Source organism: Tursiops truncatus, chromosome 14 (assembly GCF_011762595.2).
Source record: "Tursiops truncatus isolate mTurTru1 chromosome 14, mTurTru1.mat.Y, whole genome shotgun sequence".
NCBI lineage: Eukaryota > Metazoa > Chordata > Mammalia > Artiodactyla > Delphinidae > Tursiops > Tursiops truncatus.
In genome coordinates, this window is record NC_047047.1 from 50,088,316 (window position 1) to 50,232,494 (window position 144,179).

At 40.8% G+C, this 144,179-nt stretch overlaps 2 protein-coding genes, 1 non-coding gene and 1 pseudogene across 3 annotated transcripts; 1 reads left to right on the forward strand and 3 right to left on the reverse strand.

The window, feature by feature from the left end:
* Positions 1-24,925: 24,925 nt before the first annotated feature.
* MSH2 (mutS homolog 2) lies at positions 24,926-98,288 on the reverse strand. Its single transcript, XM_019943195.3, has 16 exons — positions 98,078-98,288; positions 92,987-93,141; positions 89,825-90,103; positions 88,416-88,562; positions 85,981-86,130; positions 85,179-85,312; positions 72,508-72,707; positions 53,908-54,017; positions 39,529-39,652; positions 37,939-38,089; positions 35,438-35,535; positions 32,178-32,423; positions 30,888-31,092; positions 29,403-29,650; positions 27,397-27,572; positions 24,926-25,377 (listed from the first exon to the last, which is right to left on the reverse strand). Exons 1-16 carry the CDS (start codon positions 98,286-98,288, stop codon positions 25,207-25,209), a joined length of 2,805 nt encoding a protein of 934 aa, XP_019798754.1. The 3' UTR covers positions 24,926-25,206.
* LOC117307982 (U6 spliceosomal RNA) lies at positions 56,820-56,926 on the reverse strand. Its single transcript, XR_004521923.1, has one exon. It is a non-coding gene; the product is annotated as a U6 spliceosomal RNA (small nuclear RNA).
* Positions 98,289-107,433: 9,145 nt separating the features above from the next.
* Positions 107,434-119,099, reverse strand: EPCAM (epithelial cell adhesion molecule). The gene is made up of 9 exons (XM_004313143.3): positions 118,812-119,099; positions 115,590-115,697; positions 115,071-115,311; positions 114,074-114,139; positions 112,975-113,038; positions 112,039-112,140; positions 110,439-110,639; positions 108,678-108,722; positions 107,434-107,899 (listed from the first exon to the last, which is right to left on the reverse strand). The coding sequence occupies exons 1-9, from the start codon at positions 118,885-118,887 to the stop codon at positions 107,858-107,860; spliced, it is 945 nt and encodes a 314-aa protein (XP_004313191.1). The 5' UTR covers positions 118,888-119,099; the 3' UTR covers positions 107,434-107,857.
* A 9,315-nt stretch (positions 119,100-128,414) lies between these two features.
* Positions 128,415-132,497, forward strand: LOC101320885 (small ribosomal subunit protein uS10-like; annotated as a pseudogene).
* The last annotated feature ends 11,682 nt before the right edge of the window (positions 132,498-144,179 follow it).

Sequence of the window (144,179 nt, forward strand, 5' to 3'; positions counted from 1 at the left end):
CTGCTGTTCACCGTGGGGCGCCCACCCCTCCCCCACCCCTTGGTTACCCCTTGAGGCCTCCTTTAGGACTTTATACCACTGTGGGTGACATCCACATTGGTAAAATGGGAGCCTCTCCCATCACAGCCCCCATAGATGTTGGGGGGCTATGGGTAGATTCCTTCGGGATGCGTGTCCTCACACATGAGAGCCCTTGGTCCAAATACATATGTGTATGCACGGGCACACAAACATTTCTATTAAAGGCCTAGTTCCAGGAATTGCTGCAAGTAAGACATGAAGCAAAACTTCATAGAGCTGTTCCCTTTGATCTGAACATTCATTGAGGAATGTTCTGGCAGAGAGGGAACAAAAAAGGAGCACTTGCTTGATTCTGCAGATGGAGGAAAACGAGGCCCAGCAAGGAGAAGCTCACACAGCAATTCACTAGCCAATCTCCAGCAGCAGCCAGACGGCCTTTCTGCTTGGCCCACAGCTCTGTCCAGCCCATTTGCCTGGTCTTGTGTTCATTCATTCAACAAACACATGAGCACCTATTGCGTGTATGCTTTGTGCTAAGCCCTAGAGCAGTTATGGTCAATAAGACATGAATCCCGCCCACTGTGGTCGAGCAGCTATGACATGGTGGTGGGTGACCACAGAAGGAGGTACAGCCAGGGCTTGGGGTTGAGCCCCACGCCCAGCACTGGGTGGCTCTGTACTTCACCCCAGCTCTAGTCCTGTGGCTCCCCATTCCTCATCCTTTCCACCTGGCAAAGAATAAGATACATTCTTCATTTATCAAAATGTCAGCAGCCAGTTAACACCAGAGTTTAGAGACCTCTTCTACCCACACCCCAACCTTTTTGCTCCTCCACCTAAAATTGCTCCAGGTTCTTAAATACCTTCTCACACCCAGGTCGCAGTACTACTGAGTTGCACTCAGTAGGCACAAACCATGATTGTGGGGCTTGTTCGTAGCTGGAATCATAGCTGTCTGCAGGTGAGACTTCAGGTGTGTTGAGAAGGCCTGTCAAAGTAGATCCTACAGCCTTTGTCTTTGTCTGCCCAGGATGCTCTCCTGTTTCCTTCTTATGGGAACAGTATCCCTGTTGCTCTATCCTTTGCGAAAAACTCCAGCCCATCTCCCTGTGGTCTAGCAGGCCTGTGGATCACAGGGTGCCCTCCTGTGTTACTTACCAATGCATTCAGCTGCAATTAACAGACAGCCCAACAGAGAGTAGATTAAAGAAGGAGAAACAGGGCTTTTTTTTTTTTTGGCTGTGTTGGGTCTTCATTGCTGCGTGCGGGCTTTCTCTAGTTGCGGTGAGCGGGGGCTACTCTTTATTGCGGTGCGCGGGCTTCTCATTGCAGTGGCTTCTCTTGTTGCGGAGCACGGGCTCTAGGCACATGGGCTGCAGTAGTTGTGGCACGAGGGCTCTAGAGCGCAGGGTCAGTGGTCGTGGCCCACGGGCTTAGTTGCTCCACGGCATGTGGGATCTTCCCGGACCAGGGCTCGAACCCATGTCCCCTGCATTGGCAGGCAGATTCTTAACCACTGTGCCACCAGGGAAGCCCAACAGCGGTTTATTTGATGACGACAACCAGAAGTCTGGAGGCAGGTGGTGTGGGGTGGTGCGTGTCTCGGTGATGCCCGCCGTACAGCTAGCTCCTCCTCTCTTCTGCCCTGGGGTCCTTAGCATGCTGGCTTTGGTCCTCGTGCTTGTGACTTCAGTAGCTACACCTCCAAGTCCCACATCCATGTTACCAGCAGCAAGAAGTAGGAAGGGAGAATTCCTAGCGAGCCTTTTCCCAGGCTTCCCTAGGGACTTTCTGCTGGCATCTTATTAATCAGAAGAATGTCCCATGGTCACCACTACCTACAGGGGAGGCCAGGAGATGGTGCATTTTGCTTTCAATCCTCTATACAGGAGGACAGCAAGGGCAAGGGGACTGGGATGGTGTGGAGTAAGACCACCTACGGTCCCTGCCACCCTCCCCTCTAGGCTGGATCAATCATGGTCCCACAGCCTTAAAGACACAATCATTGGTCTAAGGAAGGGCACATGCCCCCGGCCAGGCAAGCAGCTCCCTGGCCTTACAAGGACTGGAGGTGATAGAGTGGCCCTTTCTTCTCTTGGAATACAAGTTAGGCCTAGTACACCAGTCAGGGTAAAGTTAATACAACAGAATTCAGTTCAGCTGGTTTAAGCAGAAAAAATTTATTGTAGGTGATAAACTGACCTGGCCACCCAGCCCACTGACACTGACAACCTGACAGAGTTACATACTACGACTCAGGCATGTGACAGGGCCCTGATGCCATAGTCCCCGGGCAGGGTCTTATGTGCTTAGGAGAGACATCTGGACACCATAATCCTGAGACAGGCACCACTCGTACACAACAGGCCACCACCATTCCCCAAATGCTTACAGAGCCAACAACTCTAGCCAATATCACTCAGAGATTTTGCTTTCCTACTATGGGACAGTGAGGGAATTTGCAGCCTTTTTTTTTTAAAACTGAGGTATAATTGACATATAACATTATATTAATTTCAGATGTATAACATAATAATTTGATATTTGTATACACTGCAAAATGATCACCACGGTAATTCTCATTACCAGCTGTCACCATACAAAGTTACAAGATTTTTTTTCTTGTGATGAGAACTTTTAAGATCTACTCTCTCAGCAACTTTCCACTAGGAAATATAGTAGTATTAACTGTAGTCACTGCATTACAGCAGTCTTCTGGTTTTAAAAGACCTACACCAATTCTCCTCCTCAAGAACCTCATCCAGGGAATTCCCCGGTGGTCCAGTGGTTAAGACTCGGTGCTTTCACTGCTGTGGGACCAGGTTCGATCCCTGGTTGGGGAACTAGATCCCACAAGCCACAGGGTGCGGCCAGGACAAAAAAAAAAAAAAGATCCTCATCGAAACGGCCTTCACGGCCTTCCTAGACCCTGTCCTGGGTCAGCTTTCCTGCTTGGCAGACAACTTTTTCACTCAGCACTCTACTTTTGGTCTCTGATGGGCTTCATTTTTTAATTTAACCTGGGCTGTTAAATGGCCCATCACTGGAAAAGCTGAAAAGACTCTAGGTTGGGCTCTCAGGACCAACTCTCAGGAGAGACACACCCACAGGGTGGTGCTATCTCTCTTATGACCAGGAAGCAGCCCTTTTCATGAAGCCCACCATGAACAAGAAGCCACTCCCCAAAAACCAGATACACCCGCTTGCCAACAGAAAACAGCAGAAGCATAGGCTCTACCTCCAATCTTGTGCAAGTGCATCTAACATTTGGAATCTCATCCAGAATGGTAGCTGCAAGAGAGTCTGGGAAGTGTAGTGTTCAGCCTTCTAGCCTCTGCAGTACAGGGCAGCCTGCTTCGAGGAGGGTGGAATAGATGCTGAATGCCTGTCTGCCACATCCTGCCTGCAGGAGCTGTCAGCCAGCGCTCAACCCCCTCCTCTGCCACATGGAGGGTCTGCCTACAGGAGGAGAGGGAAGCCACCGTGCAGAGGAAGCAGAGGCTGGCCTAGCCGCCTACCTGAGCCCAGCTGTGCCCCCTGAGGCCTAGTGCCTGCAGTTCTTCCTTCAAATCTGGGAGCCTCCTCAGCCTTTCTTTACCAGTGTAAACCTGTAACTTCCCCTTTGCCTGTGGGCTGAGTTAGGTTACCCTGCAACCAAAAAAATTTGGGCTAACACTGTCTCTTTACCCCAGATTAACTCCTTCCCTGTGTTCTGAGGGCTGAAATGCCTTTTACAGAGATAGCCACTTTCATAGGAAAGTTCAGTCTTGGAATGCAGACTCGCTCTGGGAGAGTGAGTACAATAACACTTCACACTAAAGTGTAAATGACTGACGGTGGAGCCTCTCCTGAGACCAGGTTCTGATGGAGCAGAGGGAGGGAAAAGCCCTGGCTCCTGGCATATGGAGATGGGAGCTCTACTGATCCAATAAAGGCCACAGAAAAGGCCATTTGAAGGCATCATGGATCAACCTTGCTGACTCAGGCTTCAGAGAACTGAAACTGAATAGAAGCCCTAACACTCCTTCCCTTAAAAAACAAATTTCCAGGGCTTCCCTGGTGGCGCGGTGGTTACGAGTCTGCCTGCCAATGCAGGGGACACGGGTTCGTGCCCCGGTCCAGGAAGATCCCACATGCCGCGGAGCGGCTGGGCCCGTGAGCCATGGCCGCTGAGCCTGCGCATCTGGAGCCTGTGCTCCGCAACGGGAGAGGCCACAACATTGAGAGACCCGCGTACCACACACACACACACAAAATTTCCAGCCATCCTGTTACATTTCTAACAAATGCTCAGTCTCCTGTGTTGACTTAATGTTTATGTGACAGGGTCTCTGCCAGCCCGGCTTCTAATTCTATTAACCAAACACCCCAACATTTGCAGGAATCTCTCAATCTGTCTCTCTCTTCCATGTTCCAACTTCCCCAGATTCTCTTCTGAGCATCCAGAGCTTGGGGCAAGAGGGCGGCAGGAGGGAGATTCCTTCTGGCTAGAAAGCCAGGAGCATCTCTGTTCCAGAAACTTGGAAGGTCTGCCTCTCCCCAGCCCTCCAATTCTCACCCCACTCTCCCTAACAAGGAATTTTCTTTTTCATTGGTTAAAAATTGAAATAACAGAAAGGGGAAAAATTATTACTATTGCAATTTTATTCATCCTAAACTAGTTAATGAAAATGATGCAAAATGCTGGAGGCAGAGTCAAGCTTTCTGGCCCGGAGATGTCCTAGGGTGCAGCCTTCTCCTGAATGTTACAGTCCCCCTCAACCCCTTTTCCTGAAGGCAGCAAGACCCCCTCCCTCCTCCCACAGCCTCACGCAGTGAGTGCCCCATCCTCTCTGCACCGTGACTGGGGGGACCGCACGTGGACTCCAGCCTGGTCTCACACCCGCTGCTCCATCATTGATGCAATGGAGGAGCTTCACTCCTGCTGCAGAAACTGCAGAGAGATTTGCCACCAATTTCAGTGCCCCCTTAGAGGCAGTGGTGAAATCAGCCATCTGACCACAGAACGAGCAAGAAAAGCATCACTGCCATCTTACTGCCGCTCCAGCTCACCCACTGCACACTGGGGAAACTGCTCAGAGCCACACAGGTTGTGGACGAGGCCAGATTCCAGCCTGGGCTGGCCACCTCTCTTCTGGAAGGGAGATCCAAGAAATCCTCCCAAACTACGGATGCCTGCATAGCCCACCATGCTTTAGTCTGACCCTCCTGTGTTACAGATGAGGAGCCTAGGTGGAGAGAAGTGACTTGGCCAGAGTCTCTTGGTTGTATGTGGGAAAAGCCTGGACCAGAAGCACATCTGTTGGCACCTCTGGCACAGAGCCTCTGCTTTTTCCATGATGTCAAGCCATAGCCAGGGAGAACATGGGAGAACATGGCCTTGACCCATACCCCCAAGGAGATGCTCTCCTCTGCTGCTTACAGGTTCCCTCTCTTCTAACATTTCTCATTTCAAGGCCTTCAAGGTCTAACCCCAGGTGACCCCAGCCCACCTGGACAGTCCCCCAGACAGCTGCCCGGAGAGTCATCCAGATCCACAGAAGACTTTGTATGAACAAGAAATACACCTCTGAAATGTCAAGCCACTGAAATGTGGGGATTGTTTGTTACTGCAGCTTCGCATTGCTTATCCTGACCGGTACACACTTGTTCATCTATAGTTGTTCTCATCATGGTTGAGTATATGTCCCCACCTGCTCCAGGAGCTCATGATCTCCTCCAAGAACAAGGCCAAATTGTCCCCCCTTTTACTGTTTACTTGGACAAGTCACAGCCTTGTTGGGGATTGCTTTTCTCAACCATAAAGTAGAGTTTAAAATGTTAGCCCACATCTCTTAGGGATTTTGTGAAAATAAAAACAGACATAGCTTGGAAACAGCACAACTGTTAAGTATAAAATCTCTTTACTCCCCATTTCTCCATCATCAACCCCCGACCCCATCTGCCCCAGTGCCCATGTCAGGGCCCAGTCCCCACCAGTGCTTACTTGCTGCTCACTGAAAATGAAGTGACCAGCACACCACCTGAGACATTCAAGAAAAGGTGCAACCCCAGGCAAGTCAGCAGCTGCCTCTGGGTTGAGATTTCAGGCATCTCTTCCCCAGTTTCACCAACGGTACCATTTGAAGAAAAAACAGTGCTCCCCCACCAGCATCTTGGTGCTGAAAATTGGCAAGACCACCTGCTGTAGGACTTTGGAAACAAGCATGAGGCTCAGACCCCGGCTCCTTTGGTCAGGGGTCCCCAAGACCACCCTCGGGTCCAACAATTCACTAGAAGGACTCACAGAACTCAGACAAGCCACTCTACTCACAGCTGTGGGTTATTACAGTGAAAGGATACAGATTAAAATCAGCAAGAATCCAGGAGAAACCAGGTGCAAGTACTCAGGCATCCTCTCCCAGCAGAACCACATGAACAGCACTTAATTCTCCCAGTAACGATGTGTGACAACATGTACGAAGTATTTGCCAACAAGGGCTGCTCACCTGAGACTTGGGGTCCAGGGTTTTCATGAGGGTTAGTCACGCAGGCAGGGAGCACCCACGGACTGACCTTAGCTACTCAGCCTTCAGCCCCTCCAGAAAGCAAACCAACACAGCACTGTCCAGGGCCCAGGTGATCACCACGAATCACACTGTTAGCGTAAGCTATGTAGCGTGGCTCAAGTTTCCAGGTGTGCAAAGACACTGCTATCAGGCAGGATCTTCCAAGGGCTCAGAGGTTACCTCCCCAGAGCAGCTAAGGGCCAGGCCTTGAGAACCTGCAGATGTGAGCACCCCCAACCTGCAGAGTAGACCCTTTCCTGCACACACCTGCACCTGGGCCCAGTTCTTCATTGGAAGGTGGACTCTGCCTCCCTGGATCATGCCAGCAGAGGCCAGTGGCCAAAATGGGCAAGAAGAGCACTGGAAGCACAGCTGGGCTCGGCTCCACGGCCCCTTCCAGCAGAATCAGCACCAGATCCCAGCCCCAAAGACCCTCTCTTCCCCGAACAGGGACTTGAGGGGCTGATGTGTTCTCTTCGGTGGCCATTAAAATTGTCCTGCTGTGGCCATCAGAGGTGACCCTTATCCCTTCTACCTCCTGACTCTCCACGTGAGTGGGAAGGACCCTGACATGCTCCTCTCGCACGCCCACTGGTGACATCACTCCGCTGTATCACTTTCACACACGTCCCGTTTTCAGCTCTTCTGGAAGGTAGAAGTTCTCTACCAGCGTTACAGCCCCTAGTAATGTCCCCAAGAGCAGGCCCGGCTGTCTCTTTTTCCTATAGCTCTCTCGCTCAAGGAACCATGGACAATCCATATCAAAGGGTAGTCACGTGGCACTCCACAGTGTCATACCCAAAAGTACCTCTCCCCACAGAATTCCGAGGTCCAGTGCAAGTGCCTTAAGTCTTTGCAACCTCACGAGGAGTTTCTTCTCTACCTTGTCAACATCCTGGTGGATGGAGGGGGCGATCTCTTTCCTCCATCTTGGGGCTGTTTTCCCCCCTGCCAACTCCAAAGGCCACAGGGACCCCCGATCCCTGTACAAAGATATGCCAATACTGCCTGGGCCTGCCAGAGCTGCCACATAAGCAAATGAGCCTTCCACAGGGATGCAAGTAAAACAGGGTTATAATACCCCATGCCCAAAAGATGACATATGAGAAAAATTATGTCTACCGTTGGAGGCCTTATGAATAGAAATGAGGAGGATTACTATTCTTTTGCTGACAGAAACTTTTTCGCCACGATATGACTTGAAGTGTAAATAACCAGGGAGAAAGGAGATACTGTGATTTCCACTTATACTACCACACAAATAGATGACTGACAATAGAACCCTTGCATGGGGCTGTTTATGGCAGAGCTAAAGGCAGAAACAGCAGGCCTCACTGGTACCACGAGGGGTTGGGGGTAGGGAGGGGGTGGGAGGGCACAAAGGTCCAGCAGCTTTGTGGTTGGTTTGTCAGCAGCTCAGAAGCCCAGCCTCAGAGACAGGGCAGTCACGGCAGACGGTTCCATCAAGGGTGGGCCTGCTGACGGAGCCTCACCCCACACGTCACCTAAACTGGGCTTCTGGGAGGGACGGGCCCACAGCCAGGGTGGCGGTAGGCTTTGGGGTCAAACCACAATCATGCTGGGCTGTCACACCAAGGATTCAGTCTCCAGAACCGAATCCACAGGCTGGGCTCCCAAACCGCTCTGCCCACTGGCTCCCAGCCGGCCCCATCTCCTCTGGGAGTGACACCAGGCCTGGCAAACATTGTTCCTGGGCAGTCCCCAGCTCCCGCAATAAGGCCTCATCTCAGTCCTCCTCTGAGGCCTGTCCATTCAGGTGACACCTGCTCTCGGCTTTTACACTCTGGAATAAGCACTGAGAAGGGGGTGATCTGCTGCCTGCCTGGGGGAAGGCAGGGCTGGGGGACATGGGAGGGGAGAAGGACCAAGATAGGCAGGGTCAGCTGGCCTTGGCCTGGGCCCCACCTGTTCCAGCACACAGCATTCCAGGACAGGTCTGTTGAGGCCACACCTGTCCTCAGACTCCTCTCAGACCAAGGAGGAGAATAGTCTTCTGAGGCTGACACTTGAGTCACCTCAAGGCAGCTCTTGAGGTGGGGAGGAGGGAGGGAGAAGGCAGCTCTTCCCTCAGCCCCTACGGCAGACCCTCAGTCAAGCCCGAGCCTACTCCACTTTAATCCAGCACCCACATGCTTTCTGAGTCAATGCTCTGAGTAAACAACATCATAAAAATCAACTTTTGGTGTCTACTTGGTGCTGGGTTGACTTCTAGAGTGTGGTGTGATTTTCTATTCAGACTGACCTGGATGAGGGTCCCATTAAGCAAATTCCTTAACCTCTCTTAGCATCAGTTTCAACATCTTGAAATGGAAAAACGAACCTACCTTACTGCATTGGTGTGAAATGATATTATAAAGTACCAGACACAGTGTTCAGCACAGACACAGTTCCCTTCTTATCTTCCTTTATCAATCCACAAATTCTACTCTTCCTGTGCCAACCTGACTATAAAGGGCTACCCAACCAACCATTCATCCAGCCATTCACTGTTCCACCCATCTACCCATCCATCTACCTATCGATCTATTCAGCCATCTACTCATCCATCTATTCACCCATCTACCCATCCATCCATGTATCTATATTACATCACTTTTTGAGCACCTTCTACGTACAAGCCACTGCAAGTTGTCCACAGAAGTAGATATAGTAATACACAATCTAGAAGCAAAAATTAAATATTAAGACCAAGATACAAATGACTTGGCAGAAAATGAAAAGTGTCTTAAGGGAGGTACAGAGAAACTGTTGGGAGATTAAACATTCCCAGACCTCTCTTCAAGCTCCAATAGAAGGCAACTGCCAGGACTACATCTGATTTCATAAACCAATTCCTTCTCTAATGGACACCACTAGGACATTTTTCTCCTCCTGCACAAGGAAGAAACCTCAGAGTCTCATTTTCCTAACCTGGGCCCTGGCTTTGTCTCGGCTTTCAGTTTACTGTGTTCAGCTCTCAGCTGCTCCACTGAGGACAGTGTACAGAGTCCAGATTCCTTCCAAGATTTTAATTGGACCGTCCATGAGGGAATTTGAAACTACCACGAGCTAAATGAGGAGATGATGGGTACATTAAAGACAGCTGCCTCAGGCTAGGCATTCCCTACACAACAGCCTGTGGGAGAGTCCATTAAGTGAGGGCTTTGCAGCACCTGCAGCCAGCCTCCACCTCCTTAAAAACTTCTCCCCGCTAGACATTTCTCCAAAGAAGATATACAGACTGCCAACAAACACATGAAAGGATGCTCAACATCACTAATCATTAGAGAACTGCAAATCAAAACTACAATGAGGTATCACCTCACACCAGTCGGAATGGCCATCATCAAAACATCTACAAACAATAAATGCTGGAGAGGGTGTGGAGAAAAGGGAACCCTCTTGCACTGTTGGTGGGAATGTAAATTGATACAGCCACTATGGAGAACAGTATGGAGGTTCCTTAAACAACTACAAATAGAACTACCATATGACCCAGCAATCCCACTACTGGGCATATACCCTGAGAAAACCATAATTCAAAAAGAGTCATGTACCAAAATGTTCACTGCAGCTCTATTTACAATAGCCAGGACATGGAAGCAACCTAAGTGTCCATCAACAGATGAATGGATAAAGAAGATGTGGCACATATATACAATGGAATATTACTCAGCCATAAAAAGAAACGAAATTGAGTTATTTGTAGTGAGGTGGATGGACCTAGAGTCTGTCATACAGAGTGAAGTAAGTCAGAAACAGAAAAACAAATACCGTATGCTAACACATACATATGGAATCTAAGAAAAAAAAAAAAGTTCATGAAGAACCTAGGGGTAAGATGGGAATAAGGAGGCAGACCTGCTAGAGAATGGACTTGAGGATATGGGGAGGGGGAAGGGTAAGCTGTGACAAAGTGAGAGAGTGGCATGGACATATATACACTACCAAGCGTAAAATAGATAGCTAGTGGGAAGCAGCCGCATAGCACAGGGAGATCAGCTCGGTGGTTTGTGACCACCTAGAGGGGTGGGATGGGGGGGCGGGAGGGAGGGAGACGCAAGAGGGAAGAGATATGGGAACATATGTGTATGTATAACTGATTCACTTTGTTGTAAAGCAGAAACTAACACACCACTGTAAAGCAATTATACTCCAATAAAGATGTTAAAAACAAACAAACAAACTTCTCCTCGCCACCTGAGTTCTGCCCAAACTTAAGTCAACCCCTGGAAGAATTAGGGGAAAAGTACCTCCCTACAGAAGTACCTGATAAACAGTGTGGGGCAGCATTTCTCAGCTGATAAAAGAGGAAAATCTTACAAATTTTGTTGCCACAGTGAGAAACAAGGACCCATCAACATGATGAACGAAACACCCCATCATCTCCGCAGGCCACTACCCACCAGGAATTTGATCGCAAGATTCCTGCAGAGACATTGCTGAGCAAATGCTGCCAAATGCGGCTAGTGGGGTTGTTCAGGGTTTTGCAGATTTAGAGACAGAAGACCCAGTTCTGCCACTTACCAGCCGTGTGAGTTTGGGCAAGGCCCTTCACCTCTCTGAATCTCCATTTACTAGCGGGTAAGTAGGAAAAGCACTCACCTCGCCTACATCAGCCGGCCGGCTTGCTTGCGACGGAGCTCTCTCCGGGCGCCAGCTCACCGGGGCGGGAGGCATGGTGGGGACGGCCCTCCCATCTCTCGTGAGCTCAGTGACCTTGGGCAAGTAGCATCCCTTTCCTGAGCCTCCGTTCCGTGTTTGTGTAGATTACAGGTTTGCGTGTGGATTTTAAATGAGACGCGTGGCGCACGCCAGGTGCTCATTGGTTTTTGTTCCCTTCCCCCGCCCCCCTTCCCCCCCAGCCCCGTCTTTGCTGTCTACACTTAGCGGAGTCCCCTCAGCCTAGAACAGGAGGCACGGGGTTCCCCTGGATCCCGAATGCTGAGGCCAACCAAACACTCTCTGGTGCCCCCCCTCCTTGACTAACACCTCCGAGGCCTTAGGATGACTTCCACTTGGAAAGCAAGCCAGGCTCGGTAGCTTACGGCTCCTAGAAAATGATTTTCTGAAACCCTTTCTCCTTTCACTGCACCACCAGCCACCAATTCATGCCCCAGTTCAGCATCCTTTACCAGACTTGAGAATCACTTTCATTCTTTGTGCCTCAGCACAAAGAGATCCCCTTCTCCTCAGAGGCCTTTGTGGTAATGAAAACCAGACGCCCCTCTGAGCAGATAAAGGCCAGACCAGGGCGACTGGTGGAGTGAGGCTGCAGTGTCGCCCCCTCAGCCACGAGCTGGCCACCCCCATGCAAGGCGCAGAGCTGCCACATCACTGTTCCTGTTGCTTCCGCTTTCTCCCCTTCCCCCTCCCCTCCCTCCCTCCAGCGGCCATGTTAGCGGCAGCTGACACTTATTGACGGCTCGCCAGGAGCCAGACACGCTGTGCTCCGCTTTTCCCGAGTCATGTCTCTTTTGATCCTCGCAAGCCTCCAAAAAGAAGTGTGTGGACATGTGCCCTTTTCTTCAGCCCAGCACCCCTTCTTCACTTCCTTGCATCATGGTACTGCCCCCCATTTCCTCTAAGAAGCCCCTCCCCCATGCTGCATGGTTCTGGGGGGCTGCCCTGGTAGCCTTTGCCTCATGTCAAGGTGATTGAAATCCTTCCTGGGACTTCACATTGTGGACCCTAAAGAGAGAGGCCCTCTTTTCTCTGGATTGAGAGCTGTAAGGGTATGACCCTGTTGCTGTTTGCTGGTGGCCATGTCCTCCCCGTCACATGAAGGAACCTGAGGACGAGGCCAACACCCAGACAGGCAGGGATGAGGGAGGGAGGGAGGCCAGCCCGCACTGCTCCAGTTTCCAGCAGCTCCAACCCCAGATGTCTCTTTTTGTATAAATTGGCATAGATTGGCTTTCTCTCACCTGAAAGCAAAAGAGTTCTGATTATTCGTAGATAGGTATATTAGATAAATTCTATTATTATCCTCAATTTACAGGTGTGGAAGATGAGGTTAAGGTTCTGAGGTCCAGAGGCAGAGCAAAGATTTTTGCATGAATATGTTTCATTCTAAATGAGTGCCCAATGTGGCCATACACTGGATGCTGTGCAAATACAACAGGGGAGAAAGGGTTGTTCTTCTCTTAGAAGTAACAGCCTAGGGAAGAGGTGCAGTCACACGTTACTGATATAACCCCACTTTATTCAAATCCACGTATGCAAAGCCATATTTACGGTCTGCATGATGCTGCAAAACAACTCACAGCAGAGTTGCCCTAAACAGTGGATGCCTGAATAATTCACAGAAGCATGAGTCTCTTATGTCTCTTTTGAGGCCCATTAGGAGTTGGCTGTCATGGGTTTTCACTCTGGCTCAGAACGAAATCTGTGCATGAATCATCCAGGGACCCTTTGGTCACCAGCAACAGAAACTGCACTCAAAGTAACTTAGCCAAAAGGGAATTGGTTGGCTTGGTGACTCGGAGCCGAGGGGTGGAGCTCCCCTCAGAAACCCCAGGGACCACAACAACATGGTCAGCCTGCTTTTGCACCCTTCCCCCACCAACATCTAAGAGATCTCCTCTCTCTGGATGTTGACTCCATTTTTCCTGCTGCTGCTGGGCTCCATGTGATGGTGGCTGGGTGGGTGAGGGAAGATGAAGGGAGGGGAGGGGCATGCCCATAGACAGTTCTGGGTAAGCAACATCCCAAACCATCTTGGAGGAAGGAGAGCTTCTCATTCCCCAAATCTGTGTATAAACTCTAGTAGGAAGCTTGGCTCATTGGCCCACCTCTGTGGCCAGGAGAATGGGTCCTGTGACTGGCAGCCCCTTTTGAACTACATAGAGGGGCTTCACCAAGAAAGGTGGGGAGGGAGGGGATGGTGAACAGACAAAACATGAGACATCGCCTCACTGTCAAAGTGGATTAGAGTTTGTGGAAGGCTCAGTGGAGGACGTCCAGTCCAGCCTCCCCGCAACAACACCCTGAGATGGGGGCACACAGCTGCTTACCATCTCCATTCCTAGCAATTCCACTTCATACCACCTGTGTGGCCTCGGTTCCTTGGTTTCCTCATATCTAAATCCAGCGTTTGAACTTGGCAGAGTTGTCTGAAGACCCTCCCAGCGCTGATCCTCCAAGGACTGTCACAGCGACAAGACATGAAGCCCCCCTGGGAAAGGGATCCCTGCCACAGCCTGAGCCCCAAACTGTGCAGGAGCTGGTGCTCAAGTAGCTAAAGCGGGGGGCTGGCCAAAGGCAGGGGAAAGGGCCAAAGCCAGGACCGGAGGCCAGCCCTCGCAGAGCAAAGATCAGGAAGCAGCTGGGCTTGGCATCACTGGAAGATCAAATAGCTTGTGGGTGAGGAAGAACTGGCGTCAGACTGTTGGAAGTGGTGAAGGTGCTCCAGGAACTCGGTCCTCAGTCTGCCTGGACTATTGGGGAGAATGTGGGGCCGGGATGGCAGGGATCTGGAAGCTCCAGGAAGGAACCAGCGAGGGTAAAAGCTACATGTATAGAGGAAGCAACTCAGCTTCAGACCAAGGAGGTTGGGCCTCTTCTTACTTGGCTGTTGTGCTGCCAGGGCCCAGGTGGGAAGTACAGAGAACATCTTCAAGCTAATGAGAGGCCGAGTCCCCAGGGCTCCCAGGGGACAGTGACCTCTCTGAGTTGTCACCTGGGACCTCTGGTGACCACAGAATCTGGGCAGGAGTCACCATCGGACTAGCTCCAGGGGAGATTATGATGCCTCCATGTCCCTCGCTAGGTAGACAGAATTGCCCACCAACCCCTGAGCCTCGGAGAAAGGGCTGCCTTTAAAACCCGTGAAGCCAGTTGAGAACAGGAGTCGACTTCACATAAGGAGGAACCAAGAGATAGATGTGGGTTGATTCCAAGTGGTCTGAGAGACAATATCATTAAGAGAGCCACAAAAATCTACTGAGAAAAGTCAGAAGAAAGCAGAAATGGCCTCAAAACACCCTTGGAGGTGACCCTGCGGCCTCCGTCAGCAAGACTGTGGGAAGGAAGGAGTCTGGCCAGTGACTGTAGGTCCTGAACTGGCCACTCTGCCCTGGAGCCTGCCCGCCAGTGAGTGTCCTTGAAGCATGATGGCTTCCCCAAAGGGAAGATGGCATTTCCAGCGCTGCCCTTTAGAAAAAGGACACAACTCCTAGAAAAAGGAAACTATTCTTTCTTCCAGCTCATTTATTTTCTGGCTTGTCAGTTCTCACACCAAGGGGAAAACTGGGAGAGTAGGGGAGAGAAAAGGATCATCTTAGCAAGTATTACGGTCTCTGGAAAGTCTGCAAACAAGGTACAAGTAATTTCCACTTAGACCTGGTGCTCAAAAATCAGTTCAGGTTCATTATTTCCAACTAGGTTAATCAATCCCAAGAGGAGGGGAGGAGAGAAACAATTTCTGAATACATAAAAATTTATCATCCATTTCTCTTTTACTTAATGACCCTGTGTGAAGTGGCTCCACCTGGAACTCAGTGTCTGATTGAGAAGCTCTGTGGTCAGAGGTGCTGGAGGGCCAGGAGGCTCACCCTCCAGGACGGCTCTGCCACCAACCAGCCATGAGGTCATCGGCGCATCACCCGCCCTCTGCATCCTGTGGAGGGTGATCTTGTTCATCTGTGCCAATGTTCAAGTGCTCCGCTACCCTTCCCGACAGCACAGAGGGAGAAGTGTCTGCATGGGGCCACATTAGAGTCCCCGCTCCATGGTGTCAGTGACCCAAGTCCCCAGGGAGCTCATGCTCTGTGCACAAGTCTTTCCTAAGAAACTACTCCATGCCTGCTGTGCTGAGGTCCTGAGTTTTTAGTTTAGTTGGGTTCAGTGGAAACAGGATTACAGAACAGAGTGGAGTCCAAAGAAGCTATTATTTGGGAAAGAGAAGGAAAGAACAGAAGCCAAGACATGCTTTGAGAAAAAACAAATTAAATAATAGTAATAAATTAACATTTAGACAGGGTGGGGCTTTGAAGATGGTAGGCTGAAGAGGAAAGAAACATCAGCATCCCAAAGCACCAAATCCTTGCCATTCCCAAAACACACTTTTCAAAATGAGTTTGGTCCAACTTTCCCCTATGAGGTAGGGAGGACAGCCAAGACTCCATTTCCTGGCTTTCTCTGTGTGGACACATGACTTGATTCTGGCCAAGAAGATGTAAGTGGAAGCAATGTGTACAATGTCCACGATTTCTTAAGGCTAGGAACAGCATCCTTACACATTCCTCCTTCCTGCTGCCTGAAATGTGGGTGCACTGGATGGAGCCCCAGCAGTCACCTTGGGCCATGAGGGGACCTCGGGAAGAGAAGCCAAGCACAGTAGAGACACAAGCTTGAAGAATCAGGGTCCCTGATGCTCATACAGCCACCTTACCTAGCCTTCCTCCCTCCAGATTTCTTTCACATGAAAGAAAAATAACTTCCACCCTAATCTACTCATGTCTGATGATCTTCTCTACACCCCAGCTTCCTCATTTCTAAAATGAATAGTATTTACCTAACAGGTTGAGAATAAACTTGGTGCCAGACACATAGCTATTATTACATCTTATTGAAGCTACCATTTTTAACAGCTTTATTGATATATAAACTTACATACCAGTTTGCCTGTGTAAAGTATTCAACTCAGCATACTTATAGAGTTCTTCAATTATCACCATGATCTCATTTTAGAACATTTTTATCATCCCCTAAAGAAAGCTTGTACCATTATCAGTCACTCCCCATTTCTGCCTCTGCCTCCCCAGCCCTAGGTATGTTTTGTTTTTAATAGTAAATTCTCTTTAGTCACAATTTTAAGGGTGCTTGAAGATATTCTGTAATATTAGATAGCCCTTGATTTAAGATAAGACAGTCATTTTCAATTTAATATTGATTTTATCAAAGCAATATAGTTTTAAAAGATCAAATTGGAGCATCATGAGGTTTATAATAAAAAATACCAGTCCCCCCTCTCAAAGCTGCCCTGCTCACTTTCAGCTCTCTTAGAATCCTCTAGCATTTATCTCCATATTTTTAACACGCTTATACTGCTATTTCTTTATTTTCCAATTTTAGACATTATCTTACAGAAAGAGTGGCAGATTTATTCTCTTACACCCTTCATCCCAAATATAGTTTGTTTGTTTGTTTTACTATTTTTCTTAAATCAGTTGTCGGTGTTTATCACTAAATGAGGAAAATTCGTAGTTAGGATAGGCAGTGTACTATCATGATACGGTTTTGATATTCCTGGAGTTAATAATCCCGCCCCCTTTCTTCTCAATCGCTCTTCCTTTGCAGTTATTATTAACTCACCCCCACGCTCCCCTCACTGCACTCAAACACGGCAGGTCCACTCGTCACATTTCTTCCTCGAGTCCATCCTTCTGGGGATTCCCGTCCTCGACCTGGTTGCTTTATGGACTTACTTCAAGCTACTATTTTTCAATCTTGAAAGTTACTTCAGTCATAGCCAATTCTGAAGGCAACAGCCCGCTTTATCTCATCCCCATTGCCCCCAAAACCTAGACTGAAGCTCACGGAGCTGAAAGAGGCTTGGAAGTGCTACTTTGGTCTGACCACCTTGCCTTTCTTTCCCTTCTCAGGTAACCAGACTCCCCCATTCTATTTGCTTGGAATTCATTGGACCTTTTTTCTCCATGTCTGATTCTAGTGAAAGGGCCACCAAAAGGGTTTCAGGGAAAAGCATTATCAATGAATATTTCTAGGCCTCAACGTACTTGTATGCTAAGATCACAGCTAAAAATAATAAAAAATAAAGCAGCAAAGTGCTCTGTTGCTGATTAGAGAATTATGAGCTGGATGACTGACATGGCACTTTGAGGAGAGCGGGTATCACCTCAGGGTGGCTCTTTGGATGCTGGCTTAGACTAACTGCAACCAAGGCTTAAGCCCTTTTATAGTACCTATGAAAAAAATCATTTGTTTTTAGGTTGGGGCATTCACCTTAACCCTACTATTCTCTGTACTCTGCACCTGCCTGGCCCTGAAGGTGTGGCATTTGAGAACTCTAAAAAGCCAACCCCCTTAAATTACAAAAGAGGGGAAATCCAAGGAGGGGCAGTTTCTAGTCACACAGCTAAGTGGCCAAGCAAGGGCTAATCCAACTCAAGCAGCCTTCCTGATGCGCCACATTGCCGCTCACTTTAACTCCCCCATATCTTGACCTGTGCAGGCTTACTCAGCACTTTACTCACTAGGCACGAATTCAGAGCACAGCGGTGGAGAAAACCTCCGGGGTTATTCCCCACAGGCTGGATAAAACTTTCCTGGCTCAAGAGAGAACATACATAACCTCCAAGTTAAGTGATCCGAATATCTGAGTGTGCCAGATTCGGTGTCCTGCTCCAAACACTGTTGACATTTAATTCCATCTCCTCATTCTGCAAGCTTCTGGCTGACTGTCTCTATTCTCATTTAAACATAATCCTTTGTCCAAACGGTTCAGTGTAATCCCTTGGCCAGACAGATGTTGGCATTTGGTGACTGGTGAACTTCTGAAAGAATGCAGCTGCTGAGCTCCTGTTTCCTTTGGGGTATCAAGCCCCAGAGAGCAGCCATGTAGTTGCCACGAACCAGACGGGTGGCAGGGCCCCCGGTGGATGCTTCTTGCTGTGTCCACAGCCCCGAGAGAGAAGCCTTCCACGGGAGAACCAGCTTCCACAAGAGAACAGACATAGTACTTCTTAATGTCTGCACCACAGCTCCCATCTTCCTTAACTCCTGTTGCACTGCCGACATCACTCATTCTGACACTAAATAATATTTAGAAAGATTAAATTTGTCACATGCGCATCTCAGATTCCTAACAATATTTTAAGCCTTTAAATGCAAAGAAAAAAGGTACGGATTTTGGAGACACACTGCTTGGGGTTCAGACCCCAGCTCTGCCACTTACTGGCTGGGTGCCCGGGGCAAGTTACTCAACCTCTGAGCCTCGACGTTCTCATCTGTGAAGCGCAGGTAATAGAAGTACCCACCTTTCAGTATTGCTGAAGAGGACGAGTCTTTTGAGGAGCCCAGCACAGCACCTTGCCATTTTCAGATATTCACAAAGTATTTAATGTTGCCAAATCGCGCATCTACTTTGTAATATTAAGGATTCAATGCGGAAAGTCATTTTCATGATGGATTTGGCTGAGCCAAACAATGTTTAGCAACAAAACATCACATTAGAATTGATAATAAACATGAAGTCCTGATCATTATGTGAAGAAAAAACTGATAAAACACATCTTGCTAGATGGGCAATGCACCATAAAATTTCAGATTAGTGGCTGAACTGAAAGTAGTTGCACTGCCTTAATTAGATTTAACTATACTTAATCTGGTTTTTAAAACGTATTAAGATTATTCATAAAATTAAACTGCTAATTATAACAGATAAGTGTCAACAAAATTCTAGGAAATAAATGCAATAGTAATATTGTGATAATACAGTTTAATCCCTATGGTCTCATTTACTGGTTGATTCTGAACACTGAGGAATTCACTGCCATTGTTCTTTTGCTAGAATAAGAAATTGTCCACTGACAGAATTATCCTTTCTTCTAAATTTAACAAGTTTAGGGAGTTTATAATTTTCTCTCTTTGAGGTGAAGCAAAGGCAGCAGCAGTCTGGTCTTCTATTTACCAAGTCTAGAAATAGGATGGGAATGGTCCAGTGAAGGCCACCCAGCATCCAGTATCATTCATGCCACTGCTGAGTTCCCCACATAGCTGGATGAAAGATGTGTGTGGGCACTTGTTTGGACAAACCACACGCCAAAGCAAAAATATGCTAACATACATTGAATTTGGATCATGTTCTGAATGTGGTCTGACACAGGAAACACTGTTGCTTCCAGGACCGTGGGAAAGCTGCTGTGTCAAAGGCAAGGCGAGGGCTCCCCATTTTCCTCCTCAAAGAACAGGAGGCATTGCTACCTGCAATGAGACAGTGTCTGCAAGGGACTACTTCCTCTGGATACCCTGGCTCTGTACCACAATGTTCACAGACACCTGAAAGCTGGCCAAATAGGTAAATTCTGGAGCAGAATAATAAGAGAAAGCAGTGGCTCTGTCTGTCAAGGGAAGCGGAGTGGGGAGAACATCAGGCAGGAAACTATTATTTTAAGTTGGGCTCCACTTCCAGTTTTAGTCAGAAAATATGTGCAGCATTCTGGGCACTTTCGTCATCTCTCCCGGCCACACCCTATCTCCTTATCCCAAACACACTCACCGACCCTAGGAAGGCAATAATAGAGATTTCCTTTGTATATGAAAATTCTCTTTACTCATTTGTTCTTCCCCATAAGCTGATTAACACGGTTTAATTTATTTCAGACCAGACACTGGTTTTCCTTCTGACTATTCTGCACACCATCTTAATCAACAGAATATAACTAACAAGCTTAAAGAACCGCTCAGCACTGAATCAGCAGCTCATACCATATGCTGTGGGTAAAAACATACTTCCCAAAAAAGCTAAATGCAGAAAGACTAAGGATAGAAGATGCATTTAATACTCATGAAGTCTAACAGGATGTGCTTAGTATGTGGAACACTGAGATTTTACAGGGAAAAAGTTATTCTTTAAATATATCCTAAAACATCTTCCTTCTGTTCTAATTTTTACCCTCAAAAGAGTATTTTAAGGAAAAAAATCTAACTACAAAAACAATTGCATCTTGGATGGATTCTTAGTGCTAACTTTTTTAAAATGCAAAAACGCCATGTATTTTCTCAGAAACGTGGTTATGTGGCCAACAGATTTCATGGTAACAGTATGGCTGAGTTCTAAATCTTGGATAATATTTATAGATTCGGCTTTATTCTGGTATTATCCAAGTTCGTGTTTGAGTGGAGAAGGAAAACCAAGCCACACTGCAATTAGAATTTTAAAATGCAACTGTCTTTTGACAGGTCAGAAATTAGTTTATCTTTTGCTTTACATCTACCATTCCAAAAGGAAGGAGGCCGGTTGCTTCATTAGCATATTCATGTAATAAGCACAGTTTAAGTCTGAAACATCTTAAACAACGGGTCTATTATGTTTTTTTCACTTTCAAAAACATCTTAGAACTAAACATTAAGTCTCTTTTAGAGAAATGAAAGCAGCCTGATTTATCAGAGCTTGAGAGACTACATGTTTTCTTAGAATCAACAGCTCCCCCCCCTCCATTTCTCATAGCCCTAACAACTAAAACCATGGGCTGATCTCCATTTTATACATGCTTTTGTACAGCAATCTAAAAACACGCGCTCATAGCTAACCAGGGGATAAAATATTTCACTAGAATTTTAAAATTGCCTTTTAAATTATATAAAAAAGTCTTCCGCTTATAAGCAGCTACATGATTTTGTTAAACCAATAAAAATGTCCACATTTAAATTTTTTCTCTGTTAAGTGTGCCTTCTACCCAAGCATTCGATAGCCAGAAAAGAAAAGCTGATGTATCTTACTCTAAATTATCAGTGATGAAAAACAGTGTGGTAAATCAAGATGAGCATTTTAAAGGGTTTACTGGCATTAAATTTTCATTTGTTCTCAAACCAAATTAAGCGCTTAACACATAATTGCAGAGTTTAGCAATAATCATAAAGCAAGCACCTGCATAACCACCACTCAGGTCAATAACCAGAATGCTGTAGCACCCCAGAAGCCCTCTAGAAGCCCCTCCCCATCAGCACCGCCACCACTCTCCCGACTTACATAGTCAAGTTCTTGCTTTTCTTTATCGTCTCACCCCCATGAATGCACCATTAAACAGTATTTTACCTATTCTTCAACTTCATATGATTGGGACAAAAATGGTATTATTTGTTATCTGTCATTTCTTTTGCTTACTGTTTTTAAGATTCCATCTATGTTATTTTGTGTAGCTATAGTTTGGGTTGTTTCCAGTTTGGGTCTATCACAAATATTCTCGTATACCATCATCGTACAGTGTGTATACGTATCTCCACAGTATGCACCTAGGAGCAAAACTGCTGGGTCATATGTCTGTTTTCAACTTTACGAGCTAATTATTCTCACCAGCAGTGTTGTGCCACATCAGCAAATACCACCAATAGTTGGTATTGTCACATTTTAAAGGACTGTCAATCTGATGGGGAGGGCAGAGTCAGGAGGGTGTAACCCAGAATAGTTTTCATTTTCATTTTTCTGACTGGTGATTGAAGACCTTTTCATGTGTATGGATCATTTATATTTCTTCTCGGGTAAAGTGCCTGAACTTCTTTTAAAACAAGTTTTGTTGGAGAAAAGGGAACTCTTCCCTACACTGTTGGTGGGAATGTAAATTGGTACAACCATTAAGGAAAACAGTACGGAGATTCCTTAAAAAGCTAAAAATAGAGTTGCCATATGATCCAGCAATCCCACTCCTGGGCATATATCCAGAGAAAAATATTTCAAAAAGATACATGCACTCCAATGTTCATAGCAGCACTACTTACAAGTGCCAAGACATGGAAACAACCTAAATGTCCAAAGACAGATGAATGGATAAAGGTGTTGTATATACAATGGAATACTACCTAACCATAAAAAAGAATGAAATAATGTCATTTGCAGCAATATGGATGGACCTAGAGATTATCATACTAAGTGAAGTCAGAGAAAGACAAATATCATATATCACTTACATGTAAAATCTAAAATATGATACAAATGAAATTATTTACAAAACAGAAACAGACTCACAGACACAGAAAACAAACTTATGGTTACCAGAGGGGAAAGGGCATGGGGGAGGGGTAAATTAGGAGTTTGGGATTAGCAGTTACAGACTACTGTATATAAAATACACAAACAACAAGGCCCCTACTGTATAGCACAGGGAACTAAATTCAATATCCTGTAATAAACCATAATGGAAAAGAATATAAAACAGAATATATAAATATTCTGTTTGAGTGGAGATATATATATATAAAAAACTCAATCACTTTGCTGTATACTAGAAACTAACACAACATTACAAATCAACTATACTTCAATAAAAATTTTAAAATTAAAAAATGTTTGAAATATAATTTACATTGTACAGTGCACCCATTTAAAGTGTATACTTCAATGGTTTTTAGGTATATTCACAGATATGTGCAACCATCACCAATTTTAGAACATTTTCATCTGAAAATGAAACCCCATATCCTTTAGCTATCACCTCCCTAGCCATCCATGCCCTGCCTGCCAGCCCTATGCTAATCTACCTTGTTTCTATATCTTTTCCTATTCTGGACTTTCACAAGAACGGAATTATATATTACGTCGGCTCTTGTGCCTGGCTTCTTCACTAATGTTTCCAAGGCTCATCCTAGCTTTAGCATGTATCAGTCCTTCGTTCCTTTTATGGCCAATTAATAGTTCATTGTATGTGGCTTCCCTGGTGGCACAGGGGTTAAGAATCCACCTGCCAATGCAAGGGACACGGGTTCAAGCCCTGGTCTGGGAAGATCCCACATGTTGTGGAGCAACTGAGCCCGGGTGCCGCAACTAAGGGGTCCTCCTGCCTAAGAGCCCGCGCTCTGCAACAAAAGAAGCCACTGCAATGAGAAGCCCGCCCACCACAACAGAGTAGCCCCCGCTCGCCGCAATTAGAGAAAGCCCGCGCACAGCAACGAAGACCCAACACAGCCAAAGTAAAAATTAATTTAAAAAATAATAATTCTGCTATAAACATTTGTGCATACGTTTCTGTGTAAACATGTTTCTCTTGGATATATATCTAGGAATGGAAATACTGGGTCATCTGGTAACTCATATGTTTAACTGAGGAAATGCCAGACTTTTCCAAAAGTGACTGCACCATTTTACGTTTTCATAGCAGTGTAGGAGAGTTCCAATTCCTCCATATCCTCAATACTGGTTTATCTGATTTGGTTTTAGTATCCTAATGGGTGTGAAGTAGTAGCTCACTGTGGTTTTTATGTGCATTTCCCTGATAACATCTTGCATCTTTTCATTTGCCTATTTGCATATGCAAATTTTCCTTGGAAAATTATCTATTCAGATCCTTTGCCTTTTAACTGGGTTGTCTTTTTGTTAATGAGTTGTATTAAGAATCGTGTCTGTTTAGTGATTTTTATAGTTCTTTCTATATCATGGATATAAATTCTTTGATATTTTATGTGGTACCAATATGTTCTCCCATTATGGATCTACAGTTGACCCTTGACCAACACCGGTCTGAACTCTGTGGGTCCATTTATACTTGGATTTTTTTCAATACATACTGCAATACTACATGATCCACATTTGTTTTGAATCTATAGATGCAGAACTGTGTATATGAAGAGACTGTAAAGTTATATGTGGATTTTCGACTGTGCAGGGGGTCAGTGCCCCAGACCACTCGCTGTTCAAGGGTCAACCGTACTCTTAGAACTTTGTGATGCCTTTTTATGAAAATAAGTTCCTAATTTCAATATTGCTAAGTGTGTCAAACTTTATGAATGGTGTTTGTGACTTAAGAACTATCCTTCCCAAAACCAACTTCATATTTCCTATATTTTTATAGTCGTAAAAATATTTCTCTATTTTATTTTCTACAGAACTACAAACACTAAAACCTTGGTAGTGTTGCTTTGTACATTTAGGTAAAAAATTCACTGGAGTTGATTTTTCGTATAGAAAAATATGGATATGGAATAGGGATCCAATCTCATTTTGTTCCTATATGAATACCCTATCATCCCATCACCATTTATTAAAAAGGCTATCCTTTTCCTCCCATGTTCAGCAGGACCAGCCACTATACTCTTAACCTCTCCATCTCCCTGTAAAATAAAAGTAGACTAAATCAGGGCTTCCCTGGTGGCGTAGTGGTTGAGAGTCCGCCTGCCGATGCAGGGGACACGGGTTCGTGCCCCGGTCCGGGAAGATCCCACATGCCGCGGAGCGGCTGGGCCCGTGAGCCATGGCTGCTGAGCCTGCACGTCAGAGCCTGTGCTCCGCAACGGGAGAGGCCACAACAGTGAGAGGCCCGCGTACCGCAAAAAAAAAAAAAAAAAAAAAGGTAGACTAAATCAGCATTCTCAATCTGAAAGATTTTGTTAAAACCCAGATTTCTAAATCTCATCACAAACTTGGGGTGGGAGAATGGCAGATGGGCTGGAGGATCACACTAGGACCCTGGATTTATAGTAAGTTCCTTGGCTAACGCATATGCAGCCAACCTGGCTTGTGCCAACAGATGGACACTGTGGGGAATCACTGGAAATGGGTTCCATGCTTCCTTCTAGCTTTAAGACCCCTTACTTTTTTACAAAGTCTCTGGGCTACTTGTTTCTTCCACACCATTCGGGAATATGTGTAAAAGTCTTATCACAAAGAAATACAACACATATCAAATTCTAAAAACGACATGATTTTATTTGTAAAATTCAACATATTGCCTACTATTGCCCATGTCCATTTAAGTATTCCTCAGTTACAGCTCTCATTTTTCAAAATAAAGATCTTTGAAAATATACTCAGATAGAGCAAGGTATACTAAGTATTTTATTAACTTGATATCCCATGGACATCAATTGCTAACACTATGGAAAAGGGTTAATATAAAACAGTACAAAAGCATTACAGACAACAGCTTATCAATACTATCTTCATTCCACTAGTGGAATTTACTCATGTAGTTACCTTTATTCTTGAAATTATTTCATTTACAAAACAATTATTCTTTGCTATCACTTCAGCTTTCAGCTGTTTTAACTTCATTATGATGTTTTCTTCTGACATTTCAGTAAAGGGCACTTGCTTCACCTTGGATAAAAACTCTTGAATAATTTTTTCACCTTGCTGAAAAACATGTGAACGTTTCATTAGTCTTTAAAATGACTTTTCTAAAAGTCACATTAAATAGTAATGAATTGTCCCATTATAATTTCAATCTAAACACTCCACCCAATATTTAAACAACATTCTTTAAGTTTTAAGTGTGCACCATCTAGAATTTATAGCAAAGACCTTAGTTGACTGTATTTCTTCATAGCAAGTCATTAAAAGGATATTTATAAGTATATTTTCAGCTGCTAATGCCAAAGAAACTGAATATTTTAGTAGTTCCCAAATCCCTCAGCTTTTATAACTGATATATAAACTTAACCTTCTGGGGGAAAAAGAACTCAAGGTTTACAAACACTATAAGGTATAAACAGTCACTGAAAATTTAATACTCGTATACACATGAGATGTTTCTTCTTTGTTTATTTTACTGCCTAGTTATTGCCATTCTAAAGAACGTGGTTATTGCTTGCTATGTGACCCGTGGGCTAATTCCTTAACACACATTCCTCATCCGTAAAATGGGGACAATAATATTACCAACCACACAGGGCTGTTGTGAGAATTAAAGAGTTAAAGCATGCAAAGTGCTAAGAACAGTGCCTGACAAAGGATATAATGTTTATTACTGCATGTGAAGCTGAACTGAAAAGTCTGCTTTTTACCAGGGAGCCAGTTAGTAATATGTACCTTAGAGGTGAAAGGTAGATAATCCAAATGATAAGATAGAGAAGAAACACATCTCTATTAAATAACAAGTGCCTCTTTTTCCCAAAAAATAAAATCTAGATTGAGTAACATCGATAATTCTGTTATATGTCTCCCTTAGCTTAAAATTTTTAAAAAATTCATTGTAATTAATATTATCAATGGTATATGACTTCTATTCTAATTGGGAATCATTTACATAAAGGAGCCTACCTAATCCTGGATCATGGATAGCTGTGGGGCTGATACCAAGACCGTTTCATATCCAGGATGGCAACCTTCCCTACTTAAAACTAATAACAAGTTATAATACATATCTCCTGCTTGTATAGGTACAACAGATAAAACCTTATCTTTTAAGCCCCAAAATCATACACATCATCTATTATTGTAACATCATCTATCCTTCAAGTAAGAACAACAAAAAATTCACCAGGTAAAAGCTAACAATGTGGGCTTCCCTGGTGGCACAGTGGTTGGGAGTCCGCCTGCCGATGCGGGGGACACGGGTTGCTGCCCTGGTCCGGGAAGATCCCACATGCCGCGGAGCGGCTAGGCCCGTGAGCCATGGCCACTGAGCCTGCGCTCCGCAATGGGAGAGGCCACAACAGTGAGAGGCCTGCGTACAGCAAAAAAAAAAAAGCTAACAATGTGACAAGAGGTTGTCACAATGCATAATCACAGTAAGTGCTGCCAGGACCTAGATGTAAATTAAGATTCTTTTATTTTCATTATTACAAGAAACTAATAATCCTTTAATTTTTAAAAAATCCACTGGGCATATGCTTATACCTTCTGTGTGAACATCTAAATTTCACCCACCACTCAGAAGCCCTAACTTAAGATCCACTGCTCCCACAAGAACTGAAACATCCTGCCCACAGAGAGCTTTCCTGAGTAAACATTTGTCATAATTCTCTATGACATGCTCACTATTACTACCTCCCCAACTAGTTTCTAAACAACTGGAGGGAAGGAACTGTGTTCATTTCTTCATCATCTTAGCTAAGCACTGAGTAAATATGTGATTTAACTGAACTCGATCTATTTGTTTACAAGTAATCAAAGATACGTGCATGGACCTCTATAACTCCTTTGAATTATGTATTTTAACCTATACTAATATTCCTATCCTCCTACTTTTGAAATCTGGTACTTGAAATGCTATCTTTCAATTGTACAGATGTGTGCAGTGGTGAAACCAAAATGATACAGATGGATTCTTTACAGTGCAAAGAAATGTAAGTGGAAACCAATAATGAATGTTCAGTAAGTAAACAATAGAATCATACAGAAAAAAACAACTACAAAAATAATTTGACAAACCTCTCTTTCCAGATAGCACCTCTTTGCGGCTGGTTCCATTTCATCAGGTTCCTGTGGTTTCCCAATATTCTGAAATTCCTCTAGTTCCAGGGCTTTTTGTTTAGCACACTCTATTACATGCCTGGGGAAATTAGCAAGCTCGGCAACATGAATCCCAAAACTCTGATCACAGACACCTGTAAGAAATTTGAGGCATGTGAGGGGCAGGGTAGGAAGAGACAGCAATTTATGCAAATGGAACTTACTTTCTCACTTTGTCATTAGGAAACTTAACTTTGTATTATTTCAAATACATTAGCCAAATGTTTCAGAGTAACTTAAGGAAATTTTAATTAAGCCTCCAGTGAAAAGTGGTTATGACTTGGCACACAGTGCTATATTTTATCCTCGACAAATGTAGTAGGAAAAATAAAAATAGCAGAGAAAAGCCTTGACAGATAGTCCTCAAAAGCCTAGACAAATATCTGAATCGGAAGAAAAATTAATCAACACAGTATCTCTGAGGTTTTCTCATTTCATAAGGGAGGAACTAAAGTACTGTGGGAAAAAAAAAGATAAATGTAAAGTGTCACTAATTAGAAGGAGTATTTAGTTCAAAATGTATTTCAAATGACAATGAAATTTTTGACCCAAATCTAGTCTAGTAAATTTTTAGACTAGGTATGTTAACTTCACCCACATTTGCAGAAAATAAACTGACTTAAGACATTCCTTCCAAATGTTAAATACCAGTGATGCTCACAGTGTTATCATGGAGCTCCCATTTTTGCCTCAACCGTAAATTTTCCTTTAGCCTAGTTATATATCCCATGCATTCTGGAGCTGGATATTCCGCACAGCTTAGAGAAACAAAAATAAAATAGAAGCAAGTGCTTGATAAACATCCACAGTGAAGGAGAAACCTGTTCCTATCGACTCCTAATTTCACCTGGTCTTTTTTAATACTTTGAACCCATTTCTTTTTTCTTTCTTTTTTTTTTTTTGTGGTAATGCGGGCCTCTCACTGTCGTGGCCTCTCCCGTTGTGGAGCACAGGCTCCGGACGCGCAGGCTCAGCGGCCATGACTCACGGGCCCAGCCGCTCCGCGGCATGTGGGATCCTCCCGGACCAGGGCACGAACCCGTGTCCCCCGCATCGGCAGGCGGACTCCCAACCACTGTGCCACCAGGGAAGCCCTGAACCCATTTCTTTCTCACACAAAACACCTTTTAAAAGCAAAACCTCAACTTCATGCTAAATGCCATGTCCAACCAAGAGTATCTATATTCTCTATCAACAACAATGCAAACAGTAACTCAGAAGGATTCCTAAGAAGCATAAGCAACAAAGAATCAAAAATAATCTCATTTATCTGCAACCAACTGATGCAGAAAAATGCGTTCATGGAAAATCAGAGAGCCATCTGAAAAAGCTATTCTGATGACTGGTGAAATGTTAAAGCAATAAAAACTTTACAGTATGTTAATCTCATCAACGCAGTCATCTGATTAGCTGCCAGGTCCACTAATGACAAACTTTTCTCAAAGGATGAAATGCCAACAAATAAGTCATTCCTTACCTGATAACTACTAACAATTTCAAGGTTTCTGGAGACCCCAGCTTTAAATGAACCTGTTACATAACACATTCTTAAAAATATAATCAGATGATTATGACAGTTTATTAAACAGTAACAGCTAGAGCCTCAGAACTTCAAAGCTTATTGTTACTATCAAGTAGCTAATTTGACAAGAAAACATGCTGCCATGGGAGGTAGAACAAAACTCCTGTGACGATGTTCAAAAGTGCAGATCATTCTTTCTGTGACCTTTTTAAAATGAGTGGTTCTACCATGACACATAGAAATATAGATAACACACCACGTCCCTGTCCCCAGTCTGTAAATTAAGAGGTAAATGTGTTCTGTAAAAACATCAATAATTCATCCTAATGCAGAATAAGGCAATTACTAATGATTCCAAGGATAGGAACACCAAATTTACAGTACACCAGTGGTATGCACTCACCTTTCTTCACCTGATAAAGCATAGTTAAGGTCTCTTCAGTAGTTAGTGCTGTGACATGTAGATTATTAACAGTTGGTATCTGATTGGCCAAGGCAGTAAGTTCATGAAAATGGGTTGCAAACATGCAAAAAGCACGGATCCTTGTTGCAATGTACTCTGATATAGCCCACGCTAACCCAAATCCGTCATAGGTAGAGGTTCCTCTTCCCAATTCATCTATGATTATTAAAGAATCTTTGGTTGCAGACCTGAAACACGTAATTATATGAAAATTTCCCATGATATAGCATGTGGTAATGCAAACAACAAAATTAAGGCAATACAATGGGAAAGATGTGCCACAAATGTAACAGATTAATTATCTTAATATATACAAAAATTCAATGAGGTCAATGAAAAGCACTAAAACTTCAGTAAGAAAATGGGCATGGACATGAACAAACAACTAACATAAGAGGAAACAAATGGTGAATAAATATTTTTTAAATTACCAATCTCATTAGCTGTAATCTAAGAATTTCCAAATAAAGCAGCTATCATTCATTTCTTAACAATCAAATCAGTCAAGATTAAAAAAAATAATTCCACAAGAAGATGGGACAAGGGTGTGGTGACACGAACACTCGCATACACGGCTGGTGGTCACGTGAATCTGTGTGCCTGCCACAGCCCTACCAGCACCAGATATTAGCATTTTATTTTCTCTTTAACCAAATGAAAGGAGGGGAACTTTTTTTTAATTAGAGAATTTGACAGTTCTTCATGTGCTTATTGGTCATTTCTTTCTTTCTCCATGAAATGCCACTGACACCTTTTGCTTATTTCTTTAATTTTTTAAGTTATGCATATTAACTTATTGACTAATTACTGAACATTTGTATTGCTTCTATAATTCCCCACAAACAATAATCAAAGCATAATTTATTAAGGATCTACTATATGCAAAGTACTTTAGAAGACTCCAAGAAATAGAAGGCATAGCCTCCCTGTCTTCAAAGAAGCTCCTAAAAATGAAATAAAGACAAGAGATTTCATAAACTCTAAAATTAAAAGCTAATAAATTACAGGCATGTCAAAGAGTTTGAAGAAACACCCATGACCTTAGGCACATGTGACAAGGAAAGTCATCAGAGAAATAGAATTTCTGTCATTACGGGCCTGTAAAGAATAGAAAGGACTTGGGTAAACAGCAGGGAAGGACCATTCCGGGTAGTGTGAACAGCGTAAGCAAAAGCATGGCAGTGGGGAGATTCATAAGGTGAACAACTACCAGAAACCTTAAGAAGACGACATTAAAAATCAAAGAAGCTTTCCACAACTATCGCCAGTCACCCTTTTAAAATAATATAAAGTGCATAAAGCTCACAGGAAAACTATTAAACTAGATAAAAGATCACAGATGTTTTATAGATGAACCTGCAAATTTACTTTTCAAAGGACAGAGACATCCATTTCCATTTTCAGGAGACTGGGAAATGAACTCACCTGAGAATAGAAGCAGTTTCTAACATTTCAGCCATGAATGTGGAGACTCCTTTCAACTGACTGTCACCAGCCCCTACCCGGGCCAAGATACAGTCCACGATGGACACTTCTGCTGACTCACATGGCACAAAACACCCAATCTGGGCCATGAGAACTACCACCCCAGTCTGGCGAATATATGTTGATTTACCTCCCATGTTGGGACCTACAAAACATGATATCAACAAGCAAGATTATTAACTTATTTTTGCAACTAATAAATTGAATTATTACTCCTAAATTGCACATCGGTGACTAATTACCTAGGTCATGTGATATGACATACAAGAAGCAGACCACAGGCTGCCCAAAGGCATGAACAGGGTTCCTGCCTTATACTAGTCCCTGAAACAATGCTATTTTCTCTTCAGACAAGCCTATGCTGTGCCCTTCTTCAAGAGGACCCATGAAAAATATATCTTACCTATAATTTGACTATGGTCTAGAAAGAACATACAGACCACTTCCCCACAGCTCACAAAGCTGCCTGCAGGATAATTTTATGACATTCAGAAAACAGTACAGGCCTAACTGATTAATTAACTAAACACTATAATTCATTAATAAATGCATCTATCAGAGAATGAATCAGTATGATCAAGTCCTTCAAATCAAGTAAATTCCACACTAAAACCCAAAGACATGACCCTACTTTTGGAAAATGTGCAATTTACCAACTAATGGTGTTAGATTATATGAACAACTTGAAAATCCATTTGGGGAAATAAAATACAATCACTGACTGTTTCCCAAACACATTTGCCCAAAGACTCCTATCACCCCTGCACCCTAACACTTTTATTTTCTAGAATCTCGTTAAGATCTCTCAAAACCCTTTAGTTTGAGACAAGCTACCTTAGTCTATATACAAGTCTACTTTTTTCGAGTTTCACATGAATATAGTATCATGTCTTTTAAAGAATTGCTACCCTAAGCTGAGGTCATTCCAGCACCTAATTCTGTTTGACTTTCAATGACCTCACTATTGAAAGGTTTGGCCCAAAGGTAAGCTTGGAGGATGAAGAGATGTTCATTTTTAAATGCACTGAACCCCTGGAACAGAGGTTTCATTCTGTTCACATATATTCATTCATTCATATATTATTAATATACTACTAACTAGAATGAACAACGTTCTTTTTCTATCATCAAGGACTAGGATTTTCTTCATCAACTTAAAATATATTTCCACTCCAACATAATAAATGGGAAACATTACCCACAAAAAGCCCATAAACTAGGTTTTTTTACCAGTAATGATGTGGAACACCTGTTTATCTTTTTCAAAGTGAACATCATTAGGAATAAATGCAACTTCATCTTGAACTTCAACACAAGCATGTCTGGATGCTTTCAGTATAATTCTCCCTTGTCCTTTCTCCAAAATGACTGGCCGTACATATGGAACAGGTGCTCCATTGGACACGTGAGCAAAGCTGACAACAGCATCTAGCTGAGCTAACACATCATTTAGTGTCTGCATCGGTTCTACATAGCCTATATAAAAACAGAAAAGGTACACAGGAATATTGGATAAGAAAAAATACATATAAGCAGCTGTAAGAATAAATTCAACCCTCCTCCATTTGGGAATTCAAAAACCATTTCCTAATTTATATCATTTTTAAAAACTAACCGAGGTTTGCCATAACTAAACATGAAAGGAACACCTAAAACTTAACATGAGGTTAAAATGTGTTGTCACATTTTCCCTTCCTATGAACAGATTTCAAAAATAGAGTATGATGCCCTCCCTTACCAAGATCCATTAAAATATAAAAGTGCATAGATGCGTGGACTTCCCTGGTGGTGCAGTGGTTAAGAAACGGCCTGCCAATGCCGGGACACCGTTCAATCCCTGGTCCAGGAAGATCCCACATGCCGCAGAGCAACTAAGCCCATGTTCCACAACTACCAAAGGCGGCGTGCCTAGAGCCCGTGCTCCGCAACAAGAGAAGCCACCACAACGAGAAGGCTGCACACTGCAATGAAGAGTAGCCCCCAGCTCACAGCAACTAGAGAAACCCACACGCAGCAAAAGTTAACATCACCAATGATACGGCAAAAGACATCATGTGCCCCTTAATATGAATCCACAGACAACAGTAACATCTGCGTATTCCAGACAAAACTGTATCACCTGAAAACAATCATGAGGAAACATCAGACAAACTCAAACTGAGAAATGTTCTACAAAATAAATGGCCTGTTCTCAAAAAAAAAAAAAAAAATGTGCATAGCTGCTTATATAAGGAAATGAGGTAGAGGTTAAAAAAAAAAAAACTAACAAGAAAAAGCTTCTATGGAAAAGCTTTCATGATATATTGATAAGGTAAGAAAAGCAGGGTGCAGTGATATGTGAGGCACAATTCTAAATTTTAACAGTCTGAAACCAGGATGGCATTTCACAATTATCCTAAGAAACGTGCAAACACTAGGTAATAAGATATAATGTGACTGTCAAGATTGTTACTTGAGGTTTTTCTCCCATGCAGTTAAATTTTAGCATAAATTTAGTTCCGTAACTGTTTCTTAAAACACTTTCAACAAGATTCCACTCTGCTAGAGCAGTAAAACTAAAAGCTATTAAACAGTCCCTGACACATGCTAGGCAAAGCATGATTAGGCAATAAATATGGTCAAAATTTTCAGAATAGATTCTAAAATTTTAATAGGTCGGAGGGGCTGGTATAACAGACACATGGCTCACACAGAACTATCACATGGACATCAATGTGTCAAAAGCTTCAAAAGACAATCAAGAGAACACTGTTTAGTTTTAGAAAAATACAACATTATGAGTTTAATCAAATGGCAGAAAATCTGACTAATCTCTGATTCCCTTGTTCCCCATAAAAGTGATAAAATATTTTTTGAAAATAAAAATTAACTTATGAATTTAAACCACTTTTAAATTTATTCCTGTTTTACCTAACATATTAAAAAGGGGGAGGAGGGGGAGAGTTTATCATACTACCCTACCATATAGCAATAGGAACCTGTGAGAATTACTTAAATATTAGTGGAGTACTTACATAATTACTTTAACTCATAAAATTTCTAACATACCAACAAGAATAGGTTTATAATAAAAGAAAACCAAAAGCCTCTTAATCAAGAGTCTATATTTGGTATCTCACAACACCTGGCTCTTCACAGCATCACCTTTTCTGGTTTAAGAGCAAGATAAATTACAAAAATGATCTATTACATTTTTAATAAAGATAGTTTATAATGTGTATATTAGACCAAGAAGAGGTTTCATTTAAATTCAAGGTGAATCCAAATACAAAACCTTCAATTTAAATGTTAAAATCTAGCAGCTTTAACCTACTAGGTATTTAATGAATATTAGTTAATATTATTTTGGGTTTGAATATATGTAGTGTTTTTTAGGGTCCTTACAAATGCAATCTAGGCTAGGAACATAATTCAACTAGAAGATTACCATGCTACAGCAATCTGATACCACCAAGCAAAAATGTAATCTTTACAAATCTCATTCATCTCAACACAAATATATAAAGTATACTAAAACCCTTTAAAAGTTTTATGTTTCTTTCTGATTTACTGTAAAAATTCATAATAGTAAAACAATTTACAGAATTATACATGCTTATACTTTTTAAATGACTTGCTACCCCTAAATAATCCAGCACACATAACCTGAGAACAAGGACATCTTCCTACTTAATCACTATGCACACCCAAGAAATGTGACACCAATATCATATTATCTCATATTAAACTTTGCCAATTTGTCCCAATACTGTCCTTTATAGCTAGTCCCCAATTCCAACCCCTAGTACTAGATCCAATCAAGGATCATCCTCTGCCTTTGACTGTTCTGTCACTTTAAGTATCCTTTAATCTGGAACAGAACCTGCCCATTCCTTCTTTGCTTCCATGACACTGACATTTTTAAAGAGTGCAGGCCTTAAAAAGTATGTGCCACAATCTAAATTTATCCAATTTTTTTTCTTCTTGTTACTATTCAGGTTAAACATTTTTTTTTCTTTTTTCTGCGGTACGCGGGCCTCTCACTGTTGTGGCCTCTCCCGTTGCGGAGCACAGGCTCCAGACGCGCAGGCTCAGCGGCCATGGCTCACGGGCCCAGCCGCTCCGCGGCATGTGGAATCTTCCCGGACCGGGCACGAACCCATGTCCCCTGCATCGGCAGGCGGACTCTCAACCACTGCACCACCGGGGAAGCCCCAGGTTAAACATTTTTTTTCAAGACTACTACAGGTATACCTTGGAGATATTGCAGGTTCAGTTCCAGACCACCGCAATAAAGGGAATATCACAATAAAGCAACACACAAATGTTCTGGTTTCACAGTGCACATAAAAGTTACATTTACACTACACTGTAGTCTATAAGCAATAACAAAAAAAGTATATACCTTAAATTAAAAAATACTTTATTGCTAAAAAATGCTAACCATCATTTGACAAGGTAGGGTTGCCACAAACCTTCAACATTTAATGTATTGGTTCTATTAAATTTACCTGAAGAAATATTGACAATTTCTTTAACAATGGCATCCTGGGCTTCCTCATATTCGGTTTTATTTTTGGTATACTCTTCATTGAGAGAAGTCAATTTACTGCAAATCAAGATAACGGTATTATTAAAAATATTAAAACATCTACTGGAGATAATGTGCACTATATAAAATATATCCAGAGTATTATCCTATAAAGCATCAAAACAATTAAAATCGAAATATCAGTAGAAGATGGGCAACTCATTAGGGGTGGATGTGGCTAGAATTCAGTGTATTAACATTTATGCTGTTTGGAATGGCCCAATGGCACCAATAGTATTCTTGCTATAACAATTATTCCCTTGAGTAAAATTCTGGTCTGTGACCTTTTCTAAAATATTTAAATGGAACCTAAAAAATAAAACAAATGAATGTATACAGCAAAACAGACACAGATATAGAAAACAAACTAGTGGTTACCAGTGGGGAGAGGGGGAAATTAGGGATATAGGATTAAGAGATAGAAACTACTATGTATAAAATAGATAAGGCAACAAGGATATATTGTACAGCACAGGGAATTATAGCCATTATCTCATAATAACTTTTAATGGAGTATAAACTATAAAAATACTGAATCACTATGCTGTATTCCTGAAACTAATATAATATTGTAAATCAGCTATACTTCAATTAAAAAATAAATAACACACACCTCCACACACAGTTTCTCTCATTACTGTAGGAAACGGTCTTTGATACTGAAAGTTGTCGAAGTAAGGTAAATGTTTTGAAAACAATCTTACTGAGCAATTTGAAGAGTAAATGAAAATTAAAGGTTGAAATAAAAATTGCTGAAGATGAGAATAGAGAAAAAATATTCACTGGTATCAAAGGAAGGGAATGAAATTAAAAACAAAAAGACAAGATGAGGGGGTCACAGAGGATACAAGAAAGAGGGGGAAGTACTTATCAGAAGGAGGGCGGTATTAGTCAATCAAGGCAATAACTGTGAACATGATGGAACCAGCGAATGCCATAACATGCATATACAGCTTGAGAACAGTACATTGGCACAAAAAGACTATGAAACAGGCAACTGGAAAGAATTAAAGGAAGAAAAGAAAGAAGCAAAGACATTATAAAAGTGAGACTGCTGTGTGACGGGGAGAGCTGACAGAGAGAAAAGAAGAGGTGGGCAGGAATCAGATTGTACGGGTTATAGTAAAGATTTAAAATTTTTCTGGATGACAGACACTGGAGGTTTTTAAGAAGGACAATTATATGATCTCAGAGTCAGATCCACAGCAAGCAATCTGTTGACAACAAGCAATGAATGAATGAACGAATGAATTTTTCACAACTTTTGGAACCACTGTGGTCAGTTCAACATCTATATATATTTTGGCTTAGGTAAGACTGAACTTTTGAGGTGTTATAATCATCTTCCAGTCACCCATTGGTTAATTATAACATATATAAATTTCTTGAATCAGGGATATAGTGTGATTGAGAAAAGCAACTAATAAATTTGGCAACAGAAGATCCAGGTTAGAGTATCTATTGTTACTAGCTGTCCAATCCTGGGGAACTGGAGTTTCAGTTTCTCCATCTAAAAAGTGAGAGAACTTTAACGTGTCCTGTTTATCTCAGAGAGCTGTTATGAGAAACAAACTAAACAGACCGACTGTTTTCATTACTAGGTTGTCTGAACACCTAGAATAATGTCTACATGTAACAGACACTCAAAACACTTACTAAATAAATGGAAAGAGGATCATATATACAAAAGTTAGCTGTAAATACTAAGAATATTCAGGAGGGTGGGAGTAAGGCTGGCCATAAGTTCTAGAACATTACAGAAGAGAAAGGATAAATGCCCTCACTCTACCAGTCACAGAAGATTTATTTTTAAATAATTCTTTTTTCACCCATGAATAATCTGCCTCAGGAACTTCCTAACATCAGCAAGAGAAAATGCAGAAAAAAACTGGTAAGATTTTTTACAACATGGAACACATTTTTTTTTTAAAAAAAAAGCTGTAGTCTAATGAATGGCCTTATTAAGGCTGGTAGACGTCTCCCTAAACTAAATGATACAACCAACTGATATACCAGAAGAATTTAATGATCAAGGATAACAAAGTTTTCTTAGAAAAAATAAATGTGAAAATAACAGAGATATGAAGGGGAACTAACTGTAATAGATATGGAAACATAAAATAAATGTAATACAATGTATTTCATACTGATAAAAGGATGGTAAGAGACATACATGAAAGAATAATCTTAAAAATAGACCCAAAGTGCCATTTCAGTCAATGAGGAAAAAATGAATTACTTAACAAGTGGTGTTGGGATATCTGACCAACCTCTTGTAAGGGAAAAAAAGCTTCAATCTTATCTTATGCCTTATATTAACAATAAATACGGTAAAACTTCCTTACCATAGAACATTCACATTTCATCAGAGAATAGTTTCATGGGGCTAGTAAAGACTTAATTTAACATAGGCTTACAAACCTGTTCGTAAATTTAACACCATTCTTCTGGATATCTACTGTACTGAAATTTTTATTATTACGAAGGACTTTTTCTTCCTTGCATGTTACGCGAAAATAATATCCAAATTGTGTGTTGGAATCCAGTTTAATCTGTTTGCCAGGATCCAAGCCTTCATGATCAGGAAAAAAAAGAAAAAGTATGTCATAGATATCTACAGCCATTTTCAATGTAAGTGTTTAAAACACTTAAATCTAAATAGTGAAAAATACCCTTTTATTACATGACAGCATACTGGAAATTATTAATATTATCCAACTGGGAAAGATGCACATCCTACTTCACTTACTTCACTCAAAAAACTACATGAAAATACTTAAACCCCCTTATTAATGTTAGCTTCTGATGCGGAGGCCTTTCTAGGTAAACCCAACCAAGGCTGCAGAGCACCAGCAGTGGGTGGCACACACTGTTCTAAGATGCTGTGGGCATGAGGGTAGATAAGAAATGGTCACTGTCCTTGAGGAGTTCTGCTGAGGGTTCTTTAGTTAACCAAAGCATTTCTCTGGAACTAATATAGAGTATAATTAAAGAAAACAAATATACTTTCCAAACAAAAACTTGAGACTCTGACAATGAAGCCCTAGAAAAACTAGGACATATACTTCATGTTAAGTGTAGGAAGCTTCACAAAACAAGCAATGACCAATCAGCTAGACTTCATGCACCTAAGATTTTTGAGTTTTTATGTTTGTCCTGTCCTCATAATCTCATTCATCATTGTGATCTTTAGACCCCAAACCAGAAGAGAGAGATACTGTCTACAAATTTATTTGCTAAAGCATGACTATGGAATGTTAGAAGCAGCAAACAACTAAAGACAGACCTCACTTGACCAGAGAGGAAAGAGACATAGAGAGAACATGGAGAGAGCTATGAAATGAGGAGGGTAAATTTCAATATCCTTCAAGGCAAAGATTCTTAAATCTAGGATCTAGTTCATATAAGGACTCTCCAAGGAAACTATTTGTAAAAATTTTTATATATATTGGTATGGGCATATACAAGAGTACTGCTGCTCTGAGGGGTCTTCTACTATGCTAAGATTTATCTGTTCAACATACATGTGAGAGAGGCTCAGAACAAAGAGGTTTATAAATTCAGAGCAAAAGAGGACAAAACAGTGTGAGACTAATTAGGGAACCGATAATCCAGGGAATTTAAATCTAATAATTTTTTTTAAGTTGATATTAATGAAGTGCTTGGGAACCCCAAAGCCAAATCAATGAACTATTCCTAGTAGAATTAGGCTTACAGAGGAGGTAACATTTACAACAGGTCTTATTTAAAAGACACGATGCAAGGGCATGTAGGGTGATTTGTCTGGCAGGAAGGTGGGATTAGGGAAATTAGTAAGAGAAGAATCTGAAGGGGAGGCCAAGCTCCAGATGTAAAGAACCCTGTATGTAGACTTTATGGGACTGTAATTTTATTCAGTAGAAACAAGGAAGTGGCATGATCAATTGTGTCTTCTAGGAAAGCAATTCCGGCTCCAGTATGGATACTGTGTAGACAAAAGAATTATTCAAACTTCCAAGAACCCATTCTTACCTAGTTCTCTAGCTGCACTTACTAATGTTGACTGCATCTTCTTTTCTAAGTCATCCATTATTTCTCTTAATTCACTCAAGTTAGGATCAAATGAAGGTTTTACAAGGAATTCATGGTTTTCCACCTAGAGACAGAACGAAGAGTAGCTAAATTTTATCAATGATGGGTAAAGATGGAAGTCATGAAAGTATTTTGCTTAATTTAAAATTCACTAATGTTTTGAGTTAAATGATTCACTATCCATAAGTTACTCAGTCACACTATAAGGAGTTTCTATATATGAACAGATATAAAGAGTTCTGTTTATTAGGAGCTTAGGTCTCTGGATATAGAAAAATTATTCATAATAAACATAGTGCTGATGATAATTTTGTCCCTAACAGTATTCTTTATTTTTATTTATATTTTTCCCTAAGCAACATTTAAAGACTGTAACAGAATGTGTAGTTTTTGCCCAAATCAAGGATCCATCTTAGGAATCTCGAAAAGTTAGCTCTTGAAATCCCTTTTTGAAACAAAATGACTAAAACTTGAACAGACAAATTATGAAAGAATATTTTTTAAAAAGAATGAATCCTATCCTTATAGACATTAAGAACTATTGAAAAGACCTAATTTTATGTAAAAATATGAGTCAGTTTTCTAAAACAAGATTTTTAAAACTTCAGTAAGTGAGATTGATATAAATTCCTCCCAATCACTATTCACTTAATCAGAGCACACCTTCTTCACATACTAAAATTGAACACAACACCACAATAGGGAAATAAAATCACAATACAGAAAGCTAGCAAAAAAAAGAGAATAAAAAGAGTTAATCAAATAACTTTCTCAATTTAAACCAACAAAAGATTTAATTATATAATACACTAAAATTTAAAATTTCAAATAAACCTAATTTTTTAAAAGGCAAAAGATTTATAAAAATACCTTTGCAAAATATAAAAATGTAAAGGTTGACATTTTCTTTTATAAAACGGCACTTGTTTGCATGTATGAGAAAAACATCAAGTCATTAAATGGGCAGGCATAAAAACACACAACTCACAGATGAGAAAATAAGTAGTAAACTAAAGCCACAGAAAACTGCTAAAGCTCCATAATAATAAAACACATGAATATTTAAGCAACCTTAAGATATTATTCTATAGCTTTTTTTTTTTTTTTTGCGGTACGCGGGCCTCTCACTGTTGTGGCCTCTCCCGCTGCAGAGCACAGGCTCCGGACGCGCAGGCTCAGAGGCCACGGCTCATGGGCCCAGCCGCTCCGCGGCATGTGGGATCTTCCCAGACCGGGGCACAAACTCGTGTCCCCAGCATCGGCAGGCGGACTCTCAACCACTGTGCCACCAGGGAAGCCTATAGCTTTTTTTTTTAAGGAAAAAGAAAAACCCTATCACCAAATACTAATGAGGCTATAGTGAAATTAGTATACTCATTCATTTCTGGTGAGAATCTAAGTTGTTATAACCTTTAAAAAAGAAAAAGCAATATGAGACAAGACTCAGAGATATTTGTTATACTCTGACATAGCAATTCTACTCCTGGGAATTCAATCTAAGGAAATAATGCAACAGAAGCAAACAACACAGGGATGAATAAAATCTCTACAGATTTATCTGTTACAACAAGACCTGGAAATAACAGAACATCACAATATTTGCACAATCATACATCACTAGAATATTATACAGTTATTTAAACAAACAATGAAGATGATCTAGAAACAAGGACCAAGACTTATGATAATCCAAGGAAAAAAATAATGCTACAATGGTGGATTGACAGTGTTACAGAACTGCCTTCTTCCAATGAAACTTAAAGAGAAGTGAGGCTGAGCCAGGCTTAGTTCCCATCCTCACTCCCACCTTCCAGAAATCCTCTGGTGAGTCAACAAAACCCTGAGAAATCTCACTAAGAATCCCAACCTGGAGAGTAGAAAGTTGAGGGGTGCCCTTACAGTTTCCTTCCGCAGATGGGGGAATACTATTCTGAAAATGCTGCTGGGAGACCCCAGTGAAGCAAGGGAAAGTGATGACTGAGCTCTAACCTAGTAAACACTCTTAGGTCACACACCAAATGGAGTATCCTTCATTAATGCCTTACTCCTCCCAAACAATGGATAAGAAAATATACCACCCAACTGAGTGTTCTAACCTAGAACTGAGGTATTCTAACAAACACAACATAATGACCTCTACGAGTTGTCTTTCAGATTATCACCCACCTAGCTCCAGAAACACACACACCCATTACACCAGACTACACAAAGGAAATGGAACAAAATAAACCCAGGCTTAGAACTCCAAAACGGGATAATGAAATCAAGAAGCAAGATAAAAAGAATAAGGAAGGGAAGTTAGATCCTAGCAATATCATTAAAATACAAATAAATACAACATAACAAAGAAGAGGAGAGATACTGTTGAATCAAATTACCTGTACTGACATAGTAGAAAAGACTTGATATAATCAGAGAGAATTCACATGAAAGAGATTAAAGTAATTAGAGAGGAGAAAGTAAGTATGGAAGATACTAGAAATCTTCAAAAACTCCACTATCTTAGAAATACTAGATAAAATATTATAAGCACTTTTTCAAATAAGTGTATAGTTGAGTTAGGGAAAACTATGTCTGAGCTCCTGCAAAGTGGAGAGTCCCCAGCATAGAGCAAGGCTGGGGGACCATGTTAAAAACCTACCTCATGAGATATGGTAACAATTAGGGAAACGTGCCTCTATCAGCCTGGGCCCCTGGAAAAAGGAAGGCAGGGGCAGAATCTCCTCTCTGACAATGTGTGACTAAAAGCCAGCCTTTACTATATATAAAATAGATAACTAATAAGAACCTATTGTCTAGCACAGGAAACTCTACTCAGTACTCTGTAATGACCTATATGGGAAAAGAATCTAACAAAGAGTGGATATATGTATATGTATAACTGATTCACTTTGCTGTACAGCAGAAACTAACACAACACTGGATATCAACTATACTCCAATAAAAATTAATTTTAAATAAATAAATAAAAGCCTGCCTTCACTGGAGTTGGGATTTCAAATGTCTGCTGTATGTCTCAGCAGTGAAAAAGGCTGCTGGGTATGGCCATTTCTATTATCCCCTCCTTCTACAGTGACAGAACTGACAATTTTTCATGAGACACGTAGCTACTAAGAACAAAGACTACATTTTCCAGCTTTGCTTGCAGCTGGTGTGGGCATGTAACTAAATTCTGACCAACAGAATGTGAGCAGGAATGATGTGTACCATTTCCAGAATGTGTCCTCATCTTCCCCTTTAGTCCTCTCCCATTGGCTGGAATAAAGATAAGGTAGTAAGCCATCCTGGACCTTGAAGATGAAGGCAACACCCTAAGGATGCTAGAGAAGTAAAGGGGAGACAGGGTGCAGAGACAGTGGGGCTGCCCTGCCAGCCCTGTGCTGCTATGCCTACACTGTCGTGATAGAAAATGAAACCCCTATTCCTGTTTAAGCCACTGTTATCGATTTATTTGAGGTTTCTTTTTCAACAGCTAAATCTTTGCCCTAACAAATGTAGAAAGCTACAGGCTGAGAAATAAATGTGTTATTGGGTTAATTACATTTGTAGGGTATAAGGCAAAAGCAAATTTTATCTGAGAGGATATATGATTTGCACAGAAGGAACCCAGATAAATGAGAATTCATAATCTAAACATACATAACAGACAAGGAAACAAGCCACCACGAGTAAGAGAGTCAAAAAAAAAAAAAAAAAAAACGGTAAGACTCAGCAGAAAGAAGGAACAGATTTAAATGCAAGAAATTTTCGAGATGGAATATTAAGAATGGGAATGGAACACCTGAGCAAAGAACAAGCTACTACTTAAAAAAAAAAAAAAAGACTAGGCAGACTTAGAAATGAACCAAACAACCTCTATAAATGAAAAATATAATCATTAAAAAAAAACAAAACCCGGGCTTCTCTGGTGGGGCAGTGGTTAAGAATCCGCCTGCCAATGTAGGGGATATGGGTTCGAGCCCTGGCCCAGGAACATGCCACGGAGCAACTAAGCCCATGGGCCACAACTACTGAGCCTGTGCTCTAGAGCCTGCACCACAACTACTGAGCCCATGTGCTGCAACTACTGAAGCCCACCCGCCTAGAGCCTGTGCTCTGCAACAAGAGAAGCCACCACAATGAGAAGCCTGTGCACCGCAACGAAGAGTAGCCCCTGCTCGCCACAACTAGAGAAAGTCCACGCGCAGCAACGAAGACCCGACATAGCCAAAAATAAATATAAATAAAATAAATTTATTTTAAAAAACCCAATGGGATTGTTAAACAACATATTAGAGCTGAAGAATGAGACCATGTGAAATAATCACAAAGAGAGCAGCACAGACACGTGGCAGAAAAAGAATGCAAAAGTCTGACACATGTCTAATCATAGCTTTAGAAAAAAAGAGTAAACACAATAGTCAAAGAGATAATGACTAATAATTTTCCAGAACTAATAAAAGACATGAATTCTCTGATTAAGAAAACACAGCAAATCCAAATAGGAAAAATAAAAAAGAAATCCACTTTTGGGCCCAGTGTAGTAAAAGGAACCAATATCTGGGATCAAAACTTGTCAACAATAATAGTGCAAGCCAGCAGACAATGCAACACAATCTTACAGGTACTAAGGAAAAGTAGCTGTCAATGTGGAATTGTACACTCAGATAAAATATCCTTCAAGAACAAGGGTGACACCAAGCAGGGGTTCGGGGGTGGGATGAATTGGGAGATTGGGATTGACATATATACACTAATATGTATAAAATAGATAACTAATGAGAACCTGCTATATAGCACAGGGAATTCTACTTCACTCCACTGTACAGTAGAAACTAACACAACATTGTAAAAACAACTATACCCCAATAAAAAAAAGAACAAGGGTGAAATACAGACATTTTCCAACAAACAAAATCTGACTAACAGACTCCCCCCCACCAATAAAGGAACTCCTAAAGAATATCCAGGAAGAAGAAATGAACAGCAAAGAAAATGGTAAGCAGATGGGCAAATCTTAACACTGACTATAGAGAAATCTAAGGGGTAAAAAAGATAGAACTAAAATATCAACCAGTAATGAAGAAATATAATCTGATCTAAGGTATTCTAAGGTCCTAGTATTCTGGGGGAGAAGTAAGAAGATGCTGATAACGTTTTTGACTTTGATGAGTTATGTATACACATTTTTTTAAAAAATTTGTGAAGAACTTCAAACCAGTGCATGTGTGATAGGATAGAGGAGGAGCATAAGAGGGAAAATGGGAATTTTTAAAACCCAATCAACATAAAATTAAGAAAGAACAGGTAAGGGGAACCAGGAACGATAAGAATCACAAAATAATTCGGTAGAAATAAATCCAAATTGCCACTTTAAAAAAAGAGATTATCAAATTAAACTTTCTTTTTTTTTTTGGCTGCTATGGGTCTTCGTTGCTGCGTGCAGGCTTTCTCTAGTTGCGGCGAGCTGAGCCACTCTTCGATGCAGTGCACAGGCTTCTCACTGCGCTGGCTTCTCTTGTTGCAGAGCACAGGATCCAGGCACATGGGCTTCAGCAGTTGTAGCTCATGGGCCTAGTTGCTCCACGGCATGTGGGATCTTCCCACACCAGGGATTAAACCCACCGCCAGGCAGATTCTTAACCAATGCACCACCAGAGAAGTCCCTATCAAATTAAATTTTTTTAAATTTTTTAAAAATTTATTTATTTTATTTATTTATTTTTGGCTGTGTTGGGTCTTTGTTGCTGCCACGGGCCCCCTCCAGTTGCAGCGAGCGGGGGCTACTCCTTGCTGAGGTGCACAGGCATCTCACCACGGTGGCCCCTCTTGTTGCGGCATGCGGGCTTCAGTAGTTGTGGCACACGGGCTCAGTAGTTGTGGCTCGTGGGCTCTAGAGTGCAGGCTCAGCAGTCATGGCACACGGGCTTAGTTGCTCCACGGCACGTGGGATCCTCCCAGACCAGGGCTCGAACCCATGTCCCCCGCACTGGCAGGCAGATTCTCAACCACTGTGCCACCAGGGAAGCCCTCAAATAAAATTTTAAAATAAATAAAATCCAGCTATAAGTTTTTACCTAAACCAAAAAAAACTCACGAAGGATGGGAAAAGATATACCATGTAAAAAACAAAAAAGAAGGACTCTGGCACTGCTTTCTTATGATCAGACAAAATAAATCTGAGGCAAAAAGCATTACATAATAATAGCATTACTATTATTTAAATATCCCTAAGAATGATAAAGGTTCAATTGCCCACACACACACACACAAAATGACAGCTCTGTGCCTTGAAAACATATGAAGCAAAAATGTACTGAATTTATGAAGACATCCACATTTCTCTCAGTAACTCAGCAGATTAAAATTAGCAAGTATCCAGACAATGTGAACAAAACAACTAAAGCTTTATCTAATGGACATATAGAGAACTCTGCAACCAAAATTAGGGAGCACTCATAATCCACACACACATGGAGAAGTTTTATGAAACTGACACACACCAAGCTTGGAAATTTAAAAACTTACTTCTAAACAAAAACTTACTTCTAAACAAATGACAAACCAAAGAACAAATAAATGATAATGGAATAAAGGACTTAAAACTAAGTAAGAAATTGTAGCTCTCAAAACGTATAGGATTCAGTCAGCTAAAACAACACAATGAAAGGAAAGTATAATCTTAAGTGCTTACTAAAAAAGAAAAGCCTGGAAAAGTAGTGAACGCTCAACTAAAGAGGCTGAAAAGAGACCAAATTTAGATGAAATATATATGTAAGAATAGAAATTAATGGGAAAAAAAAAAAAACCCAAAGATACAAAAAAGGATTTTAAAGGTCGATTTAGACAAGTTGATTCTCTAAAAAACAGACAAACTATGGAAAGGAAGAAGTGTCAAGGAAGGCACAAACAAATTATATTAAAAATAAACAGGAAATCTATCTGCAAATACAGCAGTCCTTTTAAAAATAATAAGCAATCACTATGAACAACTTTTAGCAATTGGAAAACTCAGAAATATATATCTACTAGAAATATATTCAGAATATAAATAGAACACTTACAACTCAACAACAGAAAGACAACACAATTTAAAAATGAGCAGGGCTGCGCTGGTGGCGCAGTGGTTGAGAGTTTGCCTGCCGATGCAGGGCATGCGGGTTCGTGCCCGGGTCCGGGAGGATCCCACGTGCCTCGGAGCGGCTGGGCCCGTGAGCCATGGCCGCTGAGCCTGCACGTCCGGAGCCTGTGCTCCGCAACGGGAGGGGCCACAGCAGTGAGAGGCCCGCGTACCGCAAAAAAATAAATAAATAAAAATTTTAAAAAAATGAGCAAAGGATCTGAATAGACATTTCTCCAAAGATATAAAATGATCAACAGGTACTTCCCTGGTGGCGCAGTAGTTAAGAATCCGCCTGCCAATGCAGGGGACACAGGGTCGAGCCCTGGTCTGGGAAGATCCCACATGCCGCAGAGCAACTTAGCCCGTGCGCCACAACTACTGAGCCTGCGCTGTAGAGCCTGCGAACCACAACTACTGAGCCCGCATGCTGCAACTACTGAAGCCCACACGCCTAGAGCCCATGCTCCACAACAAGAGAAGCCACAGCAATAAGAAGCCCATGCACCACAACGAAGAGTAGCCCCCCCTTACCGCAACTAGAGAAAACCCGTGCACAGCAACGGAAATCCAACGCAGCCAAAAATCAATCAATAAAATTTAAAAATAAAATAAAATGATCAACAAATACATGAAAAGATACTTATCATTAGACACCAGGGAAATGCAATTCAAAACCACAATCAAATACAACTTCATACCAACTAGGATGGCTATTAAAACAACAAAACAAAACAAACAAAAACCACAGAAAATAACAAGTATTAGCAAGAATGTGGAGAAACTGGAATCCTCATATATTGCTGGTGGGAATGATAAATGGTGCAGGGACTATGGAAAACAGTGTAGTGATTCCTCAAAAAGTTAAACATAAAATTACCATATGACTCAGCAATTTCACTCCTAGGTATATACCTAAAAGAACTGAACAAATTACTTGTACATGACTGTTCAAAGCAGTACTATTCATAATAGCCAAAGAGTAGAAACAACCTTTAAGTCCATCAACAAGTGACTAGATAAACAAAATGTAGTATATACATATAATGGAATATTACTGAGTCATAAAAGAAGCCAGTCACAAAAGGTCACATATTGTATGATTCCATTTACAAAAAATGTCAAGAATTGTCAAGTCCATAGAGATGAAAAGTAATTAGTGGTTGCCAGCATCTAGGGAAATTGGGAAAAGTAAGTAACTGCTAATGGGTATGGGTTTTCTTTTGGTGGTAATGAAAATATTTTAGAACTAACTGGTAGTGGTTGCACAACAGTGTAAATGTACTAAATACCAATGAATAACACGCTTTAAATTGGTTAATTTTATGTAAATTCCCCTCCAAAAAATGTAATCATTGGAAAGAAAAAAAAAGAAAAAATATATTTATGGATAGAAAGACTCAATGCTGAGAGGGAGGAGATATGGGGATATATGTATACGTACAGCTGATCCACTTTGTTATAAAGCAGAAACTAACACACCATTGTAAAGCAATTATACTCCAATGAAGATGTTAAATTAATTAATTAATTAATTTTAAAAAAGACTCAATGTTGTAATGATGTTGATTCTCCCCTAAGTTAATCATTAAATTAAATGCAATTTTAATCAAAATACTTAAGACAATATTATTTATAAAGTTTAGAAATAACCAATAGCACATATTAATGATATGAAAATATTAACATTAATGAAATGCATGAAAATTATAATAAACACCAATTTCAGGATAGCATGCAATTCTGTGGAGGGATGTATGCAAACAGGACTTTATAGTGTGCATACAAATGTTGATTATATTAGTATGACAAGTATTTTATAATCAAAATTTTAAACTTTTAAATACCTCAAAAAGGGGGAAAGTGGATGGAGAAATTAACAGGAGAAAGAATGTGGATAGAAAGAAGGGGAAAGGAAGGAAAAGGGGTGGGAAGAAAGAAGGAAAGAAAAAGAGGTCAAGGCCCAGAGGGGGCCAGACAGAGGAAAAGGGGAAGGTGAAAGTGGGGAAAGATAAAGGGGTGAAGGAAAGGGAACAGGAACGAAGAATTCTTCAGGCATCCAGGCAGAGCAGATTACCTGGAATGCGGGGATGGGGAGGCCGGTGGGAGGACAGGGCGGTAGTAAATCAAAGTGATAACAGACATTTCATTGACACTGAATGTCAGAAGATAGTGGTGCATCACCATTAAAGTTTAGGAAAGCTGTAACTATAATAATAAAGATTTGCTCGAGAATAAAGCTAAAAGACAGATATGCTTATCAAGCATGAAATAATTCAAGGACTATACTATCCATCAACCTTTCTTTTTAAAAAACCCATAACACCTGAAAAACAGATCTAGCCAAATAAAAGTGGAATCAAGCATTTTAAGGCCAGGAATGAAGAAGCCATGGTAAAAGGACATGGTAAGCACTGAATCCATTTACATATAAACATGAACATTAAACAGCCTGGAAATTGGAATTAAGGCTACAGACATGTTGTGCATATTTTAGCCCTGGCCAGTGTAAAAATATAACTATTAATAAATACCAAGAGGTATGAAGGGAGTTCTACAGAAGCACATACAAGAGTGGTTAACTGCTCAACTTTCAGAGCAGGTAATTAATACTCCAAAATTGAAATATGTCCTTCAAAGAAATCTCCAATCTCCTCATATTTTTCCTAATGTAAGTTTCTTTAACCTATGTTTTAGATTATTTTCCCTCTCTTATGGTAAAAAATTATTCATCTGAAGTTCAACAATTCCCTCCCATAATTTTTTTTTTCTGTTACACTGAAAACCATTAGGTTGGACCCTCTTAAAATTAGAAGTTACGTCTATAATATAAGCTCATTTCTCTATCTATGCATCTGTCTGTACATAACCATAAAAAGACCATTAGCTGTACCATTAGCTGTGTCTCAATGGAGGCACTACTAGGATTTTGAGTGGGACAATACTTTATTGTAAGGGACTAAAACACAAAATTTCAACATCTGTCCTCTAAACCTTCAATACTGCCCATACTTGAGAAAAGACTAAATGTTAGTTAACAGTTATTTCTGGGTGGTAGATGTGGAGGATATTTTTAACTACCATCTCTCTACCTTTCTGCATTGTGTGAATGCTATTTTATATAGATATCAGTTTTACAAAAACAGTGTTTTGTTTTTTATAGGACAACAATAAGAAAAAATGCCAACATTTTGACAGTTAATTCTAGATGGAAGAATATGAATACTTCCGTGTTTTGTATTTCTTTTTCGTTTCCGAGTACAAAAACTTTAAAGTATTTATATTTAATTTAAAGTTATAGTTAATTTAAAGTTATAAAGTATCTTTATAACTTACATATACTTATACAATAATGATATAGTTGTATGAGGATTATTTAATTGTGGTTTTTTAAAAACTATTTCAATTTCTTCTGTCCCAGTATTTTCAATAAAAATTTATCTAAAGTCATTACTTTTCCAATAGTAGATGAATTATCAGTAATAAGTGTATGTAAAAACTAAGATTCAAAGATAAAATGGTCCAAATACATACAGAAAGGTTTAAAAATTTAATACATCTCACTGAATCACCCAATAAACAAATATTGTTTACATTTTTGTGAAAAATCATTGTTTTTTTTGAACCCTGTCTTGGGGTAGTTTTGCTCTACATTTACTTCAAAAATGGAAAACCCGGGGCTTCCCTGGTGGCGAAATGGTTGAGAGTCCACCTACCGATGCAGGGGACACGGGTCCGTGCCCCGGTCCGGGAAGATCCCACATGCCGCGGAGCGGCTGGGCCCATGAGCCATGGCCGCTGAGCCTGAGCGTCCGGAGCCTGTGCTCCACAATGGGAGAGGCCACAGCAGTGAGAGGCCCGCGTACCACAAAAAAAAAAACAAAAAAAAACCTTTCTATAAGATTTATGGAAAGCAGCCACAAAAAACACCCAACACATTTATATAAAAAGCTAAGCCTAGGAAAAAACAAAAATTAACCCAACCACTCATATAAATGACTGCTCCTCTCATCACATGAATTCTTAAGTGCACAGGTAGAAAATATGAAATCATACATGAAATGATTGATATCCTCTTGAGGTTTTCTCAAAGTGGTTCTGAGTCACGTAACTGAAATACCTAAATTCACTACAAATATCTACAATGACAGTGAAGGTTTGAATTCACCTCATAACCTGAGCTAAGTTTAAAAGTTTGTAACTGAGAGTAAAGACAGAATCTTAGGAGACACTCCTGGTGGTCTTACAACAGTTATTTCCCTCCTTCTCCCTTCCCAGTAGTGCTCTTACTTTGTGTATCTCCAACTAGAGAAATAACCTACCCCTTGTATCTTAGGCCAAACATCCCATTCTATTTCTCTGGCCACAATCATTGCTTAAATAGTCCCATCAAGGCAAACTTCAGGACTCTTTCTTGGAATATGGCATGAACTGCTACTGGTAGGTAGCCATCCTAGAGCCAAAAGAGGAACCAGCCTTAGGTCAAAATTTAAATCATAAAAAAATAGAAGAGATCAAGAAATTAGGTCCTTTGGATGGCCTCACAGAGCTGCTGAATAAAGCGACTCTAAATAAAGCCTACCGTATCTCTAGACTTAGAATTTCATGAGCCAAGGTATATTGAGAGTTTAGATTACCTGCAAAAATAAAGAGTCCTAACTGATATTAAGTTTAACCACAAATAATCTACTCAGAAAATTTTAAAAAAGCAAACCCATAACTCACATCTTACTGGCACAGTACTTAATGTTGTAGGGGTCCACAACATGTCACTGTGGCATAAAAATTATATTGAGATGAAAGCATGAGAGTAGACTTTGTTTCTGAACTCTCTTATCTCCCTAAAAGCAGAGCCTCCCCAAAGAACTCAATTGTCGTTAAGTCCTTTCCCAGGGAGATTCACAACCAGGGAAGTCAAAACTATCATATCTTCCATCTGTTCTCCAAAGAGCTCATTTATCTTTCCTAAAAGCCATTTGTTTTACAATAAGTGCCTTTTCTCCCACTCCCCTTCCCCTAATATTCCCAAATTCTAACAGCTTCCTTGAGTCACATTTTTCTGTGAACTCCAAGTCTGTTCTCTTGCTAAATTTTTTTTTTTTTGGTCAGTTTAATTACCAGTCCCCCAAACAATGAACCTAAGAAAGGACAGGAAAAGTTTTCTTCCCCTACAAAGTTAACTACTTAATATTCTACTTTCAGATTTAAAAACTGGGGCTTGTCGTATCTAAAGTGACAGCAATGAAATGAGGACAAATGACCTCTTCTTTTGCAGTCTATATCCAACCAATTATTGCACTGCTTACCTTCGCAATCCACTCTTCCCAGACATTTATAAAATCTTATAACGCTCTAATCCCATAGCGTCATTCAAGAGTGAACACTGACTACTATTTTACAGTCACAGCAAATTCTAGTTTAACAGATATGTGTCAAGTATTTCAGAGCAAAGTAAAAATCCTTAACCCACAATAAGGATAATACAATGGAGTGAAGAAAGCACACCAGGCTGTTAACATTGTTCATCTGAAAAGAGGGAAGGAGAAAAATCAAGGACGGTCATTTTTGACTCTGTATTTCTTTCCATCATTTTGTTTCACTTGTTCTAATACTATATGTTCCATTTATAAGTAGAAATGCACTAAAAAAAGAAAAACAGTTTAAAAATTTATATCCTGGTATTTTAAATCTCTTTCTGGAAAACTACCCACAAGCACACTAACCTACAAGTAAATGAAAAAGACTGCCCTATCGCTGACAAAATATTACCAGAAAAGAAGCACTTATACCTACACACACACAGACGACACACACACACAAACACACGCACTCACACACATTCATGTGCTTCTAAAATCCAAAGATTTTAAACATCTGGATACCGCTGCCCCCTTCTTCCCAACAGGTGAGGATGTGGCCTCACCTGTGACTGGGCAGAGTTGGATATTTGTAAACATTCCTCTAAATGAAAGCAAGTAAATGTGTAGCTCTTGATGGTCAACAAAAACTCTGACTAAAATCCAGGTGGGAAAGCAAGAACTGAACTTTTCCATGTCATTACACCTATTTACACACTTGAAGGAACCCCGAGGCCAGGCAAAGCTCTGATGAAATGCTGCAGTTGATTTTGCCCTTTGTGGCCAGCTTTATTAGAAACTTCTAAGTTGCTATCTCCATGCCTTAATATTGTGGGTCTCAAACTTAATCATGTATCAGAATCACCTGGTGGGCTTGTTAAAACAGATTGCTGGGCTCCCAATGATCTAAAAGTTGGGCACCTAAAATCATTCCACTAACAGCAACATTACAGAGGAAACAAGAGCTAAAACACAAGTTTTCCTAAACAAAGGATGAATGATGCAAGTTTTCTGACTGTTTAACCTACAAGTAAATGGAAAAGATTGCCCTATCACTGACAAATTACCAGAAAAGAGCATTTATACACACACACACACACACACACACACACACACACACACACACGTGTGCTTCTAATATCCAAAGAGCACAGAGTAAACGAGGTTTAATTTCTTTAAATCTCAGTTAATGATCCAGTAAAAACAAAATAAATCAATATCATATATGGCAAATGTTAACTCCACTTAATCCAGTTATCAAGAAGAATGCAAAGAATCTAACTATTCTTTAATAAGAATAATGTAAGCACATATTTCCTGCATGATTATATTTAACAGGAAAGTTAGTGTAAAAAATTTCAAAGTATTAGTATTTAGAGTCATGGTTAACTTTTTAGTATACAACCACTCAGGAGATACACCCATACTCTAACCTCCTCCCCCAAAGACCTTCTCTACGTGGAAAAAAAAACAAGAGAAGCTGACTTCTCTTACGTTCTATGTTTACCTCTATACCTTTCCCTTTTCCAGTGACTATAACTTTCCTTCTTTCTTGGAATTAAAACAAAACTCAGCTTGCACATGTGAAACCTTTTATTTATGAAATTTCCTTTAACCAGGCCACTTATGCCCAACATTCACTTCCTCTGTTAATCTTTCTTAATTTTCGTCCACTGAAATGATTGTTATTAAAAAAAAGTTTAAAAACCTTTTCCCATCACTTAATCTTACATCCACTGTCTCAAAGGTGCCTTACAAAAGTGTCAAAATTAAATATTAAAAAGAGAAATCTGGAAAGTTTTCTGATGTGCCTTTGCTTTTCGAAACTATTCTGCCGCTTGTTTTAAAGAGTATATTGCATACCTGATCCATATCTAAAGTTGTTTCTATCATTTCCTGAAACTTGGAGAAATCAGAACGAAGATCAATAAGAGGAGTCACAAAAACTGCCAACAACAATGCCTGATGTTTTCCTAAAAGAAAGCAAAAAGTAAATAAATAAATAAATAGGTCCTATATTAAAAATACAAAACTACAAATCATGAAAATTTGCAATAATGAGCAGCCTTTGATCCCCAAAGCACAAACTGTGTAGCAGATCTCTGAAGTTACTACTCACTCAGGTATCTTAATTCAAATGTGTTTAGTACTTATATAGTAAGGGAGATGATCTGGCACTCAAAGTTTCCTACTAATAAAACACTGCCTGCCCTGCATGTCTGTTAATCGCCTTCAGAAGAGGTACTATAGATGCAGAAACGTGACATTAATTACAACCAAATGAATAGCGTTTCTTTTTAGATTTAATAACCCAAAGTTGAAGTCATTAAAATAAAATATCTAACTTACCTTATAAATCCCTAATTTCCATTAATAATACAGTGCTCCAATTAACAGAGGTTAAATCAAGCCACAAGTAAATGGAACTTCGCTTGATGCTGTTCAAGAGCACATGCTGGGGAATTATGTGAGGAGAAGTAAGTGAAGCAACAGGGTCTATAGTGTGAAAGGCATGAGTAGAGAGACCTGGAAGCCAATCCCTGCTCTGGTATCTATGGCTCTGTGATCTGGAGCCTCCTTTTCCTTGTCTATTACAATGGGAGTAATAACAACAGCTACCTAGAAGATGAATAAATAAGACAACTATGCTTAGTATATATACAGTAGTTGACACAACAGAAGCTCAGTAATAGTTACCACGCATTATTATTGGTTATAACACAAGGATTTTCTTCTGATCTCCAATAAATTCCCTTAGGAGAATGCTGCAAGTAATCTCTACCATACTGCATTTCACTCCAAAGCAACAATTCCCAACATTTTCCAGACGTATTGGCAGCTCTTGATTGAGAAAATGATGAAAACGTTATGATGGCAATCAGTAAAACTATTGAGAATTCATATTTTATTATTAATCACAACAGCATCTAGACATACTTAGAAAATAGTACATATGTGTGAAACATTAGACAGTCTATAAACAACTTTGCCCACATAATGTCTGTTGTGCTACAATGCCTGGTTCTTTATTCTGAATTAGCTCATATGCTATTGGTAAAGAGGGGAATGATGGCAGCAAAACATGGTGGTGGCACTGGTTCACGAATGATTTTTCCCCCAGCCCATTAATGTCTTGAAGAGATCAAGGGAAAGCTTTCACACAATTAAGAGTAAGCTTAGCAACATACAAAGACCTCAGAGTAGCTGGCTTAATGACCATTATACTTTCCACTATGTTAAGGTATGTGGAAAGGCTGAGTATAGATGAAGAGTACAAAAACATTTGCCACTGTTTAAAAAGAAATTTTTTATTCAACTGAATTCTATATACCCGGTTCAGATTTTTTTTTTTTTTAAATAACTTTATTTATTTATTTTTAACTTTGGCTGCGTTGGGTCTTCGTTGCTGCGTGCAGGCTTTCTCTAGTTGCAGAGAGCGGGGCCTCCTCTTGTTGCGGAGCACAGGCTCTAGGCGCGCGCGGGCTTTACTTGTGGCATGTGGGCTCAGTAGCTGTGAGCTCGTGGGCTGCAGAGCGCAGGCTCCATAGCTGTGGCGCCTGGGCTTAGCTGCTCCGCAGCATGTGGGATCTTCCCGGACCAGGGCTTGAACCCGTGTCCCCTGCATTGGCAGGCAGATTCTTAACCATTGTGCCACCAGGGAAGTCCCCCGGTTCAGATTTTTAACTTTGCTGAAACTGACATTTGAAGCAAATGCCCTCAAAGGGCATCTCGAAGGAGGAAATGAGCCCCAGACTTTAAAGCTGCAAGGTGTCACTTGATGCTGGCTACAAATGCAATGGAGATTTACGCAGGCTATTGCTTTTATTAAAGGTTAATGCTTTTGTTATTAATCACTTAAAATTTTTCATATTTTGAGGTCTACCTTATCTCTATTTTTTTCTGTAAGTTCTGTTTTCTAGCACAGGACTTCGAAGAAGGTAAGGTTTTCCAAGAAAACACAAGTGGTATTATTACAGAAGTACCTGTATAAACTTCAGAATATGTCCTCTAGCCCCTCACACCTTGCTGCAGCTCTTCTCAGAGTTAAAGTCCCTTCCTCTGCTCACTTGTTCCATATCCTGCAAAGCCTTCACTAGCATCTTGAATTCCTTCCCCTACTTGTAATTTGTACTGAGCCCCACTTGGCAATTTCCAACTGGGTTTTTCTTCCCCCAATTGGTTATGGTTTTAATTAAAAATAACAGCTCTATTGAGATATAAATCATATACCAAACAATTCTCCATTTTAAAGTGTATGATTCAATGGTTTTTAGTATATTCACAGATTTGTGCAACCATCACCACAATCAATTTTCAAACTCTGTCACTACCCTCAAAAGAAACAAGGAACCCTGTACCCATTAGCAGTAACTTACGATTTCCTTCCAACCTCCTGCCATTCCTCCAAGCCTAGGCAATCACTAATCCACCTTCTGAATCTATAAATTTGCCTATTCTGGTCTTTTCATATAAATGGATCACATTATACTGTGACGGCTTTTTTTCCACTCAGCATAATGTTTTCAGGGTTCATCCATGTTGTATCATGCACCAGTACTTCGTTACTTTTGACTGAGGAACAATCTTCCATTGTATGGATATGCCACATTTTATTTATTCATTCATCAATTGATGGGCACCATTGGGTTGTTGTTGTTTTTTTAAAAATCATTTTTGGTTTACTTCTAGTAAGAAAATAACATACTTTTCAGTACGATTGTTTTCAATTACAGAAGTACAGAAACTAAAATAAAATCTTAATAACACTATTACCTAAAAATATGGAACGCTTCACGAATTTGCATGTCATCCTTGCGCAGTGGCCATGCTAACCTTCTCTGTATCGTTCCAATTTTAGTGTATGTGCTGCCAAAGCGAGCATCACCATTGGGTTTTGATAAACTCCATCTTCCACTAGTTACCACAACCTAAAAAGCCTTACATGATCTATCCCAGGGTCTTAAACAAAGGTCCATAGATCCTTGAATTCAACATAGTACATAAACAAAGAAGAGAAGTAAATCCCATCTTCATTTTCTCTAACCTCTAACTGGAATCAAGCATTTTCTTCCATTGTTAATGTAAGTAATAAACCACTGTAGTATCATCAGTACTTGTGTCTTTGTCATCAGTTAAAATTCCAGATATATTTTCATATCATATTATAGTTTTTTGGAGATAACTTTAACATTTAAACTCATTAGCTCAAAATTAAAGAAGTTCGAACTTCACTCAGATCATGTTATTTGATGCATTAATAAAAAGGACTTATTTCTCAAGAATTTCTTTTATATTTTGATAAATGTATTTCAATATAATTGGCTTCCTATTTAACTCTATGTGTTTTATTTTACGCATTTAAAAACACTATTCTGACAAGTGGTTCACAGACTTTATTAGAAGCCAAAAGGGTCCACAGCATGAAAAATGTTAAGAACCTTGGATAGGCCTCACCTCTCTGGCCTCACCTCCTAACAAGCGCGCCCTTATTCTCTATCGCCATGCTTGACAACCCTAGCTTCCCTTAACTCCTTCAACAAGTCAAGCTATAGGTACTTATACTAGCTGGCCCCACTAGCCTCCCCTAGATCTTAACAGTGAGCTCTCTGTCATCATTTGAGATTCACCTGAGACAGCAATTCCATAGAGAGGCCATCCTTGACCACCATGTCCAGCATCTTCCTGGCCCAGTCAAGTCACTCTGCCACATCAAAATATTATGCTTTCTTTGTTGTACTTACTACTCTTTGAAATTCTTGCTCATTTATTTATCTCTCTCTACCCTTCCACTGTTACTGAACCTCCATAAGAAGAGGGACCTTATCTGTCATATCTACCATTGTAGTTCCCGGAACAATGCCTGGCACAAAGTAGGCAATGGATAACTCTATGCTGAATGAATGACATTATGAAGGGAGCAAGGGGCTTATGAAGCAACCAATCACTGGTCATTAGTTCTGATACATGCAACAGTCACCTAGGAAAAATACAAAAGATCACACTGGGAAATAACTGTTAGCTGCTGCTGCTTCTTTTTTTTTTTTAATAATTTTTATTTTTTGGCCCTGGCATGCAGGATCTTAGCTCCCTGACCACGGATTGAACCTGCAGTGGAAGCACAGAGTCTTAACCACTGGACTGCTAAGGAAGTCCCTGTTAACTCCTTAAATGCATCAAAATGGGGAATATCTAAGCAATCAAATTCAATAATTTCACTAAGAACTCTAGATTCATTGTCAGCCCCTAAAGATTCATTTATAACTCGCTGAAGATTTCATTTTTGAGAATGCTGCTGAATATTCAATGGAGAAAAGACATTCTTCTTCAATAAACAGTGCTGGGAAGATTGGATATTCACATGTAAAAGAATGAAACTAGACCCTTATCTTGCACCACTTACAAAAAATTGACTTGAAATGGATTAAATACTTAAATTTGTTAAGACCTGAAAACATGAAACTCCTAGAAGAAAACATGGGGGAGAGACTTCCCTGGAGGTCCAGTAGTTAAGAATCCACCTTCCAATGCAGGCGACGTGGGTTCGATCCCTGGTGGGGGAACTAAGATCCCACATGCCGCAGGGCAACTAAAGCCTGTGCACTCTAGAGCCCACGTGCCACAACAAAGAACCCATGCACGGCAATGAAAGATCCCACATGCCACAGCGAAGGTGCTGCATGACACAACTAAGACCCAACACAGCCAATAAATAAATAAATAAATTTTTTTTTTAGAAAAAAGAAAACATGGGGGAGAAGCTCCTTGACATGGGTCTTGGCAATAATTTTTTGGATATAATACCCAAAGCACAAGTAATAAAATTAAAAATAAACAAGTGGGACTACATCAAACCAAAAAGCTTCTGCACAGCAAAAGAAACAATTAACAAAGTGAAAAGCCAACCTATGGAAGGGGAGAAAATATTTGCAAAACATTTATCTGATAAGGCACTAATATCCAAAATAGATAAAAAACTAACAACACAACTCAAGAGCAAAAAAACCCAATTAATCCAATTTAAAAACGGGCAAAAGACATGAATAGACATTTTTCTAAAGAAGATATATGAATGGCCAACAGGTACATGAAGAGATGCTCAACATTAGGGAAATGCAAATCAAAACCACAATGAGATAACACTTCATGCCTGTTAGAATGGTCATCATTAAAAAGACAAGAGAACAAATGCTGGTGAGGATGTAGAGAAAAGGGAACACTTGAGCACTCTTGGTGGGACTGTAAACTGGTACAGCCGCTATGGAAAACTGTGTATGGAGGATCCTCAAAAAATCAAAAATAGAACTGCCATATGATCCAGAAATTCCACTCCTGGGAATATAACCAAAGAAACCCAAAACACTAATCGGAAAAGGTATCTGCACCTCCCATGTTCATAGCAGCATTCTTTACAATAGCCAAGATATGGAAACAACCTAAGTATCCATCGATGGATAAAGGGATAAAGAAAATGTGGCGTGTGCGCACACACACACACACACAATGGAATATTATTCAGCCATTAAAAAAAAAGGAAATACTGCCGTTTACAACAACATGAATGGACCTGGAGGGCATTATGCTAAGTGAAATAAGTCAGAGAAAGGCAAACACTTTATTTTTTTAAAATATATTTATTTATTTATTTAATTTGGGCTGCATTGGGCCTTCATTGCTGCACGCAGGCTTTCTCTAGTTGCGGTGAGCAGGGGCTACTCTTTGTTGTGGTGTGCGGGCTTCTCATTGCAGTGGCTTCTCTTGTTGCAGAGCACGGGCTCTAGGCGTGTGGGCTTCAGTGGTTGTGGCCCCGGGCTCAGTAGTTGTGGCTTGTGGGCTCTAGGGCGCAGGCTCAGTAGTTGTGGTGCTTGGGCTTAGTTGCTCCACAGCATGTGGGATCTTCCTGGACTGGGGCTCAAACCCGTGTCCCCTGCACTGGCAGGCGGATTCTTAACCACTGCACCACCAGGGAACTCCAGAAAGACAAATACTTTATGATCTCACTTATACATGAAATCTTAAAACAACAACAACAACAAAAACAACTCATAGTTAAAGGGATCAGATTTGTGGCTGGGAGGGGAGGGGGACTGGAGGAAGGTGGTCAAAAGCTACAAACTTCTAGTTACAAGATGAATAAGCACTGAGGATATAATGTACAGCTTGATGACTACAGTTAACACTGCTGTATGATACGTATGAAAACTGTTAAGAGAGTAAGTAAATCCTCAGAATTCTCATCACAAGGAAAAATTTTAAAAGAATGCTGTTATGTGCCTCAGAAACTGCTGCAATGTTTAGGTCAATAAGCATAAGTACTTACAATTCTGTAACAACCCAAAGCATAATTTAATCACTATCAAACATTTCATCACCATTTACTATGATAAAAATTATAACAAATTTCAGGATAACCTGAAAGCCCATAAGTCTATCAAGAGTAAGTGGTTCAGGGACTTCCCTGGTGGTCCAGTGGTTAAGAATCCGCCTTCCAATGCAGGGGACGCAGGTTTGATCCCTGGTCAGGGAACTAGGATCCCACATGCTGTGGGGTAACTGAGCACATGAGCCACAACTACTGAGCTCATGCGCCGCAACTACTGAGCCTGCACGCCACAACTAGAGAGAAGCCCACGCACCGCAAGGAAATATCCCGCATGCCGCAACGAAGAATCCGCGTGCAGCAACTAAGACCTAATGCAGCCAAAAATAAATAAATAAATAAATATTTAAATACTAAAAAAAAAAAAAAAAAAAAAAGGTAAGTGGTTCATTAAATATACTCCTGGAATGATGCCCTGGCCAGCTTTAAATCTAAGCCTTAACTGGTGTATTAACACCAGTTTGGGGACTTGTTTTCTCCATCTTGCCTATGTTCATGCTACTTAATCATCGATTGAGAGAAATACTATGGAAACTATCCTTAGTGAATTTAGAAAGGCTAATTTTCAGGGGAATTCCCTGGCGGTCCAGTGGTTAGGACTCAGCGCTTTCACTCCTGGGGCCCGGGTTCAATCCCTGGTCAGGGAACTAGGAGCCCGCAAACCGCACGGCTACTTATCAAGTGGCAAAAACACCAATGAAAACCACTTTGGCATGTGCACTGCCCCAAAATAAAATGTTGCACTTTCTTGATATACCACTTTAGAATTCTCCTTTTATGACATCTATCAAAATTATATTTTTGTGTGACAGGTCTAATGTCTGTTTCCCTCACATGCTATAAGGGCAGAGACTGTTTTGGGGTCCTATCACAGCCTCAGCAGCTAGCAGTGTCAGGAACACAGTGAGTACTCCAAGTGTTTGCTAAACCTTCTCGCTGTTTCTGCTTCTCCCTTATCTGCCCTAACAACCTCTGGGTACCAGTCCTTTGTTATGATATAAGCAATGAATTAATCAATTTTTGCTAACATACCTTTATTAGTATAGACACTAAAGTAAAATAAAGAACACCGTAAGCTTTCAGGACCTCTTAAATAACAATGGCAAGACAAAGCATCTTGAACCCCTAGCACAACCATTCATCACTAAGTACTTTCCCATTCTTTTACTGCTTTTCAGTTTCCTTTCTGACACATTCTCTCTCCTACACTAAGTGGTATTTTCTCATTCTCCCAAAAGAAGTTTCTGAAGGGCTATTACATGTCAGAAGTTGGGCTGGAATACTTGTTCCCTGGGGACATACCATACACTCAGGTGTCGGGGAGAGATGACACAGTCATTAAACTAATTACTAAGAAGGATGGCAAGTATAATGACAGGGAAATACAGGGTGCTTTGGAAACGCATAACTAGGACAGGAGTGTACTCAAATGTAGGTCTAGCCAAAGAAATGACTTTGAAGGTGAAAATCTAAAGATGAAGACAACAAAGCCAGGTGAGACAGGAAGGGATAAATGTCTGATTCTAAAGGAACAGCACATACAAAGGCCAAAGAGTGTGCAGTATATTTGAGATCCGGAGGATGTTCAAGTTCAGTTGAACAGATGCAAAAAACAAATGCAGTTTGTTCTTTCAAATTGCAGACTTTTCTCCATCATAAATTTAATAAATCTTAGCATTTTTCATTGAAAAATGTCAAAGTACACTGTATTGTTGTTTCAGTTTTACATATTATTTCAGCTTATACAATTTATTATATAATTATTTCAGTTTTTATATATACCAAGTATACATGTTGTTAAAACAGACAACAGGCCCCAAATGGAGTCGCTTATGCTAGGCCTCATGTCCCCAAATCAAGGCTTACCTTAATTACAGTTTCGGCTCTCCCAGAAATGGAATCTTAAACCAGCCAATCAGGAATCACCTGATCAGCACCAGTTAGGTAATACACCTGACAGACCCCTACAATACCCTAAAGGGAAGCAATCTTACAATAACCAACCTGCTTTTTATAACTTCCTTGTTTCAACTCCCTTCTGCCTATGAAAGTCTTTCATTTTGTACAGCTCTAGGAAGCTCCTTTCTATCTCCTGGATGGGATGCTGCCCAATTCATGAACTGTTCAATAAAGCCAATAAGATCTTTAAAATTCACTCAGTTGAATTCTGTTTTTTAACACTGCATAGACACACCCATGGGTATGCACTAAGTCAAATGAAAATGTGTATCTTACTGTGAGACATGGTCAAAAAAGTCTGAGAAACTTTGGCAATGAGTCCTAGGAGGGAAAGGATAGACAGATAGGCAGAGGCAACAATTTATGAGGGGCCTGTCAAACCCCAAAACAGCCCTGTCTCTGCCCTTATAGCACGTGAGGGAAACAGACATTAGACAAGTAATCGCACAAAAATATAAGGCAGTGAAATATAAGGGCAGTAAATATATAAAGGCAGTGAAAAACCCCTGAAGGGTTAACAAGACATTTATATTTTTATTTATAAATATATTTACATATTGAGAAAAACAGCTGGCTGAAGCAAAGAGAAAGGATTAGAAAGAGCCAAGACAAGAGACAGTAAAAGCATTAGGAGGCTGACAATTAATTCAGGTAAGAAATGCTATAGCCTGGACTAGGGTGCTGGCAGTGGGATGGAAAGGTGTCCGAGGTGAAGAATATATATGATGCGATACCAACAGGACTTGGTGACTGAGTGAATGCAAAATGGGAGAGGCAACAGTTAAGGCTGATTCCCAAGGCTTAGACCACTGGGTAGATAATGGGGCCATTTACTGAGAGAGAGAACACCAAAAGCAGAGTTTAGAGGGAGGAATTCAGAGTAGACTTTGAAACATGTGTCCATATGAGAAATCCTCAGTCAGAATTCCCATTCAGTGATAATCAGGTAGTCCAACCAGCAGCGGTCCACTTTAGTCAGACCATGACTTCCCCAGCTCATCAGAATATCAGCCCGCCATTCTGCCTCATTATCTGTAAACTGACGGGCCCCTTCAGGCACGAGCTTGCAATGCCCTGGTCTTATTCACCACAGGCAGACACCAACCACACCACAGGCCCCCAACTTCCCACCACGAGAAGACTTTCCCAGATCTGTGTCTGGCAAAATTGAGGTTGCTGGGTAAATTGGCTGTAATTGCACCTAAATTATTGATACTCACTGGTAAACGTCTTCTCTCTCAAATCATTTACATTTTATTTAATGTAACTGAGAAGTAACTGGAAACGGCTGGCAAAATAATTAAGAAAAAGACACTAAGATTTTCTAATCAAGTTAAATGAGCAAGTAACACTAAAATCAAAATGAACTATAGGAGAGTTCTGGGTAACAGATATGAGGTGCCTCCCTACATGTGTCCTCCAGACACTAACTCAGGTCCAAGGCCTACCACTAGTCACAAATCTGCTGAATCAGACTTTCCAAATAGAATATGACTGGAAAAACCAACCTAAAGTCTAAATTAATTATCAAGTTAGTATTAACATCCTTGTTCTAGTAAATATTTTGGTAAATGATAATAAAAAGACATGAGTTTCAATTAACAAAGATTTAAAAATTTATTCTATGCCCACGTTCCCTTGACTAATATAACGTAATTTCCTTAACTCCAACCTAGAAGTTTTATGAAGTACAATTAAATTTTATCTGACCCTTTAAACATATTTATGAAATGGATTTAAAAATTCATGTAAGTGGAAAAAAGGCTAGCAAGATGCTGCTAATGAAAGTTTACAGTATTCACACAAATATGAGGCTGGAGCCAAAACATTACCAAATTAGCAAAGAAGCCAACAGTAGAAATGCAGTCCATCATGGTAAAAGATCAAAATAATTCAATCGCTCTGAATAACAACCTTTAGCACAAGGGCATCTCCGTTATTCCTCCACCACCAACAAGCCGCCCTATAGTTTTGGCCTCTTATCCTCCCTCATGGCCCCCGCCCTCTCTTCCTTTTCAGATTCTCGGGTCACGTCACCCCTTTTGTTGAGCACAGCCACCTGTTTCCGTTCCTTCATTTGCAGGTAATACTTTCCCTGACAATATACCTCATTTTCCTTTCTTACTATTGTCATTTTGACAAAACAGTAATTTTCTTTCCTATGCTGACTTTCTTTTCTGATTCCACTGATTAGTTATGAGTATCATTTTACACCATGCTAGTCTCTGTGAGATAAGAGAAAATGTCCTGGTCTCTGCTCCTGGTTCCTGACACAGAGTTCCTAAAACCCTTGTAATTTCCTAAGTGACAAGAGCACTAGGAGCATCTCTTGTTCTAATAAGGTGACCCGAGATGAGCTCTTGAATGGGGGCTGGTCACCAGAAAGACCAAGCCATGATTAGGAGCTTGGAATTTTTAGCTCTACCCCCACTCCCCTATCATCCAGAGAGGGGAAAGGGGCTGGAAATGGAGTTCATAATTGATCATGCCTACGTGAGGAAGCTTCCTAAAACCCCAGTAGTGGTGGCAGGGGGCATGTTCGGTCCAGAGAGCTTTCAGGAGGGCAAACACGTCCACCAGCAGGGTGACGCAACTCAACTCTACAGGACAGAAGCTCCTGTGCTCAGGACCCGCCCCCGCCCCAGACTTGTGGTATCTCTTCATCTGGCTGTTCATCTGCATCCTTTATCAATAAACTGTTAAGTGTAAATAAGTGTTTCCCTGAGTTCAGTGAGCTGTTTTAGCAAATTGATTAAACCCAAGAAGGGGGTCATTGGGACCTCATCTGTAACTGGTTGGTCAGAAGTACAGGTAATACCCTGGGCTTGAGACTGGGTAGAGAGGTTGCAGGGTACCAGGCTTGTGGGATTGAACCCTTAACCTATGGTATCTGATGGGAGACAGTGTCACAACTGAGTTAAACTGCAGAACACCCAGTTAGTGTCACAGGAAATCACTTGGTGTGGGGCAAAACCTCCACACATTTGGTGACCAGAAATGTAACTGATGAAGTTTCTTGAGTGTTGTGCCTTGACCTCTTTTATCTCGTAAACTAGTTTTTATTGCACAGTTTTGCACAGGGATGCATATGTTGCATTATAACAGAACTGGCTGTATGCAAAAGTGTAACAGAATATATTGGGATAAAAATGTTCTAATTATACATTTAATAAATAAATAGTACTGATTTTACAATAGTAAAAATAGTACTAATTGTTAGTTGCCATAATTTAACCTCTATGACTTGACACTAACTGGGTAAGTCAATTATACTTCCATGAAAAAATAAATAAAATTAAGAAAAGAGATAAAAAACAAAAAAAAATTTAAAGGGCAGTTTTACACATGTTAAATTAAGTTAAATGTATAGGAAATACAAAAATACTACAATAAATAATGCATTTTACCTCACAAAAGACTTGAAGTTTGCTTGTGGAGGTGGACTTCCAAAAGGCTGCAGCTTGTAAGTTACTGTGAAATGGTGAGTCCTCTGAAGTGCAGTGAGTGCAAAGCTGTAACACCACATGCAAATGAGTGTGGCTCATGAACACATGGTGGATGTTGGAGGTGTGTGTCTGTGTACATTTTGTGTATGCCTACACTGCTCAGTTCAGCTGGGTGCAATTTTCTGCATTCACCCAGTGTTTCCCATGGGCAAAATGTGCATAAGCAACAAAAAATTCACATTATGCTCAAATTGTTTCCTAATATATGAACTACATTACAACAAGTCTTCCTTGTCAAAGAAAGTGTTAAGCATAACTGACCTTCTATAATTTTGCTTAAAGAATGAAACAACATAAAGCAAAATATTAATAATGGTTACCTCTGGATGGTAGAATAATTACTACAAAGAGTTTACCTTGCTTTTATAAACTGATAAAGACGAAATTTAAAGAAAATATCTCCAAAATACAAAATCCAACCAGATCTTAAATTGCAACTTTATAGGCTAAAGTTTAAAAAGTGCTACATTAGTAAAGCAGATTCCTTTTCAGAAATGCCAAATTGCTTTCATATTATCTTCTATTTAGAAGGAAACTGAGCAATCAGGTTAAAAGGGGGGATTATTATTAGACTAACTTACTATGTTATTTAGGGTTAAAAAGCAATGGAGATAAGCAGAAGGTGCTATGGAAACCAGAAAACTGCATGAGGAGGGCAGAGAAAGCTTCACAGAAAGGGTGATATTTGAGCTCAATCTTAAATATTAGTAGGGTTCCATCACGTGGACAAGGTAGTGAAGGGCATTTAAGACAAAGGAAAAACATGGGGAAAAGCATAAAAAATCAGAGCAGTCTGGAGAACCAGTACAGTGAGGAGAAGAGTAGGTGAGGGAGTATAAGGGAGGCTGACTGAGAAGTAACAGCCAGCCAGGCACAGGAATGGGGCTTCTTCTGGTAGGTTATGGGAAGCAAATTAATGTGTTCATAACCAAAAGTGAAGAAATGATATGATCAGACGTGCTAAGAAAGATTACTATGGGTTCACTGAGGAGGATGCAATGACCAGGGGAGGGAAAATAGCACATGTAAGGTTTTTAAATATACTGAAACAGAAAAGGATGATTACTTGGATGTGGGCAGAAGGAAGGGTTACATACCTCAGTGTGATAGCTGTTACAATAAAATTCATCAACAAAATCTAGATACTTAGAGTTGTTTTAAGCACTATCAGAAATTTGCTCCAAATGCAGAATACCACTGTTTTAGGTTGTGCCTCCATTTTTTAAAAAAATTTTATTGAACTATAGTTAATTTACAATGTTGTATTAATTTCTGTTATACAGCAAAATGACTCAGTTACATGTATATATTCTTTTTCATATTCTTTTGCATTATGGTTTATCACAGGATATTGAATATAGTTCCCTTTGCTATATAGTAGGACCTCATTTTTTATCCATTCTATATATAATAGATTGCATCTGCTAACTCCAAACTCCCAATCCTTCCCTCCCCGACCTCCTTCCCCCTTGGCAACCACAAGTCTGTTCTCTATGTCTATGAATCTGTTTCTGTTTTGTAGATAGGTTAATTTACGTCGTATTTTAGATTCCATATATAAATGATATTATATGGTATTTGTCTTTCTCTTTCTGACTTACTTCGCTTAGTTTGATAAACTCTGGATCCATCCATGTTGCTGCAAATGTGTGTCTCAACTTTTCAATTTTAAAAGATAAGGAATAAGGGAGGCCAAGTACATTTTTCACATAGCCTTTTTTTTTTTAACAGGAGAAAGATAATTTAGAGTAGAGCTTTTATCACTCAATGCAAATCTACTTTCTAAACTGTTGCTGCCCTCTGCTGTCACTGAATTTACTTTTTTTCATTTTTTTCCCAGGAATAACATTAAAATAACATTAAACCTAGATTTAATCAAAACCAAAATATCACAAGATGGCAGAATACACTCAATTTCTAGTAATATACAAATATATTTTTAAAATCTTTTAATGATTTTACTTTTAAGGAGAGTGCATCTGGTTTTCCCTCATAAATTAGCCTCAGTTTTGACTTTCTCCATGAAGTCAGTAGGCTAAGGAGCTATCCTGAGCTCTGCAAAATGCCATTTTAAACTCAAGAGAGGCACATGAAAAGATGCTCAACATTGCTAATCATCAGAAAAATGCAAATCAAAACCACAATGAGACATCACCTCACACCTGTCAGAATGGCTATCATTAAAAAGACCACAAATAAGAAATTGTTGGCGAGGATGTAGAAAAAAGGGAACCCTCATAAACTGTTGGTGGGAGTGTAAACTGGTGCAGCCACTGTGAAAAACAGTATGGAAAAAAAATAACTAAACACAGAACTACCATGTGATCCAGCAATTCCACTCCTGGGTATATATCCGAAGAAAATGAAAACACTGGGCTTCCCTGGTGGCGCAGTGGTTGAGAGTCCGCCTGCCGATGCAGGGGACGCGGGTTCGTGCCCCGGTCCGGGAAGATCCCACATGCCGCGGAGCGGCTGGGCCCGTGAGCCATGGCCGCTGAGCCTGCGCGTCCGGAGCCTGTGCTCCACAACGGGAGAGGCCACAACAGTGAGAGGCCCGCGTACCGCAAAAAAAAAAAAAAAAAAAAAAAAAAAAGAAAGAAAATGAAAACACTAATTCAAAAAGATACACAAATCCCAATATTCCTATTAGCATTATTTACAATTGCCAAGATATGGAAGGGACCTGTGTCCATCAACAGATTAATGAGCAGAGAAGATGTGTGTGTGTGTGTGTGTGTGTGTGTGTGTACATATACATACATATATAAAAATATATATGGAATATTACTCAGCCATAAAAAAGGATGAGATTTTTGCCATTTCCAACAACATGGATGGACCTGGAGGGTATGATGCTTAATGAAGTCAGACAGAGAAAGCCTAATACTGTATGTTATCATTTATATGCAGAATCTAAAAAATAAAACAAACAAATGAATATAATAAAACAAACAGATGCACAGATATAGAGGACAAGCTAGTGGTTACCAGTGGGGAGAGAGAAGGGGGGAGGGGCAACACAGGGGTAGGGGATTAAGAGGTACAAACTACTATGGGTAAAATAAGTTACAAGGATATACTGTACAGCATAGGGAATATAGCCAGTATTTTATAATAACTTTAAATGGAGTATAATCTATAAAAATACTGAATCACTATGTTGTACACCTGAAACTAATATTGTAAATCAACTCAAGAGAGATTAGTTAGGTTCCCAGTGACTAGGATATATCTAGATTCTCCAGTGTTCCACGTTATTGAAAGAAAATACACACCTCTAAGCACCACGAAACTTGGAACAGTCTTCCTCCTTTAATATTTTCTAGGCTGGGTGATTTCAAATACCTTAACTGGACATCAGTTATCAAACTGATAATGTAAAGCATTTGATTTACATAATGTTATGATATCTCACAGGTCTATATGTGATGATGTCTAATGGTATGATATCTCACAGGACTTATACTAAGTGTAACACCAAAAAAGTAGGGAATTACTAACTTGTTGAAAACTCTCAAGTACATTAATCTACACATATGCAGAGAGGTTCATGAAGAGAGCCAAGCCTTTCAAATCCAATTCCTAACTTCCATGCTTATCTCAGGGAATAAGAAAGATTCCCCAGAGAATATGCAGAGCAATATTTCTTACATTTTTTGGGGGGTGGTGGTGGTTTACATATACTTTTGAATATCTGATGAAACTTGCAGATCCTTTACCCCTCCAAAAATACATATACACAAAATTTTGCATAAAATTTCAGGATACTTTCAAGAACTCATTCAAAAATCCCAGGTTTAAAGTTTCAGGTACTGAGTGAAAAGGGGCCCAAAAATACAACTGGGGATTGTGGGGTGGGCGTGGGGTGACTACACTGAAGAGGATGGCAAAAAATATAAGGATCTAGCAATTCCAGTTCTGAGTATATATCTAAAAGAAACAAAATCGTTATCTCGAAGAAATATCTGCACCCCCCACATTCACTGCAGCATCATTTACAACAGCCAAGACACGGAAACAACCTAAGTGTCCACCAGCGAAGGAATGGATAAAGAAACTGTGATACATATGTACAACGGAGTATCCTTCAACCATAAAGAAAGAAATCCTGCCATCTGCAACAACATGAGTGGACCTTGAGGGCATTATGTCAAGTGAAAAGAGTGAGACAGGGAAAGTCAAATACTTTGTGATCTCACTTATATGTGGAATCTAATAAAACCAAACTCATAAACACAGAAGAGACTGGTGGTTGCGAGAGGCAGGGGGTGGAGGAAATGGGTGAAGGTGGGCAAAAGGTACAAATTTCAAGTTATAAGATTTAAGTCCTGGCAAGGTAATGTACAACATGCTGACTGTAATTAAAAAACAAAAATAAGGGCTTCCCTGGTGGCGCAGTGGTTGAGAGTCCGCCTGACGATGCAGGGGACACGGGTTCGTGCCTGGGTCCGGGAAGATCCCACATGCTGCGGGGCGGCTGGGCCTGTGAGCCATGGCCACTGAGCCTGCGCGTCCGGAGCCTGTGCCCCGCAACGGGAGAGGCCACAACAGTGAGAGGCCCGCGTACCGCAAAAAAAATAAAAACAAAAAACAAAAACTGTATTGTATATTCGAAAAGCTGCTAAGAGATTAGACTTTAAAAGGTCTCATCATAAGAAAAAAAACTAAGTGAGGTGACGATGTTAACTTATTGTGGTGATCAGTTACGTAGTATATATATACATATCAAATCGTGTTGTACATCTAAATTTATACAATGTTATATGTCAATTATATCTCAGTAAAACTGGGAGGAAAAAAACCCTGTCACACTCACCAGTGAAACCTAGTAAGATAAGGACTGGACTGTGTTCACTGAATTTAGCAACAAGTAAGTCACTTAGCAAATGCCATTTCAGTACAGTGGTCAGGGCTAAAGCCAGTGGAGTGAATGGAATATGGAAATGTAGGCTTTCAGAAACTTCACTGAGTACAGGTACAAGAGGAGGACACAGGGACAAGGATGGCTTTTTTACCTCATGAGGGAAGAGATGTGAGAGATATGTTTAAAACAGCTGATGTTAAGTGGTAAGAGTAAATTGTTTAGAGAGCCTATCTCCATGATTACATCCCTAACACCTGTCAATCCCCTTGTGCTTCCAACTGATCCTGTTGGAATGAGGCCAGAGGAGACAATCAGAAAATGGTAGCAGTAGAAGATATTCATTTACAGGATGAGGAAATTGAGGCACAAAGGAGGGAAATTAAGCCACACTAAAGAAATGTGAAACAGAAAAGATTAAAGACCCATTTTCTTTAATTCCACTTTGGTGGGACTAAATTAAAATCTAGGGCATTTAAGCCTCATCAGTCTAATGAGGAGCCCTGACTAGAATAGCAATACTTTTCATACAGTGGTACTCTGAAACGATAAGCAGTTAGCTCTTCTTTTACACTCTGTTAGATAAATAAGAGGGAAGGTTACCATAAAATTTAAATTAAATCTATACTTATTTTGTACCAGTCATCATAGCTTTTTAAGTCTGCCTACAAAAAAATTCATAAAGCTTTCTCATAATATTGAAAGGTTTGTTTTCCATAGCTCCAAGAGATGTTGATTTTTAACTCTGAAACTTAAAATGCTTTATGTATTAGACATATAACTTTGTACTTACTAAAATATTTGTTGTAGAAACTAATGTTCACTTAAAGTTAAAAACTATGCTTGTAAGAGCAAGTTGATTTTATCCACCAATACTATATTGATTAACTAATATATGACTTTGCTTACTTTATTGTAGTAACTACCCTCTGACTTCAACTGTTACCACCAAGACCTTCTGTCTTAACTTTCTTTCATAGCTGTACTGGAAAGGTTAATTCCAGTAGGCCTGGAATTAGCCTCCGGTGTTTTCTTCAAGTTCCTGCATGGCAATGACCCCTGGTCAAGGCATGAAACATACTAATCGTGTTGTTTTGTAATCTCTCGTCCCAGGAGATTCAAGGTGGTTCATTCAGCTTAGCACCATGTGATCGATGATTTGCACCCGGTCTCACTGAGGCCCCAAGAGGGCTCTGCTGTAGAAACTAGTTACAGAACAGGAATACGCCCACAAGACCAGCAAAATATTAAGAAGCCCAGCAAGACTGTTTTAGGCTCCCTGGTTCCAGGGTGTTCTGTATACAATAATGGTCCCTGATAGGAGAAGGTGCACCTCACCAAGGACCTTTTTATAGGTACCTGCACCTGACCTCCCCGGCCCCCTTGTTGTGACAGCCTTTCGCTGTGATGCATTATCCTTACTTTAGTGCGGCTGCTAGACTGTATCCTTTTCCAGTAATAAACCATGTGTTTGTAAGCACTGTCATTTCGGGTCCTGTGAGTCTTTAGCAATCAAACCCTGTTTAACTGCCACTGTTAGTGCAAGACACCTATTAATAAACCTCGTAATCCTAATATTCATTTCTAAAAAACAAAAATTCTAAATTGTCTCATGACTTCTGTCTGTGATACAGCCAGAGGGCAACACAAACCTATTAGGAAAACGTAAAGATGAGTCACCAGAACCAACTTTAAAAGGACAGAACATTTGCTAAGTATATTGAGAGTGAAGGAAAACAAAAACAAAATCATTTTATTACCTTCATATTTTTCCAGAGCCTGAATAACATTAGGGAGTTGATTTATACCCTGATAGAGTCGATAACAATCTTGTAAGTTTGCTGCTTGTCTTTGAAATTTCTTGGCAAGTCGGTTAAGATCTGGAAATCGACGAAGTAAATCTTCTTGTAAACTCTGCCTCAATTCTGCATCTTCTACAAAAGCTTCGACTAAATTTAATCTGAAATAAATTATACTAGAATTAATCTTAAATATTTTAGTGTGAAACTAAAATTTGGCAACTAGGTGCATGTCTCAACTCAAAAACTCCATGTAAGAAGCTTGAATCTATTCTGAAATGTTAGTTTTTTGTAGAGGATGGAAAGCTCCATAACACCGTGATGTAAGCAGTTTGTGATTAGTTAATAACCAAATTAATGTTTAGTTAAGTAGTATCATATGATACTGAAATATACCCAATTTTGTTTGCCTTTCATCAAATTGACATTTCTTAAATAGAGGAATCTCATTATTGGGACTGTTGATATTGACACATTATTGCACATGGAAACAATGATCTTTAATGAAACAGAATTACAATTCAAGAATGTTGCCAAATTCAATACTTATTCTATCAGAAAGTCTTATAAGTTCAAAATGTATTCTAAAATTACCTCATGATAGTACAAAGCCAAAATGATCTTTAATGAAACATCTTTAACGAAACAGAATTACAATTCAAGAATGTTGCCAAATTCAGTACTTATTCTATCAGAAAGTCTTATAAATTCAAAATGCATTCTAAAATTACCTCATGATAGTAAAAGCCAAAATTTTCTAATTAAAAAACTGAAATAAGTTTATTGCTTCACAAAATCAGTAAATAAAATCTTAGCTTGTTTCAAGAACTATAAAACACACAGTTTATATTGCTTTTGTAATTTATTGGAATCAGTGGCTTTCCATTTTTTTCCCTGTAATCCACAGCAAGAAATATAGTTTTACATCATGACCCAGCACATACATGCACAGATACTGTAGCGGGCAAAATAAGCCACCTCAAAACATGCCACTCTAGTGTCCATAAGGACTACTTTGGTCCTTAAGGACTATTTTTAGTTGAGGACAATTGAGAAGGAGCAGAAAGAAGGAAAGCTCTTTGCCTTCTCCCTATTTGCCCAAAAGCAGGACAAAAATTTACGAAGGTGCTCTCCCTTCCTTCTTTACCAGGAAGGACAACAATTAATCTCAACTTTAGACCCTTAACAGCCTGGAGATGGCAACAGAGGAACATACATAACCCTACCAGCTAGCCTTTCTCTACCTTTAGTTTCCATACATTTCCCTTCCCACAATTTGTAGCCCTAGGAACTCAAAGTCCCTTTCCTTTGTCTTGTCACTTCTCTGAAAATTTATTGTTCTTTTGCTAAGATGCTATATAAGCCCAAGTTCCAACTAACCCTAGAGTTACTCATCTCTGAGCGCTCCCACATGTAAGCATAAACATGTTTGTTTTTTCTCTTGTTAATCTTTTGTCAGTCCAATTCATAGGGCCACAGCCAAAGAACCAGGAGAGTAGTAGGAAAAAGAAACTTTCCTCCCTGACAACATATAATTAAAATAGGTTTTGCAAGACAAAACTTAACTCTTACTATATGTGGTGCACTCTTTTATTTTTCTCTTGTATTTAACTTTTCAAAAATGCTAGTTATCACCTGCTACACTAACTTCACAACCCACCACTGGGTCACAACATGCACTATGAAAAACTATGTAGTAGATGGTATTGAAGTAATAGCTGAAAGGTAAACTTTAACATTCAAAGGTAGGGGAAATGGCGTGGGCACAGAAGACGATCCTAGGTTTAGAACGCTATCAGATGAACAACCATTTTCCTTACATTTGTAAATTATATGAGTAGTAAATTAATCCTCAAATTGCACAGGAACAGGAAAAGGAGCCAAATCAGCTTTCTAAATTTCTTAACTATTTACTGATCTCTTCATCAGCATTTACAATTCCTGCATCATCATAATGTTCATCTAGCATGTCATATGAAGGGAAAAATATGCTGTCCCTGTAGTTATCATATAATGACTACAAATATTAAAGCAAGATTTTGCAACCTTGGTATGTGGCAGCCTGGATGGGAGGGGAGCCTGAGGGAGAATGGATACATGTTTATGTATGGCTGAGTCGCTTTGCTGTGCACCTGAAACTATCACAATATTGTTAATCAGCTATACTCCGATATAAAGTAAAAAGTTAAAAAAAAAAAAAAGATTTTGCAACCTTGGCAATACTGACATTTAGGCTAGATAATTCTTTGCTGTGAGGGGTTGTTCTGTGCTGTTTAACAGCATCCCTGAATTCCACCCACTATACTCTTTCCAGAGTAACAACGCAAAATGTCTCCAGACACTGCCAAATGTCCCAGAGGCGGCAGGGGAGGGGAGGACAGCCCCAGGCTAGGCCACTGGTTTAAAGGACCTTGAATCACTTTAAAAGATGAAAGTAAAGAGAAAAATAACAAACTCTATAGAATGTCAAGATAATATTCAGGGAGTTGGTAGTAGATATATTTGTTGTAGCAAATGCCAAATTAGTGGGGAAATAATCTGCTACCAAGCTTGTATTATGAACCAGTCACAGGCTATATAAACAAGCAATTATTCAGGCACTCACTGCTCCAGAAAATATTTCTATGGCTTGTACTCTAGATTTTAAAAACAAAGCAAACAAAACTGAGTCAGGGATGCAGCCAAATCACAGCAAATTTGGGCCTTCCTAGCTAATCCTCTGGCTCTAACTGGGCTTCTCCAAGTTTGATCCAAGATTACCCATATTAAAATCACTTGGAGGTGGAATACAGAATCCCCAAGGTTGGGGCCCACCTGTGAAATTGCAATGAGCTTCTCAAGTGATTCTTCGGCCCAGAACAGTTTAAAAAAGTGAGTTCTAACAATCACAAGAAATTTCTGAGTTCTCATGATAAAACAGGAAGAGAAGTTTAAGGGGGTCAGGAAAAGGATGAAAGAAACCTGATGTTGGCTTCACCTACCTCATCTTTCTTCTCCTCTTCTTTTCCTAAAACTCCTTAGGCCACTCTCCATAAATGGTAAGTATTCACAGAGAAGACATCTCTGATCTAGAATCTCCCTATGCTTCTTTCCTGTTCCACCAAGTATCTTATCACTGTTTCCTCTCAAGCTGACCACAGAATCATAAGTAACCAACATTGTTCAAGAGCATAAAGTTCCACAGAATAGAGAGCCCAGAAATAAACCCACACACCTACGGTCAATTAATCTTCAACCAAGGAGGCAAGAATATACAATGAGAAAAAGACGGTCTCTTCAGCAAGTGGTGTTAGGAAAGTTGGGACAGCCACATGTACATCAAAGAAGTTAAAACAGCCTCACACCACACACAAAAATAAACTCAAAATAGCTTAAAAGGGCTTCCCTGGTGGCGCAGTGGTGGAGAGTCCGCCTGCCGATGCAGGGGACACAGGTTCATGCCCTGGTCCGGGAAGATCCCACATGCTGCGAAGCGGCTGGGCCCGCTGAGCCTGCGCGTCCGGAGCCTGTGCTCCGCAACGGGAGAGGCCACAGCAGTGAGAGGCCCGCGTACCACAAAAAGAAAGAAAAAAAAAATAGCTTAAAGACTTAAACATAAGACATGATGCCATAAAACTCCTAGAAGAGATAATAATTTTGTAAAACATTCTCTGACATAAATCCTACCAATGTTTTCTTAGCTCAGTCTCCCAAGACAATAGAAATAAAAACAAAAATAACAAATGGGACCTAATCAAACTTAGAAGCTTTTGCACAGCAAAGGAAGCCACAAACAAAACGAAAAGACAACCTACAGATTGGGAGAAAATATTTGCAAACAATGTGACTGACAAGGGCTTAATTTCCAAAATATACAAACAGCTCATACAACTCAACAACAAAAAAACAAACAACCCAATCGAAAAATGGGCAGAATACCTAAATAGACATTTCTCCAAAGAATACATACAGATGCCCAATAAGCACATGCAAAGATGCTCAACATCACTAATCATTAGAGAAATGCAAATCAAAACTACAATGAGGTATCACCTTACACCAGTCAGAATGGCCATCACTAAAAAAGTCTATAAGTAACAAATGTTGGAGAGGGTGTGGAGAAAAGGTGGGAATGAAAGTTGGTGCAGCCACTTGGAAAACAGTATGGAGGTTCCCCAGAAAACTAAAAATGGAATTACCATATGATCCAGCAATCCCATTCCTGGGCATATACCCAGACAAAACTATAATTCAAAAAGATACATGCACCCCCTATGTTCACAGCAGCACTATTCACAAGAGCCAAAACATGGAAGCAACCTAATGTCCATTGATGGATGAATGAATAAAGAAGATGTAGTACATATATATAATGGAATAATACTCAGGCATGAAAAAGAATGAAATAAAGCCATTTGCAGCAACATGGATGCAACTAGAGATTACCGTACTAAGTCAGTTAGAAAGAGAAAGACAAATACCGTATGATATCACTTATATGTGGAATCTAAAATATGACACAAATGAATCTATCTACAAAACAGCAACAGACTCATGGACATACAGAACAGACTTGTGGTTGCCAAGGGCAAGAGGGATTGAGTGGGAGGTTGGAGTTAGCAGATGTAAGCTATTATATATAGAACGGATAAACAACAAGGTCCTACTGTATAGCAAATGGAACTATATTCGATATCCTATGAGAAACCGTAATGGAAAAGAATATAAAAAAAGAATGTATATACATATATATAACTGAATCACCTTGCTGTACAGCAGAAATTAACACATTATAAATCAACTATACTTGAATTTAAAAAAAAAAAAGAGCATAAAGTTCCAGAAAGAGTATTAAGTAAAACAGCAAGGGAATGAAAAAGCTTCTAAAACACATAGCACAAGGCAAGATACACAGCCCCCTCAGTCTTTGGTCTGGATATCATTAAAAGTCTAATAATGGACTTCCCTGGGGGCGCAGTGGTTAGGAATCCGCCTGACAATGCAGGCAACACGGGTTCGAGCCCTGGTCCGGGAAGATTCCACATGCCACGAAGCAACTAAGCCCCCGTGCGCCACAACTACTGAGCCCACGTGCCACAACTAACTACTGAAGCCCGCGCAGGTAGAGCCCGTCCTTTGCAATGAGAAGCCACTGCAATAAGAAGCCCGTGCACCGCAGTGAAGAGTAGCCCCTGCTCACCGCAACTAGAGAAAGCCCGTGCGCAGCAACGAAGACCCAATGCAGCCAAAAATAAATAAATTTATTTTTTTAAAAAGTCTAATAAATTGCTAGTTTCACAAGTCTATTCGACATGCCATTTCAGAAATAATTACAGTATTAGTTTGTGCTCTGGCTAACAGAGGTTTTTTTAAAAAAAGACTGCTCTACTGTTTCCATGACAATCCCACTTTCAAATCACAACTTCAGAAGTACCAAAGTTAGTGTTGGCAAAACAGAGTATACCTGTCAATTCTACTCAAAATTACTCAGCTGTCACAATTTGATACATTAATGCAAAAGTTGACTGGAATACAAGACAATTTTTAGGGTCAGTTAATCTCTAAAATTCCAAAAGAATAAATTATAAAATTAGTCATGAAATTTTTGATATTTTAAAATCACCATTGTGTTCTTTAAAACCAGCACTTCTGATCTCTCACTGTAAAAACAGTTGACTGGAATTTCATGACAGCTTATTTATATGGCTGAGAACAAATCTGGTACCTAAATACAAGTTTTTGAGCCTCTTCTTTATCTGTTCTTCACATGGTTTAACGCAGACGGAACCACTCATTTGATACATTAAATAGCAGATAATCTGCTACATAGGCTTGAGAAAATTAAAAAAGAAAAAAGAGTATGGCAAAATATAAGAGAAAGGAACATGCTTTCAAGGAATTTTCAATCTAGTGGAGGAGGACATGTTGCATCTTACAGTTAGTGCTGAGTAACAACCAAGATACAAAATGCAATGAAATGTGATACAAGTAAGAAAGCAGAGAATTCCTATGGGAGCTGGGGAACCTCATTTTGGGGTATTTCATTTGCCTATATTCTAAATAGTTGGGATTTAAAGAGATAGGATCTTGAGGAAAATGCTTGGGTGGGGAGGGTGGAACAGCAAGAGCAGAGACTTGAAGAGAGAACAGTACAGGATGCACTGGAAGAAAACTGAAGCAGAGAAGGAATAGGGAAAAAAACTATAACCAAGGCAAAATGGAAAGGTTGCCTTTGGAAAGGAAAGCATTATTTCCTCTTCTGAGAAAGAGCCAGGGAGTAAAAGACTGAAAATACAGGTACATTTTGAGATTGTAAGAATCAGGGAGGAGATCATCTGCTTACACGTAGGAGGCAGCTGAAGGGAAAATAAAAAATGTTGGTCATTGGTCACTGAAATGAGTCATGTAACAAAAGTAATACCAGGCAGCAGTGAAAACTAGATAGCTTGAAAGTACAGTGGAAGCTTTTTTTTTTTTTTTTTTTTTTTTGCGGTACGCGGGCCTCTCACTGTTGTGGCCTCTCCCGTTGCGGAGCACAGGCTGCAGACGCGCAGGCTCAGTGGCCATGGCTCACGGGCCCAGCCGCTCCGCAGCATGTGGGATCTTCCCGGACCGCGGCACGAACCCGTGTCCCCTGCATCGGCAGGCGGACTCTCAACCACTGCACCATCAGGGAAGCCCCAGAAACTTTTAATTGAGAAAGAAAGCTAAGGAGAGAGGGGCCAGTATGACAAAGAACCAATGGGGCAAGAAATTCTATGGCCCCCATGAAAGCACTGGAAAGAGGGTTGCCTTTGTGGTGCAGACTGGACAGGAAGGCAAATAAAATTCAAAGGGACTAGCAGATCAGCCCAGAGACCAGAAAAAAGGGGTTTCCACTAAACTCGATTTGGAAGCAGAGAAAATGGTGGAAAAGCAGTAGAGTGATAGCCCTCCTGTTCTTCCTCTGAGGCCAGAGCAATGCTTTGCTGTTTTAAAGAAACTGCACTCACTGTATGACCTCCAGACCTCTCTGTTTCTACAGAATACAGACTACTAACTAAAGACATCCTTGCACAAAAGGATACTTAATATAACCTGGAAAGAAGTCTAGGTCTAAGTCTTAATATAACCCTGGAAGTACACCGCCTCAAGAAGCATGATATATTATCACATAAGCACCACCACCATTTCTACATTTATAGGAACCACTTTTTTTTAAAATAAATTTATTTATTTTATTTATTATTTTTGGTTGTGTTGGGTCTTCGTTGCTGCACACGGGCTTTCTCTAGTTGCGGCGAGGGGGGGCTACTCTTCGTTGCGGTGCGCGGGCTTCTCATTGTGGTGGCTTCTCTTGTTGTGCAGCACAGGCTCTAGGCATGTGGGCTTCAGTAGTTGCAGCTTGCAGGCTCTAGAGCACAGGCTCAGTAGTTGTGGTGCACAGGCTTAGTTGCTCCGTGGCATGTGGGATCTTCCTGGACCAGGGCTCGAACCCGTGTCCCCTGCATTGGCAGGCGGATTCTCAACCACTGTGCCACCAGGGAAGCCCAGAACCACTTTTATTTGGAGATATATATTTCTAATAAGATTGCTACATTAATCATATTAAATGTCATAGAAAAAGAAATACTTAGTTTTGGGCTTCCCTGGTGGCGCAGCGGTTGGGAGTCTGCCTGCCAATGCAGGGGACGCGGGTTCGCGCCCTGGTCTGGGAAGATCCCACAAGCTGCAGAGAAACTGGGCCCGTGAGCCACAATTACTGAGCCTGCGCGTCTGGAGCCTGTGCTCCGCAACAATAGAGGCCGCGATAGTGAAAGGCCTGCGCACCGCGATGAAGAGTGGCCCCCCCTTGCCACAACTAGAGAAAGCCCTCGCACAGAAACGAAGACCCAACACAGCCATAAATAAATAAATAAATAATATCACCCCTGATTAAAAAAAAAAAGAAAAGAAATACTTAGTTTTAAACTAGAAGGCAATAAGAATACCAAATTCAACATATGCAAATGATATCATCAGCAATTTCACAAGTGAACTATTTCATATGCTAACATATATTCAATGTTCTTTAAAGAATTGTAACTTTGAAAAAACATGGGAAAATTACCAAGGCTTCAGATGAATCTATGGAAAGACTAAAAAACAAAAACAAAAACAATCCCAGAAGATTAAAAGTAACAGTAACAGTCCTAGTGTATGTGCAAACATGAGGACTCTTTGAACCTATCAGAAAATAAGTGCAAAAATAGTAATATGGACAGTGTTCTTATAATTCCTAATTTGATTGTTAGATAAAGCACAAAAGGAAGAAATACCCAGAAACTCACTTCTAAAAGGTAATAACGTATCAATTCTCTTTGGAGATTAAAGTATGTAAGCCATTAGCTAAAAAGTATTTGTAGTCTCAGTGCAAATAGGTTTTAATGAATGGAAAAATGAGCATTAGAACACACAACGCAATTCCATGGATATAACTTAAATAAAAGCCAAAATAGTACATTTCACTTCTGATGTTAATCCAACTTGGATCAAATTAAATACAATTGACAGAAACAAGAAATACAGTACAGGGACTTCCCTGGTGGCGCAGTGGTTAAGAATCCACCTGCTAATGGTCTGGGAAGATCCCACACGCCATGGAGCAACTAAGTTCATGCGCCACAACTACTGAGCCTGAGCTCTAAAGCCCACGAGCCACAACTACTGAGCCACGCACTGCGACTACTGCAGCCTGCACACCTAGAGCCCGTGCTCTGCAACAAGAAGTCACCACAATGAGAAGCCTGAGCACCGCAACAAAGAGCAGCCCCCGCTCGCCGCAACTAGAGAAAGCCTGCATGCAGCAACGAAGACCCAACGCAGCCAAAAGTAAATAAATAAAATAAATTTATATAAAAAAAAGAAATACAGTACAGCGTTTAAGGGCATGGGCTCTGGAGTCAGGCCAGCCTGGCTTTAAAGCCAGCCTCCATCACCACACAGCTAATGAACATGAGATGCTTAGCACAGTGCCAGGCAACCTGTCTTCTCTTCCTCCTAAGAGCCTGACAGTAACTTAAAATAATCCTATTTTCATCATTGTTCCTGAACCTAGCACTGGGCTATAGTCCTGGACAAGATGTATGCATTAAACTCAAAGATCTAGCCATAACTGTCCCTATGTCTGCTCTAATAAAAATAGAAGAAAAAGAGAAATCTCTCCTTTCCTTAACAGAATTCACCGCACAGCCACACACTTTAAAATTAACTCCTCACTTACTGTTTAAGAGGGTGGAGTAGAGATTTCCACCACTTTCTCTGTTAGAAAATCATCCCAAAACAATGACAGTAAAAAACAGAAAAAACTGGGGACTCCCCTGGTGGTCCACTGGTTAAGAAGCCGTCCTGCAATGCAGGGAACGCCGGTTCGATCCCTGGTCAGGGAACTAAGATCCCACATGCCACAGGGCAACTAAGTCCGCATGCCACAACTAAGATCCGACGCAGCCAAAAAATAAATAAATATTAAAAAAGAAAAAACTTGATTCAGTGTGTAATCCTGAAGATCAATCTTAAATGCTTAGAGAGGGAGTTAATAGACTTGCCCTGAGAACCCCAGGAAGGCATTAACTAAAAAGCATGAGGTATCACAGCAGGTGGAATTGAGAAACGGTGATAAAAAAAAAAGAGACTGGGGCTTCCCTGGTGGCACAGTGGTTCAGAGTCCGCCTGCCAATGCAGGCGACACGGGTTCGTGCCCCGGTCTGGGAAGATCCCACATGCCGCTGAGCGGCTGGGCCCGTGAGCCATGGCCGCTGAGCCTGCGCACAGAGCCTGTGCTCCGCAATGGGAGAGGCCACAACAGTGAGAGGCCCGCGTACCGCAAAAAAAAAAAAAAAAAAGAGAGACTGTTCCAATGAAAGTCTGCCTTAAGGAGTATAACTTTTTCTTCCTGGTCTATGGAATTTCAGCATTTGGCTTTGAAAACCACAGGCCTTAGTAACTGCTGGTTTAAAAAAAAAATTCTCCCCAAGATAAAAAGGGGAAAATATTTCCTCTTATCTTAGTAGATCATATTTTGACTAATAAAGCCTTTCTCGCAAACGTTATTTCTAATTAATAAGTCTTATAAGGCCACCAGATTTTGGAAATTATTGCTATGTCCTATGAAAATAACCTTTACTTACAGTCAAAAAAAATTAATTTTGATATCTTGTCTTCTAAATAATTTGTTATTCTGGTAACAGTATGTAAGGTTTTTGAAGGGTTTAAATACATGCAGGCTCTAGTTGTTAAGCCGGAAGAGGACCACTGACAGGTGCCCTGTTCCCACAAGCCCAAAGTTAAAAATAAAACCAATGACCTAGATCTTGGGAATTATTTAAATTACCTAATATTTCTTTTAAGAAACAACTAAAAGATGAGAGAGAACGGACATAAACTTTTACTTGTTTAGGCACAGGCTTTCCATGGTAGGATACTCAAGAAACTGATTAAGACCAGTTGCTCCCAGGGCAGGTGTTCGCAATTCACAGAGAGTACAATAAGAAATGTGTCCCTGGAGCTGTGCAGAGGCCCTGAGAAAAGAGTACTGAGAAACTGGAAGGCAAAAGTAAGAGACTCATCACTGTATATCCTTCTGTTCTGTTGGACTTTTGACACACGTTAATGTAGTTACTTACTGACAAATAATTAAAATAAAAAATTGTAAACTGCCTTAATTACTTGCAAATATCCAATCCTTCCTATTTCTTATTTTATTTTATTTTTTTTTTGTGATATGCAAGCCTCTCACTGCTGTGGCCTCTCCCGTTGCAGAGCACAGGCTCCGGATGCGCAGGCCCAGCGGCCACAGCTCACGGGCCCAGCCGCACCGCGGCATGTGGGATCTTCCCGGACCGGGGCACGAACCCGCGTCCCCTGCATTGGCAGGCGGACTCTCAACCACTGTGCCACCAGGGAAGCCTTATTTCTTATTTTAAGTTACTAAATTCCACTTTTCTTCCCCAACAAAACTACCTTCAGAAAGTTGCCTTAGCATTTCCATTTTTGCATTTTCAATGATATATCAACATACCCACTGACTTCATAAGTTATTTTTATTGTAAGACCCTTGAGAATCCACAGGATCAACACTTAGCTTGGTAGTTATCTGCAGGGTGTCTTATGATACTGATCAACTATTTTACGTTTGCCTGGCATACACAGAGTCCCAAATAGTCAAGTGATCACCATGCTTTATACCATCAGAATTCAGTAGATATTCAACAAATTCTTGAACAATTTGACAACATCAAATCCATAAAAATACTGACTCTCTTTTACCTATCCTGGCAATATATCTTAATTTACCAAATCAAAAACATTAGGTATAGGGAGCAACTAAGCCTGTGCGCCACAACTACTGAAGCCTGCGCGCCTAGAGCCCATGCTCTGCAACAAGAGAAGCCACCGCAATGAGAAACCCGCGCACCGCAAGGAAGAGTAGCCCCTGCTCGCCACAACTAGAGAAAGCCCGCACGCAGCAATGAAGACCCAAAGTAGCCAAAAAGAAATATAAATTAATTAATTAAAAAAAAAAACATTAGGTATACAATAAGGTCACATGAAAACCTAATTACTGAAAAAGGTAAAGTATATCCAGTCAATAAATTATGTACTTATTAAAAATGCTGAATATGAACATAAAACAACACTAAAAAATGCTTATGATAATGTAAGCACAAGTGGGAAAAAACAAGGGCACAAAACTATATCAGGATTACAATTATGTTTTTAAAAAGACTATCAAACATAACAGTGCACTATAGAAAATTATTTTATTTATATGCACTTCAAAAACAGGCAAAACTAATTAATCTATGATGTTAGAAGGATAGTAATTACTCTTGAAATGAGGAGAGGTAGTAACTATCAGGATAATTGAGGGGAGTTTCTGGGATGCTAGTTATGTTGTTTCTTGACTTGTGTTATTACCAATGTGTTCACTTCGTGAAAATCCATCAAACTGCACATTTAGCAGTTGTGCTCTTATGCACAGTATACTTCATTTAAGTTTTAAAACTTGTATCTGAAACAAAAGATAAAAATAAAACCTACTCCAATGCTAATTATATTAGGACAGCAGCATTATATAACTTTTATTTCCTCAATTTTGAAGATTTTCTGAAATACATTTAGGCTGCCTTAAATCCTTTCTAGAATAATAAAGCATAAGTGCTTCCTATGTGCCAGACCTTGTTCAAAGTACTTTATACACATTAGATCATCTAATCCTCAGAAAATCATCAAATCCTCATAACAACCCTAAGAAGTAGGTGTGTTATTACTGTCATTTCAAAAGGGAAGAAACTGCCACACAGAGGTTGAATAACACCCAATATAACACAGCTCCTAAGTGGTAGAGCCTTAACATGAACCAAGGTCATCCGGCTCCCAAGCTCATGCTGAGACATTATCCATACCACCTCCCTAATAAAATTTTACTTTTTCATAGTGGAGGAAAAAAAAATAATTAAGAAAATAAGTTATTTAATCAATCTAAATCATTACTACTCTATTACTTTATTAGCTTTCTGTGCAGCTAGATGCTAAAATATAGGTGCAAAATTGCATGTTACAGTAAGTGGTATAATCATATGGAGTGACTGGAAGTTACTCAGAGCTTACAAAAGAATACACTAGTAATATACCTCTCTTCTATTCTGTTCTTGTCCATGAGAGGCTGCTTAATCCATTGGTTAACCAGTCTTTGTCCTTGAGGGGTTTTGCATTTATTCAGCAATGCAGCCAGAGACTGAGAGCCAGTAGTATCTTCAACGGAACCCTAGTGAACAAAAAATAAAATAGAAAAATGGCATGCTCATTAGTGAAAACTTTACTATGCCATGAATAATGATTAAGTAATTTGGGGAACAAGAACACTTAACACTGGGAATTCCCTGGCAGTCCAGTGGTTAGGACTCTGTGCCCACACTGCCGAGGGCCTGGGTTTGATCCTTGGTCGGAGAACTAAAATCCCACAAGCCACACAGCCAAAAAAAATTTAAAAATAACCAACCCCTACACTCCCCAAACTTGTAAAAACAAACAAACAAAAAACACTTAACATTCTTCAAATATTAAATGGAAATGTACACAAAGGTTCCTCATCCGAAAATCAAACTTTCAACCTGTTAATCTGATTTTCTGCTGTATATTTTTCCCCAAACCAAAACCACAAAATTACTGCAGTTCTAGACATAAAACTTCTTAGAATGTAATTTTTAAAAACTGCTATTAATACACAAAATTATTCATAAAACCAGGACAAATACTATTTATATAGCTTGCAATCAGAAAAATACAGTAATTCAAAACTATCTCTTTTAAGTATAATATTTTTAAATATTTAAGCTCCTTAGTAAGAGTCTTATATATATACATATAGAGAGAGAGAGAGAGAGAAACATTTTTAACCACTCAATATTTTTAACCCATGTATTTTTTTCTTACCTGGAAAAGGTTAAGGGCTCTGACTGCTGCAATATCCAATTTCATGTACTGGCTGAAGTCAAAAGTAGTCAGTTCAAACTGTCCAAAGTTTGAATCATCTGATAAGAGTTCTAGAAACTTGATTACTGCACACAATGAAGAAACTGCAACCTAAGATTAAGAATTTAAAATAAAAGATGACTATCACCAGAATTCCAGAGATTTTTTAAAAAAACAAATGGCAAGATGAAAATAAATTTCAAACACTATCATTTTCCCTGTTCTTTCCCAATCCAAAGCAAGAAAATCAAAGTTTAAATAAACCTAAGACTAAAAAATGATTTTCAGAAAGTGAAAATTTACTGTAACAGCAACATTATTTATAATAGCCAAAGTAGAAATTATGCAAATGTCCACCAAGAGTAAAATGGATACAGCCTGGCATGTTCACATTGTGGAATACTACACACAACAACAGATATGAGCACAAACAATCCACAACAACATGCGACAATATAGATAAATCTCACAAACACGATACTGAACAAATCAAACACAAGAGCATGAACTGTACGAGTCCATTTATATAAACTACAAAAATAGACCAAACTAATCCATACTGTCAGGTAAGAAGCAGGGTTACCCCTGGTGGAGGTAACAACTGGAAGAAAACAAAAAGGGTCTTTACGATCCTGATACTATTCTGTTTCATGGGTGCTGGTCATGTGGGTACTTATAATTTATGAAAATTTAGTTATACACTTATGATATATGCACTTTCCTATATGTGTATTTAAATAAAATGTTTAAATAAACTGCCTATATTACTACTACATAAAATAAAGAAGCTAAGGACATCAAACTGATAGCCCAATGACAAGTTCTACTTATACTCGATACCAGATTCATTGTGAATGTGCATATATTTCCTAATTGATAACACAGTCATCTATCTGCCTCTGCCAAACTCTAACAAATATATAAGGTTGTCACAAGAATCTCCTGCTACGTCACCACAAGGCACAGATGATAACACCTTTTAGTAGCCCTAAAAGCTTCTTCCCATTTTCAACGCTGAAGTAAGTTTCTCTAATACAGATCTGCCTTGACTTATGATGGGGTTACATCCCAATAAACGCATCATAAATGTCAAATGCATTTAATACACCTAACCTACTGAACATTGTAGCTTAGCCTCACCTACCTTAAATGTGCTCAGAGAATTACATTAGCCTATAGTTGGGCAAAATCATCTAACAGAAAGCCTATTTTATAATAAAGTTGAATAACTCAAAATTTATTGAATATTGTGCTGAAAGTGAAAAACAGAATGGTTCTATGGGGACAGCATGGTTGTAAGTGTATCGGCCATTTAACCCTTGTGATTGCGTGGCTGATCGGGAGCTGCTGCACACTGCCCTGCCCAGCATCACGAGAGAATTGCACTGGTATTGTTAGCCCAGGAAAAGGTCAAAATGCGAAGTACAGATTCTTCTGAATGCATATCACTTTCGCACCATTGTAAAGTGAAAAAAAAATTGTAAGTTCAACCATCATAAGTCAGGGAACGTCTATATTGGGATTATTGCTCATACACAACTGCTTCTGATTCTGTCACACAAGAAAAGTAAAACAGGTAAACTTAGCTTATAAGGATCAAACTATCATGTGATAAGCAATCACTGCAAAATCATGATAGTAATAATAGTCTGTTTATTGTAGTTTGAAATCAATTTTCAAAATTATAAGCTAGAGCTTGCTCTTATTTAAATATACAATTCTTCATTTTACTTATCAGTGATCCACAAATAACCTGTCAAGAGTTTCTAATATTTTATCATAAAAATACATCCCTCAAACCATACTTGCCTCAAAGATTTGAAAAACTGAAGATAAACTTCAACCACTGAAAAATCCTATAAAAAGTTACATTGTTTGCATATTCATTTCTACACTGAACATACATAACCAGTGCCAATTTTTGAATTGTTTAAATGTAACATTTATTATGCAATTATTATGCACTGTATATACTTTCACCCTTATTACTTCCTAATCTCCACAACGATCCTTTAAGACAGATAATGAAACTGAAGTAATTTATTAAAAACCCCACAGCTCGTACATTATAAAACTTTGATAGGTCTTTTTCCCCCTAAACAACTAAGCTACCTCACCTACTTAGGTGACAGTAATCAGGCTCTTTCAGGTGAAACCAATAAAACAATAAACTCTGCCTTACCCCAAGGATACATATTGTGTAAATATAATGAAATTATATTTAAGGTTATGTTTAAATTTTTCTAGTCAATCCTTGAGTTTTTCACAAGCTTCTTCATAGATTAAAATAAGCTTAAATATCAGTGATCTAGTTTAGGCTTTGAGATATAGATGACAGAAGCAGCCTTCTAAAAAGTCACTATTTAATGGTAAATTCACATTTGTAATCCACATACCTGATTCTCCATTTCTGGCAACACAGCACTATTCACCTGTTCTCCCTTTTTGCCTTTCAACAACCGGTTGAGGTCCTGATAAATATCTTTTGTGGAAAAGTCAGCTTTTTTTCTTTCTGTGATCAGAATTCCTCCTCTCTGAATAACCTATTTTACAAGAAATATTTTAAATTACTAGGAGAAAAGGAACAAGAAAAGCAATAAGGAATGCTGTATCACTGACAAATATAAAGTGACAACAGCTTAACAAATTATTAACCCACATTAAATTTTTATACAACATGCAAGAAGACACTGGTAATATATGTATTAACATGTATTTTTAAAATCTGTAAATGAAATTTTCATGGAAATTTAAAATTAGGCTCACATAAAGCTTTCAAAAAATAGTCTAAATAGTAAAAACTCTTAACAGAATAATACTTGTGGAAAGTTGCCTAAATACTATTTATGCTAAAAATGCCCATCACAGATATGCTAACTCTCAAGTAGTTCTTATTGTATTTGAGGCTCATGAGAAGAAAAGAATCCTTGGGGGGAATACAACATCCCTTAAACATCTAAATAATAAACCATATATCTATACAAATAGCAAAATCGAACTTTGTTAAAATAAAAGAATCAGTAAAATAATAAGAGGCTAGGGCTTCCCTGGTGGCACAATGGTTAAGAATCTACCTGCCAATGCAGGGGACATGGGTTCAAGCCCTGGTCCGGGAGGATCCCACATGCCGCAAAGCAATAAGCCCGTGAGCCACAACTGCTGCGCTTGCGCTCTGGAGCCTGCGAGCCACAACTACTGAGGCTGCATACCACAACTACCGAAGTCTGTGTGCCTAGAGCCCGTGCTCACAGCAAGAGAAGCCACCACGATGAGAAGCCAGAGCACCGCAACGAAGACCCAACGCAAATAATAATTTTATTATTTTAAAATTAATTAAAATAATAATAATAATAGGCTAAAGTTCCACTTGAACTATTAAAAATTAATCCTGAAGAACTGCAACTTATTTGATATATCCAGGCTAAATACAGTCATAGTTTTTTTTTCTTTAATGGCCCTAAATCACCTCTTCCCCACCCTGCACCCCCCAACTGTGAAAGCACTCCTTTTATCAATTGTGATCTCTTTAAAATGGCACTGAGTTACTCTTTCGGGAGGTGGGGGGAGGGGGGATGATCTGAGGTAGAACAAGTCTTAAACAAGAAACAGCTCCTTCTGAAGTCCTATTAAAGATACAAAGTTTCTATCAATGATAAACATCAAGACATTCCTCAAAATCCTGTTGTGATTAGATTTAAAAGGTTTTGCCTTTAAATTTTTTTTCCTTCAGTAAAACAGTATTATGTTAATTTAGAGCCATTCCTAGCCTTGGATCCTCCTCTATCTCTACACTCCATTTCCTTACCTGCCTCAGTTTTCCCACGTCTCCAGCAGTCTCTCCTCCTGGTAAAACACATTCCTTTGGTCCAATCTGAATCAGGAGAGCCTCCAGATTGGAGAATTGATCATTATCAGGAAACTCACACAGTCCTAGCTTCCTCTGTATGGAGTCAACATACCCAACTCCAACCTGTCTTTGGCCATCAACTGTAGACATTTTAACACCCACAACACCAATGGAAGCTGACATATCGTTGTTACCAAAGAGAATGTCTTCAAACTGAGCAAGATTACCTGGAGAAGCCTAAGCAAAAATAAAGAAAAATTTTAAGAAACTGTTGAATGTACTTTAAAACTTTACTAACCAACAGAAATTACGCAACCTAGATGAATTTTATTAATGAAACGTTTTCTTACAAAAAAAATTACTTATAACCATATAGTCCAATTAATATTACATTTTCTATAAAGTATCCTCTCTACTTTTCCAATTAATTTCAGAACACTTGGGCACATCTAAAAATAACAGTATCAAAAGCGATTTTCAGTTTGAAATTTGGCATCTAAGTTTACACTCACTCACACAATCACTGAGGTACCCAAGGTGATAACCCTCTCAATGGTATGCCTAAATCTCTACACTCTGCCAAACTACCTACTGGTTGCACGTATCAGAATTTTCCCTGAGTAGTTATACCACATAGAAAAACAGTATTATTAGCTTAAATATTAACCTTGGATAGACATCTCTCTATATCAATGTATTTATTTGTAAAATGCAAAGATTATTCTAGATCAATGATTTCCAAATAAAGGGTCTTTGACCAATTTTTTTTTTTTTTTGGGGCTGTGCCGGGTCTTAGTTGCAGCACATGGGATCTTTGTTGCCACATGCAGGATCTTTGTTGAGGCATACAGGATCTTTAGTTGAGACATGCGGGATCTTTTAGTTGCGGCATGCGGGATCTTTAGTTGTGACAGGTGGGATCTAGATACCCGACCAGGGATCGAACCCGGGCCCCCTGCATTGAGAGTGCGGCGTCTTAACCACTGGACCACCAGAGAAGTTCCTGACCTATTTTCAAAATTTCAAAAAGATTAGAAATCTCTTTAAGACTGTACAGTGTAAGTAAAGGGTCAAGTTTCTTTGCTTTTGGCTCCACCTGTGTCAAGCTGGTGGGTAACAGTACTTCAACATGATCAGAAGCTAACAGGTTGCTGTTAACGTGAGGCATTTCTGGGGCAACTGATGGACCACAGTATGAAACATGAGATAGTCAGAAACAGTCCAAATGAGCACAGTGACAAGCCAAATTTAAGCAACCAGTAGCCATCAATAGTTCTCAAATGTCTTTAGCATCATAATCATGATAATCATTTATGTTTTCTCAATATGGTTCTGAATATCCTGTAACTATGTATGGATTATTGATTAAAATCTGGATCAAAAATGAAATGGAGGAAGTTCCCTGGCGGTCTAGCAGTCAAGACTTTGCACTACCACTGCAGGGGGCTTGGGTTCAATCCCTGCGACCAAAAAAAAAAAAATGGAAAGCTAGTATTACCTGATACTCAAATTTAAAAAGCACTGATTCAATCACAAATATGAACATATTTTCACATACACGCTTTGGATTTACACGCACAGGTTACGCACACCTTAAAAAGCTCTCAAAAGTGAACTAGTAGCTAGCTTATCAAGTAAGATCCCACAAGCCGCACAGCAAGGCCAAAAATTAAACAAACAAACAAAAAGTCAATTATAGAGGTCAACTATCCTAAATATCACATACTTTACAATAGAATCAATAAGCTAAAAATTAAAAGATAAATCAGTTTTAGATCTGAACTTCTTAAAATAAATATCAGGATGAAGATACTATCTTTTAACCTGATAAAGATACATATTTGAAGATTTTTTCCCCCCTGACCTAAAAGGTAGGGGTTAAAAACAATGCATCTCAAAGGATTCTGATGACACAAAGGAGTGAGGTGTGATGGGCTGATAATCCAGTTAATCAGCTGAACTCATGATCCCACATTTTGGTGTTGTTACTAACTGAGCTCTGTGAAGAATGAGATAGAAAAACATCACTTTGCGGTACCCTCAATTTTCTATTAAAATCTTTCAAAATGTAGGATAAAACTATAAGTCCCACTTTTCTCAGTAAAGTAGCAATGAAAATTCCGAGGAAATTCCATAATAAAGAATAAATGATCTCAGATATAATCTTCAGTAAACGTCAACATTTACAAAGGCGGGGGGTGGTGACAGCAGGCAATATGGAAGGAATACTGAAGAATATTCTATTTGGGGCAACACCAACATCAAATGTTGAAATGTTGTATTAAACCTCACAAAAAAACTTTCACAGGCCTTTCAGGTCAGAAAACATCTTAAAAACCTTCTAATTTTACTGTTTAAAGAGAAACAGATACAGGAGAAGGCTGGGAAATTTGCCAAGGTCATGCAGAGGGACAGAGGAGAAATGAGATCAGCCAAATACAAGGCCAGAACACTGTCCTGCCTTACCACACATTTATTCCCTTTCAAGGATAAATCTCACCTCCCCAACATTTTAACCATTATCCAATATTTATGTGAAGGTATTGTGTGTGAACAAACAGAAACATGATTTTACAGACTAAAAATAAAGATAGTCCTTAAATAAAACAAAATAGTACCCCCATCTCCATGAAGGCATTAGAAGCACGTCAATAAGCCCTTCTAGGCACACCTAGGAATATGATCAGCATTAAACAAAGTTCCACACTTCTAAAAACATTAGTCTAATGAAAGAGAAAGGAACATACAAATATCCAAACACATTACAAACGTGTATAAATAGATATTTGGGATATGTAAATTTGCGTGATATTACTTCAGAAACAGTAAAATCAAATATTCTTTAATGCTGGTATTCAACTTTATGTAAAGGCTATTTATTATTTAGGTTTTAGGGACAGTGACAAAGCTCAGAGTATTCATACTCATAATAAGGATTTACTGAATTTCTGAATTGCTATTAAACTGTTATGTTAAAAACCACATGCTAAAGAATATTAAAGCTTCTCACAGCATTTTACTATCACAACCTGGCTAAAATATTAAACCAACACAGAATTCTCTCATGTTTTTATTTTGTCTACTCTTAAACACAACTAAATTTAAATGGAAGATAATTACCTTAAATGCCAAATACCAATCATTCTCCTTGGAGGCCTTACTTCCAGCTCTGTTCTTATAAACTTCAACTCTGTACTGACGAACTAGAAGAAGATCTTTTACAAAAGACTCAAAATTCATTTTACTAAGTACAACACTCTCCACAGTCTTTGCTCCTAAAGAAAAATATTAAAAATACATGTTACGGATTTGAGGATTTGAAGTCATAAGTGTTGAAGACCTAACACAATGCCTCCCCCCAAGCTATGTTGTTTTCCCAGTAATTCATTCACTCAATAAACTATTTATCAAGCACCTATTACATGTCCTAGATACTTTAGCAGATGAAGGGTATAAAATGGTGGATAGACATAACCCCCTGCACCTGTGGAGCCTACACATCAAAATAAAAAATTGAGAAGACACAAAGACAAAAGAATGAGTCAAAATACATACAGCTAATCCTACTTGTCCTTTTTTATCATTTGTTTTTCACAAGTTTGAATAAAACTCTTATGTAATAACTACAATAGTATTTGTATAGGATTTTTTTCAAAAGGTCTATAAAAATAAATTAGTTATTATTCATTATAAAATGTTCTAGGTAACATAGTTCAAAACTTGAAGGTTCAGGGACTTCCCTGGCGGCCCAGTGGCTGGGACTTGGCCTTCCAATGCAGGGGGTGTGGGTTCGATCCCTGGTCAGGGAGGTGGGATCCCACATGGCTTGCGGCCAAAATACGGAAAGAGCCAAAATACGGAAAAAAAAGCCAAAAAGCCAAAATACGGAACAGAAACAATATTGTAACAAATTCAATAAAGACTTTAGGGCTTCCCTGGTGGCGCAGTGGTTGAGAGTCCGCCTGCCAATGCAGGGGACACGGGCTCGTGCCCCGGTCTGGGAAGATCCCACATGCCGCAGAGCGGCTGGGCCCTTGAGCCATGGCCGCTGAGCCTGCGCGTCCGGAGCCTGTGCTCCGCAACGGGAGAGGCCACAACAGTGAGAGGCCCAAGTACCGCAAAAAAAAAAAAAAAAAAAATCGTCCACCTCAAAAAAAAAGAAAAAAAAACGAAGGCTCAAGAAGGTACATCAAAAAGGAGACTTGCATTCCACCACTGTCCCCTACACATCCAGTTCACCACCCAAGTTATCACTTTATAGAATATATTTCCAAACATAGTCTAGGCACACACAAGCAAATATAAGGCATTGCTTTTTTCCTCTTTTACATAAATAATTGCACACTATACACACTGTACTGTACCTTTTTTTTTAACTTTGATATAGTATTTTGGAGATTGTTCCATCAGTACATAATCAGCTTCTTTCTGTTTACAGCTGCAAACGTTCCAATGAACCTAAGGAATTTCTATAATTTAGCCTCTTCCCTATGGGTTGTTTCCAATCTTTGTTACTGAAACAGTGTTGCATGAATAACCTTGTATGTGCTTCACTCTCCAAATATCTGAGTGTATCTGTGAGACAAAGTCCTAAAACTGGATTTTATCAAAGGATGATATGTGTGATTTTTATAAATATTGCAGACTATCCCCCTTGGTTGGCTGTACCAATTAACACTACCACCCGTAAAGTATGAGTGCACCTATTTCCCCTACCCAGTCAACTGAGTTTTCGAACTTCCTGGCCTTCATCTTACATCACTGGTTCTCAAAAGGGAAGATCTTGCTCCCTTAGCGGACAATTGTCAATGCCTGGGGGGCATTTAGGTTGTTACAACTGGGGAAAGGGAATAATAACAGAATCTAGTAGGAAGAGGCAGGGATGTTGTTAAATGTGCACAGGATAGCCCCTCACAGTAACAAATTAATTCTTCGGTCCAAAATATGAATAGTGCCAAGGCTAAAAAATTGTCTTAGATGGAATATAGTGTCTCACCTTAGTTCTGATTTGTAAATAACAATTTCTTTACAAAATAAATAAAATCACCCACATCATCAAATGGAATTAAAGTTCAATTTTCATATAATATAGGTAATACAAATTATTCACTTAAAGGTAATTCAGATTATAGTTGTAGATTATTCTGACAATTCTGGATCTTATGAAAGATTTAACCTAAATTTAACAATAGATCATATCAAGTACAAATATCAAATACAAATAAGCATAAAGATTAATTAAATGACATAATACAATTGTTTTGTACAGCAAAACGCAGCTGATACTTTCAATATCAGTTCACTAGTTATAAGTAGTGGACAAGAATCCCTGCTGCCTGTGTGCCACAACTACTGTGCCTGCACTCTAGAGCCCACGTGCTGCAACTACTGAAGCCTGCACGGCTAGAGCCCGTGCTCCACAAGAGAAGCCACCACAATGAGAAGCCCACGCACCGCAACAAAGAGTAGGCCCCGCTCACCGCAACCAGAGAAAGTCCACGCACAGCAACAAAGACCCAACGCAGCCAAAAATAAAAATAAATAAACTTATATTAAAAAAAAAAAGGTTATCCTCCTAAGATACTATTTCTCTCAAAGGACTGTTTGTGACACACTGGATGTTCCTGGTGAAGAGCCTGGCTGTATGCTTTAAGTCTGAAAGCTGGGAAGTAAGACTGAAGGGGAACTGGAAGAGAAAGCTACCCAGCCTCCACGTGGTGCAGAAAAAAAACCTCAGGTTGATACAAGATTCTCCTCTTCAAGAATAATTTGGAGCCCCCATCTTCATTCAGCTGATAATGTGTCTGCTTACATGTGGGCACTGTGCCAGGTGCTGGGATTCTAAGGCAGAGACTGGTTAAGACAGAGTTCCTGCCCTCTGGGAGCTTTCAGTATATTGGCATAGAGTAAAATAAATGCTGTGTCTAAGGTAAGGAGAAGGTCCTAGGGCAAGGAACACATGAGAGGGGCAGCTAACCAGGCAGCCTTAAGATGGGAGTTAAGAAAGGCTTCCAAGAGGAGATGCTTCTAAGCTGAGTTCTGACAGCAAAAGATAAGGAACTTCCTTTTTTAGGGACTCAGATTCCTATCTATAAATTGAAGCTAGGTACTAACCCACCTCACAGAGCTTTATTATAATAATTTTTTTTCTTTCTTTTTTTTTTTTTTTGCGGTACGCGGGCCTCTCACTGTTGTGGCCTCTCCCGTTGCGGAGCACAGGCTCCGGACGCGCAGGCTCAGCGGCCATGGCTCACGGGCCCAGCCGCTCCGCGGCATGTGGGATCTTCCCGGACCGGGGCACGAACCCGTGTCCCCTGCATCGGCAGGCGGACTCTCAACCACTGTGCCACCAGGGAAGCCCCTATAATAATGTTTTGATAGTTGTTGAAAAGTAAGAGAAAAGTAGCTAAAGGGATATGAATAAGTCTAAATGCCAAAAGAATGAGCCAAAGAGAGAAGAAATGATCAACAGAAAAGCCATCTGTGAGACGAGGAGAGGGGATCCAGACCACAGCAAAAGGCTCATCTCTTCACTGGCACAACAGGGAAGGAGAGAATGGGTACAGACGACATTAAAAGTATTGGTTCAAGAAACAGCCCAAAAAAAAAAGAAAAGAAACAGCCCAAATGTCCATCAACTAACGAATGGATTAAACAAAATATTGTATATCCATACAACGGAATATTTGGCAATAAAAAGAAATGAAGTACTGATAACACAGATGAACCTTAAAATGTTAAGTGAAAGAGATCAGTCACAAAAGACCAATGTTATAAGCAAATCTAGAGAGAGAAAGCAGATTAGCAGTTGCCTGGGTTTGGGAGGACTCAGGGGAAACGGAAAGTTCCTGCTAATGGGTACAGGGTTTCTCAAGACTCAAGTGAACTTTAACCTCTCTTATAATGCCTCTTCTGATGGCTCCAGTCTTTGGCAATCCTGCCTCTGCCTCTTTGGCAACTTGTTATGGAGCATCCTCCATAGGTCTTCACCTGGAATTGGAATTACTTCTGCCTTGCTCTCCACAAGGGGGAGCTCTGTGAAGGTGGGGATACTGCCTTTTTTTTTTTTTTTTTTTTTAACAGTACGCGGGCCTCTCACTGTTGTGGCCTCTCCCGTTGCGGAGCACAGGCTCCGGACGCACAACAGGCTCAGCGGCCATGGCTCACGGGCCCAGCCGCTCCGCGGCATGTGGGATCTTCCCGGACCGGGACACGAACCCGTGTCCCCTGTGTCGGCAGGCGGACTCGCAACCACTGCGCCACCAGGGAAGCCCTGGGATACTGCCTTTTGATCTATGTACTCCCAGTGTCCATAACCCTGCTCGACAAGGCAGCACTCAATAAATGTCTATCTAATGAATGAAACAGCTTTTGTCAGTAACCTTCCATCTGCATATGGCAGAGGCAGGACTAAAACCCACAACTCCTTACTCCTTCTATTATGTTCATTCCTAGGAACCAAGGATAAAAGAGATTAACATAAAACTCGATGTTCAGAACATCTAACTACAAGAGGGTGAGAAGTTTGTAGCTTTCCAGGGAGAGATGATGCTAGAGAGATGGGGATGGGTTACCGAGGGCACTGAATGCCGAGCTGAGGCAGACATACATGACTAGCTCAAGGCCACACAGCTGGTAAGTGGAGGGGCTGCGACTTGAAGCCAGGCAATCTGGCTCCAGTTCGAGGTCCTGACCACTTGGCAATACTGCCTATTAACAGTAGACACTATAGGTCCCTGCGCTGAACAGCGATATAAATGACGTTCGCTAAACAGGCAAAATCACGCTGGCGACATAAATCGGTCTCCCTAACCCCCTTCTATTCTAAATCTCAATCCTGGACTGGCGTTTGTGATAAAGAGGTCTGGCGGCGTTTGTGATGATATCCACAGCGCCAAGGCTGGAGCGAGAAGCAGACACCCACGCGGACTGCAGCAAAATTAAATAGAACAATGTGTTAAAACGCCTCGCACGAAGCGATCTCTATTAGGTCTGATCCGGGGCAGCTCCGGAGGGACAGACTCAGGATGGAGGCAGGGCAGGGGGCGGGTGGCGCCCCATTCGGCCAGGCAGGGGCCGGAGCACGCGCAGTGGCCCCACGAGGCACCAGCGTCCCCGCCCCCGTGTCTCCCTGCCCGACACCCTCCCACTTCCTGAGAGAAGCCAACTCCGCGGGGTCCTCCCCTGAGCCCGCGCCGTCCCCGCCCTCACCTGCCGGTCCCATGTATTTGACCACCCCCTGGGTCTTGAACACCTCCCGGGCGGCCAGCAGCGCGTCCTCCCGGTGCGCCGTGTAGAAGTCGCCGCGGTCGAAGAGGCGCACCGTGGTGGTCGGCTTCTCCGGCATGCCCTGGAAGAAGCGCACGAAGCCGACCTCGGCCGCACTCTCCAGCTGCAGCGTCTCTTTCGGCTGCACCGCCATTTCGGAACCTCTCCGCCGCCTGCCTGATGGAACTGCGCGACCCCGCACCCACTAAGCTGTTTCCCGCCTCCCCTCCCTCGCCCCCCGTGAGGCGTCCGGCCTCTGAGGAGACACCCAATCAGCATCCAGCGCTGCGTTTCGGTGGGTGGGAGTGCGCCGCGACAGCCAATCATAATCGGACGCGGCCGAGCTTCCCGCGCACGCTGGTGACTCTGTCTATTGCGCATGCTTGAGCCTAGGTCGCAGGCCGCCGCGGCAGACACCCGTCCTTGAAAGAATACAGTTATCCGGGTTTTCTCGGCTGCACTGGTGTGGGTCCCAGGTGTATGGTTAGCTAGTTTAGGAGACCAGGTGGAAAGTTCTGGCAGGTTTTGAGTTTGTTATGTACCCGGAAGCAAGAGAGTGAAATCAGAAAGAAACTTGAAAACAAGGAAAAACTAGCCTTCCTCCCTATCACAGTATTTTTTTAACCTGTGCCCCTCTCTCTCCAACTGCCTCAGTTTTCGTTTTTAAGCAAATTGCCTGCATCAAGCTTACACGTTTCTTCTCCACAGCCTCTGTCCTGGCCAAATTCTCGTATCGTCCACTCCTTGATTGATTGATACCTTCAAAAACAAGGCCTGCTATGCGCCAGACTTCTAGGATCTGAGGATCACTAGTAAAGAAGAGAAAAACCACTGCCTTTGTTGAACTTACATTCTAATGAATGGATTCAGATAATATCCTAAGTAAACTTAGAGTAAGTAAACTGCTAGAAGATAAGTGTTTAGGTAAAAAAGATGGGGGGGGGTGATTTTTTTTTTTAATGTTGAGCAAAGACTTGAAGGAGGTCAGGATACGTCCTGCACAGTTACCTGCCTTACAAAAGGTATTGCACTCTCCTGTTTGCTCACCCTTCCCCCATAAAAGCAGCCCCAAACCCTGATTCAGCAGCAGAATTACCCCGGGGGCTTTTCAAAGGTGTTCCTGGGCCCCACCCACACATAATGGGTTGGAATTTCTGAAGGTGGGATCTTGGGATCTGTAAGAAAGCTCCCTGGACATTCCTGACAATCAGCTCAGTTTAGAAACCACTTAATTCAAATAGTTTCAGAAGCAGAAAGTTTGAACCATCTGACTGCTGACTACATCTCCCACTTCCTGTAGTGCTCCCTCCTCCCACCCCAGCTCTGTGATCTGGAGCAATAAACTTCCCCTTACCTTTCAATACCTGTGGCTCTAACACAAACTTGTCCCTGTGCTCTGGAATGGGCTTGCCCTGCCCTTTGTGTAGCAAACTACTGGTCACTCTTCCGTCCTCAGGGCTTAAGTATGCCCAGTTCCCCCAGGTGTAATTAGTTGAATTATCTTCTGGAGTATGATTTTGTTCATATCTCTATTATATTTGCTGCATTATTTTAGAAATATATGTTCAGGGACTTCCCTGGTGGCGCAGTGGTTAAGAATCTGCCTGCCAATGCAGGGGACACGGGTTCGAGTCCTGGTCTGGGAAAATCCTACATGCCGCGGAGCAACTAAGCCCGCGCACCACAGCTACTGAGCCTGCGCGTCTGGAGCCTGTGCTCCGCAACAAGAGAAGGCCGCGACAGTGAGAGGCCCGCGCACCGCGATGAAGAGTGGCCCCCGCTCACCGCAACTAGAGAAAGCCCTCGCACAGAAACGAAGACCCAACACAGCCAAAAATAAATAAATAAATTCATTTAAAATATATATATATCTTTTCTTTAAAGCCATGTGCACATATTAAATGTTTATGATTTCGAAAGTTATGTCAAATAGTTGTCTTATAGAAATTTTTTATATTTTCTAGTCCTACAGAGGAAACTATGAATTTCTAAAAATAACAGAAAAGAGGGATTTTGCAAAAATATAACTGGAAGACATGGTACAATATTATTGATAGGATGCAATAAAATCATTACCACCAAATGGGTTTTAATTTTCTCATATTTTCCAAATTCATAATGACTGTTACCTACTTATAATCAGAGTAAGTAAGTATTGGGCAAAAAGGCACATGTACCTAACAAAGAGACTCTTCAAAGAAGTAATAATTAAGATTTTTAAACAACCAAAAATAGAAGTGTTTAGTAAATTTTAAAGTGTTTAACTTAATCGTTTTTTCTGTAACATCTTTATTGGAGTATAATTGCTTTACAACGGTGTGCTATTTTCTGCTTTATAACAAAGTGAATCAGCTATACATATACATATATTCCCATATCTCCTCCCTCTTGCATCTTAACTTAATCTTAAAAATAAATTATTGCTAGCTCAGGGACTTCCTTGGTGGTACAGTGGTTAAGAATCCACCTGCCAATGCAGGGGACACGGGTTCAAGCCCTGGTCTGGGAAGATCCCACAAGCCGCGGAGCAACTAAGTCCGTGTGCCACAACTACTGAGTCCGAGTGCCACAACTACTGAGCCTGCACTCTAGAGCCTGCGAGCCACAACTACTGACCCCACGTGCCACAACTACTGAAGCCCACGCACCTAGATTCTATGCTTGGCCACAAGAGAAGCCACCGCAATGAGAAGCCCATGCACCACAACAAAGAGCAGCCCCCGCTCGCCGCAACTATAGTAAGCCCGGGCGCAGCAATGAAGACCCAATGCAGCCAAAAATAAAATAAATAAATAAATTTATAAAAATAAATAAATTATTGTTAGCTCAGTTTTCTATGATAATATGCCCATGAGAAATTCATATTCAACACTAATTTTGCCACCACTCTCTAGTTTCTCAAATTTTTGTAATTTGGTTGTATTATTCCATTATTAAAAAATGACAATAAGTAAAGTGCTGTCAACAATGTCAGAAGCTGCAGTTGCAGAGAAAGGATGACTAAAAATGGCCCCTGGAGCTCAGTATTAAGACATCTTTTTCTTTTTTAAACAGCTTTATGGAGATATAATTTACATACTGCATAATTCATCCATTTAAAGTATATAACTCAATGATTTTTGGTATATTAACAGGGTTGTATAACCATCACAACAATCTAATTTTAGAACATTTTGTCACTCCAAAAAGAAACTCCATACAAATTAGCAGTCACTCCCTATTTCCTACTCCCCCTATTTCCTGGCAACCACAGATCAACTTTCTGTCTCTATAAATTTGCCTTTTCTGGGCATTTCATATAAATGGAATCATACAATATAGGGTGTTTAGTGACTGGATTCTTTCACTAAGCGTAATGTTTTTAAATTTCATTCACGTCATAATATGTGTCAATACTTCACTCCTTTTTATTACCAAATAATGTATTATTGAATAGCTATACCACATTTTATCTATTCATTCATCAGTTGGTGGACATTTGGATTGTTTCCACTTTTGGCCATCACGAACAATGCTGCTATGAACGTTCATTTACAAGTTCTTATATGGACAAATGTTTTTATTTCTCTTCGATATATACCTAGAAGTGGGACTACTATATCATACTTTTAATATATGTTTAGCTGTAGTCCTCATGTTAAACTATAACCCATATGTTTAACATGCTATGTTTAACATTTTGAGGAATTGTAAAACTTTTCCAAAATGCCTGCAACACTTTACATTCTCTTTAGCAATGTATAAGTGTTCCAGCTTTTCCACATCCTCACCCACACTTGTTGCTGTCTTTTTTTTTTTTTTTTTTTTTTTTTTGCAGTACGCGGGCCTCTCACTGTTGTGGCCTCTCCCGTTGCGGAGCACAGGCTCCAGATGTGCAGGCTCAGCGGCCATGGCTCACGGGCCCAGCCGCTCCGCGGTATGTGGGATCTTCCCAGACCGGGGCACGAACCCGTGTCCCCTGCAATGGCAGGCGGACTCTCAACCACTGCGCCACCAGAAAAGCCCCTGTCTGTCTTTTTGATTCTAGCCATCTTAGTGGGTATGAATGGTATCTTATTGTGGTTTTGATTTTCATTTCCCTAATGACTAATGATATTGAGTATCTTTTCATGTGCTCTGTATGTTCTTCTGAGAAAATATTTGCAAATTATATATCTGACAAAGGACTCGTATTCAGAATACATAAAGACATCTTACATCTCAATAATAGAAAGATAAATAACCCAATTTAAAAGTGGGCAAACGATCTGAAGAAGTCATTGGTTTTTGAGAAAGCTCTTTGGTTGGTTCATGTGGGCAACAGAAGCTCTATAGATTGAAATTTTCATTCTGAAAACAAAATGTGTTAGTTCTATTTAAGAGGTTTGTTAAGAAAGGAAAAGAGATAGAAATGGCAGCTTGTTAGGGAAGCAAGGTCAGTGGGAATTTTTAGAGGGGTTGGGGGGCCATGTTTTAGGATGATGGGAAATAACTGAAATTATGTTGTATCTACAGAAACCGTTGTGTTTATTGAGGAGGGAAAACTTTTTCTCTACTCTCTTAAGTTCAGTTACTGGTAGTATGTGAATTAAACTAATAAAAGACAGATTAATGGGGGGAAAGGCACAATTTTTATTAATATATACATGCACAGGAGTTCACAGAAAAGTAAATATCAAAGAATCGGTTAGACTCAGGGTCTCATATATCCTCTTAACAAAGGAAAGAGGCTTTGGGCTTCCAGAGATGACAATTGTGGGGAAGTAACCAGGAAATATATGGGAGAACTAATGGAAGATAAGGGCTGTTGTAGTAAGGTCTAGTTATGCAAACTCATCTCAGTGTCAACTCTCTCTCTGGTGATGGGATGGGGGAAACACCTTCACAAAGGGAATTTATGTCCTGATTTTAGGCAGATAAGTGGAGGGCAGAGAACTCTTTCTGCATCTGTTGATTCTCAATTGCCTTTAGCTCAAAAAAATCCTTATGCCAAAGTGGCATATTTGGGGGTAGCATATCCTGATCCCCTTCATGTTGAAAGAAGTAGAAAGAACTGAGACTAAAGTGTTAAGAAAGGCTTCATGAAAGGGAATCTTAAGCTGGGCCTTGACTAAGTAGAGGATATTCCAGATGTAAGAAAGAACATAAGAATATAACCTTTCACACACCATTGTAAAGCAATTATACTCCAATAAAGATGTTAAAAAATATATAAACTTTAAAAATTGTGAATCACTATGTTGTACACCTGAAACTTATATAACATTGTACATCAACCATACCTCAATTTAAAAAAAAAAGAAAAAAGGGCTTCCCTGGTGGCACAGTGGTTGAGAGTCTGCCTGCCGATGCAAGGGACACGGGTTCGTGCCCCGGTCTGGGAAGATCCCACATGCCACAGAGCGGCTGGGCCCATGAGCCATGGCCACTGGGCCTGCGCGTCCGGAGCCTGTGCTCCGCAATGGGAGAGGCCACAACAGTGAGAGGCCCGCATACCGCCAAAAAAAAAAAAAAGAAAAGAAAGAACATAAGCAAAGGCATGGTCAAGCCCAAGCAAAGTATAAAAGGACTGGGGAACAGGAAAATTTGAGGAATGGGAAGGAAAATCTTGAATGCAGCAAAGTTGGATATATTGAAGTATAATGGGAAATAAGGTAGATTGTAACCATTTTCGTTGTTCTGGGAATAATACACAGGAAGGATTGAGAGCGAAGAGGAAGGAAGCCAGAAATTACATCTAGGCAAGTGGTAAAGTTTTGGAGCAGGGTATTGGCACTGGAGACAAAGGAGGAACCAAGAGAGGCCAGGCAGAGTGACCATAGCTAGAGGGCTGGGATCCCACTCGTGGAACACTCCTGTGGCTGCCATTGGTCTCACCCCATCGCTGCCCTTGAGAGTTTTCTCAACTGTTCTTTGTTTTCATCACAAGATTCCAAGTCCTAGGTGGAGGTGCCTGTACCCTGATGCTCAGAGCAGAGGGAGGATAACCACCCTTAAATTTCTGCAGAGGGAGTTGGAGAACTGCCTGCCAATACCATACACAGGAAGATTCTCCCCAAATGGAAGAGGAGATGGGAAGCTGAGCAGCCAAAAGGGGAAACAGCACCCAGTGCAGGGCCAGACTGGCAGGGGGAAGGGGCAGAAAAGTGCTATGATCAACTTTAGGCAAATAATTCTGGGAGCAACGTGGGATTTGGTTTAGAAAGGGAATAGATTGGTGGTGAAGAGATCAGTGAAAATGTGTAAGAAAGGCAAATTAGAGGCAGAATTATTCCTGAGGGAGAATCTCAGGGCCTGATGACTAAAAAAATGGAGAAGTTAAGAGAGAAAAAAGAACTTGGGACTTGGTACCTGGTGACAATGCCATTAACTGATTCTGAGAATATAAGAGTTCACTAGGTTTTTGGAGGAAGATGATGAGGTCATTAAAGGCTAGTTAAGTGAAACATAGTTTAGTGTAGAACTCAGGGTGAATTACAAGAAGGGAGATTGGGGCTTCCCTGGTGGTGCAGTGGTTGAGAATCTGCCTGCCAATGCAGGGGACACGGGGTTCGAGCCCTGGTCTGGGAAGATCCCACATGCCGCGGAGCAACTAGGCCCGTGAGCCACAACTACTGAGACTGCGCGTCTGGAGTTTGTGCCCCGCAACAAGAGAGGCCGCGACAGTGAGAGGCCCGCGCACCGCGATGAAGAGTGGCCCCGGCTCGCTGCAACTAGAGAAAGCCCTCGCACAGAAACGAAGACCCAACACAGCCAAAAATAAATAAATAAATTTTTTATAAAAAAGAATGGAGATGGTATTTCTGTTATCATCAGGACTTGGATGGTAACTAAAGGGAATGATGAAATCCTCCCGGAAGAAAAAGAGAGGAAAAAAATAGAAGAAAGGATAAATCCTGGGAACATCAGTATTTCAGAGTCAGCAGAAGAGAAAACAAAACAGAGGAGAGTAATGCCAGCGAAGCCAAAGAAGAAAATCTGTAGGCAACATACTGGGGTAGGATATGGGGCAGTCATTGTGGTGATAAGCTGTGGAGAGATCAAATGATTCAATACCAGGGAAACTGGCAATTAGCTGGTCAGTGTTGACTTTTGGCAGGAGTAGCTTCAGAAGAGGTAGAACAGAAACTAGAGGGCACTGGGTTGAAGAGTTACTGATTTATTACCTCTTAGCTCCAAATTCACCCTTTGTGCATGCTCTGAAGCTTTGTCGGTAGAGGGCGCTGGAGAGACACTGCAAGAAGAAAGGGTATTATTTTCCCTGTGGCACCTGCTGCTTCCCCAGTGCCCAGCTCCTGCAGCACTCCTGCAGCCCTGGACAGCAGATGGCAGCTTCCCGGAGCACCAACTGCTACACCCCAGCTATAAAAGGCAGCTTTATACAGTGCCGTAGGTGTCGGGCAGGACACCTCCCTATGAGGAGCTATCCCTCAGCACCCTAGAGCAGGCGTCAGCAAACTTTTTCTGTAAAGGACCAGAGTAATAGTTAGGCTTTGCATTCCACTGGCCCGGTCTGTTACAATTACTCAACTGCCCTTGTAGTGCAAATCAGCCACACACAACACATAAACAAATGAGTGTAGCTGTGCTCCAATAAAACTTTATGGACACAGATTTTTATTCCATGTAATTTTCACATATCATGAAATGTTCTTTAAATTTTTTCAACCATTTAAAATGCAAAAACCATCCGTAACTCCCAGACTGTTTAAAAACAGATGGCAGACCAGGCTGCAGGTTATAGTTTGATGACTCCTGCCCTTAAGAGCAAATTTTTCCAGTAGGTTCCACAAGAGAGATTTTCAAGAAGTTCTGCCAGTGCAGCACCACAGCAACTTCTCTGCTCTTTATCAAACCATAATGCCCTCTCCCACAAGGTCTGGATTCCAGCCCAGGGTGTGGGGCTTGGCGGAAGTACAGGGTCTCTTCTCTGGGTACTGTCTCAGCCCTGGGGTGGTGGCTGTTCCCTGTATCTGCTATTCTGTCTTTAAAGTTCTCATTACTTTCTACTACTAATTTTTGTTGCTGTGTAACAAATGACCACAAATTTAGCATCTTAAGACAATAAACATTTATCACCTCACTTTCTATAGGTCTGGAGTCCAAGCAAAGCGTGACTGGGTCTTTTCCTCAGGGTCTCGAGACTGCAGTGAAAATGTCACCAGGGTTGTTCTCATCAGGAGCTGAGATCCTCTTCTGAGCTCACTGATTGTTGACAGAATTCACTTCCATGGTTGAGGGACTGATGCCCTCAGCCACTAGGGTCGGCCTGCCATTTCCTGATAGGTGACTCTCTCCAAAACACGGCAGTTTGCTTTAAGGTTAACAGGAGAGCACGTCTATTTCAGCTTTTTGTCTCTTACTTTTAGGCACTCTTTTGTAATCTCCCTTTTAATTGAGTCAAGTGATGAGGGATCGTAACTGCATCTACAAAATCCCTTCACCTTTGCCGTATAACAATCTCAGGGGTGATAGCCTATCATAGCCACAGATCTTGCCTACACTCTAAGGGAAGAAATTACATAGAGCATATACATCATGGGTAAGAAATCTTAGGGGCCATCCTAGGATTTGCCTACTACGGAAGGGACAAAAATCATATCCCTTGTTTAAAACATAATGTTAAAAAATGTTAAACATATGTTAAAAAACATATCCCAATGTTTAAATCTAGTTTTTATATTTTCTTTAATGTTCTTTTCATAGTGTTTTTAAAAATTTCCTAAGAAAAGCAAAACATTTCAGGATACTTTAACTTCATATAAAATGTGTTTGTACCATAATTATTCAGTTGAAAAAAATGGTGCTTCTAATTCAACCAACCATGGAATTCATGGTTCACAACATTCTCCATCAATTCTATTAAGTGTCTGTCAAAATGTCACTTTGACTAAAATAGAATCTCAGATGCATGCAGAATAAAATTGTTTGGTTTTTCTGTGTAGATGTTACACACTACAGGGACTTCCCTGGTGCTCCAGTGGGTAAGACTCTGTGCTCCCAATGCAGGGGGCCCAGGTTCAATCCCTGGTGGGGGAACTAGATCCTGCATGCCGCTAAGAAGTCCACATGCCACAGCTAAAGAGCCTGCGTGCCGCAACGAAGACCTGGCGCAGCCAAAATAGATAAATATTTTTTTTAAAAAAATGTTATTAAAAAAAAAAGTTACACACTACAGGTTATAAATTTTATATTGAATATACATGATTATAAGGACTCATGCAAATTCTAATTTGTAGCTAGGATTCAGAGCATTTCTTAACCTATTATTTGTATACTATGAAATTTGATTCAATATGATTGAAATGAAGTTAGGAAAGTCATTTTTTAAATCTTTTATTTCATAGTTCATAAAAAACATTTATATGTACAAGACTCAAAGCAGACAGAAAGGCAGCTATTTAATCACAAACAGACGAGACAGTAGTCACTCAGACTCTACTGTGGAAGCATATTTAATGCATACCCTTCAATGTTAGGCATAAATAATTCAAACTATGCAGTTCAAATTCTGGGTTTTATATCAGATCTGCATATATATGATACTTGTGGTCAAACTTTAAGATTAGTAAAGTCAATTTCAAACTGCTTATATTTTGAGTACAGGTTTAACTGTTACAAATATATGATGTTAACTAACACAATAGTGGTCTTCAAAGATCTTCTCTTTGCCCCATGTTCATACGTTTGTAATCTGAGTCTGTTTGCTAATTTCCCTTCTTATAGTTACTCTTCAAATGAGTGTTATGCATTGAGTTCCCTATGCATTTCACCCATCTCCTTTATCTGAAATAGAGGGAAAAAGAAAAAATTAAAATAATTTTGCACCCAGTCTTTTGTTTATTCTGGAAATAGCTTAAAAAACAAAAAGGAACGCAAGAAAATTCTCTTCCACATTTATGACTTATTTAAATTTTTTTTAAAAAAGGTATATTACAAGGAAACACACATTAAGTACATGATCCAAATTGCTTTTTAGAGATAAGATGGCCAAAGTGACAGAGAAGTAGCAGGTAAGCTAAATCTTTAAGAATGGGTAATATTTTTGTTAAATGTATACCATTTTTAAATATAGGAAGAACTAATCCATTTTCTATTTTGAATCATTTACTTTATGGGTGAGGAAATTGAAGTTTAGAATTAAATGATTTGTCTGAGATCACACAATTAATTATAGGCAGAACCGAGACAAGATGACAACTACTACGGATGGCAAACATCTTGCTGTGCGGCAAGCATGGGATCGGCACTTTACACAGATTACTTTATTAAATCCTTACAATGGGTCTGTACTATCATCCCCGTTTTACAGATAAAGGAAACATGGAGGCTTAAGGGAAGTTAAATAACTTGCCTAGCCAATAAGTGGTCAGAATTCAATATAATCTGGTCTGCTATGGAACTCGTGCAAGAAAATTTAGTATTGTGAGACTCTCCCTAAGACCCTAAGGACTATACTATAAAGGGACTCAAGTGTAATTGAGACCTGTCAGTGTCTGGAAGGTATAGGGATTATTAGGAGTAAGAGATTAAAACAAGGGCCTTTTAATTACCTTCCACTTACCTCAGCTTTCTCATATTTTGCCATTCTTTTCTTTCTGGAAACAACCTATATGGAAGAAAAATGATTACTATTTGAGGACTGCTACCCAAACAAAAAGTTAGTCTAAATTGACACATATGCTTTTAATGAACACAATTCTGATATGAACAAATTTAATTTTAAAATCTATCCGTAGACATTGTTTCTCAAATGCACTGAGAAAACAATGAATAATCTTGAGTGAAATGTAACAGCGTAGTGGGCATTCTTCCACATCTTTTTCCATCCTAACACAAATATATGAACATATGCATGTAAGTTTTAGGGGGTCTCAAAAAACAAATGGGATCATGCAGAGTATCATTTCCCTCTTTGCACAGCCTGTATCCACATCACAGGAATCCTTCCAGATCAAAAGCTATAGATTGAATTCCTCCTTTTTTTTTGAACTCCTTCTTTTTAATAGCCACTTTATTCCATGGCATGGATACCCCACAGTTTACTCATCCATCCTCCGCTGGATGTACACTCAGGTTGTTTCCAGATTCACCTTACTAGCAACGCTGGAATACATGACCTTGAGCATGCTTCCTTATGTACTTGCGCTTTCATTTCTGTAGGACAATTAGATTTCTATGATGAACCTTTCATGTGTTTATCTGCCATCTGGAATTCCTCTTCTGTAAATTGTCTATTCACACCTGTTACCACTCTTTCTTTAGTTTCCTCATCATTTTCTAAGAACCCTTTATATAGTATGCATAATAATCTTTTGTTTTATGCGTAGTGAATATTTTCCCCAAGCCTATCACTGACATTTTTTTCACTTTACAGTATCTCTGCCATACAAAATATTTAATTTCAATGAAGTCAAATATATACTTCTTCCTTCACGGATTCCAGATTTCCCACCTTACTTGGTTTCTTTTATCACAAGGTTGTACAACATCTCCTAAATTAATTTTGAGACTTTATTCTTTAACATTTTGAACTATAACCCGTCTAGAATTTGTGTTTGAACATGGGTATACTGCCCAACTCCTTTCACGCTGCTGTGCTCCAAAACGTGCTATTCACACACAGTTGAGCAATACGGCCAGCCCTGGTGGGGTGAAACAGGAATCCAACTTTTGTTTTCTTCCAGATGGATAGCCAAGTGTGATAATGCTGCTGAACTGAAAATGTAACTTCTCATATACCATCAAATCTATTTCTGAATTTGTTGTGTTGGTAAAATTTCCTGATGCTGAAGTACCCTTACATATCTAGAACAGATGCTGCTTGTTCAGGTGATACAGTCTTCTTCTGAAGCACTGCTAAGTTCAGTTTACATTAAATCTTTTATTTTGAACTGTTGCTTCACACTTATCCCTTTTAATTCTTTTTTATGCTAACATTAATTTGTGTTCTGTAGTTTCATCTCACTGAATGGTTTGGGAATTCAGGTTACTTTGCACTAACCCTGGCAACAGTGTTGAACTGCACTCCTGTGTGCAGTGAGGACAGCTGAAGGACGTTTGCTATTTGACAGCAATGTAACCAACCTGTGAGGTGCTCAGCTACAAGCTTTTCTCAGATCAGTATCCTTTCTTGCTTCATAAGGTTGACTATTTTATAAAAAGGGACCGGAAATGCAATAGATTCATTCAGCATAAAGGATTACAAAAAATGAAGACTTGGTTTCATTAACTTGTTTTGGCACACCGTTGTGGCTTTTTCGTATTATCACCTTTTCTTCAAAGAAGAGACCCTGAAATGAAATTTTACTTGTCCTATGCTCACCAGCACAGCAATTCCAGCAGTAATTGCTACTGCCACAACCACAATGACAGCAATTATACCAGCTTGTAGACCCTGCATTGAAAATTCAGGTGGTTTTTCATCAACATAGTAAATTGAAGTTCGACTGGGATCCAGATCCAGTAGTTCCCCATTTACTCTCAGGTCCATCTTGTTGGACTGGAACAAGGATTCATCTTTAACCTACATTGAGAAGGAGAAAAGCAATTTAAAATAGTTAAGAAAACCTACCACGGCCACATAGAATTACGTGCCAATTATGTACCAAAAGAACTGCTGCCAAGAACCTTTATGGTTTTGGTGATAACAATCTCATCCATTGAAACAGAAGGAAGAAAAAACAAAAAATACCCACCACTTTAATGACAGGAAAATTTCAAACATATACAAAAGTAGAAAGAAGAGAATAATGAGATCCCATGTACCTGTTAACTCAGATTCAATAACATAAACACATGGCCAACCTTATTTTATCTACTCTTCCTTCTATCCCCAACCCCCCCGGCCTCTCCCAGCCTGGTTTTTTGTTTTGTTTGTTTGTTTTGTGGGGTTTTATTTTGTTTTGTTTTGCTGCATCACTTGGCTTCTGGGATCTTAGTTCCCTGACCAGGGATCGAACTCAAGCCCTTGGCAGTGAAATCGCAGAGTCCTAACCACTGGACTGCCAGGGAATTCCTTGGCCTTGTTATTTTGAGGTGAATCCCAGATTTCATCAGGAAATAATTCACTTAAGGGACTTCCCTGGTGGTCCAGTGGTTAACACTCCATGCTTCCATTTCAGGGGGCACGGGTTCGATCCCTGGTCAGGGAACTAAGATCTCCCATGCTGTACAGCACAGCCAAAAAAACTTTTTAAAAAAGAACCAAGCCGCAGTGCCCCTGTGGTTACTATCAAGTGGTCTAACATACACATAACTGAAATTCCAGGAGATGGGCTCAGGAAAAAAAAAAAAAGAAAATAGCTCACTTCAGTATATTAAAGTTTAAACAAACATTTTAATCACACCAGTTACACAGCTTTTTTTTTTTTTTTGCGGTACGCGGGCCTCTCACTGTTGTGGCCTCTCCCGCCGACGAGCACAGGCTCCGGACGCGCAGGCTCAGCGGCCATGGCTCACGGGCCCAGCCGCTCCACGGCATGCGGGATCCTCCTGGACCGGGGCATGAACCTGTGTCCCCTGCATCAGCAGGCGGACTCTCCACCACTGCGCCACCAGGAAAGCCCCACACAGCATTTTTTACATAGTCTCTTGTTAATGGAAATTATAGTAGGGGAAGGCTACACTCACAAACTAAATAACTGCCAGGGAGGTAGTAAGAATCATAGGAGAGAAGATATTCTAGGCAGAACAATGTGATAAAAAGGCATAAATATACAAGCAAGTAAGAAAGGGGTATAAGAAAGGTGAGTGTGAACGACAAGGAGGACAAAATTAATTGCAGCATGAGAACCAGTTGGAGAACAGTTATTCATACAGTTGATCTAAAAGTAGATAAACAGGTGAAAGATCTTGAAACCACTGAGGCATGATAGACATTACATTTCTAAACACAGGAATAAAATGAGGAAGATTATACTCACATCTTTTTCAAAATAATAAGCCACATCAGCTATGTCCACATCATTCTGAGTTTTCTGAGAAGAATTTTGTACCAGGTCAATAACGATAACATCATTCTCATACTGGGGGAAAAATTGAAAAATACAAATTAATATTACTATAACCGAAACTGTATGAAAATACCATTGTTCAATAATCAGAATATTCAGTGTTTGATTTTCTGTAATCTGCATGTGTCAGTGTTTCTTGCCATTAGTGGATAATTGGGTTTATCACTAATAATTTCAAAATCTTTGGGAGGTTTTAAAAATCTATCCAAAGGAATTAAAATAGCAATGCAACCAAAGATAATTATAATTTTCTTTTCAAAAGAGAATTTTTAAAAGATTTTAAACAAGATATTAAAGTACCTTATTTGGTTAGAACTACTTTAATGCTAAAATGCTAAAGAAATGCAATCCAAAACGCAGTGGCATTTACCATGTTCTGTTTTTAGGAAGGAAAAAAGTCTGTCCCTACCAAAAAGTCTTTTAAAAAATGACAGCAATTTTCTGCCTTGAAAGAGTTCCATCACACTATTCAAGCATTTTTCAACCAAAGTTGAAAGAGTTAAGGAAGGGCTAACTGGTTAAAGACTAGCTCCTGAAACCAGAGAAAACAGGACTACGTAGCATCCTAAGTATTGCCAAAAACAACCACAGAGAGAGGTTTTCCAAGGTGTGAAGACTGGCATGTGTTAGGAATAGTAAGAGATACTACATTTTCTTTAAGGGTAAACTGAGGTTTTCAAAGACTACGGAAGGAAAACAATAACAGGGGATTTGCAGGATTAAGTGCCCAGGGCTTAAACTGTTATTCAAATGCAGTTTAACCACTATCAAAAATCATACCCAAACCAAACTATCCGACCAATTTTCTGTTAAAGCTCACTTGCTAAAAAAAAAAAAAAATCTTACCAGAATATTTGTGATATATTTTGGATCCAGTTGATAACGACTTGTGATTACCTCCTTGAGTGCACTGTAAATAAAAAATTTTATGCCATTTTGCAACTATCATCATAATAATTGATACAAAAACTGTTGAGTTCTAGTTTGACTAGAAACAGGATATTTACACAGTATCCAAGTATCTACCCACAGGTTATACTTATTAATTACAAAAAGGAAAGTGGTAACTCCATAGCAGAGAAACCTGGTGGACACCAACCTGACCAGTTAACATCGCTAGTAAAGGGACAAGCTGATGTTATGTGCCTCCCAATGTGAAGTACTGAGACGGACACAAGATCACTTTAAGTAGCTTTCCTGTCAAAAATGAATTACCTGTATTTAATTATGAGGAAACATGAGACAAATCCAAAATTGAGGGACATTCTATAAAACAATTTGCCCATACTCTTCAAAAATATCAATGTCATGGTTTATAATTCAAATATTAATTAAAAATTTAAATTTTATTGGAGAAACAAGACAAAGAAATGCCAAAGCAATGTTCCATATTTAAAGAGACTGAACAGTCATAACAACTAAATGCATGATCTTAGACTGGGTCCTGGGTCAGAGGGGAAAAAATTGCCACAAAGGACATCGGGAAAACTGGCACGATGCGGTTTAACATTAAATTTCCTGAATTTGATAACTGTATAGTGGTTATGTAAGAGAATGCCTTTTGTTCCTAGGAAAAGATACACCACAGTATTTAGGGGTCAAGGTGCATGACATCTAGAACTTGCTCTCAAATGGTTCTGGGGAAATAATATTTATACATGCTCAGATATAGAAAGTACACACACATATGCATACACATATAAAAAGAAAATGTGGCAAAATGTTTACTGGTAAATCTGAGCGAAGGGTACTACAGGATACAATTGTACTACAATATACAATTCTGGCACCTCTATTTTTTTAAAAAAGTTAAAAATATTATTTACAGTATTTTATTTTTCAGAAATATGAAAATGCATTGAGACTTGTTTTAGTTTATCTAATGGTGTGGGATGGAAGTTCTGAGTACCAACTGTGCAAACATAATGCATTTAAGAGCACTTACGCCTGCAAACTTTGAACATCATAAGGTTTTTCTCTTGTCTTGTGTTTTAGTTCAATGATGATCCAGCTATAAAGTAAAAAGACAGTATTGATTGACCATAACAACTCAGCCTTTTATATTATTTTCTTAATATGCTAATACCCAAATTCCCAAGTGGAATTACAGGAGAATTAACAGAAAAAGGATCTATACAAAAGATATGCCCTTCATTTCTTCCTTGGCCCTCACACACATCATTCATAAAGAACTCAGGCTTTCTAACATGGACCCTCTGGCCTCTGGTCACCACACTCAAGATCACATATTACATATTCAAAACTAAATTTAATTAAATGAATCCAAAAAGCACGAAAACAAATAACATATAGGCAGCTAAGGCTTAGTTGGTCATGTTGGGTCACGTTCATGGGAAGAGACAAAAAGGCACTGAGAGAAACAGAAAAGTGGCCACAAGGCTCCAGAAGACAGAAGTGGAGAGAGTCTCTGCCTTGGTCTTTCTAGTCCTTTCCAGTAAAATCTTTTTGGCTTAAGCTAGCTGCAGCGTGTTTCCATTCCTTTCCATTACCTAATCCCTGAAACAATCATACCTCGCTGTAAGACACAATAAATGAGCAAATATATACATAACTTAAATCATTCATATACATTTAACACTAATCGTACTTTAAAATACTGAAGAGTGTTAAGTAAAAATAAATTAAGGAAAATTATGTTTAGTATGCTACCGTAAGAAAAAAATTTAAAAATAAGAAAAACTACATTGCTAGTAAATTCACAGAAGATCTCTGGAAGGTTATGGCATAAACTGATGACATCTGTTCTACGGAAGTAAACTGAGTACATGGGGGATTGAGATGGGATGGGGGCCTGTCACTGTCCACTCTCTTCTATCTTTTGAATTCTAAATCACAAAATCATATTACATGTTCAAAACTAAATTTAATTAAACAAATCCTAAAAGCATGAAAACAAGTAATTTATAGGCAGCCCAACTCACAAGGTCCTCACTGGCTCGGAGCAGGATATTTCACTGTCCTTATCGGTTCTTCTGACCCCAGCAGTGTTCACACACCAGCACGTGGAGGTGCCATTGCACTGCTTGGCTTTAAAGAGCCCCTTGTCGTCACACTCGGGATCATAGAGCCCGTCATTATTCTGGATAGCGCCCTCTGGTTTCACTCTTCTCCCAGCCTTGGAGCCACTCATTTCTGCCTTCATCACCAAACATTTGGAAGCCACTGAAAAGAAAGCATCATGTCAAAGTGAAAAATAACTGCTGTGTATGCTTAAGGAAAAAATTTAATTAACTCCAAACTTCCAGGGCCAAAGATTACCGCAGACTTATAAGTTCCCAGGTTTACTTTCTAAATCATAAGAAACTTCAGAGATGAGATAATGTTGACAAAATAACATGACTCAGATTTAAGCCAATTAAATGCTTCCCGACTCAAGACAAATCAATTAAAGAAGTATAAGTCAAAATAAAACTTAAAGGTAATGAGGATATTCTACTCACATTTTGTGCAAATGACGGAATGTTGTGTACCGATTGAAGTACACTGGCACTGACCATGTGCATTCACAGAGCAGTTTGTGGTCAGTTTGTAGTTTTCACACACACATCCTGCAGGGGAAAAAAATCCACTTTAAAAATGAGGATCCAGGGCTTCCCTGGTGGCGCAGTGGTTGAGAGTCCGCTTGTCGATGCAGGGGACGAAGGTTCGTGCCCCGGTCCGGGAAGATCCCACATGCCACGGAGCGGCTGGGCCCGTGAGCCATGGCCGATAAGCCTGCACGTCCGGAGCCTGTGCTCCGCAACGGGAGAGGCCACAACAGTGAGAGGCCCGCGTACCGCAAAAAAAAAAAAAAAAAAAAAATGAGGATCCAACTGTCAACTCTGATGCTGGATCAGCTAAATTACGTTCTGACAATAATGCCCAAGTTACAGGAACATACAGCCTTAAAAAGTGGTCCTGAATGTGTCATTTTTCAGCTATAATTGGAGTGGCTGACACTATGCTAAATAGTTTGTACATATTATATAGACAGTCTAATTTGCATGCATTCCAATTTTTGTGTTTTAAACCAAGAATAAACCCTCCAAACACCAGATTCAGCTTTGCCTTCATGATACTCCCAGACTCAGCTTCTTCCCTCCTCCTGTCCTGCTAGATAAACATTTGTCTGTCGGTCACGGAGTCTTTTCCCCAAAATCAACAACACACTAGTATACATAAAATAGATAACCAAGGGACTTCCCTGGCGATCCAGTGGTTAAGACTCCACACTTCCAGTACAGGGGCCGTGGGTTTGATCCCTGGTCGGGGAACTAAGATTCCACATGCCACACGGCGTGGCCAAAAATTCTTTTAATTTAAAAAGTAAAATAAAATAAAATAGATAACACGGACCTGCTGTATAGCACAGGGAACTCCACTCAATATTCTATAATAACCTATATGGGAAAAGAATCTGAAAAAGAATGGATATATGTATAACTGAACCATTTTGCTGTACACCTGAAACACATTGTAAAATCAACTAGATCCCAATATATAATAAAAATTAACTTTAAAAAAGTACCAATTCTATGATCAGTGAATAACTCACATTACCTCCCTCTTCCCACCTCATTTTCTTAATAAGAGATGCTTCTTGAGACTTAATGGGAACATATTCAACCCTTGGACAATTTCGTATCTTAGAAAAATTATACTTTCAATTGAATTTGGAGGTACCTCCGGATGTGCGTTTCCTAACTAAATTAAATTCTAGAACCTGATTTTGAAAGTGCTATTAAGCAGCCCATCCTGGATACTGATGTCAATTTAATAGTTATATCTTCGACTATCTCAAAAGTTCATTTTTTTTTTTTTTTTGCGGTACGTGGGCCTCTCACTGTTGTGGCCTCTCCCGTTGCGGAGCACAGGCTCCGGACGCACAGGCTCAGCGGCCATGGCTCACGGGCCCAGCCGCTCCGCGGCATGTGGGATCTTCCCGGACCGGGGCACAAACCCGTGTCCCCTGCATCGGCAGGCGGACTCTCAACCACTGTGCCACCAGGGAAGCCCTCAAAAGTTCATTTTAACTTCAAATGGCAAGCACATCTAATTTCTTCGTCTAGCTAAGAGAGTGCAATCTTTAAAAACAAAAACTAATTACAACAGACCAAAGAATTTATATATTGCTCCTTCATATCTCAAGTTGGCTTTAGTTTTTCCCTGTTTAAATTATAATCAATACGAACCACCTATATAATCTGTCCAGCACTAAACTCAGTATCGGGGTCATAAAAGGAGAAAGTATAGAGCGGTCCTCAAGGAGTTAAAATCTTATGCAGCACTACGCTATACCTGCTCAGAGCACATATTTATGCCTAAACAATGTGAAATTTAAAAGAGACCAATCAGCCTTTCTGAACATACTCCTACAGCAGCTATCATCACTTTAAAGCAATTTAAAATTAAGTATTTGGCCTCAGACTGAAGTTGAAAAAACATGAGTTGATTAAACTGCATTATTTTGAAAGTGTAGTGAATTAGGCTGAGCCCTGCTGGTGAGACTACAAAAGCCTTTCCACAAAACTGGCTAACTGACACTTCACTGCTAGCCACGACCTTACAAATAAATCAAGAGATGGCAGCCAAGATGTTTATTCCAGAGTAAGAAAAACTGGAATCAAACTACATGTCCAACATTAGGATAATGGTGCGACCTTCCAGGCTATAAATTGTTTTGTACCATTTAAATCATGCTTTTCAAGACTAAAGGAAATGGAAAACTCTGGATATTATGTAGGGGGAAAAAAATCAAGACATAAAACAATGTGTTTAGGTTTAGGGTAACGTTTAGAGCAATATCTAAAAGAAAAAAATACCCAATTATTAATTACGGGATTCTCTTAACGTGGTTCCAATATGACTTTTTTTTTTTTTTTTTTTGCGGTACGTGGGCCTCTCACTGTTGTGGCCTCTCCCGTTACGGAGCACAGGCTCCGGACGCGCAGGCTCAGCGGCCACGGCTCACGGGCCCAGCCGCTCCGCGGCATGTGGGATCTTCCCGGACCGGGGCACGAACCCGTGTCCCCTGCATCGGCAGGCGGACTCTCAACCACTGCGCCACCAGGGAAGCCCCAATATGACTTTTTTTTACTTTTTACGATTATCGATATATCTGCGTTCCCTACAATAAACTTGGCATTATTTATATGATCCTTGAAGAGAAAACATCCACACACCTCGTAGTTAAGGCCCTCCTCCCCGCGCACAGGTGCGTAGCGGCCCAAGAGGCCTCACCACAGCCGCTAGTCCCCGCCCGAGACCCACATCCGGGGCCCACCGCAGGTGCCCGGGGAGGGGCGGGGCCGCAGGTCGCAGTCGCAGAGTCCCCTCCCGGCCCGGGCAGGTTTCCACTTCGCCAAAACCCCAGTGCGCAGGGGCCGAAGAAGGTGGGCGCGTCGAGGCGGCCGCAGCCGCTCTGCTCCCCGCCTGCCCCTCCGCCCCTGCCCCGGTCCATATCCCAAGAGAGGCGCGCAGAGCGCCAGGCGAGGCTGCTCTCTCCGGCCCGCGTGAGTGGGCGCCTTCCCGCTGCCTCCCACCCGCACAGAGCCTAGGCAGCCCCGCGCCGTCCGTCTCCGGGCGGAGAAGCGCGGCCGCCCGCCCAGTCCCCGCAGGTTACGTCTAGGGCGCCGAGGGCCGCCACCCTTTGGTCCTCCTAACCCCGCAACTCCGCTCCTCACCTTCCTGGGCCGCGGCCACCGCCGCCGTCGCAGCGGCGAGCAGGAGCCCGAACGCAAGGACGTGGGGGGGCGCCATGTTGCGCGCGCCGAGGACAAGGGCGCGAGGGGCTCGAGGCGGGCCGGGGGCTCGCGGGAGGACGCGCGGACAGAGTAGGCCGCCGGGAGCCCGCTGGCCGGCGGGAAGGCGCGAGACCTGGGACGCGCGGGTCCGCGTCGGCAGGACGACAGCGAGGTGCCCCGGCGCCAGGAGCACGGTGCGAGCTGGCCGACGGGCTGCGCGCTTTGGACGCTCGGCGGGGCGGAGCAGACCTTCCAGACCTGGCGGCCCCGCCCCCGGCCCCTGCCCGCGGCTGCTCACCTCTGCCGGCCAGTTCTCGGCTATGAGTCACCGCCGGGAGGCGGGGGGGAGGGAACAGACTCCCCTCCCCTCCCCCACTCGGAACGAGGCCGTTGGGATACCATCCCCCCCAAGGTGCGCGCCGGGTTCGCCAGGTGCTTACTCCTGCGGCCGGTAGGGGCGGGGAGGGTGGGAGCCTGGGTGGCCACGGAGAAAGTTTGAAAATACCGAGACTTCCTTTTTACCGGAGGGAGCACGGCTCTGAAACCTCGAAGAAATTGGACCTGGAGGAAAGAGTGAGGGGGCCGGGAGGATGAAGGCTGAAGGTAAAATGGAATACAAAGAGAAGCGGAAGACCGTCCCACGCACAATAAAAAAAAAGACCTTCGAGCTTTACCTGTACGTTTAATTGTACTCCTTTGAAACTAGAAAGAAAGGAGAATCTCCCTAGCTCTCGGGATGACAAACTCATGTGATCTTTATAATTATTCTCAATAATTCTTTTCTTTTTTTTATAAGCCTTTTTAGCGCTTGAAGGTGTTCCCATAGAGCGAAATGCTGGAAACTGAGATTACCAGGGTCGATTCATATTAGAGAACAATGTTGATGAGTACTTCGAAAATAGAAGTAGAAACGAAGGACAATAATTTATTTCAGTGCAAATGAATTCAAATTACAACACGCTGTTGTTACACTCTTAAGTAGTGACTTGAAGCTTTTAATAATTATTAAAAGTATTAAGTGTTTTTAATGGTATTTTTGTTAGCTGTAATATTATTATGACCTGTTTTTAAAAGTCTTTTTTTTTTCAGTTTAAATCATCGGAAAAAGTTCAAAAGAGGAAAAGTGAACAGGCAATTTAAAGATTCAACTAAATTTGATTAATTTCTATAAATATATATCAAGTCATGGATTATGCTTTTATTGGGCAATAATTTAAGTGTGTTGTATCCGCCTATTGCCAGTTGATTAATGTAAATAATAACTTTATTGCAGTAAATACCAGTATAATGTGAATTTTAGTTGGACGTTAAATAAGTTATTTAACTATTTGATTATTGACACATTAAGGAAATCCTATCAGTATTTTAAATCTGAGCTAGACGTAGTTCTGGAGCTTGGTGATCTGTTCAAAAATTTCTTTAAATGAAAAGAATAGTACTATCAAGTCAGGAACAACTATCAACCAGATTTTTGTTATCTTCTGCATTTTGGATGTTTTCAAGAAGTTACACACTGCCAGCCCCCAAACTGCACACACTTTTCCCAAGAATAAAACTGGTTATTGTGGCTTTATTTGCAAAATGTTCCTTTGCCAGGTCTAAATCTGTTACCTACCCAATCAAGAAAAACCTCATCTTTTTATAACTTGACAGCTGTTTATTAAATGGTTCATTTCAATAATGTGAATTGAAAAAACATGATTATTAAATAAATGACAAAACGCCACACTAATCTGACTCATAGTATCTGAGTACACATCCAAGATATTATTTATTTTTATAGCTCTTTAACACCTTCTCAATTTGTCACTGCTCAAAATTGCTCTTATTTTATGCTTTGTGAATCTTTTTTAGTTCCAGTGCCATATTTAAGAACATTTCGTAAAATCTTGGTAAGATTTCCTACCTAAGTATATTCTTTAAATTGTTCTTAAAATTTACAGGTGTTGCTTTTTAATTTTCACAGTAGTCAGTTTGATATATATTTGACTAAGAAAAAATATGACACTACTAAAAATTGTATTTAAACTTTTCTGACCAAACTCTTGCAGTCCATCAGTTAAGAACCCAATTAAAAAACCAACATCAAAGCTAAAGAATGGATAGAAAAGGAGAGAAACTAGTTAAGAAAAGATATAATGGGTAGTGCAAAGTATTGCTAGGTTAGGGATTTTGGTTGTGACTTTCTCTTGAACGTTAAGAGATACTTCTAAATCAAAAAGATAACATGTTAAATATAAATAGTATTGGAGAAAAGTATCATGTTCCTTAAAAAGAAACAATTAGGGGTACTATTTAAGAAAATTACTTATTTAATATTCTATAGTATAGTTTCTTCACATAGATTTTAGAGTGTGTGTGTGTGTGTGTATATGTGTGTAATATGGAAAATTTAATGAAACCTTAAATGGGATGAATGTTATTCTTGCAGATGACTAGAGGAGAGTGTAATGTGTAAACATTTGCTATAAAGGGCTACTAGTTCTTAAAATTTTAGTTATTTCATGAATAATACATTAGTAGAAAACAAAAGTACATTATATAGAATGAAGAATGAAAGCTCTTTTTGACCACTATTCAGCAAACCTCTCTCTCCTAGATAATCCTTGTTAACAGTTTGGTATTCATACTACTTGTTCATTACTTCTCACATCCTAAAGAACCTGGTTACATAGGATGTACTCTCTGCAGAGTGGGAGATATTATTTAGTTTGTGTAGGGCGCGGTCAGCTAACTGCTACGCGGCAGGAAGCTGAAATAAGCTGAGTCATCCTTCCTGTGGCCACTGCGCTTGCGCTAAGTATACTAATGAGGTTTTAAAGTAGCGACCTATCCGATGCTGGCTCACAAATCGCACCATCGGCGAAAGCCAATCACAGAGCGACACATGTTCTTAATCCCTATATAAGCAGACTGCTATAGGATTGCGGGGTCTTCCTTCCATCTTTCTTCAACCAAGCTGTGCTCCAATAAAGTGTGATACGAGAAGAATCTTGCGTGTGGCGGCTCGTTATTCTGCCGGTCAGAAACGGCTCGCCGCAAGTGGTGCCGAAACCCGGGAACTTCGCGCCCTGCATGGAGGACCGATTCAGAACTCGACACACGGAGTGAACCGTCGGATCAAGATCCGATCTGGGTGCCATCAAGACTGACGAGAATTGTTGAAGAAAACTTCAGAGAAGATGCTGAGCTGGATGTTCCTGATGATTCTTAATCGAAGTCTTTGTATTAGTTGGAATTCCACAAAGGATTATTCAGATTGTGCAACTGAGTGCTGCCGGGCTGGAGCCCGTTGCCTTTGGAGATTTTGCCTCTTGGCTCTCTTCTGCCTTTTCCTCCTTTGGGGAGTGGGTGGGGGTAGGAATCTTTGGAGTCTGCTGTGTATTTGGGATTATGCTGTGTCTCTGGTTGGTCTGTCGTGTACGCATCAGGGCACATCGAGATAGGGTCCTGCTCACTCAGGCACTTCTGGCTATTAATGAAGGAGATTCGCCCGCAGCCTGGCTCTCCGCCCTGAATAATTCGAAATGATTGCCCTTGCACAGAGAGGCCTTGTTGCCATTGCACCTCTATAGGGAGTCAGCCATTGTCCTGATTGCCCTTGCACAGAGAGGCCTTGTTGCCATTGCACCTCTATAGGGAATCAGCCATTATTCTGAGTCAGCCTTTGCACCCTGCAGCCCTTGTTGGCATTGCACGCAGGAAGGTGTCTCAGACATGCCAACGGAAAACTGCCCTCGAACAGTGAGCACATCATGAGGTGAACACTTGTACGGGCTACATTCCGCTTGGTGTTCTAATAAATAAAAAAGGGGGAGATGTAGGGCGCGGTCAGCTAACTGCTACGCGGCAGGAAGCTGAAATAAGCTGAGTCATCCTTCCTGTGGCCACTGCGCTTGCGCTAAGTATACTAATGAGGTTTTAAAGTAGCGACCTATCCGATGCTGGCTCACAAATCGCACCATCGGCGAAAGCCAATCACAGAGCGACACATGTTCTTAATCCCTATATAAGCAGACTGCTATAGGATTGCGGGGTCTTCCTTCCATCTTTCTTCAACCAAGCTGTGCTCCAATAAAGTGTGATACGAGAAGAATCTTGCGTGTGGCGGCTCGTTATTCTGCCGGTCAGAAACGGCTCGCCGCAAGTTTGGTTTAGGTTTATAAAAATAGTCTGTATATTCAGAGTCCACCTTAATACGTACGCATATGTGTGCATAATTTTTTATCAAGTGTCATTATGTTTGTGATTAAAGTAAACTTTGTCTCCAAAGCAAAATGCCTAACCCCTACCATGAAAAAACCCTTTTCATATCTTTCTACCCCTGAAATTATTTTATAAAATACAAAGCACCACATAATAAGCACTTAGTATACTATTTAGTACATTAATATCAATATGTACATGCTTATTAAGTGATATCTATTATAATTAAAATAATACAGTAAAGTTTTACTTTTATCAAAGAAATGCATGTACATTGTATAAAAGTCAAGTAGTACTATAAAGTTTGAAAAATAAGAGCTTCCTTCCTGTCCTGATTCTTGTTCCTCCAGAGGCAACCACTTTCTTAAGGTGTCTTTCATCCCCAGCATATGGTCTGTCTTGGTGAATGTTCCATGTGCACTTGAAAAGAATAACAATTTTGTGAGGTGGAGTGTTCAGGTTGGTTGATGGTATTTTTCAGGTCTTGTAAATTCCTTTTGATTTTGTGTCTACTTCTATCAGTTGTTGAGAGAAGAGATCCAGCCTTAGATTATACCATTAATGTGTTACTGTACTTGCTTTATCACATAGCTATCCATTTATCTACTCATCTGTCTTATTATTTTGATGCATTTCCAAGTCAACTGCAGGCTTCATTACACATTTTTCTCTAACTACTTCAGTACGTGTATCATTATGTAGAGATCAGTGTTTGCTTAGAGGGTTTTTGGTGTGGTGAAAGAATAAGGAGGGAAAAAAATGTAAGTGTAACATTAAATGAGTTTGACAAATTCATGCACCTGTGATATGGACTCTTATCAAGATAAATATAACCATCATTTTCAGAAAGTTCTATTTTTCTCTTTCAAATCAATCCCTGCTCCTTTCAGATGCAATCCTAATTCTGATTTTTTCCACCATAAATTAGTTTGCCTAGTCTAGCACTTAAGGCCAGCTTCATGGGTATACAACCTGCTCGGTCACATAGGACCCCATGCTTAGAAGGGCCCCATACTTGGTATAATGCTCTACTGTAACAATATTGAAATTCTTAATATTTTAATAAGGAACCCATATTTTCATTTTGTACCGGGCCCTGGAAATTATGTAGCCAAGGCAATGAGAGAAATAAGGTAGTAACCTGAGAGACATGAGGGCTCAAGGAAGGGTCTTATTAATCCGAGGGATAATATAACATGTTTCTATGGTGATGGAAGTGGTCCAGGAGAGAGGGGAGATTGACGAAATAGGGGAGATGTGGAATAACCAGAGGAGGGACAACATAGAGAAAGGGAGAGAGGAGAGAGGATGGGACCCAGAGTGGAGGGGTGAGCCCTTGAGAAGAGCAGGGACAGGTTTCCTACCGTAACAGAAGGATGGAGGCAGATGCAGATATACTAACTAATGTGGTGGAGAATGAAACTGTTCTGACCATTTTATTTTATCAAGGATGTATGAGGTGAGGTCACCAGCTGCAAGAAGGGTATGAGGATGAGGAGATAAGAGTTATTTTAAATTTTATTTTGAAATAATTTTAGATTTTGTGAAAGAGATGAAAATATGGTATAGAGTTCCGATATGTCCTTTACCCAGTATCCCCTAGTGTTAGCATCTCACGTAACCAGAAGAAGTTAACATTGGTACAATATTATTGACTAAACTGTTGACTTTATTGGGAATTTCCCAGTTTTTCCACTAATGATCTTTTACTGTTCCAGGAACCAATCTAAGGTCCCATATTTCATTAAGGCATCATATATCCTTAGTGTCTACCAATCTGTGACAACTTCTCAGTCTTTCCTTTTCTCTCATGGCCTTGACACTTGTGAAGAGTATTTTGTATAGTACAGTTTTGTGGAATGTCCCTCAGTTGGGGTTTGTCTGAGGTTTTCTCATGAGTAGTCAGAGGTTATGTGTTTGGGGGAAGAATGCCACAGAGGTGTTACACATTGAATCATATCGGGGGTACAAGATATCAACATGATTTATTACTTGGATCATTTGTATAAGGTGGTGTCTGCCAGGTTTTCCCACTGTGAAGTTGCTACATTTCCATTTTCATACTCTATTCATTTGAGTCACTCTATCCAGCCCACACTCAAGGGGAGGAAAGTTAAGTATCACCTCCTGAATGATGAAGTATAAAAGAAACTGTGGACAGATGTTAAAACCATCAGGGCTTCCCTGGTGGCACAGTGGTTAAGAATCCGCCTGCCAATGAACAAGGGTTCGAGCCCTGGTCCGGGAAGATCCCACATGCCACGGAGCAACTAAGCCCGTGCACCACGACTACTGGGACTGCGCTCTAGAGCCCGTGAGCCACAGCTACTGGCCCGTGTGGCACAACTACTGAAGTCCACGTGCCTAGAGCCCGTGCTCTGCAACAAGAGAAGCCACTGCAATGAGAAGCCTGTGCACTGTAACAAAGAGTAGCCCCGCTCGCGGCAACTAGAGAAAGCCCGTGCAGCAACGAAGACCCAACGCAGCCAAAAAATAAATTAATAAATTAAATTAAATTAATTAATTTAAAACATCAGAGTTGGGGGTTTTTGTTTGCTTTTTTTTTTTTTTTTTTTTTTTTGGTTGGGCCATGCCATGTGGCTTTCGGGATCTTAGTTCCCTGACAAGGGCCCAAACCAGCAGTGAAAGCACCTAGTCCTAACCACAGGACCACCAGGGAGTTCCCTGAAAGCATCAGAATTTTAATAGATATTCTGGGGGAGATACTTTGAGGTTATGTAAACATTCTGTTTTTCCTTAAAACTTTGCAATGTGGGAGATTTTGAGGAAAAACGGAGAAAGTCATTTTAGAATGGGAAAGTGAACTTTTCCAGAAAACTTGATAGTATTTGCCAGGCAGTGTGCAGTGTCCATTTGAGGTTCATGATCACCAACTCAAAGTGAAATCTATCAACTACTTTGTGTGATTTCCTCCAGCAATGACCAGCTGCTTGGGTGCAGGCTCTGAGAAGGTAGGAAGTTGGGTTCAAAGAGAATGGGATATTTCAGGCCAATATGACAGAAGAGAGAAGGACAAGATTGTTAGGGAAGATGTTTGCAGAAGTGGGATGAAAATGCTGGGCCATGGGACCTGAGCAGGGTTTGGAAGTGAAGACGAGAGGAGAGAAAAGCAGCCAACAGACAAGGTTGAAGGGCTGTGACAATGGGAGCTCTTGAGTAAGTGATGTGGAAGGACAGGAGGTGATAGGAGGGACTTCAAAGGAGCTGGATGTTTAGAAGGAGGAGAGGAAAGAAAGAATTTGGGAATGGCAAGCAGCACACCTACTATACCCGCTGGCCCTTAGGTGCCTGGGACATGAGTACCTCCTACTGAGAGGGCTGCTCGGGAGATGGGATAATCAGGGACCACCAGTTTCCCTTACTGCCAGGAGATGGAGGGAATGTTCAAAGAAGAGGAGGTTACCAGGATGTTTGATGGGGGCGGATCTGGAGTTGCAAAGGGAACAGCGGAAGAGTTCAGGGAGGGCAGGGAAGGGTTGGATCAGATTAAGTGATGAACTCAGGGATTCTGGGATGAGTGTCCGGTGTTGATGCTGGGTCTCCTAGAGGGCTTGTTTTCCTGGCAGTGACTGAGTCAAATGAGATATAAAGCATGACAGGATTAACCTGACAGGCTCTTGGAGGGAGATGGGAAATCAGCCCAGAGATGTGTGGATTTTGGATACTTAGTAGGAAGGTCCAGGAGCTTCAGGATGACTGCCCACGCCCGCAGAGTGTAGTGGTGGTGACAGTCTTATGGGGAGGGGTGGCTGTGGTCTCTTGGAGAGTATGGTAACATAGGGGCTATGGAGTGACCAGTCTTAGCTCATAACCACCTGAATGATTGAGTCATGATCATTAACAAATATTGGGCATTTACTTTGTGTATGAGTAAATTCAACAGTGTAAAAAGAATACAGTGTTCTTAAAGACAGCTGAGAGAGGAATCAGTTGGTTCCAGAAATTGTATTCTGGCCTAGACAGAAGGAAATAAGAGTGTAACAAACAGAGATGGACCTTAACCTTTGCCTTATCCGTATCAGAGAGGGGTGGGGTCTTTATGATGGGTCATTTATGGTGTTGGCAACAGCCTTGATGAAACCTGAGAGCTTTTTTCAGTGTTTATGTTTAATGACATCTCTGAAGCAACCAAGTATACATACGCAACTCTGAGGAAGTTCCCTGTCCTGGTAACTAGACAGGGCCCAACAAGATAGTGGCCCCGGGTTCTCATGTTGCTGGTTGAGAATGAATGCATTGGCAGTTTACAAAGCATGATAAGGAAACAACAAAGGATAAAAATGCACACTTAGATTGCTTTCCTTTCTGGAATTATCTGTATGTCCCAATAGGGACTCCTGAGATGTCCCTAGAAAACCAAGATGTGTGATAAGAATGAACTAAATGTCACAAACTTAATTTCATTGGTACTTCTACTCAGGATGAGTGAATTACCAAGTGTCACAGTCCAGCTGAACCACATACAACACACATCAGTGCATATAGTACTGACTCAGAATGTACTCGGTTTGATAATGTTCCAGGGAGTCTGGGCTGTCCCCTGTCCTAGTGCTAAGGATCAGCAGTCACTGAGGACTGAGTAAGAGGGAGAATGATTGCCTTGAACTGGTAGAAGGAAGTGAGAGGAGGAAACAACTAATGTGGATAGAGGAGAGGGGAGGGAGGGCATGTCATCTCTTTGTTGGTTCCCTGTTTGTAAAAAAAAAAAGAAGGGGAACTGCCAGGAGTTTGTAGGGAAGTCTTGTGATAAAGTAATGACCACATTATCATTTCCACAAAAGATTTGTTAGGTGAACAAGCAGTAGGTTATAATAGGGGTGGTGTGATGATGGTGATGATACAAAGTCCTGTAGAGAACAAATCTACAGTTAGCATTTTCCCCTGTGGTCAGCTGCTGACAGAACTTGCTGGAATACAGCTAGGGGCTAATGCGTGGTGAGTAAGTCACACAGTTGGAGTACTGTTAGGGACCAATTTTTATCTCCTCTTTGGTCAAAAAGACAGCCCGGAAAAAATAGCATGCGGGTCTAAATGCTGCCAATAGTTCAAAGAATATCTCAGACTGATGAAGGGTTAGTAAGCCATGTGAACATGGAGGACATCACACTCTGCTTCTATCCTTAGGTCCAAAGGGCTTTGTAGGAGAAAGCTGCAGGTGTGTTGAATGGAGATCGCTAACCAGTGGAATTTCACAAGTATGGATAAGGACACAGCTGTAGCTCAGCTTATATGCCATCCAAGCTAGTTCACCCCGTAGAAATAGGTCCGTCTGAAAGCATAGGTAAATTCATTTGGAGGCATAAAGTGGGGGCAAAAATGCGAAAGCTGGCCAATGAGTAAGCCTTAAGGGGATCCAAAATGACCTAATGATATTTCAGAACCAATTGGAGGGGAGGGGAGGGGAGATTAAAATGATTCAGAACCAATTGGAGGGGAGATTAAAATGATTCTGTTTTAATCAACAATCAAACTGTGGGTCTCCATTCTGCTTCTGTGGAGATCCTGTTTCAGTAAGACAGAATTCTTAGGGTTCTCAGTCGATGAGTTTCCAGCTTCAGTGGTGAGACATAAACCCACACCGATAACTCCAGTGTGTAGAATTAATAGGATCTGGATTGGTCTGGCTACTACCCAGTTCTAGATCATTGTAAATGTTAATGAAACAGGCTGTTTTCTCTTTTTCAGCTTATTTTTTTGGATTCTTCTTACCCTCAAAAGTTTTCAGAGCCTTATTTGGCTCCTGGTCAGAAATCTTCCTTAGTGGTTTGTTAATTCAGCTGACCATTTAGAAAGGAAGAGAAGAGAAAATGAACATTCGGTACACACTCAAAAGATGCGTTCTTCACATTACCTTATTTAATCTTCACAGAGACTGTATCACTTATTTCCATTTTACAAGTGAGAGAACTGGTTAAACAAAGTTAAATAATGCCCCAAATCTCCTTAATGAATGGTGATGCCACGGCTGGCTTGACCCTAGATCTGTGACACCAAAACCTATACTCTTTCCCCACGTCATGTAGCTTCAGTGCTATCAACCCCAAAGCTTATGTCTTGGTTGTCAAAACTTAGAGAAATAATCATTTGTGTATCAGATAAGCTCGGGCACTTCATAACTTTGGATTAATTCCCAAAGGAGCTTGTAGTCAGGTGTTCATCTTTACAGGGGGCCTTCATTCTTTAAAACAAGATGTCATACTTTCTAACTGAGAGGCTATACAATATTTTGTACTTTGCTTATTTCTTGTAAAAACGCCCATAAGAATGAACATAATAAAGCAGCCAAGCCCTTACAACCATTGGAACCCTCCCTGTCTGCTTCCTGCTGGGGGTTGGTAGAGGAGAGAGGACCCTGTTTGTTAGCCATGGTCTCCCCACTGACTTTGGGAGGCTGCCGACTTCTGACTCCTACCCCACCCTAGCAGGAAACTTATAGAAAAAAAAAAAATTGGAATTATATATGTGGAGGCACTTGAGCATAGGTATGTTGCACATGGGCATGTATGTTTATGAACACATGGCTGAGAATTCAGAAGCTATATTGGTTGTGGGTCAAGGGCCACACCACATCGACCCATCTCCCCATGACTCTTGAGGGCTTGAGTTAATAAAGCCCCCTGGTTCCCTCCTAAATTGTTTCTCCTCTGCTCTCCTGCTTTGGTTCTCTTTGCAATTGCAATGAAATCAGCACTTATTTCTGAAAGTAGAACAGCCTGCAAAGAGCACTGACCCAGCTTCTAGTCACCACTCAGACAACGCTCTTGGACCAGTCATTTGTGCCTCTTGGTCAGATGGGAATTCACTCTAATACTTGGTTCATACCCAGCAGCGCTGTGTTACTTTGCCAAGGCTCTCTGCTATAGCTCCATTCGGGAGATGCACTTTGGCCCCGTTAGGCATTCCCGGCCCCACCCCACCGGTGCCCAGCCCAGTGGACTCCTGCTCTATGCTCCACCCCTCCTCTGTCACAGACGTGGTTGGGGTACTCCATGTAATCTGCACCCCAAAGTTGGATGTTAGGTTCTCTGACTCTTTCCCTGGACACAATCCTAGGCCCAAGCTCCCTGCTAGGAAACTATTAAAGACAATGTGCTAGTGAGTGACATCTCCAAGGTTAGATATTTACATTTTAATTCAGGCCTTCTGGAGGCAATTGTTATCCAAAAGAGGCAAGTGATGATAGGAATCTTAGGCATAGAAGCATGTCTTTGAGGGAGGTGTTTGAGGTAGCACGGTTTTTCCGTACCTGTCAAATCGCTGCCCTGAAGCACAGGGCTGGCTTGGCATTAAATTGTAACTTGTTTACTTAATACATATATACTAAGTACTTAAATTATTTAAGTTATACAACACTGTACTAAGCTTTAATGGCATCCAAGGAGTAGGAAGAAAAAGAAAAAGAGCCTTTTCTCAAGAACCTCCAGCCCAGCTGGGAGAGATCAGACACACGTGAAGTTAAAAACTAAAGAGCTGCATATTAACACCAGACAATAATACTAGCGTACAACATTAAGCTTTCCAGAAGAAAGATACATTGCGGTACCCAAATCCATCATGAGACTGAGGTCTGGGGAGTTCATGAACTAATTTCCAGAAGAATCTTTCAGGAGAACTTAATTGCTTTTCTTTCAGGGCTCCAAAGTTCAGTCTGGATACTGACCTTCTCCTTAACAGCAAAGAGAATGATTCTTATTTGAACACATTCATGGCAGACCAATGGGTAAGCATTTCAGCTGAGAGAGCATTTTGGTTAATAATTAAGTACCATATTATTATATTTTAATTTCTCATGCAAGTCCAGTTTTAAGAAATTGTAACAATTTAGACCTTAAGCTACAATATTTCAATAATTTGTGAAATCATTGATTGGATATATGCATTAACCCACTGAATGCAGATGTCAACCCTAAAGTTTATGTCTAAGTCATGAAAACTAACAGAAATGTTTATTTGTGGGAATTCCCTGGTGGCGCAGTGGTTAAGAAGACTCTGTGCTCCCAGTGCAGAGGGCCCAGGTTCGATCCCTGGTCAGGGAACTAGATCCCACATGCGTGCCGCCACTAAGAGTTTGCATGCCACAGCTCAGATTTTGCATGCTACAACTAAGAAGCCCGCCAACCGCAACCAAGGAGCACACGTGCCACAACTAAGGAGCAGCCTGCTGCAACTAAGACCCAGCACAGCCAAATAAATAAAATAAATATTTTAAAAAAAGAAATGTTTATTTGTGTATCAGATAAACTTTGGCACTTACTAACTTCCGGCTGATTCCAAAAGAAGCTTGTAATTGAATGCTCATCTTTACAGGGGACCTTCCTTCTTTGAAATGGGTGTTAAGTGTTACCATTACTGCCTCCATTTTTTTTTTTTTTTTTTTTTTTTTTGCAGTACACGGGCCTCTCACTGCTGTGGCCTCTCCCGTTGTGGAGCACAGGCTCCGGACGCACAGGCTCAGCGGCCATGGCTCATGGGCCCAGCCGCCCCGCTGCACGTGGGATCTTCCCGGACCGGGGCACGAACCCGTGTCCCCTGCATCGGCAGGGGGACTCTTAACCACTGCGCCACCAGGGAAGCCCTGCCTCCATTTTATAAATGCATGCAGGGCAGTCAGGTAGCTTCCCAAGAGTAGAGAGAGTGGTAGAGCATAGCAGAGCCAGGCTGGAACCCAGGGAACTACACCACTTCCCCATGAGCTAACTCTGCCCAAGATAGATGACTGGCTGGTAGAAGCACAGTTTCCTAACTGATGCTGCTAACTTATGCATCTCCAGTAGATGGGAAGACTAGAGGTGAAGGTGGCATCAGCCACCTGCTGGGCAGTCAGCTTTACTTGATGGATCTCACCTCCACATGGACTTCAGCTTCCCCTCAAACCTATGTGGGTCAAAAAAACCCCAAAAAACAAAAAACAAAACTGGCTCTTTGAGGAAGACACGATCGCCCATCACTGCTGCAACGGAGCCCCGGACTGCCCGCTTCTCTGACTCACCGCTGTTCGCTCTCGCACAAGGAGTTGGTCAGGAAGCCTCGCCAAAGCCTTGGCTTTTAAAGATACCAGAAAGAGTCCGGTGGAGCCAGAGGTGGAGAATTCACCGAATTAAAATTATTCTAACCAGCTGCAATGTGAAGTCTTTGGAGAAGGTCTGTGCTAACCTGATCAGAGGTGCAAAGAAAAACAATCTCAAAGTGAAAGGACCCGTTCGGATGCCTACCAAGACTCTGAGAATAACTACAAGGAAAACTCCTTGTGGTAAATGTTCTAAGACTTGGGATCGTTTTCAGTTGAGGATCCACAAGCGACTCATTAACTTGCACAGTCCTTCTAAGATTGACAAGCAGATTACTTCCATCAGTATTGAGCCAGGAGTCGAGGCTGAAGTCACCATTGCAGATGCTTAAACCAACCTTTTTAATATATTGATAATCAGATGTTAAAAAAACTCCAAACTGATTTATAATTATGAAAATAACACATGCTTGGAGGAATATATAAAAGCATAAAGAAGAAAATCATTAAAAAAGAAGAAAACCATAATCACTCATAAATCCACATATACTTTTTTTCTAGAATATTTGCTTGTATTCATATTTAGAATGCTATAGAACATGTAATTTAAAAAATTAGATCACATGGTATATAGTGTTTATTTTTTTTATTTAGTCTTCGTTGTGGTGTGCAGGCTTCTCATTGCAGTGGCTTCTCTTGTTGGTGGAGCACGGGCTCTAGGTGCGTGGGCTTCAGTAGTTGTGGCACGCAGGCTCAGTAGTTGTGGCTAATGGGCTCTATAGAGCGCAGGCTCAGTAGTTGTGGTGCACTCCGTGGCATGTGGCATCTTGCTCCATGGCATGTGGTATCTTCCCGGACAAGGGCTCAAACCTGTGTCCCCTGCATTGGGAGGCAGATTCTTAACCACTGCAACACCAGGGAAGCCCTGGTATATAGTTTTATACACTGAATATTTAACATTATATCATAAATATTTTCCATGCCATTATTCTTCAAAAACATGATTTTAAAAAATTATTGCATAATCTTCCATTGTATGAATATGCTATAATTAAGCAATAACTTCCTTATTCTTAGACATTTAGGTTGCTTCTTTTTTTTTTTCAGTATGAGATGGCAAGACAAATATATTTGCATATAAACCTTTACATATATTTCTCTTTTCTTCATAGGATGGATTCTTGAAATGGAATTAGTGAGTAAGAGGGTGAGAGCATTTTTAGCCCCTTGATACTTATTTACAAATTGCTTTTCTGAAAGTTATTCTATTTAAGCTTCTTCCTGCTGGGCATGAGTGTGTGATTCATTGGACCCTCATTTTCACTGACTATTACCATCTTTTTTTTTTTAATGTATATACTATTTTTTTAAATAAATTTGTTTATTTATTTTTGGCTGCGCTGGGTCTTCGTTGCTGCGTGCGGGCTTTCTCTAGTAGCGGTGAGCGGGGGCTACTCTTCGTTGTGGTGCGCAGGCATCTCATTGCGGTGGCTTATTGCGGAGCATGGGCTCTAGATGTGCGGGCTTCAGTAGTTGTGGCACACAGGCTCAGTAGTTGTGGCTCGCAGGCTCTAGAGCACAGGCTCAGTAGTTGTGGCGCATGGGCTTAGTTGTTCGCGGCATGTGGTATCTTCCTGGACCAGGGCTTGAACCAATGTCGCCTGCATTGGCAGGTGGATTCTTAACCACTGTGCCACCAGGGAAGTCTGACTATTACCATCTTTTAAATCTTTGCCAATTTGATAGGCAAAAAAATAGTACCTAATCACTGTTTTAATTTGTATTTTTTGATAACAAATGATGTTCATTTATTAACTATTACACTTTCTTTTTTTTATACTATGTGTAGGTGTACTTTGTATATTTTCTGTTGAAATCTTAGTGGTTTTTAAAATAAATTTTTATAAGCACTGGGTGAAGGAGGGGGAATTGGATGCAGGTGGTCAAAAGGTACAAAATTCCAGTTATGAAACTGAGCAGTACCCTGTAGGGTCTTCCTGGGGAGGGACCACCCCCCGTATCCCCTACCTCTTGTTTGTAGAAGAGCTTTAGCCTCCTAGGCTTTCCCCAAATTCCAAACAGCAGATTTAATCAGAGACATGAGAAAATGCAGAAACAAAAGAAAACAGTTAAGTGAGACAAAATAGTAATAGTGTAGCCATAAAACAAAGTCAGGGACCTTTAGTTCCTCCTCAGGGGCTACAGATAATTTTCTGAGACATATCCTTGAGTTGTTTTGCAGATACTAAAACCCCCACCAGGTGGAAGAAATTAACTGCATGCTAACCACCAGCACGTAGACCCTAGACAAATTGGAGCCAGAAGGTTGATGATTGAGATTACTGAAACATAACCCTGTTACTTCACCATCAACCAGTCAGAGAACTGTGCACAAGCTGATCACATACACCTCAACCCTCTCCCTCATACTGTCTTTATTTTTCTTTTTTTATAAATTTATTTATTTATGGCTGCATTGGGTCTTCGCTGCTATGCACGGGCTTTCTCTAGTTGCAGAGAGTGGGGGCTACTCTTCATTGAGTTGCACGGGCTTCTCATTGTGGTGGCTTTTCTTGTTGCAGAGCACGGGCTCTAGGTGCGCGGGCTTCAGTAGTTGTGGCACACGGGCTCAGTAGTTGTGGGTTGTGGGCTCTAGAGCGCAGGCTCAGTAGTTGTGGCGCATGGGTTTAGTTGCTCCGTGGCATATGGGATCTTTCTGGACCAGGGCTTGAACCTGTGTCCCCTGCATTGGTGGGTGATCCTTAACCAATGCACCACCAGGGAAGTCCTCTCATACTGTCTTTAAAAATCCTTCCCTAAAAGCCACTGGGAAGTTTGGGTCTCCTGAGCATAAGCTACCTGTTCTCCTTGCTTGGCACCCTGCAATAAACGCTGTACTTTCCTTTACCACAACCTGGTGTCAGTAGATTGGCTCTACTGTGCATCAGGTGAGCAGACGCAAGCTGGGTAACCGTTATAAGATAAATAAGTACTAGGTATATAATTACAACATGATTAATATAATTAATACTGGTCTATGTTATATATGAAAGTTAAGAGAGTAAATCCTAAGATTTCTCATCACAAGGAAAATATTTTTTCTCTTATTTTGTATCATATAAAGTGATGGATGGTCACTAAACTTATTGTGGTAATCATTTAATGATATATGTAAGTCAAATCATGCTTATACCTTAAACTTATACAGTGCTGTATGTCAATTACATCTCAATAAACCTGGAAGAAAAAAATTTGTAAGCACTTAGGTGAAAACTCTTTGTCATATTTATAGACAAGTGTTCTTCCCAGTTTATTGTTTGACTTGTAATTTATGATTTTTTTATTTACAGAAGATTTATATTTTCATGTGATCACATCTATCAGCCACTTCAGGTTTTTTTTCTTCTATTACTGTTATGCTTAGAAAGAGATTTCCTATTCAGAAAACAAATAACTATTTGATGAATTTTTCTCCTAGTTTTTAAAAATGATTTTAAAAAAGTTTTTAAAAATAATAATAGTATAAAAATGATTTTATTATTTGCAGTAATTCTTTAACTCATATGAACTTAATCTTGGGGCATGGCATGAGGTCAAGACCTTAAATTAATATATTTTTAAAATAAAATATATTTCCAATATCATTAAATGAATTACCCATTTCATTCCAAGAGACTCATGATGCTTGTCTTATTAGTAAGTTCTTGTCTTAGTCTAATGGCATTTTACTAATTTCCATTCACTTGAATATAACTCTACATTCCTTTTGCATTTTTATTTATATACTAGCTATTTTTATCCAATAGTAAAATTCTTGACTGAAGAGGTTTTCTTTTCACATAATCATCTGTCTTTCCAATCAACGTTTACTGGATTCACCACAGTGCTGGGCACTGGGGATCTTAAGATGGACAAGACATGGTCAACCTGCTCAAAGACTTCATAGTCAGGAAGAAGGCAGGTCAAGATGACTACAGTAGAAGGTAAGTAGTGTGGTTTACAAATGTGAAGGTGCTATGAGAGCACAGTGAAGGCTTTACAAAGGAGAGGGTGCTCAAATTGTCCTGAAGATGAACAGGAATTTGTCAGGTCAACAAGTGGGGAAAGGGCGTTCGGAACAGAAGGAACAGCTCTACAAAGGTCTAAAGATGGGGAAACTGTGTGACAAATTTGGGAAGCTAATAGTAGTTTAGCTTCCCAAACTGAGTAAAAGGTGCATACAGGGAGATGATGAGAGATGGATGAAGTAAAGGCCAGATGTTAAGGGAGTTTGATTTTATCTAAGTGATGACTAATCCTGAGAGTGGTGAGGTCAGATGCGTGGAAAAATTCCTTTGGTAGTGCTACAGAGGATAGATTGGAGGGGCAGAGGACTAAGGCAGGGAGACCATAAAAAAGGGTAGAGCAAACAAGGGCTTGAACTGATACTGACGGGGAGAAAGTCCCAGAGAAGAGGGTACAGACCTATGAGGTGCCTGGGAGGTAGAGTCAACAGGATGTAGGAGATAAGAACAAGACAGCAGTTTAGGATGAGTCTAGTTTTCTAGACTTGGTGACAAGGGAAATGGCTGTGTCATTTACAGAATCAAGGAGTGAAGGGGAGGGAGCAGGTTTGGAGGTGGGTTCTAAGAAGAGGATGAGTTCATATTTGAGTCTGAGTTGTTTGTTGTACATCGAGGTACAGCTATTTAGAGCACTGTTCTAAATACACGTTTGGAGCTAAGAAGAAAGTTTTCGGATGGATATATGGATAGATACTAGAGTCATCAATACCTAAGGTCATAATTGAAATTGTAAGTTTGTATGAATTAATCAGCCAGGAAGAGAAGAAAAGAAAGCTGAGACTGGATCTCTAGGAACATCAATTTGAGGGACAGATGGAAGAACCAGAGTTCTTAAAAGATTACTGAGGGCTTCCTTGGTGGCGTAGTGGTTAAGAATCTGCCTGCCATGCAGGGGACACGGGTTCAAGCCCTGGTCCGGGAAGATCCCACATGCCGCAGAGCAACTAAGCCCGTGTGCCACAACTACTGAGCCTGCGCTCTAGAGCCTGTGAGCCACAACTACTGAAGCCTGTGTGCCTAGACCCCATGCTCTGCAACAAGAGAATCCACAGCAATGAGAAAAGCCTGCACACCACAACGAAGAGTAACCCCCACTCGCTGCAACTAGAGAAAGCCTGTGTGCAGCAATGAAGACGGAACAGAGCCAAAAAAAAAAAAAAGAAAGAAACTCCATTAAAAAAAAAAAAAAGATTATTGAGAAGAAACAATCAGAGGATTAAAGTACCAGAACAGGGAGTTCCCTGGCAGTCCAGTGGTTGGGACTCTGTGCTTTCACTGCCGAGTGTGTGGGTTCAATCCTCATCAGGCACGGCAAAAAACATTAAAAATAAATAAATAAATAAAGTACCAGAAGAGAGTGGTGTTGTAGAAACTCGGGCAGAGAAGTTTTCGAAAGGGAGGAACAGTTGAAAGAAACTAATGGGCAGAGTTCAAGCTAAAACAAGAACTAAAATTGTCCATCGTGTTTGGCCACCCCCAGAGGTTGCGGTGATCTTAGCAAGAGAAGTTTCACTGGAGTGTTGGAGGCAGAACGTAGAGGAGGTGGAAATGAATGGGAGAGGAAGGGCGGTGGCAGCGAGTACAGCCTTTCCCTGACCTTGGAGTGAAAACTGGAGGAAGATACACTTTAGGTCTACAGACATTTATTTGAGAGCCTACTATGCATCTATCATCAGGCTACAAACACCGGGAGGGTGAGGAAGGGAGAGAGTGATGGGCACAGTCGTTGCCATTGAAAAGTGCTCATGCTAGTGAAAGAGACAATAATTATACACTTTTATAAAGGCTGGGGTAGAGGGAGAAATAGGGTAATGGAGACCTCCAAGGAGGAACAGAGAAGAGGTTGAAGGTGTGTGGGAGTGCTTGGTGCGAGACGAAGGTCCCTTAGTGAAGGGACCCGGCATCAAGCTGTATCCTGGTCTCCTCTAGCCACCCCTTCCTATATCCACTCATGTACCCGTTAGACTCTTTCTGTACACAACAACCAGAGTAATCTTACAAAACACAAATCTGATTGCCCCACCTCCATTCCATTGGCCTTCCATTGCTCTAAGAATGAAATCCGAATTCCTAAGTGCCTCGTGGTTTGGTCCTGCCTGCCTGTCCAGCCTCGTGGAGCCCCTGTCATTCTAGTCTTCTCTCTGCTCCTCCCTTGCACGCTGTGCTCTCCCTTGGCCCTCCCCAATTCTGCAGGGCTTTGCCAGTGCTCTGTTCCCTGTCCAAAACGTCCTGGCTCCTCAGTTTTGTCTAATTAATACCTACTTATCCTTCAGACATCAGCACAATCATGGTTTCCTCAAAGGAACCCTGACTGATCCTACCAAATAGGTCAGATCCTCCTAGAGTCCTAAGTAGCTCTCCTTTATTGTACTTTTTACAGATGTAGTTCTGTACTGGGGGATTATTTGAATAACGTCCATCTCTCACAGCAGACCATGGGTTCTGTGATGCAAGGACCAGCAATTAGTGCAGTGCATTATTTATGTAGACAATAAATATGTGATGAATGAACGAGGGTCCTCATAAGAAATACACACGGAAAGGTATGTGGCTAGCAAAGGAATCCAGTGTTATAAGTGAGACTTCGGCCTCGAAATTCAGGTTCTAGGAAGATCCAGTAAGCAAAGACAGAAAAGATGAAGAACTACTTTTGCTTGGGGTCAGGGTAACCTCAAGTCAAGAATCAAAACAGGCCTGTCTTTCCTCCTTCCCTGCTAATTTCTTACCTAAATCTTGGCTCATCCCACTCCAAGAGAGGAAAGGTCAGTGATTCAAGAGTGTGATAACCCCAGCAACAACCATGGTGTTTGCTCTCAGGTCAAGAGTGATACTTTTTCAAGATAGGCGAAATTTGAGCATATTTGGTGGCTGAGGGGGAGGAGTGGAGGAAGAAGGGGAAGATATAGGAAAGAGTGGTGGTTAATGCAGCTACTGCAGAGTAACCATAACTGCCTTATCCACATCTGGCCTTGCTGGACACTGCTGGAGGAAAACCACATCCCAGAACAGTTTGGTGCAAATGGCTGGATGCACACAGGGTTGGTGGTTTATAGACCTGATGTTCCAAATGGACAGGAGTGAAGATATTGTCAAAGTAAAATTTTGGGGACTTCCCTGGTGGTCCAGTGGCTAAGACTCCACGCTCCCGATACAGGGGACCCAGTTTTGATCCCTGGTCAGGGAACTAGATCCCACATGCCGCAATTAAGAGTTCACATGCCACAACTGAAGATCCCACACGCTGCAACGAAGATTCCGTGTGCCGCAACTGAGACCTGGGGCAGCCAAATAAATAAATTTTTTTTTTAAAAAGTAAAATTTTCAAAATTTAAAAACATGATTCTGACACAAATATGAAACAAACACGTGTCAAAGGTTCATCAATTAATGAATGAACCAGTGAGATGGTAAAGATTGTTCTAAGAACACTGAGAAACTGGGTATATATAAACAAACGAACAAACAAAATGCTAGAATATGTTTGCTAAGTTAGATACAAAAGTGGTTGATGGCCAACAGGGCAACAAACCCATAGTTTATCTTTCCCACTGGACAGAAATCATTTGCATCTCTATTGGACAACAATCTAAGTTAAGTGTAACTTCACTTAAGTGTAAGTTAACGTGTAACTTCACAGTGCCTGGGAAGTAATCAATAGTAAATAGCAAAGTCAATCTTGGATTTTTTCTTCTAGATAACTAAATAATCATGGGTAAGGCTGTTAAACCATGCTTAACATGGAAAGGACATGTAGTCATCCTCTTGCCTAGTTTCCAAGTTTGGAAATTGTTTTTTAATGGCATTGAAGCTGCAGGCAAGAAAGTCATTCAGGCGGTCTTCTATGAGATGCAGACTGGAAAAGAGATAAAGGGAAGCCAGAAGAAGGCTATGGACTGAGAAAAAAAGGAGCAGTCAAGGGCAGACAGTCTAGATTGGGTCCAGGAGCAGATGTAGTGAGGGGAAGGTAAGTAAGAGCATTTGTGCTGGGAGGTGTAGAGGTGGAGCAGTTCCAGGGATTTTCAGAGTCCAGGACTACTGGGTTTTAAATCTAAGGAGCTAGGAGGCTAGGTTTTATGTTGGATGCACTGCCTACTGCCTACAAGGAATATTGACTTCTAGTTCTTCCTGAATCAGTCAAGATTTGAACAGAGAAGCAGAAACTTTATGAATGATACAGAATAGGCGATGTATTATAAGGATTATATAGAATTACATAATCGTGGAAACTGGTGGAAGACAGCAAGGCTGTTGCCAGTGTATCTAGTGTTTAGCCTTCAGGCTCTATGGGTCACCATACTGACAGTCAGAAAAGAGAGCTGGACTTGAATGAGAGCAAGGACAACGGGAACTCATGAGGACAAACTAAAACCCAGGCCTGATGTTCACAACTTCCAATCTTGATGCTACGGGTGCCCTGCCAGAGATGTTGTCACCTTCACCTGGAGCCACATGCACTTGACCCGGACCGTGGAGAAGCTAAGGGAGATCTGGCGGGAGCTGGCAAAGCTGCGGACTGGATGTTGCCTCATGCCTATGAACTACTAGCAGAGCATGTGAACTGCCTCAGTGCCTGGTGCCCCACACCTGCCTTCAGAGAATGAAAAACACGGCTGCTGCTCCATCTTCCAAATACCACACAAATTTCTCTTGTAGCCAACACATACCTAGAATATACAGGGAAGGGAATTCTGGGAACCATAGTTCCAGCTCAGCTAAGTTGACACAAAACAAAGCCATACATGCTCTCAACACCAAGCACAGTGCCTGAGATCAGCCTCCACACAGAGGGTGCCCAGTAAATTGTGGGCTTTTGTTATCAAAGTACCTTTAAAACAAACTACAGATAATGGCAAAAACATGGATGCATCTCAAGAATATTATACTAAGCAGTAAAAGCCAGATTAAAACAGGACGTACTGTATGATTCCCTTTACATGGAATTCTAGTACAGGCAAAATCAATCTAAAGTGATAGAAATCAGAACAAAGTTGCCTTGGACAGGGGTGGGATTGGGAGGGGAGTGACTCGGAAAGGGCACAAGGAAATTTGGGTGGGGGTGGGTAATGGAAATGTTCTTTATTTTGATAGAGGTGTGAGTTACACTACTGTATGCATTTGTCAAAACTCCCTGAACTGGGACTTCCCTGGTGGCGCAGTGGTTAAGAATCTGCCTGCCAATGCAGGCGACACGGGTTCGAACCCTGGTCTGGGAAGATCCCGCATGCCGCAGAGCAACTAAGCCCGTGCGCCACAACTACTGAGCCGGCACTCTAGAGCCCACGAGCCCCAACTATTGGGACCACGTGCCACAACTACTGAAGCCCACGCGCCTAGAGCCCGTGCTCCGCAACAAGAGAAGCCCCCGCAATGAGAAGCCCGCACAATGCAAAAAAGAGTAGCCCCCGCTCTCTGCAACTAGAGAAAGCCCACACACAGCAATGAAGACCCAACGCAGCCATAAATAAATAAATAAATTTATTTAAAAAAAAATACGTTGACAGATTTGGGATGAGAGAAATGTCCTAAAATTAGATGGTGGTGATGGTTGTAACTCCATAAACTTACTAAAACTCATTGAAATGTATGCTTAAGTTAATTTATGGTGTGTAGATTATACCACAATAAAGATGCTTAAACAAAACAAAACAAAAAAACCTCCCTGAACCTTACCCCTAAGATCTGTGCATTTTATTGTTTGTAAATTGTATCTCAATTTCAAAAAAGTGAAAAGTAAAGGAAAATGGCGTCCTTAGAGCTAATGACAGACTAATAAGCAACCAAAGAAAACATATGACGTGCCGTTTCCTTATATCTGCCTACCGGCCGTTTCGAGAACCTGACCTCATCAATGGATATCCTCACTCTAAGATTGGAAAAGGATTAGAAGAGCCTGCAACTCCAAGATTCCTCTCCATCAGCCAGAAGATAAATCAGAGGGGAAGAGAGCAGATGGGAAACCAAGACAAAACCACTAATAAAAAGACTAGGCAGATAAACTCAACATCGAGCTGTAGAACTGGGATTTTTATTCCTTTTCTCCAAAATTTAATTTCATAGTCTGTTCAACAGAGGTATGATTTCTAAACTGCATCTCGCTCTCAGTATGCGTGGGGGGGGGGGCGGCCGGGAGGGGGCAGGGGGAGAAGAGAGTGAGGAGAAACTCACAAACACTCCAAATAATGAATATCGTCATCAATTTGAAGCTAGAGGAAATAGTTTCACCATACCCAGAGGAAATGGATTCCACGGCCACGCAGGGACCTGCATCTCAGTCCCGCTTTCCGGCCTGTTCTAGTCTGGCCTCATTATCATGATGTTTGCATTTTTCTGAACAACATCAAATAACAAATAAAAGATCTCCTTTCCCACCACTTGGCTTTTCGGTGACACTCATTTGCACAGTTTCTCTTCTGTAACCAGTCGGCCGGGGCACAGGGAACGTAAGGCACAAACGCTCAGATGGTGGCAGGGAGAGGAGGTTTGCCCAGAGCTTCCGGGCGGGTGGGAGGGGAGACCCTGAGGGTAGGAGAGACCGGAAGGGAGGGGCGAGGCTCGAGCTTGTCACGAAAGTCTTTCTCATCCGCTCTCTGGTCTCAGAACGGCGAACAGACTGGAGGAGCAGGGACCCTTAAGGATCCTCACAGCCTTTACAGACTCGAGTCCTCTTACCAGCTTGGGTTAATTTTTAACTTCCTTGGGGTGAGATCAAAAACAAAGGCAGAAACTCTCACCCGAGGGCTGGTTTCTACAGCTCTTTGTCCTCAAGTCTCCTCCCGTCTCCTTTGTCTCCAGGCCCCGGGGAGGCTGAGAGAAGGGTCACGTGGCACAAACGGAGCCGTGTGCCTCGCAGTCCCCTGGGATCCCTGCAGAGACCAGGATTCCTAGTCTTTCAGGCAGCAGCCCCCTTTTGTCATTTTCCTTTTGTTTTTTCGTCGATGTGGCTCTGTGTCCACAACCCTGGGATTCCCTCACCCTCCAGTATCCAATTTCGTAGATTTCAGTGTTTTTAAGGTCAGTGGAAACTTTTTTTAAAAAGCAACATCAAGCTAATCTATCCTTACTGCAGAAAGCAAGCTTAGTTCTATTTCTGCATAAACCTGCCACTCGCTAGTAGTTCTCAGATCTTGAAAGATGGGCGCATATTTACTTGTAGGAAATGCATGAGATCAAGGTGCTTTTAAAAAACAACCAGTCACTCAGGATCCTTCCCTTCCCTTTCTAGGATGATATCACTATTTTTAAGTCACCTTCATATATCACCCAAATACCTGAGGTATAAAGAATTATCTCCCTGGGATGTTGTTTTTACACTGGTGAAGTTGCATGACACGTATTTCATTAAAACTTTTTCCCCTTTTCATGACTGAGATGTCAAATCTTAGAGTCAGCCTGGGTAATTTTATACAGGAAAATGACCCTTCACCACTGTACACCCCTGTGCTAAGGGACCTGGGAGATGTCAGATAAATATTTATGAATGAATGAAGAACACTGGAACAAAAGAGGAAGCTGGTGATATCTAAAATGGGAGGATTCCTCCTAATCAAGAATTGAGTATTGGGCTGCAACGGGAGAGGCCACAGCAGTGAGAGGCCCGCGTACCGCAAAAAAAAAAAAAAAAAAAAAGAATTGAGTGTCAATAAAGGTACACCTTTTCCTTTTCGCTTAGCTAATTACTGGGGAAATTTTCAGAGAAAAAATATTATTGGACACAGAGGAAGTTTTAGGAAACTGAAAAGCCTTTAGACCCCAGAACTGCTGGGATCCCAGGCCTTACGGTGCAGACAAGGCAGTGGTATTGACCTTGGTCCATCCTGCTCACAGGCTCAGAGTGGACACAGCTACTGATTATTTTATGTCTAGAAGAATTAAGTGGCTGCAGTATTCTCACCTTAAAAAGTTGCTATCAACCTGGGGAAGGGGTAAAGGGGGCTTGGTGTTTAGAACCCAACCAGTCCTGACCACCACTTTCTGCTATGGGCAAGAGGGAAGACAGAAACATTTGGTAAA

Excerpts from the sequence above, each read along its gene's own strand:
- MSH2 (XM_019943195.3), bottom strand. The coding sequence starts at position 98,288 with ATGGCGGTGCAGCCGAAAGAGACGCTGCAGCTGGAGAGTGCGGCCGAG. Across the intron at positions 88,563-89,824 it reads ACGTGGGAAAACTGAGGCAG|GTTATTCAGAGAGGAGGAAT; the intron begins GTAAGGAAATGG and ends CTTGTAAAATAG. Across the intron at positions 32,424-35,437 it reads AATTGTCAATATTTCTTCAG|GCTATGTAGAACCGATGCAG; the intron begins GTAAATTTAATA and ends GTTTTTATATAG.
- EPCAM (XM_004313143.3), bottom strand. The coding sequence starts at position 118,887 with ATGGCGCCCCCCCACGTCCTTGCGTTCGGGCTCCTGCTCGCCGCTGCG. Across the intron at positions 115,312-115,589 it reads TTCCGTCATTTGCACAAAAT|TGGCTTCCAAATGTTTGGTG; the intron begins GTGAGTAGAATA and ends CTTTCTTTTCAG. Across the intron at positions 108,723-110,438 it reads CTGCTGGAATTGCTGTGCTG|GTTGTTTCCAGAAAGAAAAG; the intron begins GTGAGCATAGGA and ends TCTTCCATATAG.